At 51.9% G+C, this 135,312-nt stretch overlaps 15 protein-coding genes and 1 pseudogene across 32 annotated transcripts; 7 read left to right on the top strand and 9 right to left on the bottom strand.

Moving 5' to 3' along the window:
• The first annotated feature begins 13,261 nt into the window (after positions 1-13,261).
• IQCF2 (IQ motif containing F2) lies at positions 13,262-14,177 on the top strand. Its single transcript, XM_033132833.1, is given in 4 exon segments — positions 13,262-13,303; positions 13,799-13,853; positions 13,856-13,972; positions 13,975-14,177. Coding segments are annotated over 4 exon segments (417 nt in total).
• Positions 14,178-20,600: 6,423 nt separating this feature from the next.
• Positions 20,601-21,302, bottom strand: LOC117037169 (akirin-1-like). Its single transcript, XM_033132943.1, has one exon. It carries the CDS (start codon positions 21,219-21,221, stop codon positions 20,709-20,711), a length of 513 nt encoding a protein of 170 aa, XP_032988834.1. The 5' UTR covers positions 21,222-21,302; the 3' UTR covers positions 20,601-20,708.
• An 8,967-nt stretch (positions 21,303-30,269) lies between these two features.
• Positions 30,270-37,610, bottom strand: LOC117037105 (IQ domain-containing protein F5-like). Its single transcript, XM_033132828.1, has 2 exons — positions 37,598-37,610; positions 30,270-30,715 (listed from the first exon to the last, which is right to left on the bottom strand). The coding sequence occupies exons 1-2, from the start codon at positions 37,608-37,610 to the stop codon at positions 30,270-30,272; spliced, it is 459 nt and encodes a 152-aa protein (XP_032988719.1).
• Positions 37,611-40,990: 3,380 nt separating this feature from the next.
• Positions 40,991-48,631, bottom strand: LOC117036607 (U3 small nucleolar RNA-interacting protein 2-like). Its single transcript, XM_033131610.1, is given in 16 exon segments — positions 40,991-41,144; positions 41,269-41,342; positions 42,022-42,101; positions 42,178-42,323; positions 42,565-42,627; positions 42,710-42,844; positions 42,928-43,028; positions 43,428-43,474; positions 43,477-43,519; positions 43,602-43,726; positions 44,297-44,423; positions 44,754-44,795; positions 44,878-44,945; positions 45,283-45,392; positions 47,927-48,009; positions 48,307-48,631. Coding segments are annotated over 16 exon segments (1,425 nt in total). The 5' UTR covers positions 48,394-48,631; the 3' UTR covers positions 40,991-41,050.
• Positions 48,632-49,110: 479 nt separating this feature from the next.
• On the top strand, positions 49,111-55,316 carry LOC117036874 (protein mono-ADP-ribosyltransferase PARP3-like). 3 transcript variants are annotated; one of them, XM_033132282.1, is made up of 11 exons: positions 49,111-49,248; positions 49,830-50,066; positions 50,705-50,830; positions 50,998-51,186; positions 51,404-51,536; positions 51,619-51,845; positions 52,101-52,250; positions 52,458-52,544; positions 52,820-52,997; positions 54,199-54,354; positions 54,718-55,316. In XM_033132282.1, the coding sequence occupies exons 2-11, from the start codon at positions 49,887-49,889 to the stop codon at positions 54,885-54,887; spliced, it is 1,596 nt and encodes a 531-aa protein (XP_032988173.1). In that variant the 5' UTR covers positions 49,111-49,248; positions 49,830-49,886; the 3' UTR covers positions 54,888-55,316. The 3 variants fall into 3 exon arrangements, with proteins under 3 accessions (XP_032988173.1, XP_032988174.1, XP_032988171.1); XM_033132283.1 differs by having other exon boundaries at positions 49,114-49,248; positions 49,885-50,066; XM_033132280.1 differs by having other exon boundaries at positions 49,114-49,248; positions 49,880-50,066.
• On the top strand, positions 49,165-89,437 carry LOC117036875 (protein mono-ADP-ribosyltransferase PARP3). Of its 5 annotated transcripts, none has more exons than XM_033132287.1 (11): positions 49,165-49,248; positions 83,955-84,192; positions 84,829-84,954; positions 85,122-85,310; positions 85,528-85,660; positions 85,743-85,969; positions 86,225-86,371; positions 86,579-86,665; positions 86,941-87,118; positions 88,320-88,475; positions 88,839-89,437. In XM_033132287.1, exons 2-11 carry the CDS (start codon positions 84,013-84,015, stop codon positions 89,006-89,008), a joined length of 1,593 nt encoding a protein of 530 aa, XP_032988178.1. In that variant the 5' UTR covers positions 49,165-49,248; positions 83,955-84,012; the 3' UTR covers positions 89,009-89,437. The 5 variants fall into 5 exon arrangements, with proteins under 5 accessions (XP_032988178.1, XP_032988176.1, XP_032988175.1 ...); XM_033132285.1 differs by lacking the exon at positions 49,165-49,248 and adding an exon at positions 83,174-83,375 and having other exon boundaries at positions 83,959-84,192; XM_033132284.1 differs by lacking the exon at positions 49,165-49,248 and adding an exon at positions 83,175-83,375.
• LOC117036876 (G-protein coupled receptor 62-like) lies at positions 59,490-61,185 on the top strand. Its single transcript, XM_033132289.1, is given in 3 exon segments — positions 59,490-59,550; positions 59,628-60,178; positions 60,181-61,185. Coding segments are annotated over 2 exon segments (1,080 nt in total). The 5' UTR covers positions 59,490-59,550; positions 59,628-59,652; the 3' UTR covers positions 60,735-61,185.
• On the bottom strand, positions 66,772-74,593 carry LOC117037104 (IQ domain-containing protein F1-like). The gene is given in 5 exon segments (XM_033132827.1): positions 66,772-67,208; positions 67,906-67,978; positions 68,114-68,224; positions 68,927-68,984; positions 74,565-74,593. Coding segments are annotated over 5 exon segments (708 nt in total).
• Positions 75,082-82,796, bottom strand: RRP9 (ribosomal RNA processing 9, U3 small nucleolar RNA binding protein). Its single transcript, XM_033132290.1, has 16 exons — positions 82,781-82,796; positions 82,409-82,558; positions 82,029-82,111; positions 79,385-79,494; positions 78,980-79,047; positions 78,856-78,897; positions 78,399-78,525; positions 77,703-77,827; positions 77,528-77,620; positions 77,028-77,128; positions 76,810-76,944; positions 76,665-76,727; positions 76,278-76,423; positions 76,122-76,201; positions 75,369-75,442; positions 75,082-75,244 (listed from the first exon to the last, which is right to left on the bottom strand). Exons 2-16 carry the CDS (start codon positions 82,493-82,495, stop codon positions 75,151-75,153), a joined length of 1,428 nt encoding a protein of 475 aa, XP_032988181.1. The 5' UTR covers positions 82,496-82,558; positions 82,781-82,796; the 3' UTR covers positions 75,082-75,150.
• A 2,380-nt stretch (positions 89,438-91,817) lies between the features above and the next one.
• On the top strand, positions 91,818-93,709 carry GPR62 (G protein-coupled receptor 62). Its single transcript, XM_033131517.1, has 2 exons — positions 91,818-91,940; positions 92,018-93,709. The coding sequence occupies exon 2, from the start codon at positions 92,043-92,045 to the stop codon at positions 93,132-93,134; it is 1,092 nt and encodes a 363-aa protein (XP_032987408.1). The 5' UTR covers positions 91,818-91,940; positions 92,018-92,042; the 3' UTR covers positions 93,135-93,709.
• Positions 93,710-93,857: 148 nt separating this feature from the next.
• Positions 93,858-103,878, bottom strand: PCBP4 (poly(rC) binding protein 4). 6 transcript variants are annotated; one of them, XM_033131513.1, is made up of 15 exons: positions 103,699-103,878; positions 101,870-101,987; positions 99,825-99,913; positions 97,514-97,658; positions 97,326-97,349; positions 97,182-97,214; positions 96,841-96,957; positions 96,501-96,632; positions 96,213-96,341; positions 95,911-95,985; positions 95,696-95,740; positions 95,552-95,615; positions 95,378-95,430; positions 95,123-95,292; positions 93,858-94,731 (listed from the first exon to the last, which is right to left on the bottom strand). In XM_033131513.1, exons 4-15 carry the CDS (start codon positions 97,592-97,594, stop codon positions 94,443-94,445), a joined length of 1,212 nt encoding a protein of 403 aa, XP_032987404.1. In that variant the 5' UTR covers positions 97,595-97,658; positions 99,825-99,913; positions 101,870-101,987; positions 103,699-103,878; the 3' UTR covers positions 93,858-94,442. The 6 variants fall into 6 exon arrangements, with proteins under 6 accessions (XP_032987404.1, XP_032987406.1, XP_032987403.1 ...); XM_033131515.1 differs by lacking the exon at positions 99,825-99,913; XM_033131512.1 differs by lacking the exon at positions 101,870-101,987.
• Positions 97,665-101,088, bottom strand: LOC117037102 (uncharacterized; annotated as a pseudogene).
• Positions 103,879-104,871: 993 nt separating the features above from the next.
• ABHD14B (abhydrolase domain containing 14B) lies at positions 104,872-109,210 on the bottom strand. 2 transcript variants are annotated; one of them, XM_033131518.1, is made up of 4 exons: positions 108,898-109,210; positions 107,966-108,025; positions 106,308-106,549; positions 104,872-105,927 (listed from the first exon to the last, which is right to left on the bottom strand). In XM_033131518.1, exons 1-4 carry the CDS (start codon positions 109,193-109,195, stop codon positions 105,748-105,750), a joined length of 780 nt encoding a protein of 259 aa, XP_032987409.1. In that variant the 5' UTR covers positions 109,196-109,210; the 3' UTR covers positions 104,872-105,747. The 2 variants fall into 2 exon arrangements, with proteins under 2 accessions (XP_032987409.1, XP_032987410.1); XM_033131519.1 differs by having other exon boundaries at positions 107,791-108,025; positions 108,898-109,018.
• On the top strand, positions 108,047-114,876 carry ABHD14A (abhydrolase domain containing 14A). Of its 5 annotated transcripts, none has more exons than XM_033131524.1 (6): positions 109,993-110,120; positions 110,928-111,141; positions 112,441-112,652; positions 112,822-112,937; positions 114,073-114,308; positions 114,518-114,876. In XM_033131524.1, exons 3-6 carry the CDS (start codon positions 112,459-112,461, stop codon positions 114,698-114,700), a joined length of 729 nt encoding a protein of 242 aa, XP_032987415.1. In that variant the 5' UTR covers positions 109,993-110,120; positions 110,928-111,141; positions 112,441-112,458; the 3' UTR covers positions 114,701-114,876. The 5 variants fall into 5 exon arrangements, with proteins under 5 accessions (XP_032987414.1, XP_032987411.1, XP_032987415.1 ...); XM_033131522.1 differs by lacking the exon at positions 110,928-111,141 and adding an exon at positions 112,081-112,249 and having other exon boundaries at positions 110,036-110,120; XM_033131523.1 differs by lacking the exons at positions 109,993-110,120; positions 110,928-111,141 and adding an exon at positions 108,047-108,779.
• A 1,343-nt stretch (positions 114,877-116,219) lies between these two features.
• ACY1 (aminoacylase 1) lies at positions 116,220-121,220 on the top strand. Its single transcript, XM_033131509.1, has 15 exons — positions 116,220-116,483; positions 116,862-116,973; positions 117,675-117,739; positions 117,832-117,936; positions 118,276-118,370; positions 118,680-118,756; positions 118,848-118,937; positions 119,035-119,091; positions 119,385-119,458; positions 119,551-119,600; positions 119,712-119,856; positions 119,958-120,026; positions 120,610-120,689; positions 120,815-120,875; positions 120,959-121,220. The coding sequence occupies exons 2-15, from the start codon at positions 116,880-116,882 to the stop codon at positions 121,121-121,123; spliced, it is 1,227 nt and encodes a 408-aa protein (XP_032987400.1). The 5' UTR covers positions 116,220-116,483; positions 116,862-116,879; the 3' UTR covers positions 121,124-121,220.
• A 4,053-nt stretch (positions 121,221-125,273) lies between these two features.
• RPL29 (ribosomal protein L29) lies at positions 125,274-127,621 on the bottom strand. 2 transcript variants are annotated; one of them, XM_033131528.1, is made up of 4 exons: positions 127,511-127,621; positions 127,057-127,101; positions 126,649-126,713; positions 125,274-125,771 (listed from the first exon to the last, which is right to left on the bottom strand). In XM_033131528.1, the coding sequence occupies exons 2-4, from the start codon at positions 127,091-127,093 to the stop codon at positions 125,394-125,396; spliced, it is 480 nt and encodes a 159-aa protein (XP_032987419.1). In that variant the 5' UTR covers positions 127,094-127,101; positions 127,511-127,621; the 3' UTR covers positions 125,274-125,393. The 2 variants fall into 2 exon arrangements, with proteins under 2 accessions (XP_032987419.1, XP_032987420.1); XM_033131529.1 differs by having other exon boundaries at positions 127,057-127,168; positions 127,511-127,569.
• Between the last annotated feature and the right edge of the window lie 7,691 nt (positions 127,622-135,312).

Raw genomic sequence — 135,312 nt, 5'->3', positions numbered from 1 at the left:
GTACTATGGGATAAATCCTGGTTTGAGTATTATTTGAAATCATCATTGAATTCAGTTTGCTAATATTTATATAAGTCAAATTGGCCTATAGTTTTCGCTTCTTGTCCTGACCTAATCTGATTTTTGTGTCAAGTGGGTGTTAACTTTTGGGAATATTTCGGTAGGAAAAATTTGCAGAGTAGAATTGCTGTATAAGGAGTCTGTGCATTTTTAGTTTTGATGTATATTGTCAAATTGCTACTCAAAGAGGTTCTGCCAGTTTGCATTCTGACCAACAATATATTATACTGCCTATTTATCGTTACCCTTAAAATAGAGGACCTGTCATCACCAATCTTCCTTTGATTTTTTTACGGATGAATTAAGCATTTTTGCATATGTTCAGAATCCTCTTTTCCTTACTGTTTCCTTTTCTATGAAACTGTCTCTTCATGTCCTTGGCCTGGGTGGTTGGTTTTTCTTCTCATTTGAGGGAAATCCTGATTTAACCCTTTGTCCTACAGTGATCTTCTGGTCTGGATTTTGAGCTCAGCACTCTTTGGTATTGATTGTAATGGCTGCTGAAACTGGCAAAGACCTGTGATTTGGAGGCAAATTGGTGGTGTTGGGTCTGCCTCTGACCTCAGGGCACTCATTTTCTAATTGTATCCACAAATTATGTAAATGTTTTTTTATTGAAATCTGGATAAAATTTGTGATATTCCTAATGACAGTCAGCTATTCTACAAACAAATCAAAAGGTGTTACATTTTGATATTTTTAACAAATAGATTTAAAACCAATACAATTTTTGTGGGGTGGGGAGAGTGAGGTAAGTAACTAATAAGTAGGTGAGGAAATTATACTTATAACGTTTTAAGAGTTAAACGTTTTAAGAGAGTTTAAGCTATAAGAGTTTTTATGAGTGAACCACATTCCTTTTGGCAGCAAAATCACATAAAGGAGGAAATGTTTCAAAACATGTTTTCTGAAAGCTTCTTCCATGTTATCTATTTTGGCTGATAAAGAGTTCCCTCTAGAGGCAAGAAATTTATCAGCACCAGGGTTATCTTGGTTGCTTCTGCTTGCAAGTTAGTAACATTTCAGCCTAGGGTTTTTGCAGGAACATTTTTAACCCACTTACCCGTGGTGGTGAGGGCTGGTGTTAAAACTAGATAGTGCCATCCATAAACACCTTTGTCAGTCCACAGAAACACAAATGGCCACCTATCCCAATTCATGGAAAGCACATTTATCTGTTGGTTTGTCTCCCTTACTGGAATATGACCTCCATGCATATAGAGACTTTACCTGTCTTACTCTTTGCTTTAACAAATGCCTATAATGGTAACTGGCACGTAGTAGGGGTCCAACAATTGCTGAATGAATGAATGTATGAATGAATGAACCTCTGACCAAAAGTTCTTGTTGCTTAGTATTGCTTGGAATCCCCAACCAGGTCCTGTGGCCAAGGGAAGGCACTAATCTGTAACCTAGGACTAAGTGGCCTATGCTCAGTGAGATTTATTTAGAACAAATTTATTCACTCATCACTTGTTTACTGAGCACTCACTCAGTGCCACACGAAGTTGTGGGGGCTAAGGAAAAAAGCAGGCAAGATTCCCTCCCTTATGGAACTGTTATTTAGAAAGTGTTTAGACGGTAATGTTTGTTATGGAGAAAAATCAAGCAAGGAAGACAGAGCATGCTGCATGGAGAGGAGATCTTACTTTTATATGGGTGATCAGAGAGCGTGTCACTGAGTGTCAAGGCACTGACGCAGAAATGTGCCCAGCATGTTTAAGGAACATCAAGGGGGCTGGTGTGGCAGAAACAGAGAAGGGAAGGGGTGAGGGAGGGGGAAGAAGTCAGAAAGATCAATTTGGGAGATGTGCCACAGAGATGTGAAATTCCTAGAGAGAATGGTTGAGAATTTTCCAGCAATGCAGAAGGAACTTGTGAGTCAGGGGCAAAAGCAGGACTGGGTTTTTCCCCCCAAAGACTCCTCTGATTGCAAAGGTAGTTTCCAGGTTGCCTTCTCAGAGACCATTTCCTTAGAAGGAGTCTGAGCATGACTATGAGGTGACAACTCTAGGGTGGTTCCGATGTGGCCCACATGCCAGGAGATGCGAGATGGGCTAGGGTGACACAAGGTATATAAGGAAGAATTTGCTGGACCAGATTCTTTCTGAATTAAGTTAAGTGGAGGGAAGCAACATTCAAGGCATTGATGAGAGAATTTGCAACCATTAATGAGAGAGTTTTTAAAAAGATTCTTTAGAAGGAATCACAATTTAAGACAGTCGACCAACTGCACCAAGATGATTTAAAACAGATGCACCCGAAACATGTTGTGACACAATCACAATTGATGAAGATAAATATTTAAAGAGAAAATAAAACCTACCAAAAAGTTTTCCACCAGAGCGTAAATCAAATTGACATCAGCTAAGTTGGCAGCAACACTGGGTACAAGAAGAGAACAAAGAAACAGCCCCAACTTTCTGAGGAAATAACTTTGTCAGCACAGAATTATGAACTCACTCAAAATGTTATGAAAATGTAATGGCAAATGAAAGACCACTTCACATATGTAAAGATCCAGAAAGTTTACTATTCTGACCAGAAATGTTTACGAGCAATAGCTCCACCACAGTGAAAAACGGGAATGGCACAAGCCGTTTGGCACAAGCCAAACGGGAACTGGCACAAGCCGCAGCAGTGAGCAGAGAAGCCAGGAAAATTCATTCTTAAGTCTAAACAACCTAACTGTAAAATTTTCATGTCAGTTCAGAAATAATATTAAAGATGATAATGCCATGGTAGGTTGGGAGGGTGAGTGGAGGAACAGCAATTGAGCTAACGTTCTTGCTTGATTTAGGAGGCAATAGATAATGATTTGCTCCAGAGGTTAATAGCAAATTACAAAAGACAATAAATATTAATATTGAAGTGCATTTGGAAAAAAGAATAAGATATATCACTTTTATGTCAGTTACAAATTGTACTTGGTTGCTTCAATAGAAACCTAAACAATGGCGGCTCAAACAAATTAGAGGACTATTTTTATCTCACATAGAAAAAGGCTAGATTTTTATCTCACATATAAGAAGCCCAGATGTGGACGTTCCCTGGCTGGTATCCAGACTTAATTCTATCGCTCTACTTTCCCATGCTCATGAGTGGATCCTTGTCGTCATACTCTCAATGTGGCTACCAGCGTGCCAGCCTTCACGTGTACACTTCAGGAACAAAGAGTAAATACAAAGGGCAAGAACACCAACCTAGCATGGGGCAGCCTCTTTACAGGCTTTCCCAAAAGACTTACCCAGTGATTTCTGCTGACGTCTCATTGGCCAGTGAGTGCCACGTGACCATCCCTAGCTGCAAGGGAGGCTGATGAAGGTCATCTTTCCCCCTCCTCCCTAATCTGGACGTACTGCTACCCCAAATTGTTATGGTTCTGTTAGTTGGGAAAATGAGAAAAAAGGATACTGGCTAGGCAACTAGCAGTCTCGGTCTCAACTTCTAAAATAGTTAAAGGAATAAAATCCCAAAGAAAATTCAACCAATTCAACAAAAATATGGAAAATGAAAAAAGAAAAAAAAAAGATGCTAGATGGAAACCATGAAACAATATGGTAATAAGTCTAGGCATATTAGAAATCATAATAAATGTAAATTTGCCGTGTTCCTTTATTAAAAATACAGAGACTTTCTTGCTGGATCAAAACAAACACACCTCACCTATATTTTGCTAACAATAGGAGATGAGAAGTTGAAAATAAAGCAGTGAATAAAAGTATAGCAGGGAAGAGACTGCCACTTCTGATAATGGTATACTAAGTAACTAGGATTAATCCTTCTGCTGAGAATAACTGGAAAAGCTAATCAAGATATGTTTTAAATTTCTACTTGAAGGAAATGGAAAGTAACAATATCATTTTAAAAATTTCTAGGCCATGATATAAACTAAGAAAGAAATCCAGAGGTAGAAGCCTGGCATACAGAGGTGCTTCCCATGTCTTCCCTGTCTGGTGCCACCACCCACCACTTCCCCCATCTTCCAACTTACTGTCTTCCTCCCCACCCCCGTTAACTTCACACTGACACCCCCAGCCTTAAATGGCCTTTTCTCTTCTGTATATCCTCCCATAGCCCCACAACGGCCTCCCCATACTCACCCTCCACCCTCCAAATGTGACCCCTGGGGCTGTGACTCAGGGGGAACCAGGCCCTCTCGATAACCCCCAGTCCTTCCCAGGGGCCTTTCTGCTCAGCATTGACCTTGTGGCTTCAGGTGTGTCTTCAAAGCCCAGGAGCAGGCAGAGATGAGGACCTGCTCTTGCAGTGGCTGCACCTCACCCATATCCTGACTGTGACCTTGAGACCCTCAGGGGAAGAGGAAGACAGGAAAGTACTTGAGGCCACTTGAGCCTGAGGTGGGGGCCCTGGCTGGTCCTGGGGGGCTTCAAGTTCTCCCAGGAGGCTGATAACTGGGTACCTGGCAGATGGGCCAGACACGGGATAAAACAAGGAAATTTACTCTGTCCACCTAATTCCACTATCCTTATCAAAGATAATTATGGTTAAGTTTTTATAATGTATAGCTCTCTGATCCCCTCCTTTTAAAAATAATGCCTTTATAACACGTACATATAAATATGTATCTAGATAGGGACCATATTGTTCTTCAATTTGTTTTACTTACACTTTCAATGTCAATGCATAGAGAACAAACTCATTCTTTGTAGGTTTTTTAAGTGCTTCTTAATTGATGAGGTTTCACAATTCTATATTCCCAGTAATCACCACACAAAACAAGATATAACACATTTCTTTTTGTTTCTTTGTGCTGGTTGCAAACAATGCTTCTTATAGCCCTACCCTAAGTATAAATTCTATTCTGAATTATTTTACCTATAACTTAGTTTTACCTGTTTTAGAATTTAATATGAATGGAATCATCCTCTAAGTACTCTTTTGTGTCTGGCTTCGTTTATTTAGAATAAGATTTTTGAGATTCCTCTATGTTATTGTGTGTATCTGTAATTTGTTTATTTTTATCACTGCTTATTATTTCATTATATGAATATACCACAATTTCTTTGTCTAATCACCTATTGGTGAACATTTGAACTGTTTCTAATTTTGACCTATTTGAATAATTTTGCTATGAGCCATCATACACGAATCTTTTGTGGATGTGAGTTTCCACTTTTCTTGTGTAAATCCCGAGGAGTACAACTGCTGAGTTATAGGGTCGATATACACTTAACTTTATTAGAAACTGGCAAATCATTTCAGTGTTTCTACTGTTTCATATCCCCCCCCACGCCCAGCAGTGCATAAGAGACCCAGTGATGGTATATCCTTGCCGGCGTTTGGTGTCCTCAGCATTTTTTATTTTAGCCATTCTCTATTGTGTTTAGAAGTATCTCATTGTGGTTCTAATTTTCATTGTCCTCGTGACTAATGAGGTTGGACATATTTTCCTGTACTTTTTAGCCCATTTGTAAATCTCCTTTTAAGAATTTTACGCCAAACTCATTCTTTCTAATCATGTGGTTCCATTATTTGATTGAATTGAAATCCACGTAACTGAATTCCTTATTGATAGTGTTTAAATTGTCTCAAATTTATGTTTTCATCAATCAGGTTGAAGTGACTGTCTTTATACATATTTGTGCCAATGGGCTAGTATTTTGAGAGTCTTGCCTCTTTAGCCAAATTTGGGGCATTTATGGCAGGAAAGAATGGACAGGTGTTCCACATTTTTACCAAAAAAAAGGCTCCGCTGTTGGGAGGCAGCCCGGAGCCTGCATCACAGATGCCCTTATGACATCATGGCTCTCTCCCCTTTTCCTCTTTTCCTGCCAGAGCTATGGCTGGAGGAGATCAGACCTGAGGGAGATGGAACCATCAAGCTCCCAACTATGGACGATTTAGAGGATCAAAGACCTGAGGAGACCTGAGCCATCTATTTCCAAGCCATGGGCATTCGATTCTGTGTAAGAGAAAGCCAGTCCACCCAAGGTGCTAACAGGGGAAGGTGATTTCCACAGTTAACTCGGGATGCGAGTCCTGCATCCAGGGCTTTGGGCAAGGCAAGAAGTTGATTAGATGGTGGACGTGGCACAGTCTTGTACAGAGAACAACCTGCCCATACCTTCCCCTCTGGACTCTGGTTACAGAAGGATGGCCAGTTTTGTGAAATCGTCATACCAGAGTTTGAGAAAGCTGAAAAACGGGGAAAAGAAAAGAACATACAAAAAAAGCAAAAGCCTCCGACTACCCCCCCACCTCCACCAAAGGTAGGTCTGGGGAGGCCCTCCGAGTTGAAGGTGAGGGTGACCCCCACCTGCACTATCTCTGACCCAAATCACCCAGGAGGGATGGGTGATGTCTGTGGCCCGTAGCATGGGATCACCATGGAAATTGTCATCCAAACCAGGACATTTGTGTGTGAAAGACAATGCCATGAATTATGACTCCAGAACAACAATCATAAGCCGAGAATGTCCCAGGTCAGCCAGGATGAATGGTTGTCCTATCCAGACCTGGAATGTGTAGGGATTGACTCATCCTTGGTTCTCCTCCTCTCCTAGTTCCTTCTGTCTGAGAAAGGCGGGTGACTGAGACATGGAGAGTTGGTTATAGCGGGGAGAAACCCTGGCAAGTGGGAATCAGACCAAAGTTGGGGAGTGGGGTGATGAGGACTGTGCTTGGGAAAGACATTGCCAAATAAAGGGAAACCCAAGTCGAGAATCATATGTGTGGTGTGCACATGTGTGCTGACTGAAGATTAATGTGAGAACCAAAAAAAAAAAAAAACCAAGCAAGAGAAATAAATAAGAAAGACGAAACTGCATGGAGCAGGGAAACTTCTGTGACTTCACAGAGAGTCACAGGAGGTTGTGGATTGGAGCTGGAGTCCTGCGTGAAAGGAGAGCAAAGGACGCCACTTCTCCAGCCTGCGGGGGGTTACTGAAGGGAAGGGGTCCGCATCCCAGGTAGGTGGTCAAGCCCAGGTGGAACACGATAGCCTTTGACCCAGAGATCGTGGTGGTCTCTTTCTGGCCTGCCCACCCAGGTCCACCTAACCTGGATCGTAGGGCAGGTGTGCCCCTGTTACAGATGAGAACACTGAGATTCCGAGAACAAGTGATGTGTCTGCATCCATTACCCAAGAGTGGCAGAGACAGGATACCTGTCCTGTCTTCTGGCTCCGGACAGGGCTGTGCCCAGTGCTCCTGAACTTCTGAGGGAGGGGCCATTGCTGATAAAGAATCCACACCCTGGGGCGGAGGTGGGTGGGGAACATTTTCTGAGTATCTCTTCTTCCTCCTTGCATCACCTCCCCTCAAAGGTAAAGAAAAACACTGGTAAAGAGCAGAAAGCCATAAAGATCCAGGCCTGGTGGCGGGGCACGCTGGTGCGCCGGACGCTGCTGCATGCGGCGCTCAGGGCTTCCATCATTCAGCGCTGGTGGAAGCAGGTGCTGCTGAAGCTGCAGGCCGACAGGCGGCGGGCGGCCCTGGAGTTGTACGCTCGGCAAACCTGGGCGGCAGTCAGGCTGCAGTCCTGGGTCCGCATGTGGTGCATCCGCCAGCGTTACATCCGTTTGCTCCACGCCGTCCGTATCATCCAGGTATATTGGCGGTGGCATAACTGCCACACCTGTGGCTTTCTCCGAGGCAGGTACGAACTCACAGCAAACAAGCTGGGTCTTGAACTTGAAATCTTTCTGGGGTCACAGATTTGTCGGATTACAGACTGCATCCCCTTCCCAATAAAGAACTGATCAGGTCTGCTCCAACTGTTTGTCACCAGATCTCTGTCTGAAAAGCTCCAGGCAGTCCTTGTCCTCAGCAAAGGGACAGGGCAAATGATGGCAGACACTGGGCATCTCGTAGGTCAGCTCTGAGGAAGTGGCAGTGGTTGTCTGGGGTGCAGGGTGGAGGAGAAGTCTGAGAACCTGGTGCTGGATGAAGAGGGTCTGTGATTGATTAGCAATGTCTGCCCTGGTAGGAGAGTTAGGATTGCAGGGCCACTGAGTCAGCCAACTCCAGCAAGGCTCCTTCACAGTGTGGTCTCTGTGAATGGCGCCCCCTGCCTTTGTGCAGCATGGAGGCTTGTGTCATCTGATGCTCTTAACCCTTCCATGTCTTCCCCTTAAATTTAGAACAATTCCAGAAGCCCTCCCTGCAGTCTGCAGAAGCCTGCACAGTCCAAGCCTGGCCATCTCACCCTCTCAATCCTCCCTGAGTGCTGAGCGATTGATTATTCACTGTCTCCAGCACAGTCCCATCTCAGCACTTGCTGCTGCCACTGCTTGGGTGGTCTTCTTCCAGATGGAGCTCTTACTTCATCAGGTTGGTCTGTGCTCCATGGTTCCTCTCAGGGAGGCCTTCTCTGACCACCTTATGAAAACAGCTGTCCCTCCCTCTACTGTATGCTCTAGCTCCTCACTCTGCTTTCCTGTTTGGAAAATCCTCAGCAATACCTGAGGTTATTTTGCCACGTTTCCTATTTTCTCTCCCCAGCACTAAAGGGTGAACTCCAGGACAGCAGGGACTCTGGGTTCAGTGCCGTGTTCCCAGGACCTGGAACAGTGGGTTCTCGCTCTCAGTATATCACCATGTATATAGTCAGACAATTAAGTTCATGAACTCATCCTAGAAAAAGTGCTACATATCTCTTTCCTATAGAAGTTCAGAAATAGGACCCAGGAATTTCAGGTATGATTGGAGGCAGAAGTGAAGCATTATGCTAAAATGAAGGGATTAATTGAAAGTGTGTAGGCTGAACAGAGAGGCCTCTAGCACTCTCTGCCAACTCAGCTTCCTGAAAGCTTGCAGTCACAGATCGTTCTGTGAGCCTGGAGAAGGCAACCTGGTCCCTGGGGCATTGGTGCCCTTGCCATATCATTGCTGTTTCCTCCTCTATCACCCTTCCTGCCTCTGCCGGGGCCAATGGAGCAGCAACCAGAAGGGATGGAAACACCTGGACAACTTCCCCCAAGCCATGGGCAATAGATGCTGTGTGAGACTTAGTCAGACACCCCCTCCCCCGGGGCGGGAGATGCACCATGGCGGAGGAAAGCACCAGATGATCTCAAAGGACTCAGGGAAAGAATGGAGAGCTGTAGCAGTGGGGACTTTGCACAGAGGCTGGCCCTCACTTGTGCTTTCTCCATCATTCTGATTGCAGAAGTCTGACCTAGATAAGAATGAATGAGAGAGAGAAGTGAAAGGTAGGTGGGGCCCAGGTGCATGAGAGAACCACAAATCATTGACCCTCTGATCCCAGAGTCCCTGGAAGTGGAGGATCCATCTCTGGTCCCACAGGAGTCAGCTCAGTGCTGCTCTCCTGTCCCCATAAATTCCATCCCCATTCTGAGTGAGCTGTGCCAAGTATGGAGAGACAATAGACGATCAGGATGCCAACCTTCCACGTGGGAGGTGGGCACAGAACAGTGGGAACTGGAAAGCTGTAGAAGGGGCAGCATGGGTGCAGAAGGGTGTGGGGGTGACTGAGATGTAGTAGCGGAAATCAAAAGAAGGGAGGCGAGGGGAAGACCCCCCAGGGGCTGTGGCATGGTGTGAGGCATTGGGAGGCAGCTTTACAGGCTGGAACTTGGGCTGAGGTGCAGGCCGTAAATGCTGAGGTTCACACCCACGTCGGGTCTTCTGGGTCAGAAAGTCTTTCCACTGTTTCCATGAAGCTGTGAAGCCCACGGGGTAAGCATAGCCCCACTTTATAGACAAGGACACTGTGACTTAGGGGTGAGCAGATGTGTACCCCACCACAGACAAGACAGAAGTAGAGGGAAAGCCCCACCCAGGTCTCCTAGGCTGACGGCTAAGAGAAAAGATTGGAGGGCCTTAGTGGCAGACACCAGAGCTGTGGCTGATGGCGACAAATTCCCTGGGAGTCCCCTGCTTTGCTTGCTTAGTGTCTTGCACAACAACACCAGAGAGCAAGAGTGAAGGCGGCTTGCCAGCTCCAGGCGTGGTGGTGTGGCACGCTAGTACGAAGGACCCTGCTGGCGGCCACCCTCAGGGCCTGGATGATTCAGGTCTGGTGGAGAATGCTCCTGTAGAGGCGGGTGCAGAAGCAGCAGCAGGCCCTGCTGAAGAGGTAGGTGGCTGTCAGGAGCCGGCGGCCGTCAGGCTCCAGTCCGGGGTGCACATGTGTCAATGCTATCAGCGTTACTGCCAAATGTGCAACATCGCCTGCATCCTCCGGGCCCCAAAGAGCTGCTTCGCCTTCCAGAACCACGAGGTTTTGCAGGCACAGTATGAAGGTGCTGTCAAACACCTGGGGTTCCACGTCGAGATCCTATCAATCTAATGGTTCTGCAGAGTGGAAAAGTGGCTCCCCTGCCCAATAAATGTCTGACCAGGTCGTGTGTGTCTCAGTGACTCCCACACCACAGGGATCCCCCAAATTCAGGCCCTGCCCCTCCTCTTCTACTTGGAGAAAGACTTCAATGCAGATACCTCGCCCCTTCCACCCAACTCTCAGCATCTGTGGCCCCAGTTCAGGACAGTGACCATATGCCACTGATTCTATCCAAATCAGAAGCTGCCACCTAAGGCTGTCCTCCTATCGGTAGAGCCAGGTGTCCCAACCCAGCACCATCCTGTCTCCTGAATTTGCAGTTGTGAGGGGCTGGGCTTTGTATACCTGAAGGCTCTGGGCACCTCCTCCTATGAGAGTTGTCTCCATCAGCCTGCCATCGGGCAAGCGGGGGCTTGCACACATTAGTTTTCTATTTGGCAAGCCCCCAGACAGAAGTCAGGCACTTGGCTCGCTGTCTTGGGAGCAGTGCAGCCCAGAGAAAACACAGGAGGCTGGCCTCAGTGATGACTCGGCACAGGGCGTTGCAAGCTTCTTGCTAACTTGGGCACTATTTGGGAAATAGATTTCATGTACTTAAGGAAGGTCAGCTCTGCCTCCATCCACCATCCTCAGAACCAGCTTCTCCAGGGTGCTGAACACAAATAGGGCTCCCACTGATGTTACCTCCACTGTAGATGTGACACCATTCTTAGTGACTTCAGCATCGAATGGATGATGTCCTCAAGCCCCTTGCCTCTCACCTCCAGCAACCTTGACCTCCATCCTACTTTAGTCACCCGCTCCTACGATTGCAATTGTAGACCATGGCTTCTTAAGCTCTCTGTGAGGATGGACCTTTTTTAAAAAAATTGTCCAATCCATCATAGACCAATTCTTTTATAAAACAACAAAAATGAGTTGTAAGCAAAATAAATGGAAAAGGCATTCAAAATACAAGGCTTGTTTTTAAGTGCCATACATAAAATTATCATTTCAATTTGCTGTAACAGTTTCTAAATGCTTGCTCTCAATCTCTGTTCTTATCTCAGTGGTAACAAAATGCTCAGTGGTAACAAAACCACTTAGGGTGGCACTGTCCTAGTGCTTGTCATAACTGACCACAGTGACAATATTGATTTCAATCATCCCAGTCTCTGACTTTCTATCCTTTAAGGCCCACAATGGAATAGCCTTATCTGGCCACCATCAAAATGTTCTCTATATAAGTCAGTTTCTATTTTGTTTGTTTGTTTTGTTCTTTAGATTCCACATATAAGTAATGTGAAATCACATGGCATTTGTTTTTCTCTGTCTGACTTACTCCACACAGCAAAATATGCTCTAGGTCCATCCATGTTGTTGCAGATGGCAAGATTTCATTTTTTAATGGATGAGTAATATTCCATTGTGCATATGTACCACTTCTTAGCCATTTATCCATTGATGGACACCGAGGTTGCCTCCACATCTAGGCTATTGTAAATAATGCTGCAATGAACATATGGATGTATATGTCCCTTCGAAATAGTGTTTTGGATTTCTTTGGATAGATACCCAGAAGTGGGATTACTGGGTCCTTCTTTGCCTCTTTTTATAGCCTTTGTTTTAAAGTCTATTTTTCTGGTATAAAAGTGCTGGCAGAAGCCATAATTCCTTTGTTGAGCCTTCCCAGTGTGTAGATGCAGGAGGCCACCATATCTGAGTCTCCATCGACCTGGTTAACACTGTTCGCTCTACCCTGGTGATTCCCTGAGATCCCACCCATCCAATTTGCAGGCCCACCCAAGCTGCTTCCAGTGGCTTTTCCAGACAAATGTCCTGTCTGGGCTCATGCTATGGCCCTTCCTAAAATCTCCCAAAGGTTCACAAACCCAAAACAAGCAACATCTGGCCTCAGCATGCCACATACCTCTTGCTAAGTAGCCCCAAGCCTGACACTGGTGGGCTTTATTTTTTACTACCCATTTTTGTTTTCTACTTAATTTAAGTTTTTTATCTTTATTTTACTGCTTTCTACATTCATCTGGTCTCTCTCTCTCTCTCTAGTGTCCTATGGTGTACTGAGGTATTGAAACCTGAATGAAGGGCAGACAGGAAGTGCTAAGTCTGAGAACACACTGGAGAGCTGTAAGGAGATATACTGCCATGGTCCCTCTTGCTCTCCTCTGTGACTGGTAATGAGGAGGATGTGAATGGGCCTCATTGGAGGAGAGCCCTGGTATGGAACGGCATTCAAGGGCCCTGCCTTTCCACTGAACTGTTACATCTTTAATGGGGGGGAAGTAGACAGGTAGTACAAGTTCCCATGGGGCTTGTTTCTAAGGAATACTCAACTGTGTGGCAGATATTCTAATCCTTGTGCAATCCATAATGCAACTGTGAACTCATAGCTTTCCCCTCATATTACTCATGCCAGACCTTGGGAAATAGAGAAATCGAAGCTAATGAACCATCTAGGCGCAAGCCATGGGGATTCAATTGTGTGTGAGAGACATAGCCAGATCTACTAGGCAGGCTAGGGGTGGGTGGGAATGGCCCTGGACTTCATACGTCTTAGGAAAAGAGGGGATGCTGAGGCAGTGGGGATCTTTGTGGAGAGCCCTAGTGAGAAACAGCAGTCTTAATTCATCCATTCATTTCCCCATTTAATACTGATGACAGACACAAGGCAAGGTAATTTTAATTGCATCCAAGGACAAGGAAGAAATAATTAAATAGCAGAAGAGGAAAAAGAGGTGAATGAAGTCTCCATGTAGTGAAGAGATATCCAGAACACTTCTGTCTGTGTCATGAGGGTGTGGAATTGTGCTTCTTATGGATCCAGAGTCTAAAATAATCAGGAATTGACTCAATGTCCACTCATTTTTCCTCCGCTCCCTTCTCAGCATGGGCTGTCTGGGTCTAGGTCTGACTGTGACATGAGTGAATGGAGAGAATGAAAGCCACCAAGAAATGCATGGGGCTGGGAACAGAGAATGTGAGGACTCTGAATTAGAGAGTAGAATATTCAAAATGTGGGAAGGCTGGGATAGAGGATGGGATGAGGGTGCTGAAACCCCCCCACAGTATGTAAATATATAGTTGTGACAGAGAAAAATCAGCCAATGATGGTTAGCAGAGAATACCAGTGAAAACATTCTGAGGTCAAACTTCCCAAACCCATAAGCACTGCAGAGATAGAGTGTAATGAACAAAGGCCCTCACATCCCTAATGCACCCCTCTACTAGTTGATTCTCCTTTGATCCATGCGTCTGTGAGGTCCACAGAGTACTTATCTTTAAACAGGAGGATACCGTGACTCTGAGGGCAAGGTGATATGTCCCTAGCGGCAGATGAGAACTCACCTCCTGTTAATTCCCCTGAATTCTCCTAAGAAGGGCTGACTATTAAGGGAACCCAGGATCCTTCCAGGAAGACCCTGGAAGTTGGTGGCAAGATGTTCCCTGAGTGGTTTCTTTTATCTCTGCCTAGAAAAAATCTGAAAAAAGAATAAATGCAGCCACAGAGATCCAGGCCTGGTGACGGGGTCCCTGGTACGCTGGACGCTGCTGCATGCAGCGCTCAGGGCCAGGGTCATTCAGTGCTGATGGAGGCTGACCCTGGCAAGGCTGCTGCGTAAGAAGTGGAGGGCAGCCCCGATTACATACACAGAGAGAGGGCAGTGGTCAAGCTCCAGTCCTTGGTCCGTATGTGGCGCATCCACTGACGATACTGCCAAGCGCTCAGCGCCGTCTACCTCATCCAGTGCCACTGACAATGCCAAAACTGCCAGACCTGTGCTCTCCTCCGGGGCTACTGTGTCGTCACAGCCACTCACCTGCAGTTCCACATTGAAATCATCAACCCCTAAGGGCTAGCCAGAAGGGGGAGTCTGTCCCGTCCCCAGTAAACGTCTATCCTGGTGCGGTGTGTCTCACGGTCCTCCCGGCTATTGGAAATTGTAGGACTTCGGCCATGCTGCCTCCTCTTCTCCCTGGGAAAAAATTCCCACGTGGTTTGCCTCCTGTGCCCATGGACCCTGTTCTGGACTGACAATTACCATGTGCTACTTACTCAGTTTTCAAAACAGAAACTGAGGTCCTAGTCTACACTGATAGACAACAGAGCCAGAAACTCTGGTTCCTAGCCCCAGCCCTTTCTTCTAACCCAGGGATCTGAGAAACAGGTGGGCTACGTCTTCCTGAAGACTCTGGGATCCTCTGCACACAAGAGTGGACTCTGAGGCTCTTCTCTGTCAGCCTGAGGTCGGGGATTGGCTGGGGTCTGGGATACCTCAGACAAGGTACCTTTGACAAGCACTAGAGAAAAGGCCAACATTTGGCTGACCTGTCTGGGAGCAAAGCAACACAGCCTCAGGAAAGACAGGAGGCTGGCCGTAGTGATAGGGGGTCGGGGCACCCGGACGAGCTGGTGGTAACCCTGGGATTAGTGGAAAACAAGAGCTCATGGCACTTCATCTCTGTCTCCATAATTCCCTCACCCGAACTCCTCCAGGGCTATGCAATAGAGCACCCTCTGATCTCACCCCCATGCCTACTCGTGTCTCCGTTCTTGGTGATTTTATCATTGGCCAAGATAACCCTACCAATCTTGATTCTTACCTCTAACAAACCTTTTTTCCACCCTCCTCAGCCCCTCGCTCCTATGGTTATAGTAAAGCAGTGCTATTCAGCAGCATTTTCTGTGATATTCTGTATCTGTGCTGTCTAATATGACAGCAGCTAGCCACCCAGAGTTGTGGAGCCCTTGAAGTGTGCCTAAGCGAAGCTAAAGAATTGAACTTTTGCCTTCATTTCATTGAAATTAATTTAAGTTTAAATAGCCAAAGTGGCTACTAGCTACTCCATTGGACAGCATGGCTCTCGACCTCACCATTACCAACAATTGTACTATTGCCCCCATCACTTTTTCTAGTGTTCCCTTCTCTGATGGCTTTACTCTCTCCTTCCGGTTCAGCAATGTTTGTATGGACCCTACCAATTTTTTTTTTTTTACAGACTTCACTCTTAACATGCCTTTGCATCTTTACCCAGTTCAGATTCTACAGTTAATTATTGTCATCTTGACTTCCCTTGGCCTTTTCTCTGCAAACGTGTGGGATGGAGTCAACCACCTACCTGCTCTGTGCCTAGCAGAGCAAGCATTGCTCAAGCAAAACAAAGAACCATGAACCATGGTCTCAGTTACATTCATGACTACAGATCTCCGCTGGACAAATTTCCCAGTAAATTCCTCTGGTATGTGTGCATTTCTGTTTTCTGCATTTAATAATTCATACCACCTCCTCTCCAAATGTCCAATTCCTCTTCTCTCATTGAACTCGATGATGACGTATGTTACCACACATTTAACTGAAGAAATGGGAGCAGACTGGACCCATCTTCCTCCCACCTCATTCTACATCCCAGCTCCATCTGGACCACACGACTGCCTTCCCTCCAGTTGAAATAAATGGTCTTTGATCCCATCAAAAAAGCCAGCTCCTCCCCTCCCCTGCTACTATTTAAAGGTATTTGATAACCTGTACCCATAACCCCATTACCCAAATTATCAATGTCTACCTCCTACATCTTAAAAAAATTATGTCCTTGATTAATTTAAGGACTTGTCCTTGATTAACTTCGTTGCTTCTTATAGCAAAACATCTGTCACTGTTTCTGCTTCTGTTCCTACCATTTTCTCTTCAACCCATTCCAAACAGGCTGTTATCCCTCTCACTCCACTGAGACTGCACTAAGTAACATCACCAATATTCCAATGGTTATTTCTCTGTTCTTACCTGTATCCTCTCTACATTGGGCTACAGAGTTAACTACTCCCTCATTGAAATACATAGTATTTTTTTAAAGGCAAAAAACAAAAGCACATCATGTAATCCAGAAATGTAAACCAGAAATACTATAGATATATCTTTAATAGATGAGAATTTTGTAAAAATATAACTCAATATTATCTCTACATTCACAGTAATTCCTTACCACCTTGGACTACATGTATGAACCTAATAACTGAGCTTCAAAACACATAAAGCAGAAGTCCCTTGTGCCCCTTTGTAGTCAGCTACTATCCACCACCAGACTAGCAACCATTAATCTGTACCCTGGCCCTACTGCTTTGCCTTTTCCAAAATGTCATATAAAAGGAATAATAGTTTGGCTTCTTTCGTTTAGCATAATGAATTTGAGATTTCTTAGTGGTGTTGTAAGTACTCACTTGTTTTCATTACTGAGTAGTATTCCATTGTATGGATGTTACCAGAGGTTTTCACCACTTGAATGATCTAGGGGTTGTTTCCAGTTTTGGGTGATTACAAATGAATCTTCTATGTGTACAGTTTTTGTGTGTATGTGAACTTAAAGTTTTGCAGTTTGTTTGGTTAAAAAGTAAGAGTGGGAGCTTCCAATTCTGGCACAAATGGTGTCGGCTCACTTTTCCCTTCTTGTCCCCTCTAAATACAAGCTAAATACTCTGAAAATAATTCAACAGACAATCGTAAAAGGACTCTGAAATGTAGGCACTTCAAGACTTTAAAAGGTATACCGTGATGAATTTGCTGAGTTTTCTTTTTATCTATCGTATATCTCAGACTTAACACTAAAGATGTTTGCAACCCAGAACCACCAACAGGCATAGGGGAAATAAAACAGTAACAGCCTGTGACCTCTAGGCAAAGGAAGGGGAAGCCTTGCAGAGACTAAGCAAGGAGACCCGTAGCTAGTGGCAGTGGCCTACTGAGCCACCTGCAGCAGTTACACCAGTACCCAGATGAGCCAACCCATCTCACACCCCACACACTGGTAGTAGCAGGCATGACCTTTCCACAGCAGTACCAACAGTGGAGCCCAGGCTTGTCCACCCACTCCACTCCCCATGTATGCTGACAGCATGGCCCAAACTGTCCTCCGTGCAGTAACAACAGAACCCAGGGGCGTCAACCCACCTAATTCCTCATCTGCTGTCAGAAGCAGGCCTCATCTGCCCACAGCAGCAACAGCAGAAGCTGGGCAGGCCAACCTATCACCCACCCAAACTAGATGGGGAGAGAGAGGGGACCCTCCTGCACCTCAGCTCCAACAGGCCTAGTGTTTGCTGACTTTCCACCCAGCGGCAGAGAAAATCCAGACTCAGGGCTCTGACTGTCCCTCCAGCCACAGAAGAAGATCCAGAACAGGAATCTGCTGGCCCTCCACCCAACAGCAAAATGTAGTCCTGGAAGGCCCTTTCCTCCTCCAGCGTCACTGCCTGAGATAGATTGTGAAACCCACTGCCTTCAGGTGATCAGAGAACAGACCAGGATATTGCTCTCCATCCCAGAGGTACAACGTTCTTAACCCTCTTTCTAATGACAACAGGGGACCCAGGTAAATGCCTTCCACCTTGCAAGTGGCACCAGAAGGGAACCCCTTGTAAGTGGAACCAAAAAAAAGCAGATCTGGAAACAGAACCCACAAAAGTTGGCCAGAATCTATATGCTAAACCTAAACTGGATGCTGCCTTCTAAAATAGAAGATTTAAATAGCACCAAGAGCCTCCTTACATAATACCCAAAATGTCCAGCATACAATAGAAAATCACTCATCATACCAAGAACCAAGAAAATCCCAACTTGAATGGGAAAAGACAATCAACTGATGCTGAAATCAATCAGATATTGGAACTATCTGACAAGAATTTTAACACGGGCACTATAAAATTACTTCAGCGAGTAATTACAAGTTCCCTCAGAACAAATGCAAAAAGTGCCTCTATCACCACCATCCAATGCTTTGTTGACTAGAAGGGGTGAGAATGCTCACCCTTGTCTTGTTCCTGATCTTAAAGGAAAAGACTTCAACTTTTCATTATTGAGTATGATCTTAGCTGTGAGTTTGTTATCTATGGCCTTTATTATGTTGAGGTACATTCCTTCTATACCTCATTTGTTGAAAGTTTTGTCATGAAAGGAAGTTGGATATTATCAAATGCTTTTTCTGCATCTGTTGAGATGATCAGATGAGTTTTATCCTTCATTCTGATAATATGGTATATTAATTGATTGATAAGAGTATGTGAGCCATCCTTGCATCCCAGGGATAAATCCTTTTGGGTCATGGTAGGTAATCCTTTTAATATGTTGTGGAATTCAGTTTGCTACTATTTTGTTGAGGATTTTTGCATCTATGTTCATATGGGTTGTTGGCCTGTAATTTTTTTTCTCGTAGTGTTCTTGTCCAATTTTGACATCAGGGTAGTGCTGGCCTCATAAAATCAGTTTGTAAGTGTTCCCTCTCTTCAGCTATTTTGAAATGTTTGAGAAGAATTGGCCTTAAATGTTTAATTTAAGTATGTGGTCTTGGCTGTTCTTCACTGGGAGGTTGTTTTTATTATTATTACTATTTCAATCTCCTACTCATTATTGGTGTGTTCTGATTTTCTATTCCTCATGATTCAGTCTTGGTAGGTTGTATGTTTCTAGGAATTTATCCATTTCTTGTAGGTTATTCAATTTGTTGGTGTATAGTTGTTTATAGTCTCTTATGATGCTTTGTATTTTGTGGTATCAGTTATAATATTCACTTTTTCATGTATGATTTTATTTGAATCCTGTCTCATTTTTCTTATTTAGTCTAACTAAAGGCATGTCAAAATTGTTTTATCTTTTCAAAAAAACAACTCTTAGGTTTGTTGATATTTTTCTATTGCCATACTATTCTCATTTATTTCTCCTGTAATCTTTATTATTTCCTTCCTTTTGCTCACTTTGTTCTTAGTTTGTTTTTTCTTTTTGTAGTTCCTTAAGGTATAAAGTTAGGTTGTTTATTTGAGATCTTTTTTCTTTTTTTTCTTTTTTTAGCTTAAGTATTTTATTTGTTTGCAACTAAGCTTGTTAACACTATATAATGAAAATGTACCAAGAATAACATTGCAGTTTTTGGTTAGATTTAAGTCAAAGACATTCATTAATAAGGAATCTTCCAATGTGAATATTCCAGAAATTTCTCTAAGCCATCTGATCAGAACTGTCTCTGAATATTACCTTACTTTGGAAGGTATTGGCATACATTTGAATTAACCTCAGAATTTTTCAAAATAAGCCCTAATTTAAAAAAAGATTCTATATTTAAACTAAAACAATTTTATTAGATTTTCCTTTCCAGAAACAACAATAAATGAAACAAGGCATTTTGTAAAATGTGGTCCTGAACAAGTCACAGTAAAAAAAAAAATGTACACTTAACTTCCACCTCCTCAAAACAGAGGCTACTTTCTGTTCCTCAGCCTTGGCAACAAGGTGAAGAGCAGTCTGTAAGCAATTTCGGGCAGGGGTTGCCAAAACAAAGATCCAGCAGTTGAACATGGGCACCTCTCTAAAGAATTTGGGGGAAGCTGACCAAAGGAACCGATAGAAAGGTGAAGCGGCTCCTCCCACGTAGCAGCTCCGTGGGTCTGGCCCAGCCCCGTGCTCACCTGTGTGATGCTCCCCAAGCCAGCCCTGATGCTCCTGCTCCAGGGGAGACTTTTTCTTTTCAGACGTTCAGTGTCCAGGGAGCTCTTTCTGTGAATGAGGTGAGCATAGACTCCATGTGGGTATTTTAAAGCTTGGAGTCAAAGTATTTTTCTAACACCGCTAGGCAGAGTCCTTGTATCAAATGGCGCGGTCTCTGGTTTGTTCTAATTCCTCACCGTGCATTTGTAGACCTAGAACCACAGACCTTTGCTATATCATTATAATCACATGTAATGTCCATCCTAACTTATGATTCATATCCTGTGCCTGGATACAGTCCCTTTATTTAACAGTAATACCTACACATAAAACAACCCATGGTTACAACTTACATGGTCACAAAACATTAATGATCTTCTGTAGACCAAGCAAATGTGTTTAACCACAATTGTCGTGCATCACATTCAGAGCCAGGATCCCCAAGATCAAAAAAATTTGCACAATACAAATAATAACTTAAAACACACACACACACACACATATACACACACTCGCACACACACTTCTTACAGAACTGTGCTTGGGGAAACTCCAAGTATGTTGCATACCACTGAGGTCATATTTTGCTAAACTGCTGCTCCAGATATTATGTTTGGAAAAATCTATCACAGTAGGGCATAACCGTTTATTGGATGAGCAGAAAAGAAAGATATGCTTGTGGCAACCAGAAAGCTTTACGGTCTTTCAAGTTGTATAAAATGGACCTGCAGAAACGTTTAAGTGTTCTCAGGATGCAAAAAGTTGGAGCTGAAATGTGACATCAAACCAGTTGCAAAAAGCGTACAGCAGCCATCTCTTGAGGTCAAACCTGGTACCCAGATATGCAAGAAAGCTTCAGGACACAGCCTGTGGGCCTTGTCCCATATCGTCGCATAATCTGATCATGTGTGAATTTCACAAAAGATTCATATGTTCTGCTAGTTTGGTATTGAGGATTTGCTCATACTCCTCCCGAATTTTATCTTCATAGTCTTTTGAGAGACGCCCACATATTATTCCAACTTGTCGGAGAGTAAAGGTGGGCTGGTCCTTCTTCCTCCAGGAGGAACCTGGAGAACTAGGTGCTGTGAGCGCTGAGGAGTGAGACTGACTTTCCGAAGGACAGGCTTCATGCTGATTAAGAACAGCTTCTAAATGTCTCCACCTCTGATAACGACTATATTCTTGTTTCATGTTCTGAAAAATTTGCTCCGGAGTTGGAAGGCGTCGCTCGCTGCCGGGAGGGGCGGGCTGCGGCAGCGTCGGCGGTGGGGTCTGCATCTGGAGCCGCGGCGGCTCGGCGTCCGGGGGCCTGAGGCCCGGAGTGGGGCCGGGCCGAGGGGCGCAGCGCCGCGGCTTCGGGGAACCCGGGCTCAGCAGCGCCGCCTCGAACTCCATGGGCCGCTTCAACGTCGCCCCGCACGCCATGCCGCTGTCGGGCCAGGGACCAAGAGCGGTCGCGGTTGTAACACTGGCCCAAGCTCCGGCTCCTCAGCGGAGCTCGCAAGCCAAGCCCTCTTTTTTCTTAATGCGGGTATTTATTGCTATAAAATTTGCTTTTAGAACTGCTTTTGGTATATCTCATAAGTTTCAGTACGTTGTACTTCCATTTGTGTTTGTCTCAAGAACTTTGATTTTCATTTTTATTTCTTCTTTGACCTTTTGGCTATTCAGGAGTGTGTTGTATAATTTCTACATATTTGTAAATATTTCGATTTTTCTCTTGTTATTGATTTCTAGTTTCATACCATGGTGATCAGAGATGATACTTGGTATGATTCCAATCTTCTTAAACTTGCTAAGATTTGTTTTGAGATCCAATATATGATCTGGAGAATGTCTCACGCGTGCTTAAGGAAAATGTGTATTCTGGTGCTGTTGAATGGAATGTCCTGTATATGTCTGTAGGCCCATTTGGTCTATAGGGTTTTTCAAGCCCATTATTTCCTTACTGATTTTCTGCCTGGGTGTTCTATCCACTGTTGAAAGTGGGGTTTGCGGTTTCCTACTATTATTGTACTGCTGTCTATTTCTCCCTTTGGTTCTGTTAAGGTTTTCTCTAAATGTTTAGGTGCTCCAATGTTGGCTACATATACGAGGTCAGACAGTTAAGTTCACGAACTCATCCTAGAAAAGTGCTACATACCTCATTGCTGCATATCACTACGGTCACCTTCAAAGTACTCCCCTTGGGAAGCTATGCACCAATGCTTGCACCTAGTTCACCCTTCAAAGCAATTTTGGAATTCTTTTTCTGGAATGACCATCAGAGCTGTCATCGTATTACCCTTGATGTCCTGGATGTCATCAAAATATCTTCCTTTTGATATTTCCTTTATTTTGGGGTAAAGAAAGAAGTCATTGGGGGCCAGATCAGGTGAGTAGGAAGGGTGTTCCAATACAGTTATTTGTTTACTGCCTAGAAACTCCCTCACAGACAGTGCTGTGTGAGCTGGTGCATTGTTGTGATGCAAGAGCCATGAATTGTTGGCGAAAAATTCAGGTCATCTAATTTTTTTTTTTTAAAGTGTTTGTTCTTTAGCTTTCTTTCTTTCTTTCTTTTTTTTTTTTTTTTAAAAAAAAAGATTTTATTGGGGAAGGGAAACAGGACTTTATTGGGGGAACAGTGTGTACTTCCAGGCCTGTTTTTCCAAGTCAAGTTGTTGTCCTTTCAATCTTAGTTGTGGAGGGTGCCGTTCAGCTTCAAGTTGTTGTCCTTTCAGTCTTAGTTGTGTCTGGCGCAGCTCAGCTCCAGGTCCAGTTGCCGTTTTCTAGTTGCAGGGGAACCGGCAACCTTGTGGTTGAGAGGACGCACTCCAACCAACTGAGCCATCCGGGAGCTCAGCGGCAGCTCAGCTCTAGGTGCCGTGTTCAATCTTAGTTGCAGGGGGCGGAGCCCACCATCCCTTGCGGGACTTGAGGAATTGAACTGGCAACCTTGTGGTTGAGAGCCCACTGGCCCATGTGGGAATTGAACCGGCAGCCTTCGGAGTTAGGAGCATGGAGCTCCAACTGCCTGAGCCACCGGGCCGGCCCCAGGTCATCTAATTTTTTCATGCAGCCTTTTTGGCACTTCCAGATAGTAAAATTGTTTTGTCCAGTTGGTACAAATTCATAATGAATATCCCTCTAATATCAAAAAAGATTAGCAACATCAGTGCAACAAGTTCACAAACTTAATTGTCAGACCTTGTATATTTAAAATTGTTATATCCTCTTAATGAATTGATCCCATTATCACTATATAGTGACCTTATTTGTCTCTTGTGATTGATTTTGACTAAATGTATTTTGTCTGATAAATAGCCAACACTACTTTCTTTTGGTTACCATTTACATGGAATATATTTTTTTATCTCTTCACAGTCAGCCAATGTGTGTTCTTAATACTTAAGTGAATCTTTTTTTATGTATAAATTTTATTGGGGAATATTGGGGAACAGTGTGTTTCTCCAGGGCCCATCAGCTCCAAGTAGTTGTCCTTCAATCTAGTTGTGGAGGGCACAGCTCAGCTCCAAGTCCAGTTGCCATTTTCAATCTTTAGTTGCAGGGGGCGCAGCCCACTATCCCAAGTGGGAATTGAACCAGCAACTTTATTGTTGAGAGCTCGCACTCTAACCAACTGAGCCATTTGGTTGCCCCTCTGGGAACTCAGTGGCTGCTGGTTGTCTTCAATCTAGTTGTGGAGGGTGCAGCTCACTGGCCCATGTGGGAATCGAACCAGCAACGCTGTCGTTCAGAGCAAGTGAATTTTTTACAGGCAGCATAGTGTTGATCTTGCTGTAAAAAAAACACAACTCATTCTCTGTGCCTTTTGTTTGGAGAATTTAATCCATTTTACATTTAAAGTAATTATTAATAGAGAAGAACTTCTATTGACATTATGTTGATTATTTTCTGACAGTTTTGTAATTCCTTTGTTCTTTTTATTCTCTCTTACCATCTTCCTTTACAATTTATTTTTTTGTAGTGAAAGTAAAATACTTTACTTTCTTTCCTTTATCTTTTGTGTATTTACTAAAGGTTTTTTCCTTTGTGGTTACAACGAAGTTCACATAAAGCATCTTATAGTTATAGCAAACAAGTTTAAGCTATTAACTTACCTTCAACTGCATATAAAAACTCCACACGTTTACTTCCCTTCCTTCCACATTTTATGTTACACTTTACATCTTTTTAATATATGTATATTATAAATTACAACAAATTATTGTAGCTGTAGTTATTTTTACTACTATTGTCTTTTAACTTTTATACTAGAGTTAAAAGTGACTTATGCACCACCATTACAGTATTAAGGTAATCTAAATTTGACTATATATTTAATTTTATCAGTGAGTTTTATACTTTCATATGTTTTCATGTTGTTTCTTAGCACCCTTTCTTTTTAACTTGAAGACCTCCCTTTAGCATTTTTTGCAAGGCAGGTCTAGTGGTGATAAACTCCCTTTGCTTTTGTTTGTCTGATCTTTATCTCCCCTTCAATCTGAAGGACAGCATTGCTGGTATGATATTTTTTGTTGGCAGTTTTTTGTTTCAGCACTTTGAATATATCATCCCATTCCCTCCTGGTCTACAAAGTTTTTGTTAAGATATTTGCTGATAGCCTGCGGTGGGGTGGGTGAGTATTTTTATGTGACAAGTTGCTTTTCTTATGCTGCTTTTGAAATTTTCCATTTGCCTTTGACTTTTAACAATTTGATTATAATGTATCTCAGAGTAGTCTTCTTTGGCTTGATCTTGCTTGAGGTCCTTTGAGCTTTGTGTACCTGGATGTCCATATCTCTCCCAAAATATAGGGGTTTTTCAGCTGTTATTTCTTTAAATAAGCTTTCTTTCCATTTCTCTCTCTTTCTCTCTCCTTCTGTGACTTCTACGATGCACATGTTTGTTCACTTAGTAGTATCCCAATATGCATGTAGGCTTTCTTCATTCTTTCATTCCTTTTTTTTTCTTTTCATTCCTCTTACTGGCTAAGTTCAAATGACCTGTCTTCAAGTTCCTTGGTTCTTTCTTCTGCATAATCAAGTCTGCTGTTGAAGTTTTCTATGAATTTTTGGTCTGTCATTGTATTCTTCAACTCCAGGATTTCTGTTTGGGTCTTTTTTATGATTTCTATTTCTTAATTTTATTGTTTTGATTCATGAATCCTTTTTTTGATTTTGTTTAGTTGTCTGTGATCTCTTGCATTTCATTCAGCGTCTTTAAGGTGATTACTTTGAATTCTTTGTCAGGCAATTCATAGATCTCCCATTATTTTGGGCTCAATTACTGGAGCTTTATCAGTTTCCTTTGTTGGTGTCATGTTTGCCTGATTCATCATGATCTAAATAGCCTTTTTTGGTGTCTGTGAATTTAAGGGAGCAAACACCTCTTCCCATCTTTATAGACTTGTTTTGGCAGGTAAAGGCCTTCTACTGTTGATTCCCCAGGATGATGGGATTACCTTCAGAATCACAGTCAAACTGGGTTGAACTGGGTCATGTGGCCTTTGCTATGTCCACAGTGAGGTTTGTGGTTGGTAGGCTTGTTATCAGTGGCTTGGGCCTGTGTGGATGTTGTCTGGTCCCTGGGTGGACATGATTTCCTCCAGGATTTTGTTCATAAAGCTGGTGCTGGGACAATTGTCGACTTCAGGTCCACAGTTTGGTCTGCACAGCAGACCTGTTACCAAATGTACGGATGGGTGTAGCTCCCATCAGGTCCCTAGGAAAGCTCCTGCCAGGACACTGGGTGAGCCTTGGGCAGGTATAAAAGTTTCAATACAGAAGGATATATAATAATAATAATAATAATAATAATAATAATAATAATAATAAACATTTGCCCACCTAATAACAAACCATCAACTATGTGAAGCAAAATTGGCAGACTGAAGGGAGAATTAAATAGTGGTACAATAATAGTTGGAGAATTCAGTACCCCACTCTCAATAATGGATAGAACAAGACAGAAGTAAAGAAATGTAGGAATTGGACAACACAATAAACCAACTAGATCTAGCAACCTTATACAAAATTCTCTGCCCAACCACAACAGCATACACATTCTCTAATGCATATGGGACATTCTCCAGATTAGACTATATATTAGGCCACAAATTTAATCTCAATATATTTAAAAGGAAATCATGGAAAGTATCTTCTTTGACTACAATAGGATGAAGTTAGAAATCAGTAACACAGGAAAAATAAAAAAGTTTACAAATGTGTGGAAGTTAAACACATTCTTAAACCACCAATGGGTCAAAGAAAAATCACTGGGGAAACAAGAAAATACAACATACCAAAACTTGTGGGATGCAGTAAAAACATTGTTAAGAGGGAAATTTATAGCTATAAATATCTATATTAAAAAAGAATAAAAGGGGCAGCCAGTTAGCTCAGTTAGTTAGAGCACGGTGCTCTTAACAAAAAGGTTGCTGGTTTGATCCCCACGTGGGCCATGTGAGCTGTGCCCTGCACAACTAGATTGAAACAACTACTTGACTTGGAGCTGATGAGTCCTGGAAAAACCACTTAAAATAAATAAAAGTTAAAAAAAAGAATAACAATCTCAAATCAAAGACCTAAATTTACAATGAAAGGAACTAGAAAAAGAAGAAACTACACCAAAATCTAGTAGAAATAACAAGACTAGAATAGAGATCAACTAGAGAATAGAAAAACATTAGAGAAAAAAATATTAATGAAACCAAAGGTTGGTTCTTTGAAAAGATCAACTAAATTGACAAACCTCTGGCTAGCTGGACTAAGAAAGAAAGACAACACTCAAATTATTAAAATCAGAAATAAAAGGGGAGACATTGCTACCAATTCTACAGAAATTAAAAATTTATAAGAGTACTATAAACAGTTATATGTCAATGAGTTAGATAACCTAGATGAATTCCTGGAAGCACAAAACCTACCAAGACTGAGTTATGAAGAAATAGAAAATCTGAATAGACTCATAACTAGTAAGGAGGTTGAATCAGTAATCAAAAACTTCCTAGAGGGTGGAGGGAGGTTGAAGAGGGTAAAGGGAGTCAACTGTATGGTGAGGAAAGGAGACTAAACTTTGGATGGTGAGCACACAGTGCAATATACAAATGATATATTATAGAATTGTACACTTGAAATTTATATAATCTTATTAACTAATGTTACTCCCAATAAATTTAATTTAAAAAAACATTTTTTAAAAACTCCTGCCAAAGAAAAGCCCTGGACCTGATGGCTTCATTGCTGAATTATACCAAACACTTAAAGAACTAATACTAATCCTTCTCAAACACTTCCAAAATGTTGAAAAGGAGGGAATACTTCCTAACTGATTTTATAAGTCCAGCATTGCCCTGATACCAAAGCCAGACAAGGAAACTATAGGAAAATAAAACTCCAGACCTATATCCTTGATGAATATTGATGCAAAAATCCTCAACAAAATACTAGAAAACGGAATTTTACAGCACACTAAAATGATTATACACTATGTCCAAGTGAGAAATATTCCTCAAATGCAATGGTTGTCCAACATACAAAAATCAGTCAATGTAACATATCACATTAACTGTAGGGGGAAAAACACATGAGCATCTCAAGTGCTGCAGAAAAAGCATTTGACAGAATTTAACCCCCTTTCTTGATAAAACACTCAACAAATGATGAATAGAGAGAAATCACCTCAACAAAATGAAGGCCACATATGAAAAGTCCACAGGTAATATCATACTCAATGGGAAAGACTGAAACCTTTTCCTCTAAGATCAGGAACAAGATGAGGACGCCCATTTTCACCATTTCTATTCAGCATTGTGTTGGAAGTCCTACCCAGCTCAATTAGGCAAGAAAAAGAAATGAAGGTCAGACAAATTGGAAACAAGTAAAGTTATCTGTTTGCAGATAACATGGTTTTGTATGTAGAAAACACTAAAAGATTACACACACACACACACGCACACACGCACACACACACACACTGCTTAAACTAATAAATGAATTCAGCAAAGTAGCAAGATACAAAGTCAACACATAAAAATCAGTTGCACTCCTATACACTAATAATGAACAAACCAAAAAGGATATTAAGAAAACAATCCCATTTGCAATAATATCAAAAAGAACAAAATACTTAGGAATAAACTTAACTAAGGAGGTAAAAGACTTCTACTTGGAAAGCAAAACATTACTGAAAGAAGTAAAGACATAAATAAACAGAAAGACATCAAAATCCAAATGTCATTTTTTGCAGAAAGAGAAAAATCTAATTCACATGAAATCTCAAGGGACCCTGAATAGCAAAAATAATATTGAAAAAGAAGAACAAAAAGTTGAAGGTCTCACACTTGCTGCTTTCAAAACTTATTACAAAGCTACAGTATTCAAAACAGTGTGATACCTGCATAAAGACAAACAGACATATAGATCAATGGACTAGAATAGAGACCTGAGAATAAACCTTTACATATATACTCAAATGGTCTTCAATAAGAGTGCCAAGACACTCAATGGGGAAAGGACATTCTCTTCAACTAATGGTGCTAGGAAAACTGGATATCCACATATTGAAGGGTCCAGAAGATGGGGCTTTATCTTAAACCATACAAAAATTGACTCAAAATGGATCAAAGACCTAAACTTAATAGTTAAAACTATAAAACTCCTAGAAGAGAACATTAGGGGAAATCTTCATGACATTGGATTTGGCGATGATTTCTTGTATGTGACACCAAAAGCACAGGCAACAAAAGAAAAAATAAATAAATAAACTGGATTATATCATAATTTAAAACTTCTGTGCATCAAAGGACAAAAACAACAGAGTGAAAAGGTTATCCATAGAATAGAAGAAAATCTTTGAAAATCATATTTCTGATAAGGTGTTAAAATCCAGAATACGTAAAGAACACCTACAACTCAAAAATATATATACTCGTTGGGCTGGCCCGGTGGCTCAGGTGGTTAGAGCTCCATGCTCCTAACTCCGAAGGCTGCTGGTTCGATTCCCACATGGGCCAGTGGGCTCTCAACCACAAGGTTGCCGGTTTGACTCCCGCAAAGGGATGGTGGGCTGCGCCCCCTGCAACTAGTAACGGCAACTGGACCTGGAGCTGAGCTGCGCCCTCCACAACTAAGACTGAAAGGACAACCACTTGAAGCTGAACGGCACCCTCCACAACTAAGATTGAAAGGACAACAGCTTGACTTGGAAAAAAGGCCTGGAAGTACACACTGTTCCCCAATAAATTCCTGTTCCCCTTCCCCAATAAAATCTTTAAAAATAAAAATAAAAATAAATAAATATATATATATATACATATATATATATATATATATATGCTCGTATATAACGATTCAAAAGATGTAAATAGATATTTCTCCAAAGAAGATATACAAATGGTCACAAGCAGATGGAAAGATGTTCAATATCACTAATTTTTAGGGAAATGTAAATCAAAACTACAATAAGATGCCCCAGCACACCATAGGATGGCTATTATCAAAACAAACAAAAAAGAGATTAATAGTGTTGATGAAACTGTGGAGAAACAGGAACACTTATGCATTGTTGATGGGAATGTAAAATGGTATAGATGCCACAGAAAATAGCATAGCAGTTTCTCAAAAAATTAAAAAATGGAATTACCATGTCATCCAGCCATTCCACTTCTGGGTATACACCCAAAAGAATCTGAAAAACAGAGTCTCAAGGAGATCTTTGTCCACCCATGTTCACAGCAGCATTATTCACAATACTTGGCAACCCAAGTGCCATCCACAAATGAATAAATAAACAAAATGTGGTCCATCCATACAGTGAAATATTCAGCCACAGAAAGGAAATTCTGACACATGCTGCAATATGGATGAACCTTAAGCATTATGCAAAGTGCAATAAGTCATTCACAAAAGGACAAATTCTGAATGATTCCACTCATATCAGGTGTTTAGAGTAAATAAATTCATAGAGAAAGTTAGAATGGGGGACGGGAGAGTGAACAATTATTTTTAATGGATAGAGTTTCAATTTTGCAAGATGAATAAAGTTCCGGAGGTGGATGGTGGTGATAGTTGTATAACAATGTGAATATGCTTAATGCCACTGAGCTGTTTAATTAAAAATGGTTAAAATGGTAAATTTTATGTTAGGTGTACTTTACCACAAATTTTAAAATAGTGTATTTTAAAGGTTGGTTGGGGAACAAAAGATGACAGAGGACTCCATGCTGCAAAACAACAGGAGCGTGCCATTTACAGTGAAGGTGTTTCCCTGGATTTGGCTGACCCTGAAACCCCAACTGTCCCACCAGGGCAGACATTGCTAATCAATCACAGGCCCTGCTCATCCAGCACCAGGTTCCCAGGATCCTCTTCCGCTCGGGACCTGCAGCTTCCTCAGACCTGATTTATGAGATGCCACGTATTTGCCCTCATTAGCTCAATGATCTCTTTGAAATAGACCTGACAGCTGGGGACGCAGATAGTGCAGACCTGGTCATTCCTTTATTGGAAGGGATATGCACTGTTGCATCCTACAAGCCTGTGAGCCCAGAGAGAATTCGAGTTCAAGATTCATTTGGTTTTCTTTGACGTCGTAATGACCCTGAATAAAACCACGGGTATGGCAAATATGCCAGCGCCAATACAGCTGGATGATGCGGACCGCACGGAGCAAACGGCAGTAGCGCAGGCGGAAGCGCCACATGCGGACCCAGGACTGCAGCCGGACCACCGCCCACTCCTTCCGCACATATGAATCTAGGGTTGCCCGCTGCCTCTTCTCCAACAGCGTGGCCAGCTTTTGCTTCCACCAGCGCTGGATGATCCACGCTCTCAGCGCCGCGTGCAGCAGCGTCCGGCGCACCAGGGTGCCCCGCCACCAGGCCTGGATGGACACGGCCGCTTCCTGTTGCGTTATAATGATCTTAACTCTTCTGGAGCCTTGTAAGAGAAAATGGACACTTAGGAAACTCAGACATTTCTCCCAGGAAGGGGCTTTGATCCCCTATCATCAATCGCCCCTTTCTCTGCCACTCAGAAGAGCTGTTAACAACAGCTAGACCCAGGCGACCTCGTAAGTGTTCTGCTTATGCCACTCTGATGGATGGCTATATCATCTTGCCCTTTGAGTCTCAGGGTCTCCATCTGTAAAATGGAGGCACACCTGTGCCTGCAACCTCACCCGGTTTTACATGGACCTGGTTGTCCAGTCTGGAGCAAGATACACCACCATCTAGAGGTGAAACCTGGATCTGACCACTACCTGACATCCACGGCTCTTCCTTTCAGGCCCCTCCCATCCGCTGGATAAACAACATCCTTTGCTCCCCCTGCCCTCTCTCCTCTAACTTCAGGTTAAACCCAAGACTTGCTGTCTCCCCTCTCCCTCACCAAAGTATTAAGATTCCTCCACTTCACACACGTAAGAGCTTAAACACCAGTTAACACATGTGTCAGTACAAAGCACGCGTGCACACACACACACACTTCTAGACCCAGTCTTTCTGTGCACTGGACTTTGCATTCCGCAAACACAGCCCCTATCTTGTAACTCCCAGGCCTGTGTGGTCTGGGTGCACACTCTTTGCCCCCCACCTGCCCCGACACAATCCACACATGTTGGTAAACCCACTGTCTCAGCCTAAGGAGGAAATGGGGGAAGTCAATCTCTGTCATTCCAGCTCTGTGTATGGAGATCACTCATCCTAGTTTGCCTGGCACACCTGGCACACCTGGTTTACATCTCTTGCCCAGATATAACGTTAAGTGCCCTGTTCACACACTGCAGCATCTCCAGACAATAGACTACACGGTCACAGACCTTTGGGTCACTCCACTGGACTACGAGGGTCAGAGATGTCACAAGTCAAGCCCCTCCCCAACACAGCCATGGAGGGGAGGGGACGGAAGTGGCAGTGGTGTGGGTGAGTCACTGCTTGCTTTTGCTCTTTCAAGCTCTGTTCTATCACTGTAACGTCATCATTCTTTTTGATTAGAATTTGCTATCCTTCTGTAATCAGAGTCTAGAGAGAAACACCTGGGAGACAGTAAAAGTGCCCTCCCCACCACGAGGGGCCAAGTCAACCACACGCTCAGCTTCCTGACCTTTCCTAGGACTTCAGACACAGAGCAGGGATCCCATCTTGAGGTGACTCTGGGAAACGTACTGCCCTCCCAGAAACCTTGAATGGACCTGACTGTCTCTTAGAAAACATTAAATGCCCATGGCTTGGGGTAAATGGTCCAGTCCCCTCAGGTCTGCACTAAATTACCCATGGTTAGGGGCTAGATGTTCCCATCACCCTCAGGTCTGATCTCCTGCGGCCACAGCTCTGGAAGCAGGAGAGGAGGAGGGGAGACAGCCATGATGTCATAAGGGCATCTATGACGCCGGCGCCGGGCTGCCCCCAACAGGGAGCCCCTTCTAAGGAAAACCTAAGACACTTTCCTTTCCTTCCTACCAGAGGGCCAGGATTCTGGCTACAAAGAACGCCCCAAATACTGACCCTTGACACAAAAGTATATAATGATACTCATTAAAGCCTGGCTGGTATTCATTAAATGGATTTCAATTCATGACAGTGGAATACGGGGGAACAATGGGAAAGAAGGAATGTGCTCTCGGTGTGCTGATACAGAACGCTGCGCGAGATTTAGCACGATTAGCAAGTTCATCACATCACGGAGAACTCAATATAAGCATCGATTTATACACATGTGTTGTAAAGGCATTATTTATTTTATTTTTTTTAAGGAGGGCACAGCTCCCAGTGGCCCATGTGGGGATCAAACCGGCAACCTTGGTGCTACCAGCACTGCGCTCTAACCAATTGAGCTAACCAGCTGCCCTGTAAAGACATTATTTTAAAAGGGGGTGGAGATTAGGAAAATATACACATAAATTAGCAATGATTATCTGTGATGAGGCTAGTGGAATTGGGGGAGCAGAGTAAACTCCCTCGCGTGGCTGAACCTCCTACATCTGGCCTGTCTGTAGGTGACCTAGTTATCAGGCCCCTGGGAGAGCTGGATCCACACAGGCCAGAAAACTGACGAAACCCCCCAAGACCAGCCAGGGCCCCCAGTTCAGGCTCAAGTGGCCTCAAGTTCACTCCTGTCCTTCCCCTGCCCTCAAGGTCACAGTCAGGAGATGGGGAAGGGCCAGCCACTGCGCGTGCAGGGCCCCACCTCTGCCTGCTCCCGGCCTCTGCTGCACCTGGTCATCATGAGGCTCTGGTCCCCTCCCAGGGGCACAGCCTCAAGGGTCACTGAAGAACACATTTGCAATGTGTAGAGTGAATATGGGGAAGGTCAGTGTGGAGCTGTGGCGGGGGTGGAGGGATGTAGAGAAGAGGAGGAGGCCATTTAAGGCTGGGGTGTCCGTATGAAGTTAATGGGCTGAGGGGTGGGGAAGATAGGAGCGTATCGAAGTCCAGAATCAGTATCTTGGCCGGCCGAGCTCCCTCTGAGAGCTGTGAGGGAAGGTTCTTTCCTTGCTTCCTTCTAGCTTCTGGTGGTTTCATCGTTGGCAATCTTTGGAATTCCTTGGCTTATGCATGTGTCACTCCAATCCTCCGCCTTCACACAGCGTGCCCCTGTGTCTTCTTTCTGTACACATCTGTGTCTGTTCCCTTTATGGAAGGACAGCAGTCCTGTTGGGTTAGGACCCAACCGAATCGCCTCATCTTAACTCGACTACATCTGCAAACACTCCATTTCCAAAATGGGTCCCATTCTGAGGTACTGGAATTAAGACTTCAATATATATTTTGGGGCAGTGGGGGTGACACAATTCAACCCCTAACACGTAACACCAATCATAAGCCCGTCACTGGCTGCAGGCTTCCCCTTGGGAGAGGACATATCCTTGATCAAATCTCTTCCCTATGGCCAAAGGCAGTCCCCAGTAAGGGACACAGCAGTGACCCAGCAGCAGCTAATATTCCCATCAGCTGTGCCGAGAGGACCCCCTACATCCACTACGATGCACCCCTTTATGTCACTCAGATCTACTTGCTCCCCATAACAAGTTTGTACGTTTTAAAAATAGCATCTTCGGGATTCATGTCAGTCTTGTCTCCTGGGAAAACTTAGAGGAGAAGGGTGAGGAGGACAAACGTCAGTCCCCACTGCTACAGTTTATTTTCAGGCCATTACCCGTGCTCCTTTTCCCTTCCTCTGCCGCCCTTTCTAGATTCCCCTCACCTTTGACTGGCATTTCTGCTGGTCTAGGCCGTGTGCCTGTGAGGGGAACAGTGATCCAGACCCTCACCCTTGAGGGCACCGATTCTCTGGTTACCATGTACTTCCCAGGCCACAATCGTATCCAATACCATTACACCTGGGCAGCAAAGCACCAGATCTTTCAGTGGACCACCCAAGCAGCACTCGTGGTCTTCCCTGCCCCTCCAGTGTGGCAGCAGGCCCCTCACCTGCCCCGATGATCAGGGTTCAAGCAGCCACACACGTTGCTGTGCTGTGACTGATTTTTTATTATCAGTGCATATCCATCATGTCAAAACAAGGAAAGGGGACTTTAAATGTCGCACTTTTAAAACAATGGCAAAGCATTGTGTTCATTATGCAATGACACTGTCGCTGTGCTAAGAGAATATAACAGTATACCTCTGCATTACCAGACTAAGCAATCCACAATATTCCTAACTCACAAAAAAGCAATGAACATAACATTTAGGAATTTTTAAACTTTAAATTTCATCGCAGCAGGATTTCTTCACAAAAATAAAAAATGAAAATGAGTCTGCCAGCAAAGTAAGTTTCCAAATTGTTCATTTGTTAGCCAAGTGAGAAAAGATCTTTACTAGTGGTGAGTTAATTAAATCATGTTTAATTGCAGCGGCTGAACAAAAATAATGTGTCCAGAGAAAATAAACTTAATACTACTAGCCTTTCAATGAGAATAGCTGCTCCAAGAGTTGAAGACGTTTGGAACAAAATCAATAATCAATTAAAAACAAGCCAAATGATTTCAAGTGGATTTCCTTGACTCTTGGTGAGTTGACAGAGGTTACCAATACAGTTCAACTGTTGTTCATTGAAGGGGTGATGACCAAGTTTGAAGTGACTGAGGAATTTAGTCTCTATGAATAGTCTGCATGACACAAATACAAATATGTGTTGAAGAGGTTGAGAAAATACTAATTCAGTACACCCTGAAGTGGAATCTGCTAAGATGTGATAAAACTGATTGTGGTTGTGGACTGGAAGAAAAAGGCTTGGTTGGACAAATTTACAAAGTTTATGAAAATATAAAGGACTTAAAGCCTATGGTTCATCATCATATTATTCATCAGTGTTTCCAGGAAACTGACCAGTAAGTCTTTCACCAATGCTGAAAGGTATAAAGTATATACCTCCTATCTCAGGCTACTTCTCTTTCTACACAAAGTGGGTGCACAGCCTGAAACTCTGCCCGTTGAGAGGATTTTCCCTCACCACCACCTTTCAAGTCTGCCCTCGCATGAGGCTGTAGCTCAGCTGCTGTCTATTTGGGGATGGCATAAACATACTAAGCTTCACCATCCATAAACCAGGCTCAGACGTCTTCCTCTATGTCAGCTGTCCCAAGAGGTTCCCCATAAGCCCGTCTGAGCTGAGAGGGGATGGTAGCACGACAGGAGTGGGGTGCCTGACAGTCTCTGTTACCTGCCTATGTCCTTGGCTTCTTCGCTTTCCCAATGTCTGTTCCCATTGCCATCAGTGAGCTCAGGGAGGAGTGTCACACTTCTTCAGACGCAAATGGTTCAGGGTGATTTGGGAATTCAAGTTTGGGGGAGCCATCAACTCAAATGATTCCATCCCATACATCAGAGTTTCATTCATTCTCCTGCCCTGATCTTGGCAAAGCGCCTCATCTTGGTGGAGAGCTTAACCGTAAGAGGTTGGGTACGCTGAAGCTTAAGTCCTGGGCCTGTCCCTCAGCTTTCTTTATCCATCCAGTGCCCAAAGGAGCTCCTTTATATGCTATCAGTCAGGCCCTCTGACTTTCACATTTGATTTTAATTGACTATTACTTGCTCTCAGCATTTTGTCTTTTTCTAGAGCTCAAATGGAGCTTAGAAATAGAAACCAGATCCTTTGTAATTAATTGCCCATACCTTTCAAATACCTGCTATGTCACACCAGCTAGAGCTTTCCCTGCCTCCTATATATGACGCCAGTTCACTACCTGTGAAAGAGTTAACATTTAAACCACCACCTTACGTTAGCCTATCTGTGCTCCACTTACCACCAAGGTTGGAGCCTCACTGCGACCAGGCAAAGATGAAGTCAGTGACCCTACTTCAAAGCCCCATCTCATAACCTGCTTTCTCAGACAACCTCTGCATCAGTCATTTCAATTTGGCTTCTCCAGGAAAGGAGACCCTGAGATGGAGTGTGGGGACAGAGTCCCAGAGAGCAGTTTCCAGGCTCTTGGCCTCATGTGGAAAGGTGCTGGCTCGGGTAGTAGATGGCCATCAGCTGTGACTAGTTGGCCATCAGCTGTTACCGGTTAGCCACTGGCCACTGATATAACTACCATGGCTGAGCTAGTAAGCGCAGATTGCAGCTAGCAAGTTGGTTGGTGGGCAGAGAAAAGCGGACTACGGATTGTGGATTGTGTCGCGCCTGCTTCCTGTGTCTCGCCCTGCCACCAGTGAGACTACAGTGGTATGACTCCCCTACCTGTGGCTCCGCGGGTGTTCCTTTTTGACCTCACCATATCCTGCGTTCTTATGTGGGGAGCGGGACCAGAGACACTGCCTGCCATGGAGTTTAGTGTTCAGGATGTTTATTACAGAATGTCCTTGGGATCAACACCTCCGGGAGGAAAAGGGAGGACACTAGAATGGGTAGAGGAAGAAGATCCTGTAACATGGTGGACAGCCTCAGCAGGCAACACAAAAAGTTCTGATGCTGAAACGGACCATCAGAGTTGCCCCACACTGAGTACAAATGGCCGGATCTTTATACAGTCATGTGCCATGTAACTTTTTGATCACTGACACTGCACATATGACGATGGTCCCATAGGATTATAATGGAGCTGGAAAATTCCTATCACCTAGTGACATGGTAGTGATTGTAACATTGTGGGGACAACACATTACGTGTTTGTGTGATGCTGGTGTAGCTAAACCTACTGCACTACTAGCTGCTAGTCATACAAAAGTATAGCACATGCAATTATATACAGTACGCAATACCTGACAATGAGAGTAAATGGCCATGTTCCTGGTTTATGTATTTACTATACTACACTTTTTATCATTGCTTTAAGCGTGTACTCTTTCTACTTATTGAAAATCAGTTTGCTGTAAAACAGTGTGCCAGGTTATGCCAGCAGCATCCTCATACATCTCCTGTTCGCTGCATCTCTTGAGTGCATAATTTTGCTTGTGTTTGATTTAATCTCATGTTGTTTTTGTACAGTTTTTATAAAGCCTACAAGTAGTGGACAGTATGTCCTGGGCCTCATAGTCACTCACTGACTCACCCAGAACAACTTCCAGTCCTGCAGGCTCCATTCATGATAAGTGCCCTATACAAGTGTACCGTTTTTTTCTTTTATACCATATTTTTACTGTACCTTTTCTGTGTTTACATACATTTAGATACACAGGTGCATACCATTGTGTTATCACACCTACAGTATTCAGTACAGTAGCAGGCCTTGGAGAGGCTGGCTATTCCCCCACATCTTAGGTGTGTAGTGGGCTGTTCTATCCAGGTTTGTGTAAGTGCACTCTGTGATGTTCACACAACGATGAAATCGCCGAACAACACATTTCTCAGAGTGTATCCCTGTTGTTAAGCACCCACCTGAATCGGTCATCGTGGGTGATGACTGAAGGGCTAGACTCAGGTTGAGGCAGACTCTGCAACCGAAGCAACCCCTGAAGGGGCTGACAGCTGCAGCCAGCATTCCTGGGAGCTGAGGCAGCAAGTCCGTCCCTGACGGGGAGTCTGGGTGGAGCATCTCCACATCCATCACAAGCAAGAGCTATTTAAGCCAATATGAGAGTGTTGTTTATCGTGTGTGTGTGTGTGTGTGTGTGTGTGTGTTTCAGAATTTCTTTTTTTTAAAATTTTATTGGGGAATATTGGGGAACAGTGTGCCTCTCCAGGGCCCATCAGCTCCAAGTCGTTGTCCTTCAATCTAGTTGCGGAGCGCACAGCTCACTGGCCCATGGGGGATCGAACCGGCAACCCTGTTGTTCAGAGCTCGTGCTCTAACCAACTGAGCCACCTGGCCGCCCCGAGAGTGTTGTTTTTTAATAGGTGGATATTACCAATTCACATTCATTGATTCCTAATATGTAGGGACTCATTGCCATCTTATTTTCTGCTTTAAATCTATCGTATTTTCTTATGGTCTGTTTTTCTTTGTCTCTTGTTAGATTGATTTTCAGTGCATTTTGTGGTTGGTGAGTTTTTTCCTTCTACTGTTTTAGAAATTTTAAGCTGCTTACCCATATCCACATGTCACTTCTTCTTCACCAAAAAAATTTATTTCGGGGGGGGGGGGTTTGACATTTCTCAGCTTCCCTTGCAGCTGGAGTGGTCATGTGATATTCACTGACCAATCAGATGTCAATGGATGGGTCTTTTGGGAAGCTCTTTCAGGACTCAAAGAGGTCCTTTTTTTTTTTTAATTAATTAATTTATTATTATTTTTTAATTTATTGGGGTGACAATTGTTAGTAAAATTACATAGATTTCAGGTGTGCAATTCTGTATCACATCATCCATTCAAAGGGGTCCTTTTTGTCATTTTACCTTAATTCTCTTCTTCCCTGAAATGTAGATGTGATGGCTAGCACTCTCCAGTAACCATTTTGAGAACAATGGTTACCTCCTTAAGATGGTGGGGAGGAGAGGGTGAGAAAATCGTAGCTTAGTTCCAGGATGCATCCAGGCTGCCACACCAGACCTGGACTTCTTTTATGTGATGCAAAAAAACAAATCTCTAAATGTTTGGACTCCCTATATTTTAGATTCTATTTCAGCTGAATATAATTTCTAATTTATATAGGAGTTATGCATCTTATTCCTTTTCTTCTACTTACACTTAGATTTTAACACGTTGTATTTTACATTGTGGAGTACTTGGAGCAAATTGGTTTCTATCGCTTCAAATAAGAACTTTAGGTCAATTTTCTTTTCTCTGCCTCCAGCAACCTCTCACATTGGTGTCCTCTGAGATAGTATACATATGGTTATACAAACATACATGTTTAATAGAAAAACGTTGCAACTAGCAAGGGCAACTGGACCTGGAGCTGAACGGCGCCCTCCACAACTAAGACTGAAAGGACAACTTGAAGCTGAACGGCACCCTCCACAACTAAGACTGAAAGGACAACAACTTGACTTGGAAAATAGGCCTGGAAGTACACACTGTTACCCAATAAAGTCCTGTTCCCCTTCCCCAATAAAATCTTTAAAAAAAAACAAAAAACCATATATATGTATGTTGGTCAAAATATATATATGGTCAAGAATGTAGAGCCATTGGAATTCTTGTGCACGGTTGGTGTAATTACAGAATGGTGTAACTACTATGGAAAACAGTATGGCAGTTCTTCAAAAAATTAAAGTAAAACCTCCATTTGATCCAGCAATACCAATTGACTACATATCTGAGAAAACTGAAAGCAGATTCTCAGATATTTGCACACACATGTTCATAGCAACATTATGCACAAATAACCAAGAGATGGAAGCAACCCAAATGTCCATTGACCAAAGAATGGATGAACACAATGTGGCATATCCATACTCTGGAATAGTATTCAGCCTTAAAAAAGTAGATAAACCTTGAGGACCTATGCTCAGTGAAATAAGCCAGGCAAGTGAAAAAAGATACTGTATAATTCCACTTATATGAGCTGTCTGAAGTCTTCAAATTCATAGAAACACAAAGTAGAATGGTTACCACGGACGGGGGAGGGGGAAATGTGGAGTTAGGATTTAATGCCTATAGTTTCAGAAGCACAATGCAAGTTCTGGAGATCCATTGCGCAATGTGAATACACTTAACACTACTGAAATGTACACAAAAAGGTGGTTAGATGGGATATTTTGTTTTTCACTCTAACTAAAATAAGAGTCCAGCTAGCACAAGGAAGTCTCAGCTGACCTAGAGGCTGAGACTAGAAGCCATAGGAGAAAATATTTTATTTCAATCCCAAGGGCATTTGTTTTCGGAGTTGAGCTTCTCCTGTTGACTGTGCTCACAGGAAAAGGGTTCACATATTAAGGGGCCTTTCAGTGTTGCTTGCGTGTTATTCAGCTGGTAAGCTTCTGCCATCATGAGCTCAATTTGAGGCAGGACATGGAGAGTGAATGGCATCAGCATCTTCTGATCCATAAGAGGATTTTCAGGGGTTCAGTCTGAACCAGACCCTTGTGGCGCCAGGAGAATGGAAGGCACGGGGAGGCCTCATGAGCGAGGGGCTTCCACCCCAAGAGGACCACGCTGCCCCCTGAGAACCACAGGCTCAGCAGGTGGAGAAAAACGTTAGAGCAGAATCCTTACCACCCCAGCTCTCTGCCACTGAGGAGACCTCAGGGCACTTCTGTACCTGCACTCAGCCTCTCTGCCTCCCCGCTCACTTCACCCCAGGGCAGGAGTCGATTATCCACTGCGTGAAATCAGGAGACAGAACATTCCTTTGACACATTTACCTGCCAGGGTCACTGCTGCGATGGCTCATGCAGTAGGGCTATCACTTGGATCAAGGACAGAGCCATTCCCAACTCTGCCCTTGCCCCCAGCAGTAAGCCGTATAGTGTCCCAAGGCCACCCCAGGACAGGCTGTCCCCTCAGCTTCCTGATCTGGCCTGAGTGCGGCAGGGCAGCCTGACCTGGAGGCCTGGCTGTCTTCATGTCACTTCTCAGACCCCACAGCCTGCCCTAACACACTTAAGACAGTGGGGCTTCTTAGCTTCTGACCCCACCAGCCCAGAGCAGAGCAGAGGGTGAGGAGCTGGCCTAATGAGGCACAGAGGACACGCAGGGACCAGGAGTCAGCTGAGGGCTCCATCCCTCAAGTTCCCTGGAAAAGGACAAAAAGCCCACAGGCCAGCCGACGGGCGGCACAGACTGCTGGAGGCTTGGTCCGCCCCAGGCCTTTTCCAACCCAGTCCCTGCTGGCCCCCCGCCCTCCCTACCCAAGAAACTGCAGGAGACAAGGCCCAAAAGAGCATGCTTTTAATACAAAGAGGGCGGGGCATGGCCTGGGAAGGACTTAAATAAAGGGGATGAGACCATCAGGAGCCCACCACCGTGGGCCTGGGGGCCCTCCGGAGTGGGATGATGCAGACGGAGTTCCGAGCCTCTTTGATCCGCCACCATCGGCCCAGCCTGCAGGGGCGAGGGAAGAAGCTGAGGTCTGGTGCAGCCCCACGCAGTCTCCACTGCCATTCCCACCCAGCCACCAGCCAGGGCCCCCTTGCCCCACCCTCACCCCTCCAGGGGAGCCTCATACCTGTGTTCCTGCCCCACTCCAGCCACCAGGAAGTCCCCAGAGCTGGAGAACTTGAGGCTATTGATAAAGCCCACCTAAGAACAGGGAGGGACAACGTCATAGGATGTGAGAACAGATTCCCCCACCATAGGCCGAGCATGCCGGTCAAGGGCTTAGCCTACCAGGCCTGGGTTCAGTCCCCGCTCAGCCTCCTGCCACCTGGGCCAGCCCAGTCGCCATAGGGCTGAGAAGGGGAAGCAGAGCGCCAGCCTCGCAGTAATTTCGAGGATTAAGGAGACAATGTACACCCACCAAGTGTGTCGCTATGGACCAGGGCCTGGCTCCTGGCTGTGAGGCCTGGAGACCCCACGACCATCCCCACTGACGTAAGTTCTGCATGGTCACCACATGTCGTTGACAGAACCTGCCACTCTCCCCTAGGTCACCAAAATCCACACATCCTAGCGTAGCATCAATCTGGCACCAGCCATGCGGAGCTGACCACAGGGCCAGGCCCTCCACGCTTTTGCCCACACTGTTCACTGCCTTGTACCCAGCACCGAGGACAGGGCCAGGACGTGGAGAGGAGTGGAGGGGAAAGGGGAGAGGGAGGGAGAAAGAAGGAGGGTTCCTGCCGGGCCCCAGTGCTAGGAGCTGGGACTAAAGAGAAGTCATAGAATGTCCTGCTCTGAGGAGGCACCCTTCTGGAAGGAAAAACAGTAAAGGGCCGTGGGAGTGTGGCAAAGGCAGGCCGAGCATTCAAGCCCCACTCACCAGGGGGATATCGCAGAGAAGGTCAAGCCTCCGGAAGCCCTCTCCACACTGCCAGAGGCGCACACAGGAGCTGTGGAAGCCTGGGGGACAGGGAGCCAGTGAGCACCGCTGCCCAGCCCACCCTGGGAGTCCCTCTTAGCCACACAGGACACTCACCTGTGGCCACGAGGTCTGTGTTGAGCAGGGCTGCCACTGACGACACCCAGAAGGGCTGCTCCAGGCCCGGCTCCCCCCGCAGCCCCTGGGCGTCACGCTGCAAGGCAAGTGGCCGTTTCTTGGAAAGGCCCCACAAGGCCACAGAGCTAGGAACAGGGAGCAGGGAGCAGAGTCAGTGAGGGGGCCGGGGTCAGGGCAGAAAGGCCACACAGTGGGAAGGGATCACGTGGACACCAGCTGTGGGATGCAGACAAGGTCACCAGAGGTCTCTGCCTGTGTGCCCATCTGTGCAAAGAGGTTACGACAGCTCCCCAGCAGGAGCGACCCTAGGAGGGGAGTCCCAGAGCAGGGCAGTGGTGGGAGACATCCGAAAGGCAGCTAGCTTACCCATCGTCTGCGCCCGACACCATGTGCTCCTCATTGATGAGCTGGATGCTGTCGATGGAGCCCCTGGAGAAAGGAGCAGTGAGGGGCACGACCCAGCCCCAGCCCGCCCATGGAGCCCCGCCCTGCGTGGCTGCCACTGCCTTACTGGTGGCCGTAGAAGACAAGCTGGGACTCCTCAGGGATATTCCACACACGCACAGTCCCGTCCCGGCCCCCAGCTGTCACGCAGCACTCCCTGCCCAGAGCATCCAGCGCTGCCTCAGCGTCCTGGTGCCCGAAGCTGGAGGGGGCACAGAGGGGGGCTGGCGTCAGCAGTGACATCGCACATGCACACCCGCACACCCTCTCCTCACACACACTCACAGCGTCTCCACGTAGGAGTTCTCTGCCACATTCCACACCTTCACAGAGCGGTCGTGGGACGTGCTGTAGAGCTGGTGGGTGCCTCTACGGAACGCCAGCCCCTAAGGGATAGGGCAAAGGGGGCCTGGACTACAGCAGGCAAGGCAGAGGTCAGGCCCAGGGAGGACTTCCCCAAAGACAAGTCACACGGCACCGGGAGCCAGCTCCCCGGGAGCGCTCTGTGGGGTACTTCTGTGCGGCCCTACCTGGAGCCAGGGGAACGCTCACCTGCCCTCACCTGCCCCTGGAGCAGGGGTAGTCCTCTCAGACTCGGTTCCCCCAGCTCTTGCTGTCCATTTACCCATTCAGGTCCTTTACAGTGCCGCTCACTACAGCAAAGCACAGGGCCCCTGAAGACAGGGACGCTCTGCCTCATTCATCCCATTCCCCAGGACCCAGCACCAAGCCTGGCCCACTCAGGTGCTTGCTTAATGTCCGCCCAAGGAGGCCCAGCTCCTCACCGACACAGCGTCCCGGTGTCCCGTGAAGGTATACAGGTGCCGGCAGCTTGGGCCTCCCAAATCAGAATGAGCTTGCTGCGGTCGCCGGAGGCCTGTGGGGACGAGGACAATGGCCACGGGCACCCACTGTGTGCCCAGACCTCTCCCCCACCCCCAGTACCTGCCCTGCCTTACAAGGTACTTGCCGTCAGAGGAGATGGCCATGCAGAGGACGTGGCTGCTGTGGCCGGGGGGCTTCCCCTCGGCACCCTTCTTGGCTCGTGGGATCACATGAAGCTTCCGTCCACTCTCCACGCTCCCTGACACCGGGGGAAGAGAGGCTGCTGGGATGGGGACAGGACTGGCCGGCAACCCCTCAAAGGCAGCATGGGACCATAGGCAGGTGACATGGCTCAGGCACTGTGAGCCCCTGGACCAGTCACCTCAATTTCCTCATCTGTTAAATGGGGACAATAACCCTAAAGGGCAGCCATGAAGCCCAGAAGAGAAGGAGTAGGAAAGCGCTTTGGGACTGACGTGAGTTCTTCCTGTTAGTACTGTGGCTGGAGGCGGCTGGGAACCCACGAGCACCAGCTCAATCCCAGGGGGTGCACAGCCTCGAGGGTGCTCTAGTCCAGCTGCCCACGTGTAGCGTCAGTTCCCAATAAATCGCCTCTGCTCAATCATCTCCAATGAGTGACAGGGAGCTCATGAGCCCCACTCCTGGACAGAAGCTTCCATGCCACCCAGAAAACACTTCATTAGGAGCAAACCAGCCTCCAGAAGAAGCTTCCCCATCGGCCTCTGTTTGCCCTGATTACTCCCTCCTTCCAGACCAGCCCTCCCCGATGAGCCCTGGGGGCTGCACCCCCACCGAGGCACCCACTCACACTTAATAATGGTGCAGTCCTTGGCAGCGGAAAAGATGGCCGAGTCGTCGGGGGTGATAACCAAACATGTGATGGAGAGCTGGTGACCCCGTAAGACTCGAATGTCAGCCGGGGCTGGGGTCTGGATCTGGGCAGGCAGAGCTGGGTCACTGCAACTGGGGGCGGCAAGGCACCCTGCACACACACGCACACTCAGGCACACACACACAGACGCACATGTACACGTATACACACACATGCACACGCACACGCCATCCCTTCCACCTCCCTGTCCAGATAGAAACTGGACCCAGGGCTGCAAGGACCAGACCCTGACCTGGCCCTGTCTGTCCAAGTGCCACCGTATTCTCGAGGAAAGACCCCACAACCTGAATCCCCAGTTGGGTCATCTGCCCACCTACCCGGGTGGGAACACCTATTCCCTCCAATCTCACACCAAAGTGCTCTGCCCACTCACCTCCTTCGCCACGGACTTCTGCAGCCTGCCCCTCTGTTCAAGCTGCAGGGAGAGGAGAGGGATGAGGTCCCAGGGGCCGGGCCAGCCACACTGCCTCCTCCCAGCATCCTCCAGCCACACATACCACGTCCTCCTTCAGGCGCCCTGCCACCTGGTCCTCCTCAAACTCACGGGCTTCTGCCTTCTCCTCCTCTGTAGGACAGACCAGACCAAGTCAACCCAGGCCGAGACCCTGCTTTTCCCTTCTCATCCTCCCCTGTCACCTCAGACTTGGCCCGGAACACGGGCTGTGTCCTTCGGGAAGTTCAGGCTGCCTCGGGCAAAGAGGAGGGATGGCATTTACTTATCAGATCAGTCGAAAGCCCCCTGAAGCTCTGGCCTGTCCCCAGAAGCCCACTAGAGCTCCTGGCCGCCCGCCCACAGGGCGCCCACTGCGTACCTGCGTCAGTCAGCCATCAGGTGGCCGGGGCCACAGCACGCAGGCTTAGGGTCAGGCCCCACCCCTCACCTGCCCAGCCCACATGCTCACCTTGCTGCCTGAGCTGCTCAAGGTAGAGCTTGGCCAAGCGCAGCTTCTTCTCCTGTGCGGTTTCTTCCAGCTCCTCACCCTCCTCTTCCTCCGTCTTCCTGGGAGTTAGGCTGTGAGCAGAAGGGTATGGGTTTCAGGGGACTCACCCCACTCCTCTGGCCACTAGGACCATGCCTCCTGGCTGCTCCCCTGGCCAGTTCCCCGCTCCCATCCTTACCAGGCCTCATGGCCGATGCTGCCACATGCAGAAAGCTGACGACATGACTCACCAACTGAAAGGGCCCACCCCGTGCCCGACTTAAGAGTGGAAACAGACCCAAAACTCAAAGACATCACTGAGAAATCTCTCAACTCAGAAGGGAAAGAGAAGGTTCTATAGGCTCCTGAGAAAAATCAGGTCGTGTACAAAGGGTCAGGTCAGGAATCAAAATGGCTTCAGACGTCTCCACAACAACACTGACCGCAGGAAGACACGCATGCCGCACATGAAAATTCTGATGGAAAATGCTAACCCCCCGAATTCAATGCCAGTGAAACCATCAATTATGAGAGAAGATATGGTCAGAGGTCTGAGGTGCCACAGAATTGGCCCTTTCTCCTTCTTTAAGGAAGGAGGATGGGCTCCCAAACAAGAGGGTAGACTAAGAATGAGGACAGCATGAGAGACAGGAAACAGGACACCCAACCCGGACAGCAGGGAAGGCAGCTCCCGGAACAACAACCTCCCCCAGACATGGGGGAGCAGCCAGCCCAGATCCGATGCAAGGGCCCCAGAGGCAGACATGTTGGGTCTGTCATCACCCCAATCTCATTACCAAGGCACTATCCTTTATCCTGAAGTTTCACTGGTCTTGGCTTGAACTTGTGCTGGTTTCCCCTCTATGCCCCAGACCCCAGACCAGCTGAGACACTCACTTCACTCGAGTCCTCCTCTGACTTGCTCCTGGGAGTTGGAGGTAGGTCACAGGAACTCAGAAGCAGAAAACCCTGGGCAGTCCATTCCCTCTGATCACACGCCTAAAGATATCCAGTCCCTGTCAGGTGCCCACCTGGTTCCCAGGACTCATTTATGACCTTGACCTAAACTTTCCCAGAAATGACCTTGGAAACTCTCAACGCCAGACGATGCTCCTGAGACCAGTTAGTACCTGGTGCCCAGTAAGCCTTCAACAGGGTTGGTGCTGCCCTTCCCTGCACAGCCAAGGTCAGGACTTCTCCTCAGTTTACCCAAAGTAATCAATCTATTGTTTGGGGGTTCACACCAGGAGACAGAACACTAAAGAAAATCGAAAGAAGTATACACTGTATGATTCTAATCACATGACATTCTGGAAAAGGCGAAACTCTAGGGACATGGTTACAAGGGGGGAGGGAGAAGAACTGACTACAAAGGAGTGGGGGAATTTTGGAGGGTGATGACACCCTTTATATCTTGATAGTGGTGGAAGTTACACGATATGCATCTGTGAACACTCACAAAAGGTGAATGTTACTGTATATAAATTATACCTGAATGAGAAAATGAAAAAAAAAATAAAGAAGGAGAAAAAGGAAGGAGGCAAGGAAGGAAACCAAAGAAATGATTAACTCATATCAGGAATGGCAGTTGGGGCTTCTAAATGTCTAAATGGTCTAGTTCTTAACCAAGGTGGTAGGTGCAGAGGTTCATCATTTCTTCACTACTCTCTGTTGTACAAATACATTTCATTAACTCTTCTGTATCCAATATATTTCACAACACATTTTAAAATATTTTAAAGTGTTTCGCAGAGGCCTTGGCACACACACACCCACAATAACCTTGGGACTATGAAAAGTATATTAAGTCTTTCTGTGAGCAGGTTACGGCCAACAAGTAATCAGTTTGAGAAGCAGAATTTCTAAAGCCAACTCTTAAGGCAGGCCCAGGATTCTCTAGTCTGAGAGCTTCCATTCCACAGGGTCAGGCCTGACATTTGCTAGGCCCCTGTGAAACCTCCCAGCATGCCTCAACCCCATCACCTACACAATGAGGGGGAGGTATTCAAAGCCCTCCATAATCTGGATGCACTCACCACCTGCCCTTCTGTCCTCTTCATCTCCCATTCTGGCACACACACCCCAGACTGTCTCTGATCCCTGAATGCCTTCCCTACCTCTCCAGGAGGGACTCGTCCTCACCTCTCCAGGCCCCATCCCCAGAATACACAGCTGTAAGACATACATCCCATTACAACACAGTCAGTCTTCACGTGCCCATCTCTGTACTCCCAACAGTGAAGCCAGTGCCTGGCTGATGTTGTGTCAGGAGGGAAATCAGTAATTGTAAAATTGTGGGAAAAGAGAATGAAGAACTAGCGAGCATTTCTTCCATCCCTCCCTCCTTGCAAGTCAGTCCAGCCCGTGCTCAGCTACCTGCCATGAGCCAGGGAGGTAGGTCCTCACTGGTCTCCCACTGGGGCTGAGGGGGTCTTCCCCACACAGACACTGTGCAGGGGAGGAGATGAGACTTCTCAGGGTCAGAAACTGGAGGAAAGAGCCAAGACCTGAGATCAAGGGCCAGAGTCCTGGGTCCTAGGCCCAGCTCTGCCCCGATTCACTGAGTCTCTTCCATACACCATGGGCCTCAGTGCTCCCTTCCACTAGGTGGAAAGGAAGAGCTCACCTCTCATTCTCGGAGTCGCTGGAGATCTCCTCATTCATCTTGCCGCCACCCTTGGTCTTGCCCCTGTCCCCAGCAGAGTCGGCCTGGGAATTACATGATCCTTTCTTTGGTCAGGGGTCCCAACCACTCCGGCACTGACGGACCCCTTCCGGTCTCTCAAGAGCCCCGGACTGGGAAAAGCGGTGGCCCCGGCTCAAATGCAAGGCCTTCCAGGATTTGGCCAGCGGAGAGAGCCACAAGCTGACTCCAGGTGGAGTCCGGGGAGAAGGCTCGGGAGGGGGCAGAGAAAGGGTTGGGAGGGGACGAAGGTGGGATAACGGTGGAATGACGGAGGTCCCAGTAGCGGGTCTGATCCCGGCCCGCAGAAGCGCCATGCTCACCTTTCGCCGCCGCTTGCCGGCCCCTGAACCGACCCGGGCCCCCGTGGCCGGCTTTCCGCGCTTTCGAGCTACCGCTGTGGCCGACATGCTGCCCACCGTGTGTATTGCAGACGCCGGGACAGCACTCACGTGGCGTCCGAGCCCCGCTGCCTGGCAAGACTCTGTGCAGGGATAGGCTCCCACCGCCCGGCGGTCCCCGCCTCCCACGGCTCCATTGGATCTTTCGGTAGGTTGTGTCACGCCCCCAAGCGCCCATTGGATTAACGCCTGTGACCCCGCCTCCTAGGGCTCCCATAGGCTCCCGTGCCAAGCTCTAATAGGAAGCAAGCCTCTTCCCCGCCCTTCTGTTCCAAAACTGTAGCGTCTAAAGAGGGACCCACCAGGGGGCCTTCTCTGTGTTTTTGTCCCTTGGACGCTGGGAGGAGCCAGGGATGTGGGTTTCAATTCCCGGAATGTTACTCCACCCGCCTGGGGCGTTGTCAAGGGTGTACCAGCCTGTACTAGATAATTGCAGGGGGGCGATGACTTCTCAGGCAGCCCCAGAGAAAGGAAGGCAGTGCCTGAATCTGGGTCCACGGTCACTGGGCAACAGGTGGACACGTGTTGCCTGCCTCAGGCCAGACAAGCAGCGCCAAGGACGCGCCAGTCCTCTGGGCGTTAGCAGGGTCCCAATCAAGTGTCCACCCATTCGTGGGACAGGCCTCCCGCATCGGCCTGATCCTGCCCACTGACTCACCCGAGTAGTAGCCAAATAGCTGGAATCCTTCACCACCACCACTCCTACTCTTCCCAGCATCTGGCAGTTGTCAGGAAGTCCCTCCCTAGGTCACACCTAAGGCTGACAGAGGATTGCTAGACGGCCTCCTAGAACTGGGACTGCTGTGAGAGGTCCTGATACAGGGCCCGGTGCCACCACCTCTCCCAAGTCCCTGCTTCTCTTAGGTGAGTGCCTTATGGCCCTGCCCACGGCTCTTCACAGGGCAGGGTGGGGTGGGACTGTCCTTGCCTGCTGTCAGTTCAAGTCCACTGGTCTGGGGGTTTGGGTGGCACCCCAGAACTTTTGAGCCTATTGGAAAGGGGTTTTGTACCACGGGGTCCCAAGCAATGGAGAGCAAGATGTGGCCCCAGGGGTGCTGACCCCCAGCAGACACGGCCCACTCTCCTCCATAGCTGGGATGACTCAGCCCAGCAGCCATGCCAGGTCTGAGGTAGCTGAGATTGGGCAGAAGTATGCAGTGCCCCAAGAGTGATCTGGACATGGGAGGAGCCCAGAGGAGAGAGGGGAAGAGTCTCCTTTCACTTTCTCCACCACCTACCTACACACTGGAGAGCTAGAGAGGAGAAGGAACCACTCTGCCTTGCCTGGAGTGGGCAGACAGGAGAAGGTTCTGGCCTGGCCCCCGTGACTGGGGACAGAGGTGGATCTGGGGTACAGAGAGCTGGTTTTGGTCTGGGGCTGAGAATGGGAATGAAGGCAGGGTAGACAGTGGGAGGTCACCTGGGGTAAGTTGGTGCTGTACCAGACAGGTGGGTACAGAGACCATCGTGGTCTGAGGTGCCGCTGGTGTCGCAGAACAGACATGGCCTCCAAGGACAAGCTCCCTGTGCAGCCTGAGGGCCCTGAGAAGAAAAAGGAGAAGCAGGAGGCAGAGGAGGACAGCTTCCACTCCACTGCTGAGGCCCTCAGGGCCGCACCCACAGAGAAGCGCATAATCCGAGTGAACCCTGCATGTCCACTCAGCCACATCCCCGGGACCCAGGTAAGCTGTAGTCCTGAGCCAGGCCTGGTGCCTGCTCATGCCGAGGGACAAATACACTCAGACCACGCCCCTGGGGCTTGGCTCTGGCCACGTAGCTCAAGGTTCCCAAGTAAGCTGTATTCTTTCAAGACCCCACAGGACAGGCACAGCTGTATCCCCTCAGATCCGGGCAGGTCACGTCTGCTCTTTAGACCCCAGGGTAGTCCTCTGAGCTGCTCAGGCCTTCCCCTACCACACATAAGGCAGGGCTCGGACTTCCTCAGCCTCCCCAGGGCTCACCGCTGTCCCCTCAAAGCAGTCCCACAGGGTAAGGCCATGTCCCCCTGAGAGGCCTCACAGGGCAGGGTTGTATCCCTGCCACACCCCCAGGGCAGAACCATGTCTCCCTCCAATGTCCCCACCCAGGGCACAGAGTGTCCTCCCAGAACTTCCCCCCACTAGTTTAGCCATGTCCCCTCAGCCTTCATCCCTTAGGCAGAACCATGACCCCCTCAAGCCTTCTCAAGCAGGGCCCGGCCCCCTGCCGTACAGTCTGCCTCTTGTCACCATCAGACCCCTGTCAGTGTGCAGCCGTGTACCCTGTCCCACCCAGGGGCAGCGCACGCCAGTCTGACCTCCTCACACCCCTCCGGCCCCAGGTGCATGAAGACTACGACTGTACCCTGAACCAGACCAACATCGGGAAGAACAACAACAAGTTCTACATCATGCAGCTGCTGGAAGAGGGTGGGCGCTTCGTCGTCTGGAACCGCTGGGGCCGTGTGGTGAGAGCCACCTGCCTACCCCGCACCTGCCTCCTCTCCACCTCTCCTGGCTCAGCACCTCTGCCCCCTGCTGCCCAGGGTCCCCACAGCTCACTCGGCACAGTGCCAGGCATGAGTGTTTATGGTGGGCAGTGTGATGGACACCCCCTGAAGGCTGTTGGTTGCAGGGAGAGGTGGGCCAGTCAAAGCTCAGGTCCTACACGTCACTGGAGGATGCAAAGAAGGACTTTGAGAAGAAATTTCGGGACAAGACCAAGAACAGCTGGGCAGAGCGAGACCAGTTCGTGGCCCATCCGGGCAAGTACACCCTTATCGAAGTGCACGGAGAGGGCGATGCCCAGGAAGCTGTGGTGCAGGTGAAGCGGCGAGGGAGGGTGGATGAGCCCTGGGCTGAGAGAGGGGACAGAGAGGCCCAGCCTGTTGGGCTCTGCCACTCCCAGCTGTGCCACCTCAGGCACAGACCAGCCCCCTCTGACCTCAGTCTGGTCCATCTGCGTCTACTGCCTGGCTCTGCTCCAGGAGCAGGTGCCCTGCCTGGCTGCCCCTGCCCTCTACATGTGCCCTCTGCCCTAGGTGGACGGAGGCCCAGTGAAGACCACGGTTCAGCGGGTGCAGCCCTGCTCCCTGGACGCAGCCACACAGAAGCTCATTGCCAACATCTTCAGCAAGGATATGTTCAATGACGCCATGGCCCTCATGAACCTGGGTGAGGGGAGAGGGGCCAGGCAGGGTGGCCAGGGCCGAGGGGTGGCACGGGCTGAGTCTCCCCACTCTCCCCATCTCCCCAGATGTGAAGAAGATGCCCCTGGGAAAGTTGAGCAAGCAGCAGATTGCCCGGGGCTTTGAGGCCTTGGAGGCACTGGAGGTGGCCCTGAAAGCCCCCACCGAAGGTGGCCGCAGCCTGGAGGAGCTGTCCTCCCACTTCTACACCGTCATTCCCCACAACTTTGGCCGCAACCGGCCTCCACCCATCAACTCCTCCGAGCTTCTGCAGGACAAGAAGGACATGCTGCTGGTGAGGGCCGGCAGGTGGGCAGGCGGTGGGGGTACCCCACAGACAGACTGCGCAAGGGAGGTGGGGGACCGAAGGCCCCGTGAGATGGGCTGCGATGGCAGGCCAAAGGATGGGAGGGGAAGGCCTGATGGACAGATGGGGCAAGAGTGAGCAGGTGGACAGACAAGTGGGGGGCCATGGTCCCAGGTATGTGGGAAGGAGAGGGGAGCCCGGAAGTCAAGTGCACAGACAAGCTGCCAGTGCCTGCCGCCTTAGGTGCTGGCCGATATCGAGCTGGCCCAGACCCTGCAGGCAGCCCCCAAGGAGGAGAAGAAGGTGGAGGAGGTGCCATACCCAGTGGACCAAAATTTCCAGTTCCTCAAGTGCCAGCTCCAGCTGCTGGACCCAGAGGCGCCCGAATACGAGGTAGGCTGGGACCCCAGAGGAGCCAAGCTAGCAGTGAGCACCGCCCCTCTGCCCATCTGCCCTCCAGATGCCCAGAGGAGTCCCTCTCCCTTGGCCTTCTCTCCCCACGTCTCTCTGGATTGAGGAGCGCTCTGGAATGGGGGGAACAAACGCGGGCTCATCCACAGGTCTCTGGCCCTCGGCACTCAGCTTCTGCTCCCCCTGCAGGTGATTCATACCTATTTAAAACAGACTGGCAACAACTACAGGTGCCCTACTCTTCAACATGTTTGGAAAGTGAACCGACAAGGAGAGGTGAGACAGAGTCCCCCACCTGTCACCTCCCTCCCCTGTCACCACCCTCACTCTTAGTGAGATGACCGTGGTTTATCTGCTTTTTAGTGAATTGTCCTAGCATGGACCAGCTTCCGCCAGCCCCAGGTCGTGTGAGTGTGTGTGTGTGTGTGTGAGTGTGTGTGTGGCAGTGTGAGTGACCCGAGGGACCCCGGGCCAGGTCGTCTGAACAGCAGGGAGAAGCACCTGAGCTGGGATGGCGTTGCCCTCCTATTTGCCACCTCCTCCCTGCTCAGGGAGATAGGTTCCAGGCCCACTCCAAGCTGGATAATCAGAGGCTACTGTGGCATGGCACCAACGTGGCTGTGGTGGCCGCCATCCTTACCAGTGGACTCCGCATCATGCCACATTCCGGTGGTCGTGTTGGCAAAGGCATCTACTTCGCCTCGGAGAACAGCAAGTCCGCTGGCTATGGTGAGGCGCCCTTGGGCCGAGCCCTGGGACGGTGTGGGGACTGAGGAAGATGGGGCACAGTGTTTACCCAGCTCGTGGGGGCTCCTGGAGAAGAACCCTGAAAGGCTACTGACCAGAGTGCTCTGTGCAGCCTCCTGGGGTTTGGGGGACCCAGAGCTACAGCTTCCTAGAGAAGGCCATGCCATGCAGATAGGGTGATCGTGCCAACCAGACCTGGGAAGGAGGTGAAAGAGGAACCTTCTAGGTGAAGCGGCCTGGGGTTGGCACAGAGGCGGGGAGGCTGTGCTGTCACGGCCTCTGAGCATGTCCTGATAGTAAAGCTTAGAGCAAATGCCTGGTGTGGCAGGGGCTTGGGGGCTTGGGATTGTAAAGGGGGCCTTGTCCAGAGAGCGATGGGCAGCCCATCTGGACGTGTACATGGCAGGATCTCAGTGGCTGCAGCCATGGGGAGAGTGGCAGAGGCCACAGGCTCCAGGGGGCGGTGCTGTCATCAGGCCAGGTCAGTGGGGGTGGGGAGAAGAGAATCCAAGACAGCAATGTGTACAATTTGTATGGCAGCACATGGGAAAGGTCAAAGGTGTCTGATGACCCCCAAGACTGGAGTGTCTGGGACGCAGCAGGAAGATCTGGGAGCAAGAAGGGGTGATATGGGGGCACCAGAGATGGGCAGTCTGATGACTCTGTCCAGAGTCCCCCTCACTGAGATGACCCCCAGACTGGCTCCTCAGCCCAGCGTGACGCCATCAGTTGAGACCACCACCACCCACCCATCCAAGAGACCAAGGTCCAAGAGCAGATGAGACTGAAGTTCTAGGATGTCTGAGGTTGCCCAAGGCCAAGGGGTCCAGCAGGAGGGCACAGAGCCTAAGAAGGAGGGGAGGATGGCCTCAGGAGAGCCAGTGCAAAGGTGTCCTAGCGTAGGAGGTAAAAGACGCTTGTGGCAAAATCAGCAAAGCAGGTCACGGAGAAAAGCCCCCGCTCCGCATTTGATCACTGGGAGGCCACTGCAGACCTTGGTGAGGGCGGCGGGGGCTGCAGAGGCCTGGCCTCAGGGAGCCGAGGAGTGGGGGAGCAAGGCCAGGACAAGGGGGTGTTTCAAGGATGGGGGAAGAGTGGGCACCTTTCTGAGCTGGGGCAGCAGAATCAAAGGAGATAACAGTGGAGGTTTGAGTTTCCCAGCCTGAGCCTCTGTGTCCCCCAGTTACTGGCATGTCCTGCGGGGGCCACCACATTGGCTACATGTTCCTGGGTGAGGTGGCACTGGGCAAAGAGCACCACATCACCACTGACGAGCCCAGCTTGAAGCAGCCACCCCCCGGCTTCGACAGTGTCATCGCCCGAGGCCACACAGAGCCCGGTGAGTCCCAAGATGCTGGGCAGGCCTGAGGATAGAGGTGGCACTGAGATAGGTGACCAGGATGCTTTCAGTGAGGAGGTGAGCAGAGAAGGGGCTGTGGAGAGGCACAAAAAGAAACAGGCTTCCTCACTGCAGTCATTCACCAAATCATTTCTGGGCATCCGGGAGGGCTTCAAAGAAGAGCCCTCCCTGTCATTGACTAAGCATTGGGAGGATAGTCCAGGCAGAAGGCCCAGTCTATGCCGTGGTTTGGAGGTTGGCAAGTTGGCAATGAGCAGGCATTCCCTGTGGCAGAAGTGGGGAACATAGGGGTAGGACTTGCTGGTAAGGCCAAGGGCCAGTGACCCTTGGTGTGCACTGCAGATCCGACCCAGGACACTGAGCTGGAGCTGGACGGCCGGCAAGTGGCGGTGCCCCAGGGCTGGCCTGTGCCCTGCCCAGAGTTCGGCAGCTCCACATTCTCCCAGAGCGAGTACCTCATTTACCAGGAGAGCCAGTGCCGCCTGCGGTACCTGCTGGAGGTGCACCTCTGAGCTGCCTGTGTCCCTGTCCACCCCCCACCCGGGGCCCTTCCGGAGGGGGGGTGTCAGACTGTTATCCCAAATCCTGCCCATCTCTGGTGCCCCTATATCACCCCTTCTTGCTCCCAGATCTCCCTGCTGGGTCCCAGACAGTGATCCCCCCCACTCCAATGCTTGCCCAACCTGGCACTGCTCTGCCCCACAGTCTTGCCCCTAAGGTGACTGCGTGATGGAAAGGCATTATTACTGGGACACAGATGCAGCGGCCTCGTCAAGGCTGGGTAGTGAAAGGGGCACAGGCTGAGAGTGGGCGCGATCCCACGTCCCCTCCCCCAGCCCACCCTGCCCATCCACCCTGGCCCAGACCAAGGGGTGTGGTCACCAAGGTAGGCTGAACTTGAGGCATGCACAGGCAAGTTTATTAAACATTTCGTCCATTCACCCCCAGTCTCTGCTTGTCTGTGCTGCGGCTACACCATGCCTGGGTCTCGTTTCTCACCACATCACACGGCAGCTCCAGCCCCACTCCAGGTTTGATGTGGGTCCCACACTCACCCCCTGGTCCATCGACATCCGTCACTGCAACAAACCGCCTCCTCGGATCGTTGAGCCTTCAAAAGTGACCTTCACTGTCAGCTCAGAACTGTTGGTCGTTTGGCGACCCTCCTGGTGATTGGGTCCTTTAGCCCAGACATGGCCAGGCATATCAAGCATTTCTCATGTCTTGCCATCAAACATCCATGGGTGTCTTACATCTGAACATGATAAACAAGTTGAGCATATACCCAAGGGGCTCAGCTCTGCCATCATGGAAGGAGTGCCCGTTATCACCCCAGGTGACTCTATCCAAACACAAGGTACCAGACTAGAGAGGTCGGGACCCAGACCAGGGTCATACACTGCATCTGGTAGTCATGTCTCTCAGTCTCCTTTAGTCTGAAACCATTTCTCAGCCTTTTTCTTTCTTTCATGATGTTCACATTCTTGACACTCCCGAAGAGTACAGGCCAGTTATTTTATAGAATCTCTTTCAGTTTGGGTTTGTCTGATGTTTTGTCATGATTACATTCAGGTACTGCAGTTTGGGTGGAAACATAACATACCTGATGTGTTCTCAGGGCATTCTATCAGAAGGGACATGTTCCATTGTTAGTGATGTGAACTAGTTTTCATGGCTTAATTAAGGTGGTGCCACCAGTTTTCTCCACTGGAAAGTTACCATTTCTATGATTTTTTTTTTTTTTTAGATTTTATTGGGGAAGGGGAACAGGACTTTATTGGGGAACAGTGTGTATTTCCAGGACTTTTTTCCCAAGTCAAGTTGTTATACTTTCAATCTTAGTTGTGGAGGGTGCCGTTCAGCTTCAAGTTGTCCTTTCAGTCTTAATTGTGGAGGGCGCAGCTCAGCTCCAGGTCCAGTTGCCATTGCTAGTTGCAGGGGGCGCAGCCCACCATCCCTTGCGGGAGTCGAGGAGTTGAACTGTCAACCTTGTGGTTCAGAGCCCACTCTCCAATCAACTGAGCCATCTGGGAGCTCAGCGGCAGCTCAGCTCAAGGTGCCGTGTTCAATCTTAGTTGCAGGGGGCGCTGCCCACCATCCCTTGCGGGACTTGAGGAATTGAACTGGCAGCCTTGTGGTTGAGAGCCCACTGGCCCATGTGGGAATCGAACCGGCAGCCTTCGGAGTTAGGAGCACAGAGCTCCAACTGCCTGAGCCACCGGGCCGGCCCCTGATTTTAATTAATCAGTAATCTGTGGGCAAATATTTTGAAGTGTAAATGTTTCATTCTTTATCATCTGTCACCCACTAGCTTGAACATCCATTGATGATTTTTACTTAAATCAATAACCTGAATAGATTTTTGCTAATATGATTGTAAATGGTAGTTATCTAATTCCATTATTTCTTTTCTACTTATTAATTAATATTCCCCTTTCTTTATCATGATTTGATTTGCAGATTCTTATTTAGGCAATGGGTTATAATCCATTGCTATCATTATTTATTTTGAGCCTCAAATTGTCCCAGATTTGGCTGGAAGAAGGACCCCTGTGTCTCCATCATTTTTTGAGCACTTCCTGACTTCCTGGCATCACAAGATGTTCCAGGCTCATCTTACACAATCCTGGAATCAGCCATTTCTCCAAGGAGCCCTAGTTCCCTAGAACAGGAAATGGTATTTAGAATCCAAGATTTGGGCAGTAGGTATATCGTTGGTACTGGGGTTCATTGCTTTTAAGTCCTTGTAGCAAAGAAAGCTAGGAAGTATGTGTATGTAAATAAACAAACATATTTGCATCTATTTCCCCAGCTCCAATCGAACGCCACAGGGATCTTCCATTCTCCCCCAATTCCATATTTATACTTCCCTTCTCTAACAATAAGAACCTTGGTTTCCATCAACATCAATCTATTTATTTGTTTGCTCAATCCCACACAAAAAGGAGTTTCAGAATTGCTACACCCATGCCATTATAAAAAACAAACTTTCTAAGCAGGGATCAAGATTTATGGAATCTTATTCATGATTCTCTTTTATTGTCTTTATACTGAGGTCAATGAATTTGAACACAATTCAAATGTTACTTGAACTAGTTACTTAATTTCCTTCAGTGTGGTCATGTTATTCATTTGAAATACAGGTGGGGTCATTTGTTTCTTCTTATATTCACTTTTAGGGGGTTTCCCTCATCTTCACTGATTTATTTTTCAATACATAGGACATTAACATAGTCCCCAAAAGTCCCATCTATACAAAACTGCGTACTCAGGAGTGTTCATGCCCTCGCCCTTTCACTCCATTCCCACTCACCTGCTGTAGGAAGTCAAGGTTATTAGTTTCTGGTTTATCCTTCCTGCATTTCTTTTGGCAAATTAAAAATATATATATAAACTACAAAGATTTTAATTTAGTTGAATGATTTTGGAGGAGTGTGCACTCTCCAACCAACCATAGTCCCCAGACCGCCTTACCACCGTCCCCTGTCCATTTCTCATTTGCTATTCCCATCTGGCCTTCCCAATTCGCTGGTGACTCCAAGTCTATCCTAGGCCTGCAGGCCTAACGGGGCAGGGAGAAGGCCAATGCCTTCTTTTTCCTCTGAACAAAAACCTCAAAAATCCAGCATCACCTCCTAGAGGTAAATGCCTACATTCAAGTTGTGGACAGAGCCTAGGAGGCAAGCGACCTGGGTTCCAGGTACAACTCAGCTACGTGACCTGGGACACATTCCTTCCCTGTCTGGGCAGCAGTTTTCTCATCTGAATAATGGACTCCAGTAGGAAATGAGTCAAACCTAGAGGTCCATGCCCTGATCTCTACCACCCGGATCTGTCTGATGCTGACCATGTGCCTCCCGTGGGTTCTAGGGGCACAAGCATGAGCAGGACACAGATAAGGTCCCTGCTCTCATGGGGCTTGCATTCTAGGCTCTAAATAAGCACATGCCTAGATACAAAATACAGCATCAGTTAGGAAAAGTATCAGGAAGAAAAAGCAGGGTAAAAGGATTAGTGATGGGAAGGGGGAATGACTTAGAAGAGATGGTCAACAAAGGCCTCTCTCAGGTAGAGACTTCAGTTAGGTGAGGTAGCAAGCCATGGACAGATCCGAGGGAAGGGTTTTCTGACAAAGGAAACAGCAAGTGCAAAGATTTGACACGTGGGAGAACCAGCAAAGTGACTGCGATGGCTGGAAGTAGGGCAGGCAAGGAGGAGGGTGAGGTCAGAGAGTTGAGGAGAAGGCCAACTCAGCACACAGGAGCTGAGATTCTATTCTGATGATGGGAAGCTCTCAGAGAGATGAGAGCAGGGTCATGACCCGGTCTGATTTGTTTTTAGAGGGATCCTCCCCAGCCACTGTGTGGACCGTGGACTGTAGGTTTGATGTCAAGATCCAGTCAACAAAGCAGAAATTACTTGTCTGGTATTCCAGGCAAGAGGAATTTGAGACAGGAAAGGAAATGAACTACAAAGGGGATGATGAGGCAAGACAAAGGTTAGCAATAACGGGGTGCTGCTACCGTGTTTCCTCAAAAATAAGACCAGGTCTTATATTAATTTTTGCTCCAAAAGACGCATTTGGCTTATGTTCAGGGGATGTTATCTTGAAACATCATGTTAGGTTAGGGCTTATTTTCCTGTTAGGTCTTATTTTTGGGGAAACATGGTACCACCTTAGGTTGGAGCCATAATGCAAGGAAGTGTATCCCGATACACAGGGGACAGCATCACCTGCAGGTGCCAGAGCCACATTGGGGATTGCCTGAGAGAGGCTCTCTTCCACAGAGGTAGACGGAGAGCCCCAGGTTGAGCATGAGAGGGAAAATACCCTGGCTTCTTCTTCCTTCCACCCCCTAACATCTTCAGTCTAGACTGCTCTAGGGCTCCCTCCAGAGGCACCCGGAACACTTTCACAGCACAGCCTCCAGCCTCCAGCTGGCAGCTGCTAGGACCCAGGGGGCTGGTGCCAGGTCCTGCCCCTCCCTTGCCAGCTCTGTGTGTCTGTGAAGAGCAACATCAGAGTGACAGCCAGTACCATCTCCAGCAGGGGCTGAGTTACTGGGACAGAGGAGAGAGCTGCAGTCCCAGCCTTGCACCCTTCCATGGAGCCAGCCAAGCCCCCAAGAGCATGGCCGCCTGGACAGCGGAGCCAGGGCCTGGGCAGCCTATGAGGTGAGGGGCCAAAGGAGCAAGGAACAGGTGATGGGAACGGGGAAGGGGGGCATTCCATTTCGCTCTCTGCATCCCAGCACAGGGTGAAGCCTGACCTCTCGGATGGCCAACACCACAGGGCTGAACGCCACCGAAGTCTCAGGCTCCATGGGGTTGATCCTGGCAGTTATTGTGGAGGCGACAGCGCTGCTGGGCAACGGCGTGCTGCTGGTCGTGGTGCTACGCACGCCAGGACTGCGCGACGCGCTCTACCTGATGCACCTGTGCATCGTGGACCTGTTGGCGGCCGCCTCCATCATGCCCTTGGGCCTGCTGGCCGCGCCGCCGCCGGGGCTGGGCCGCGTGCGCCTGGGCCCCGCTCCCTGCCGCGCCGCGCGCTTCCTGTCGGCTGCGCTGCTGCCGGCCTGCACGCTCGGCGTAGCCGCGCTGGGCCTCGCGCGCTACCGCCTCATAGTGCACCCGCTGCGGCCCGGCTCACGGCCTCCGCCCTGCCTCGTGCTCACGGCCCTTTGGGCCGCGGCGGCGCTGCTGGGCGCGCTCTCCATGCTCGGGCCGCCGCCCGCACCGCCCCCAGCCCCAGCCCGCTGCTCTGTCCTGGCCGGGGGCCTCGGGCCCTTCCGACCGCTCTGGCCTTCGCGCTACCCGCCCTCCTGCTGCTCGGCGCCTATGGCAGCATCTTCCTGGTGGCGCGCCGCGCTGCCCTGGGGCCCCTGCCGCCCGCGCGCGGAGCCCGGCCGCGCTCCGACTCTTTGGATAGTCGCCTCTTCATCCTGCCGCCCCTCCGGCCTCGCCTGCCGGGGGGCAAAGCAGCCCTGGCCCCCGCACTGGCCGTGGGCCAATTCGCAGCCTGCTGGCTGCCATACCGCTGTGCGTGTCTGGCGCCCGCTGCGCAGGCCGCAGCGGCCGAGGCGGCCGTCACCTGGGTAGCCTACTCGGCCTTTGCGGCTCACCCCTTCCTGTATGGGCTGCTGCAGCGCCCGGTGCGCCGGGGACTGGGCCGCCTCGCCCGCCAAGCACTGCGTCTGCCCCCGCGAGCCTGCACTCTGCGGGCCTGGCACCTGCGGACACTCCTGCAGCACCTCCAGGGACCTCCAGAGGGCCCTGCCTTAGGCCCTGCTGAGGCACCAGAACAAGATCCGAATTGGGCAGGAGGGGAGAGCCTCAGCATGCCAAAGGCCACCTGAGAGGAGATTTGTCTCATATGCTGAACTGAGACTGGAGAAAGGAGGGTGGTATCAGAAGGAACCTGTCCAGCCTCCTGCACAGGTTGTGGTAGGTTTCCTGCTTAGATTTCTGGCTCTGGAACAGGAAGAAAGGGGGCCTGCAGCCTGGTGAAAGAGTTAACATTTAAACCACCACCTTAGGTTAGCCTGTCTGTGCTCCACTTACCACCAGGGTTGGAGCCTCACTGCGACCAGGCAAAGATGAAGTCAGTGACCCTACTTCAAAGCCCCATCTCATAACCTGCTTTCTCAGACAACCTCTGCATCAGTCATTTCAATTTGGATTCTCCAGGAAAGGAGAACCTGAGATGGAGTGTGGAGGCAGAGTCCCAGAGTGCAGTTTCCAGGCTCTTGGCCTCACGTGGAAAGGTGCTGGCTCGGGTAGTAGATGGCCATCAGCTGTGACTAGTTGGCCATCAGCTGTTACCGGTTAGCCACTGGCCACTGATATAACTACTATGGCTGAGCTAGTAAGCGCAGATTGCAGCTAGCAAGTTGGTTGGTGGGCAGAGAAAAGCGGACTACGGATTGTGGATTGTGTCGCGCCTGCTTCCTGTGTCTCGCCCTGCCACCAGTGAGACTACAGTGGTATGACTCCCCTATCTATGACTCCGCAGGTATTCCTTTTTGACCTCACCATATCCTGCATTCTTATGCGGGAAGCAGGACCAGAGACACTGCCTGCCATGGAGTTTAGTGTTCAGGATGTTTATTACAGAACGTCCTTGGGATCAACACCTATGGGAGGAAAAGGGAGGACACTAAAATGGGTAGAGGAAGAAGATCCTGTAACGTGGTGGACAGCCTCAGCAGGCAACACAGAAAGTTCTGATGCTGAAACGGACCATCAGTATTGCCCCACACTGAGTACAAATGGCCGGATCTTTATACAGTCATGTGCCACGTAACTTTTTGATCACTGACACTGCACATATGACGATGGTCCCATAGGATTATAATGGAGCTGGAAAATTCCTATCACCTAGTGACATGGTAGTGATTGTAACATCGTGGGACAGCACATTACGTGTTTGTGTGATGCTGGCGTAGCTAAACCTACTGCACACTGCTAGCTGCTAGTCATACAAAAGTATAGCACATGCAATTATATACAGTACGCAATACCTGACAATGAGAGTAAATGGCCATGTTCCTGGTTTATGTATTTACTATACTACACTTTTTATCATTGCTTTAAGCGTGTACTCTTTCTACTTATTGAAAATCAGTTTGCTGTAAAACAGTGTGCCAGGTTATGCCAGCAGCATCCTCATACATCTCCTGTTCGCTGCATCTCTTGAGTGCATAATTTTGCTTGTGTTTGATTTAATCTCATGTTGTTTTTGTACAGTTTTTATAAAGCCTACAAGTAGTGGACAGTATGTCCTGGGCCTCATAGTCACTCACTGACTCACCCAGAACAACTTCCAGTCCTGCAGGCTCCATTCATGATAAGTGCCCTATACAAGTGTACCGTTTTTTTCTTTTATACCATATTTTTACTGTACCTTTTCTGTGTTTACATACATTTAGATACACAGGTGCATACCATTGTGTTATCACACCTACAGTATTCAGTACAGTAGCAGGCCTTGGAGAGGCTGGCTATTCCCCCACATCTTAGGTGTGTAGTGGGCTGTTCTATCCAGGTTTGTGTAAGTGCACTCTGTGATGTTCACACAACGATGAAATCGCCGAACAACACATTTCTCAGAGTGTATCCCTGTTGTTAAGCGGCACACAGCTGTACCCCCACCTGAATCGGTCATCGTGGGTGATGACTGAAGGGCTAGACCCAGGGTGAGGCAGACTCTGCAACCGAAGCAACCCCTGAAGGGGCTGACAGCTGCAGCCAGCATTCCTGGGAGCTGAGGCAGCAAGTCCATCCCTGACGGGGAATCTGGGTGGAGCATCTCCACATCCATCACAAGCAAGAGCTATTTAAGCCAATATGAGAGTGTTGTTTATCGTGTGTGTGTGTGTGTGTGTTTCAGAATTTCTTTTTTTTTTTAAATTTTATTGGGGAATATTGGGGAACAGTGTGCCTCTCCAGGGCCCATCAGCTCCAAGTCGTCCTTCAATCTAGTTGCGGAGTGCGCAGCTCACTGGCCCATGGGGGATCGAACCGGCAACCCTGTTGTTCAGAGCTTGCGCTCCAACCAACTGAGCCACCTGGCCACCCCGAGAGTGTTGTTTTTTAATAGGTGGATATTACCAATTCACATTCATTGATTCCTAATATGTAGGGACTCATTGCCATCTTATTTTCTGCTTTAAATCTGTCGTATTTTCTTATGGTCTGTTTTTCTTTGTCTCTTGTTAGATTGATTTTCAATGCATTTTGTAGTTGGTGAGTTTTTTCCTTCTACTGTTTTAGAAATTGTAAGCTGCTTACCCATATCCACATGTCACTTGTTCTTCACCAAAAAAATTTATTTCCGGGGAGTTGACATTCCTCAGCTTCCCTTGTAGCTGGAGTGGTCATGTGATACTCACTGACCAATCAGATGTCAATGGGTGGGTCTTTTGGGAAGCTCTTTCAGGACTCAAAGGGGTCCTTTTTGTCATTTTACCTTAACTCTCTTCTTCCCTGAAATGTAGATGTGATGGCTAGCACTCTCCAGTAACCATTTTGAGAACAAGGGTTACCTCCTTAAGATGGTGGGGAAGAGAGGGTGAGAAAATCGTAGCTTAGTTCCAGGATGCATCCAGGCTGCCACACCAGACCTGGACTTCTTTTACGTGATGCAAAAAAAACAAATCTCTAAATGTTTGGACTCCCTATATTTTAGATTCTGTTTCAGCTGAATATAATTTCTAATTTATATAGGAGTTATGCATCTTATTCCTTTTCTTCTAATTACACTTAGATTTTAACACGTTGTATTTTACATTGTGGAGTACTTGGAGCAAATTGGTTTCTATCGCTTCAAATAAGAACTTTAGGTCAATTTTCTTTTTTCTGCCTCCAGCAACCTCTCACATTGGTGTCCTCTGAGATAGTATACATATGGTTATACAAACATACATATGCTTAATATAAAAACCTTGTTTGTAGAAATAAATTTCACTAGCATCTGTACCCATCACTACTTATTGTGTCATTCTCCTGGATTCATGTTTCTTTGTCATAGAGTTCATGTCCCAGAAATATTTTCAGAGATGTTTGATGTAAACTTTGAATTAATAAAAATGTCTTTGAATTGATAAAAATGTCATTTTGCCCTTACACTTGAGTGACATTTTAGGTGGTATATCATCCAGTGCGTAAATTTCTTTTCTTTCAGAGCATTGAGGATGTCTCTCCACTTTCTCCTTGCTTTTGAGAAAACTGATGTCAATCTGAGACTTATTCCTTAGTGGATAGTTTGTTGAATATTTTTTCCTCTTTAAATATTTAAGTATTTTATCTTTATCAGTGCTGAGATTGTGCTGTGACCTGTTTGGAGCTCCATCTGTTTTCCTTCACCTTTTGGGGTCAACTGAGTCTCTTTAAGCTCTGGGAAACTCATTAATGCTTTGAATGTCCCTGCTCTCCATCTCTGGACTTCCTTTCTTGGGAACACCAATTCAACCATGACCGGAACCTCTGGATCGATGGTTCTTTCATTTACTTTTTTTTAACCTTTTTATTTTACTGCCCTTTGTGCTGCGTTCCAGAAGAGCTCCTCGTGTCAAACTTTCCACTCATTAATCTGAACTTTAGTTACATCCTTTCAGCCATTCATCCCATCTATCAAGTTTTAACATTGCTTCTTTCTAAGATCCATCAATGGCTCTTTTTAATAATGGTGTGTTCTTTCATACCTAAGATGTCTCCTCCCACCCACTGAGAATATTAATTTCACGTCTTTAAATTGCCTTCTTAGTCTTTCCCTTGGCCATCCTGTTTCTGCTTGTTGAGTTTAGGGGTGCTTTTTCACGCCATGGTTTCCTTCAAAGCTTGGTGATTCATGGTTGGGTGCTCATCTGTTTTGATAGTTCCCCTGTGCCTGTTGATTTGTGTCATGTCCCTGACTCCAGGGATTGCAGGGTAGATGTGGGCTGTCAGTGGTAGGATGTGAGTAGGTAGACTCCCGGACGGGGGTCTTCCTGTTCAAGAGTGTCACGTGGTACCCAGGCCAGTCACAGCTCCCTGGAAACAGGCCCTTTCTTGCCAACTGCATAGCTCATCTGGAGAGGCGGCGACTCTTCCTATCAGTGTGTTCCAACCAGCCCCCAAGGTAGCCCATGGCCCCTACCACTCCCTGGACCGGCTACCTCCGAGCTGGGAGGGACTGCATGGCCACTTTCCACTTTTGTCTCTTTTAGAATGTTGACTAATTTTGTTTTGTTCTTTTCACATCTGTCTTCTGTCCTTTAATGAGTCCACATGACTTCTGTCTACTGAAGTCCCTAATTTTTTAGGTACTCTTAAAGATTTTTTTTAAAAAATATGTACTCTTTCTGTTTTGCATATGAATTGATATTAAGAGAGAAAGACCTGAGCCTGTGCTCAGACATTTTGACCCATTTTCTCAGTATGTTTTCTGAGTTTCCTTTGTGGTCATGTTGCCTTGAGATTTGGGATGAAAACTTGGCAGCAGATTTAGCCAGTGATTGGCGGTTTTCTTCTGCAGGTGGCTTGTCTCTCTGTTTTTTAATTGAAAACTTAGTTACCTCTTCTTTCCTTCATTTTTAGCCTTTCCTTCCTGTATAATTCATTGTGAAAGTCGTTAGACTGGACAGTGTGTGCATCGTAGGTGTACCTGGTGGCGAAGAGCCACCGTGGCACAGAGCGGCGTGTGGATCCCAAGAGGGTGAGGAGCGGTCGCATTGGAGGTCTGCCCAGCACAGAACCCTCACCGGGGAGGAGGAGTCCACCCAGGGGCCTGCTGGCAGAGTGTCAGAGCCCAGGCAGCATGAACAGGGAGTCCAAACACAAGGGCCCAAGGTCATGGTGTTAACGGGTTTTGTCCTGGGGCGGGACGAGGAGGGCATCCCACACCCACCAGGTCTGGAGAAGTCTGAGTTCCAGCCTCTATTTGGGGCTGGAGGGTGAGGGACAGAGTTTGGACTTGGAATGAGGACTGGGGCTATGCACTCTGACGGCTTCCCGTCTGGGTCTCAGATTCTGACTTGAGGGTCAGGTAGGAGGATACGGCCCCAGTTGAGTAGGGAGCTATTGGAGGAGGTCACTGAGAGGATGTGGTTGCTGGTGGACCTACGAGCTGGGCGCAGGCGATCGGAGGCGCCTCACCCCCTCCCGTCCATAGCACGAGCACTACCCACCGTTCCCACAGTGAGAGCACGTTGCAGGGTACAGCCTTGAGATAGTAATGCGGTGTTGAGACCATTGGGACAGGACGTGTGACCGGACCCAGTTACGGCCCCTCTATAAACTTTGAGATTCTGGTGGGCGGGTGCAGAGATCTACTCATCCTGTGGGCCCAAGACAAGCCTCATATGTACGAGTAAGTTCCCCTGCTGCTGAAACCTGCCACCTACCCGTCTGGAGTGGCCTCCCTCTTTCTTCGGTCTGTCCTTAGCCTGCATGTATGGGGGCCAGTTTACAATCCAACGGGAGCCAGGGTCATGGAGCTTGGAGTGGGTGGGCTCCTTTCAATCGTGGGGGTGGGAGACCAGCCCTGAGCAAGGAGACCTAGGTGGGTGAATTCCTGGCAATTGAGCCGCCATTGCCGTTGGCCACCACGCGCCCCAAGCCTTCCATCATCCGCAGCCTTGGGGAGAGGCACCATTTACACAGACAGACACGATCAATGCTCCCTGCACTGGCCCACATGGCAGATCTGTACCCCCAACTGTCCTACCTATGGCCAGTCAATCACCTCCCTGCGCAGTCTGGACAAGGGCCAGAATCCTTCTCCTCAGAGCACCTCGGGCCTCAGACAGCCCCTGCCCGCTGCTCAGAGCAGGCACATGGATGCTACGGATCTGCCATCACTCACCCTGACCTCCTGGAGCTGGTCCAACAGGGAGAGGTGGGGAAAAGACCGATTCACTGCTTTATTGGGAGGGGAATACACTCCGTTACAATGCAAGGCCCCGAGGCCAGCAGGATCTCTATCTCGAGATACAGCTGGCTGGCCGTGACTCGGTAATGGCCCTTAATGAAACCCCGGGAAGCACAGGAGTGGCACCGCCAGAAGGCCTGGATGATGCGGACGGCGTGGAGCAAACGGCAGTAGCGCAGGCGGATGCGCCACATGCGGACCCAGGACTGCAGCCGGACCGCCGCCCACTCCTCCCGTGTGAAGGTCTCCAGCGCCGCCCGCCGCCTCTTCTCCTGCAACTTCATCAGGATCTGCTTCCACCAGCGCTGAATGACTAAAGCTCCGAGGGTGGCGTGCAGCAGCGTCCGGCGCACCAGGGCGCCCCGCCACCAGGCCTGGATCTTTACGACTGCCAGATTACTAGTGGGGAGCTTATTTTGGTTTCCTGGGTTCTTGCAAGGAAAAAGAGAGGACATTCAGAGAATGGTCCCCCCCCACTTCAGCCCCAGGTTTTGCCAGGAAGGGACCCTGGCTCCCTATCGACAGTCACCCCTTCTTCTAAACCTCAGCGCACTGGGCAGGGCACTGGCTGGAACCAGAAGACCCGGTAGGTGTCCTGTCTCTGTCCTTCCCTGGTTAGTGGACATGGCACATCACATAGCAGGTTGACGTCTGAATCTTAGAGTCCCCATCTGTAAAATTGGGGACATCTGCCCTGGCTCCCAGTTTAACGTGGATGGAGTTGGCCAGCCTAGGGCAAGAACACCAGCATCTATGGGTCAAAGGATTACCATGTTTACCTAACCACCATCTATGACCCTTCCCTTCAGACCCCACACACCTGCTGAAGAAGTGGAGGCTTTTGCTAATCCGGCACTTTCATTTGTCCACAACATGCTGTTTTCCTCGGCATGTCATAGTATTAAAACTTTCTTCCGCCCCATAAAATTCTGTCCCATCTCTTCCCCATCTTCACTTCTCTTGACTTACACACTTTAAATCTTACTTAACAAGCAAACATGCATGCACAAGCTCAAACACACACAGACACTGCTGATTAAGCCCAGCTTCCCATATGTTGGCCATTCCATTCTATAAACACGGCCCCCACATTCTCAGCCCCAGCCCTGTGTGTCAAGAGGGTCATATTTCTCTGGGTCTCTTATTAGCATCATCTACTCTCTTCATTTCAACCTTATTCACATTGTTAGCCTGAAAAAGACATGGAGAAAGAGGACAGACAAGAATGAGTCGATTCCTGTTCTTAGCTCCAAACCATGCAAAAGACACTCGCCACAAGCAGTGGGACACAAGGACCAGAGGCATCCAAGCCGGTGCTCCTCCTACCTCTTCCTTCTTCTCTGAGGTCCGTGGTGCTGAGGATGAACCAGTGGGTTTCCCTACCTGCTGAGGCTCATCTTTAGTGTGTTCATTAACATTTTTAGGCTGGCCTGTCTCCTGCAATCAGCAGTTAGGGGAAAGGCAAGAGTTAGACTGCTATCCCTCCGTCTCCATTCAGTATCCCATACATCCCCAGCTTCCAGGGCCTCCAAGAGTGTTCAGATGTCAGGGAGTCCCCATTCTGAGAGATCTACCAGGACATCCCTAAAAGCCTGGTGTGTCTATCTCTTACTCACCATTGGTCCCACATGGATTGGGTGTATAGATGGTTCAAATCCCCTCAGGTCTGTGTTCCTCTAGCCATGGCATGGGTAGAAAGAGTGAAGGGGGAGACCTATGATGTCATAAGGGCAGCTATGACTCAGTCACCAGGATGGCTCCCAACAGCTGAGCCCCCTCCAAGGAAAAGACAAAAATCTGTCCATTCTTTTCTGCTGGAAATGGCCAAAGCCCTGACTACAAAAGCAAGATACCAGAAATACTCGCCCATTCACACAAAGGATGTATAGTCAGTCATTGGTACTATCTCCAGCTGGTAAAATTGTGGATTGATTTAATGGGTTACAGTCCCTTCATACTATAGAATACTACCAAACTGTTAAAGATAATGAATAAAGATAATGGAGGGGTGGGTCTGCCACATACACAGAAATGCTGCTGGGTGGGGGACAAACCAGCTGAACTCTCAATTGCTGCATGTGAGCTGTTAGGTTCGTTGAGATCTGGGAAGGCCCCACACAGAGTGAGTTCTCTGCAAACATCCTTCTCCCCGTGGGACTTCTGCTGGATGGGCAGCAGCACAGAGTCTGCGGCTGAGCTGGATGGCAGAAAGGGATCTCAGGTCTCACAGTGCTGATTTCACAGTTCTTAGGAAGAGAGAGGTCTTATCCCACCCTCAAGACACTTGAAACGAGCTGGGTGAGAAGCAACTAAAGGGGCATCCCAAGGCCCAACCCAATTGAACTCCTGATTAGTTGAAAAATGACCTCCCTCTGTCTCTTCCGCTTTTATCCACCATGACCGGCATACAATTTAAAAAGTGAGACACCTGAAGAAGTAGGAAAATGTGACCTGTAATCAAAAGGAAAGATCAACAGAAGCAGAGCATAAATGACTCATGTTGGAATTAGCAGACAGGGCCTTTAAAATAACTGATATGATATAAATATGAATACAATGGACAAAGAATTTAGAGGAAAAGGCAGGGAAAATGGAGGATTTCAGCAGACAAATGGAATATCTAAAAAACAGAACAAAAACTAAATAGAAATTCTAAAAATGAAAAATACAATATCCAAAATAAATAATTCACTGGATAGGGTAACAAAAGAAAGGATTATCAAGCTCAAAGTCAAGTCAAAAATTATATAAACATGAAAAATGCAAATAAAACCACATATAGGCACAACAGTGAAATTACTGAAAAAGCGTTTTAAAAATCTTTAAATCCAGAGTAAAAGGTTGTATTACATTTGGGGGAAGAAAAATTAAAATGACAGATAGCTTGTCGTCAGAAACAAATGGAATCCAGAAGAAAATGGAATGACATCGTAAAGTGCTAAAGAAATGGAGGTGGGGTGGGCAGGGTTGCCGGAGAAGCCTACCTAGAATTCTATACTCAAAGTATTAAAAAATAAAGATATGGAAGTAAAACAAAAAGGTCTGCTCTTACCACTTCTGCTTAACAATGGACTGAGGTCCTAGCTAGTACAATAAGGCAAGAAAGTGAAATAAAATGCCTAAAATTTTTTTAAGTGATTCACAGACAATATGATATGTACATTAAAATTTCCAGAGAAATCTACCCAAAAAACTATTAGAGTAAGGAAATCGAGCAAGCATGCAAGGAACCCATGGTGTTGTTTGCACATATCTGTGAATATTCTAAAATCCATTAAATTATACACTTTAGATGGGTAAACCGTATGGAATATGAATGATATCCCAATAATGCTGCTTAAAATTAAAAATAAAAAGCATCCCAAAAATTGAAAGATACAAGGGCAATATGTAAAGATCAACTGTATTTCTATACATCAATGAACAGTTGGAAAGTTCTTGATGTAGAAGTGCTAAGTTGAAGGACTTACATTATCTAATTTCAAGACAATGGTTTACTGTCCTAGAAAACTGTGAAGTTACAGTAATCAAGACAACATGGTTTTAATGTAACAAGAGACAAACATCAATGAAACAGAACAGAGAAGCCAGAAACGGACTCACATTTATAGTCTATTGATTTTTTAATGTACCAGGATAATTCAATGCAAAAAGGAAATGAGTTTTTCAATGGAAAAAGAATCTTGACCCCTAACATCATAGACAAAAAATTTAATTCAAGATCTATCATAGAAAAAAAAAAAAAAAAAACACTAAAGCTAAAACTATAAAGTTTCTAGAAAAGAATCCATGAGAATTATTTTGTGACCTTGGAGTTGACAAAGATTTCTTAGGACAGATAAAGCACTAAGTATAAAACATTGGTAGATTGGATGCCATCCAAATTAAGATCTTCTGTTCATCAAAAGACAGCATTTTTTAAAAGTCACAGGCTTGGGAAAAGGACATTTACAACACATATACATGACAAAGGACTCTTCCAAAATATTACTGTAGAATATAACTCTACAACTCAATAATAAAGATAAGCCACCCAATAAAAATGGTCAAAAGGCTTAAACCGATACTTCATATAAGAAAATAAACAAATGGCCACTGAATGCATGAAAAGTTGCTCAACATTACTTATTAGGGAAAGGCAAAATTTAAACCGCAACATACTCGTATCGATTGACTAAAATGAAAGGAAAAAATGAGAACCAAAGGTTGCCAAGATGGAACAACCAATTTGGAAATCAGTGTGGCTATTTCTAATAAAATGAAGCACACACCTACACCTACACCTACTCTATGACTCAGCAATTCCACTCTTAGGTATTTACTCAAGAGAAATGAAAATGTATGTCCATAAAAAGGTTTGTACAGGAATGTTCACAGCATTACAATCGTAAGAGCCAAATACTGGAAACAAGTCAAATGTCTATAATAAACAGGAGAATGGATAAATAAAATTTGAGTATACTCTAAAATGGCATATTATCAAACAATAAAAAACAAAGAACTAATGATATATGCAACGACAAGGATAAATCCTACAGACATCATGTTGAGCCAAACAAGCCAAACACACACACACAAAAATAGTACAATTCAACTTACACGAAGCTTTAAAACATGCAAAACTAATATACAGTGAGACCCCAAGTGGAAACCCAGATCAGCAGGTAAGAATACCGTTTCCCCAAAAATAAGACCTAGCAGGATTTTTCAGGATAATATCCCTTGAACATAAGCCCTAACGCGTCTTTTGGAGCAAACTTTAATATAAGACCCGGTCTTATTTTTGAGGAAAAACGGTATAAGCCCAGAAGTAGTAATGTGTGGGTAAAGAGAAAAGTTCATATTTTAAATTTTCTTTAAATACTATTGAATCCAGTACTAGGAAGATGGAGCTAAGTGTACTACAGCTGATTCTTCTCAATGATTACAATCAAAAACTTTGAATAGAATACAAAAAGCAAGCAGACTCTGAAAAGTAGACAACAACAGATGGATTGGGGAGAAAGTCAAAACTTGAAGAACGATCAGATCCAGTTTCCAGGTAATTGGAGGGCAGCCCAAAATACAGAACTATACAAGTGTGGACAGCACATAATCCAACAGAAAGCCCCTCTTTTTTAACAGAGAATCAAAAAAAAAAAAAGAAAGAAAGAAAGAAAAAAGAGACGTCAATGCAGAGACAGCTATGGACAGCGTCCATTCTTTTTCTTCTTTTTTTTATTTTTTCTTTTTCTTTTTTGTCTGTTTTTCTTTTTTCTCCCGTGACTCTGTCCCCAGGTTAAGTAACATAGCTGCACTGCCACTGTGGTGGTGCTAGGAGCTCCTGAAACACCATCTCCATGGCTAGAGGAAATGTCCAGGATACGATCCAAAATTACTCAACATATGAAGAGGCAGGAAAATCTGACTCTCAAGAAAAAGACAATGTTAGAAGTATCACACGAAGACTTAAGCAGTTATTATAACCATCATCCAGGAGGTAAAGGCAAACTCTTTCTAAAGGAATGAAAAGAGGCATTCTCAAAAGAAACATAAAAAATAAAACAAAAAAGAAACAAAATGAAAATTTTGTAACTGTAAACTACAGTATCTGAAATAAAGAATTCACTGACAGGCTCACTAACAGAATGGATATGACAGAGAAATTAGTCAGTGAGTTTGAACATAGAGCATAGAAATTAATCTGAACGGACAAAAGATATTGAAAAAATAAATAGAGCCTCAGCAATCAGTGGAACAGTATCAAAAGGTCTAACATTTATGTTATTGGAGTCCCAGAAAGGAAGGAGAAATTGTGTAGAAAACTTTTTGAAGAAATAAAGGCTAAAAACTTCCCAAATTTGGTATAAGGCATAAATTTATAGATTCAAGAATCTCAGCAAACACAGAAAAGGATATACTCAATCAACAACAAAAAAACTGATTCAAAAAATGGGCAAAGGACTTGAACAGACATTTCACCAAAGAGATACTAATGGCTAGAAAGCACATGAAAAGACAGTCAGCATCACGAATCATTAGAGAAATGCAAATCAAACCTACAATGAGATACCACCTTACACCCATTGGGATGCCAATCAAAACATATATATGGGGGCCGGCCCGGTGGCTCAGGCAGTTGGAGCTCCATGCTCCTAACTCCGAAGGCTGCCAGTTCGATTCCCACATGGGCCAGTGGGCTCTCAACCACAAGGTTGCCAGTTCAATTCCTCAAGTCCCGCAAGGGATGGTGGGCTCCGCCCCCTGCAACTAAGATTGAACACAGCATCTTGAGCTGAGCTGCCGCTAAGCTCCCGGATGGCTCAGTTGGTTGGAGTGTGTCCTCTCAACCACAAGGTTGCCGGTTCGACTCCCGCAAGGGATGGTGGGCTGCGCCCCCTGGAACTAGCAAGGGCAACTGGACCTGGAGCTGAACGGCGCCCTCCACAACTAAGATTGAAAGGACAACAACTTGACTTGGAAAATAGGCCTGGAAGTACACACTGTTCCCCAATAAAGTCCTGTTCCCCTTCCCCAATAAAATCTTTAAAAATAAAACAAAAAACCATATATATGTATGTTGGTCAAAATATATATATGGTCAAGAATGTAGAGCCATTGGAATTCTTGTGCACGGTTGGTGTAATTACAGAATGGTGTAACTACTATGGAAAACAGTATGGCAGTTCTTCAAAAAATTAAAGTAAAACCTCCATTTGATCCAGCAATACCGATTGACTACATATCCGAGAAAACTGAAAGCAGATTCTCAGATATTTGCACACACATGTTCATAGCAACATTATGCACAAATAACCAAGAGGTGGAAGCAACCCAAATGTCCATTGACCAAAGAATGGATGAACACAATGTGGCATATCCATACTCTGGAATAGTATTCAGCCTTAAAAACGTAGATAAACCTTGAGGACCTATGCTCAGTGAAATAAGCCAGGCAAGTGAAAAAAGATACTGTATAATTCCACTTATATGAGCTGTCTGAAGTCTTCAAATTCATAGAAACACAAAGTAGAATGGTTACCACGGACGGGGGAGGGGGAAATGTGGAGTTAGGATTTAATGCCTATAGTTTCAGAAGCACAATGCAAGTTCTGGAGATCCATTGCGCAATGTGAATACACTTAACACTACTGAAATGTACACAAAAAGGTGGTTAGATGGGATATTTTGTTTTTCACTCTAACTAAAATAAGAGTCCAGCTAGCACAAGGAAGTCTCAGCTGACCTAGAGGCTGAGACTAGAAGCCATAGGAGAAAATATTTTATTTCAATCCCAAGGGCATTTGTTTTCGGAGTTGAGCTTCTCCTGTTGACTGTGCTCACAGGAAAAGGGTTCACATATTAAGGGGCCTTTCAGTGTTGCTTGCGTGTTATTCAGCTGGTAAGCTTCTGCCATCATGAGCTCAATTTGAGGCAGGACATGGAGAGTGAATGGCATCAGCATCTTCTGATCCATAAGAGGATTTTCAGGGGTTCAGTCTGAACCAGACCCTTGTGGCGCCAGGAGAATGGAAGGCACGGGGAGGCCTCATGAGCGAGGGTCAATGGTCCACCCCAAGAGGACCACGCTGCCCCCTGAGAACCACAGGCTCAGCAGGTGGAGAAAAACGTTAGAGCAGAATCCTTACCACCCCAGCTCTCTGCCACTGAGGAGACCTCAGGGCACTTCTGTACCTGCACTCAGCCTCTCTGCCTCCCCGCTCACTTCACCCCAGGGCAGGAGTCGATTATCCACTGCGTGAAATCAGGAGACAGAACATTCCTTTGACACATTTACCTGCCAGGGTCACTGCTGCGATGGCTCATGCAGTAGGGCTGTCACTTGGATCAAGGACAGAGCCATTCCCAACTCTGCCCTTGCCCCCAGCAGTAAGCCATATAGTGTCCCACGGCCACCCCAGGGCAGGCTGTCCCCTCAGCTTCCTGATCTGGCCTGAGTGCAGCAGGGCACCCTGACCTGGAGGCCTGGCTGTCTTCATGTCACTTCTCAGACCCCACAGCCTGCCCTAACACACTTAAGACAGTGGGGCTTCTTAGCTTCTGACCCCACCAGCCCAGAGCAGAGCAGAGGGTGAGGAGCTGGCCTAATGAGGCACAGAGGACATGCAGGGACCAGGAGTCAGCTGAGGGGTCCATCCCTCAAGTTCCCTGGAAAAGGACAAAAAGCCCACAGGCCAGCCGACGGGCGGCACAGACTGCTGGAGGCTTGGTCCGCCCCAGGCCTTTTCCAACCCAGTCCCTGCTGGGCCCCCCGCCCTTCCTACCCAAGAAACTGCAGGAGACAAAGCCCAAAAGAGTATGCTTTTAATACAAAGAGGGCGGGGCATGGCCTGGGAAGGACTTAAATAAAGGGGATGAGACCATCAGGAGCCCACCGCCGTGGGCCTGGGGGCCCACCGGAGTGGGATGATGCAGACGGAGTTCCGAGCCTCTTTGATCCGCCACCATCGGCCCAGCCTGCAGGGGCGAGGGAAGAAGCTGAGGTCTGGTGCAGCCCCACGCAGTCTCCACTGCCATTCCCACCCAGCCACCAGCCAGGGCCCCCTTGCCCCACCCTCACCCCTCCAGGGGAGCCTCATACCTGTGTTCCTGCCCCACTCCAGCCACCAGGAAGTCCCCAGAGCTGGAGAACTTGAGGCTATTGATAAAGCCCACCTAAGAACAGGGAGGGACAACGTCATAGGATGTGAGAACAGATTCCCCCACCACAGGCCGAGCATGCCGGTCAAGGGCTTGGCCTACCAGGCCTGGGTTCAGTCCCCGCTCAGTCTCCTGCCACCTGGGCCAGCCCAGTCGCCACAGGGCTGAGAAGGGGAAGCAGAGCGCCAGCCTCGCAGTAATTTCGAGGATTAAGGAGACATTGTACACCCACCAAGTGTGTCGCTATGGACCAGGGCCTGGCTCCTGGCTGTGAGGCCTGGAGACCCCACGACCATCCCCACTGACGTACGTTCTGCATGGTCACCACATGTCGTTGACAGAACCTGCCACTCTCCCCTAGGTCACCAAAATCCACACACCCTAGCGTAGCATCAATCTGGCACCAGCCATGCGGAGCTGACCACAGGGCCAGGCCCTCCACGCTTTTGCCTACACTGTTCACTGCCGTGTACCCAGCACCAAGGACAGGGCCAGGACGTGGAGAGGAGTGGAGGGGAAAGGGGAGAGGGAGGGAGAAAGAAGGAGGGTTCCTGCCGGGCCCCAGTGCTAGGAGCTGGGACTAAAGAGAAGTCATAGAATGTCCTGCTCTGAGGAGGCATCCTTCTGGCAGGAAAAACAGTAAAGGGCCGTGGGAGTGTGGCAAAGGCAGGCCGAGCATTCAAGCCCCACTCACCAGGGGGATATCGCAGAGAAGGTCAAGCCGCCGGAAGCCCTCTCCACACTGCCAGAGGCGCACGCAGGAGCTGTGGGAGCCTGGGGGACAGGGAGCCAGTGAGCACCGCTGCCCAGCGCACCCTGGGAGTCCCTCTTAGCCACACAGGACACTCACCTGTGGCCACGAGGTCTGTGTTGAGCAGGGCTGCCACTGACGACACCCAGAAGGGCTGCTCCAGGCCCGGCTCCCCCCGCAGCCCATGGGCGTCACGCTGCAAGGCAAGTGGCCGTTTCTTGGAAAGGCCCCACAAGGCCACAGAGCTAGGAACAGGGAACACGGAGCAGAGTCAGTGAGGGGGCCAGGGTCAGGGCAGAAAGGCCACACAGTGGGAAGGGATCACGTGGACACCAGCTGTGGGATGCAGACAAGGTCACCAGAGGTCTCTGCCTGTGTGCCCATCTGTGCAAAGAGGTTATGACAGCTCCCCAGCAGGAGCGACCCTAGGAGGGGAGTCCCGGAGCAGGGCAGTGGTGAGAGACATCCGAAAGGCAGGTAGCTTACCCATCGTCTGCGCCCGACACCATGTGCTCCTCATTGATGAGCTGGATGCTGTCGATGGAGCCCCTGGAGAAAGGAGCAGTGAGGGGCACGACCCAGCCCCAGCCCGCCCATGGAGCCCCGCCCTGCGTGGCTGCCACTGCCTTACTGGTGGCCGTAGAAGACAAGCTGGGACTCCTCAGGGATCTTCCACACACGCACAGTCCCGTCCCGGCCCCCAGCTGTCACGCAGCACTCCCTGCCCAGAGCATCCAGCGCTGCCACAGCGTCCTGGTGCCCGAAGCTGGAGGGGGCACAGAGGGGGGCTGGCGTCAGCAGTGACATCGCACATGCACACCCGCACACCCTCTCCTCACACACACTCACAGCGTCTCCACGTAGGAGTTCTCTGCCACATTCCACACCTTCACAGAGCGGTCGTGGGACGTGCTGTAGAGCTGGTGGGTGCCTCTACGGAACGCCAGCCCCTAAGGGACAGGGCAAAGGGGGCCTGGACTACAGCAGGCAAGGCAGAGGTCAGGCCCAGGGAGGACTTCCCCAAAGACAAGTCACACGGCACCGGGAGCCAGCTCCCCGGGAGCGCTCTGTGGGGTACTTCTGTACGGCCCTACCTGGAGCCAGGGGAACGCTCACCTGCCCTCACCTGCCCCTGGAACAGGGGTAGTCCTCTCAGACTCGGTCCCCCCAGCTCTTCCTGTCCCTTTACCCATTCAGGTCCTTTACAGTGTCACTCACTACAGCAAAGCACAGGGCCCCTGAAGACAGGGACGCTCTGCCTCATTCATCCCATTCCCCAGGACCCAGCACCAAGCCTGGCCCACTCAGGTGCTTGCTTAATGTCCGCCCAAGGAGGCCCAGCTCCTCACCGACACAGCGTCCCGGTGTCCCGTGAAGGTATACAGGTGCCGGCAGCTCTGGGCCTCCCAAATCAGAATGAGCTTGCTGCGGTCGCCGGAGGCCTGTGGGGACGAGGACAATGGCCACGGGCACCCACTGTGTGCCCAGACCTCTCCCCCACCCCCAGTACCTGCCCTGCCTTACAAGGTACTTGCCGTCAGAGGAGATGGCCATGCAGAGGACGTGGCTGCTGTGGCCGGGGGGCTTCCCCTCGGCACCCTTCTTGGCTCGTGGGATCACATGAAGCTTCCGTCCACTCTCCACGCTCCCTGACACCGGGGGAAGAGAGGCTGCTGGGATGGGGGACAGGACTGGCCGGCAACCCCTCAAAGGCAGCATGGGACCATAGGCAGGTGACATGGCTCAGGCACTGTGAGCCCCTGGACCAGTCACCTCAATTTCCTCATCTGTTAAATGGGGACAAGAACCCTAAAGGGCAGCCATGAAGCCCAGAAGAGAAGGAGTAGGAAAGCGCTTTGGGACTGACGTGAGTTCTTCCTGTTAGTACTGTGGCTGGAGGCGGCTGGGAACCCACGAGCACCAGCTCAATCCCAGGGGGTGCACAGCCTCGAGGGTGCTCTAGTCCAGCTGCCCACGTGTAGCGTCAGTTCCCAATAAATCGCCTCTGCTCAATCATCTCCAATGAGTGACAGGGAGCTCATGAGCCCCACTCCTGGACAGAAGCTTCCATGCCACCCAGAAAACACTTCATTAGGAGCAAACCAGCCTCCAGAAGAAGCTTCCCCATTGGCCTCTGTTTGCCCTGATTACTCCCTCCTTCCAGACCAGCCCTCCCCGATGAGCCCTGGGGGCTGCACCCCCACCGAGGCACCCACTCACACTTAATAATGGTGCAGTCCTTGGCAGCGGAAAAGATGGCCGAGTCGTCGGGGGTGATAACCAAACATGTGATGGAGAGCTGGTGACCCCGTAAGACTCGAATGTCAGCCGGGGCTGGGGTCTGGATCTGGGCAGGCAGAGCTGGGTCACTGCAACTGGGGGCGGCAAGGCACCCTGCACACACACGCACACTCACGCACACACACACAGACGCACATGTACACGTATACACACACATGCACACGCACACGCCATCCCTTCCACCTCCCTGTCCAGATGGAAACTGGACCCAGGGCTGCAAGGACCAGACCCTGACCTGGCCCTGTCTGTCCAAGTGCCACCATATTCTCGAGGAAAGACCCCACAACCTGAATCCCCAGTTGGGTCATCTGCCCACCTACCCGGGTGGGAACACCTATTCCCTCCAATCTCACACCAAAGTGCTCTGCCCACTCACCTCCTTTGCCACGGACTTCTGCAGCCTGCCCCTCTGTTCAAGCTGCAGGGAGAGGAGAGGGATGAGGTCCCAGGGGCCGGGCCAGCCACACCCCCTCCTCCCAGCATCCTCCAGCCACACATACCACGTCCTCCTTCAGGCGCCCTGCCACCTGGTCCTCCTCAAACTCATGGGCTTCTGCCTTCTCCTCCTCTGTAGGACAGACCAGACCAAATCAACCCAGGCCGAGACCCTGCTTTTCCCTTCTCATCCTCCCCTGTCACCTCAGACTTGGCCCGGAACACGGGCTGTGTCCTTCGGGAAGTTCAGGCTGCCTCGGGCAAAGAGGAGGGATGGCATTTACTTATCAGATCAGTCGAAAGCCCCCTGAAGCTCTGGCCTGTCCCCAGAAGCCCACTAGAGCTCCTGGCCGCCCACCCACAGGGCGCCCACTGCGTACCTGCGTCAGTCAGCTATCAGGTGGCCGGGGCCACAGCACGCAGGCTTAGGGTCAGGCCCCACCCCTCACCTGCCCAGCCCACATGCTCACCTTGCTGCCTGAGCTGCTCAAGGTAGAGCTTGGCCAAGCGCAGCTTCTTCTCCTGTGCGGTTTCTTCCAGCTCCTCACCCTCCTCTTCCTCCGTCCTCCTGGGAGTTAGGCTGTGAGCAGAAGGATATGGGTTTCAGGGGACTCACCCCACTCCTCTGGCCACTAGGACCATGCCTCCTGGCTGCTCCCCCGGCCAGTTCCCCGCTCCCATCCTTACCAGGCCTCATGGCCGATGCTGCCACATGCAGAAAGCTGACGACATGACTCACCAACTGAAAGGGCCCACCCCGTGCCCGACTTAAGAGTGGAAACAGACCCAAAACTCAAAGACATCACTGAGAAATCTCTCAACTCGGAAGGGAAAGAGAAGGTTCTATAGGCTCCTGAGAAAAATCAGGTCGTGTACAAAGGGTCAGGTCAGGAATCAAAATGGCTTCAGACGTCTCCACAACAACACTGACCGCAGGAAGACACGCATGCCGCACATGAAAATTCTGATGGAAAATGCTAACCCCCCGAATTCAATGCCAGTGAAACCATCAATTATGAGAGAAGATATGGTCAGAGGTCTGAGGTGCCACAGAATTGGCCCTTTCTCCTTCTTTAAGGAAGGAGGATGGGCTCCCAAACAAGAGGGTAGACTAAGAATGAGGACAGCATGAGAGACAGGAAACAGGACACCCAACCCGGACAGCAGGGAAGGCAGCTCCCGGAACAACAACCTCCCCCAGACATGGGGGAGCAGCCAGCCCAGATCCGATGCAAGGGCCCCAGAGGCAGACATGTTGGGTCTGTCATCACCCCAATCTCATTACCAAGGCACTATCCTTTATCCTGAAGTTTCACTGGTCTTGGCTTGAACTTGTGCTGGTTTCCCCTCTATGCCCCAGACCCCAGACCAGCTGAGACACTCACTTCACTCGAGTCCTCCTCTGACTTGCTCCTGGGAGTTGGAGGTAGGTCACAGGAACTCAGAAGCAGAAAACCCTGGGCAGTCCATTCCCTCTGATCACACGCCTAAAGATATCCAGTCCCTGTCAGGTGCCCACCTGGTTCCCAGGACTCATTTATGACCTTGACCTAAACTTTCCCAGAAATGACCTTGGAAACTCTCAACGCCAGACGATGCTCCTGAGACCAGTTAGTACCTGGTGCCCAGTAAGCCTTCAACAGGGTTGGTGCTGCCCTTCCCTGCACAGCCAAGGTCAGGACTTCTCCTCAGTTTACCCAAAGTAATCAATCTATTGTTTGGGGGTTCACACCAGGAGACAGAACACTAAAGAAAATCGAAACAAGTATACACTGTATGATTCTAATCACATGACATTCTGGAAAAGGCGAAACTCTAGGGACATGGTTACAAGGGGGGAGGGAGAAGAACTGACTACAAAGGAGTGGGGGAATTTTGGAGGGTGATGACACCCTTTATATCTTGATAGTGGTGGAAGTTACACGATATGCATCTGTGAACACTCACAAAAGGTGAATGTTACTGTATATAAATTATACCTGAATGAGAAAATGAAAAAAAAAATAAAGAAGGAGAAAAAGGAAGGAGGCAAGGAAGGAAACCAAAGAAATGATTAACTCATATCAGGAATGGCAGTTGGGGCTTCTAAATGTCTAAATGGTCTAGTTCTTAACCAAGGTGGTAGGTGCAGAGGTTCATCATTTCTTCATTACTCTCTGTAGTACAAATACATCTCATTAACTCTTCTGTATCCAATATATTTCACAACACATTTTAAAATATTTTAAAGTGTTTCGCAGAGGCCTTGGCACACACACACCCACAATAACCTTGGGACTATGAAAAATATATTAACTCTTTCTGTGAGCAGGTTACGGCCAACAAGTAATCAGTTTGAGAAGCAGAATTTCTAAAGCCAACTCTTATGGCAGGCCCAGGATTCTCTAGTCTGAGAGCTTCCATTCCACAGGGTCAGGCCTGACATTTGTTAGGCCCCTGTGAAACCTCCCAGCATGCCTCAACCCCATCACCTACACAATGAGGGGGAGGTATTCAAAGCCCTCCATAATCTGGATGCACTCACCACCTGCCCTTCTGTCCTCTTCATCTCCCATTCTGGCACACACACCCCAGACTGTCTCTGATCCCTGAATGCCCTCCCTACCTCTCCAGGAGGGACTCGTCCTCACCTCTCCAGGCCCCATCCCCAGAATACACAGCTGTAAGACATACATCCCATTACAACACAGTCAGTCTTCACGTGCCCACCTCTGTACTCCCAACAGTGAAGCCAGTGCCTGGCTGATGTTGTGTCAGGAGGGAAATCAGTAATTGTAAAATTGTGGGAAAAGAGAATGAAGAACTAGCGAGCATTTCTTCCATCCCTCCCTCCTTGCAAGTCAGTCCAGCCCGTGCTCAGCTACCTGCCATGAGCCAGGGAGGTAGGTCCTCACTGGTCTCCCACTGGGGCTGAGGGGGTCTTCCCCACACAGACACTGTGCAGGGGAGGAGATGAGACTTCTCAGGGTCAGAAACTGGAGGAAAGAGCCAAGACCTGAGATCAAGGGCCAGAGTCCTGGGTCCTAGGCCCAGCTCTGCCCCGATTCACTGAGTCTCTTCCATACACCATGGGCCTCAGTGCTCCCTTCCACTAGGTGGAAAGGAAGAGCTCACCTCTCATTCTCGGAGTCGCTGGAGATCTCCTCATTCATCTTGCCGCCACCCTTGGTCTTGCCCCTGTCCCCAGCAGAGTCGGCCTGGGAATTACATGATCCTTTCTTTGGTCAGGGGTCCCAACCACTCCGGCACTGACGGACCCCTTCCGGTCTCTCAAGAGCCCCGGACTGGGAAAAGCGGTGGCCCCGGCTCAAATGCAAGGCCTTCCAGGATTTGGCCAGCGGAGAGAGCCACAAGCTGACTCCAGGTGGAGTCCGGGGAGAAGGCTCGGGAGGGGGCAGAGAAAGGGTTGGGAGGGGACGAAGGTGGGATAACGGTGGAATGACGGAGGTCCCAGTAGCGGGTCTGATCCCGGCCCGCAGAAGCGCCATGCTCACCTTTCGCCGCCGCTTGCCGGCCCCTGAACCGACCCGGGCCCCCGTGGCCGGCTTTCCGCGCTTTCGAGCTACCGCTGTGGCCGACATGCTGCCCACCGTGTGTATTGCAGACGCCGGGACAGCACTCACGTGGCGTCCGAGCCCCGCTGCCTGGCAAGACTCTGTGCAGGGATAGGCTCCCACCGCCCGGCGGTCCCCGCCTCCCACGGCTCCATTGGATCTTTCGGTAGGTTGTGTCACGCCCCCAAGCGCCCATTGGATTAACGCCTGTGACCCCGCCTCCTAGGGCTCCCATAGGCTCCCATGCCAAGCTCTAATAGGAAGCAAGCCTCTTCCCCGCCCTTCCGGTCCAAAGCTGTGGCTCGTGCGTACCTCTACTTAGATGACGTCTAAAGAGGGACGGACCAGGGGGCCTTCTCTGCGTTTTCGCCCCTTGGACGCTGGGGGGAGCCAGAGATGAGGGGTTCCAAGTCCCGGAACGTGACTCCACCCCGCCAGGGGCGGTGACAAGGGTGTACCAGTCTGGCACTAGATAATTGCAGGGGGGCGATGACTGAGGCAGCCCCAGAGAAAGGAAGGCAGTGCCTGAATCTGGGCCCAGGGTCACTGGGCAACAGGTGGACACGTGTTGCCTGCCTCAGGCCAGACAAGCAGCGCCAAGGACGCGCCAGTCCTCTGGGCGTTAGCAGGGTCCCGATCAAGTGTCCACCCATTCGTGGGACAGGCCTCCCGCATCGGCCTGACTCTGCCCTCTGACTCACCCAACTAGTAGCCAAATAGCTGGAATCCTTCACCACCACCACTCACAATCTTCCCAGCCTCTGTCGTTTGTCAGGAAGTCCCTCCCTAGGTCACACCTAAGGCTGACAGAGGATTGCTAGACGGCCTCCTAGAACTGGGACTGCTGTGGGAGGTTCTGATACTGGGCCCGGTGCCACCACCTCTCCCAAGTCCCTGCTTCTCTTAGGTGAGTGCCTTATGGCCCACGCACGGCTCTTCACAGGGCAGGGCAGGGTGGGACTGCCCTTGACTGCTGGCAGTTCAAGTCCACTGGTCTGGGTGTTTGGCTGGCACCCCAGAACTTTTGAGCCTATTGGAAAGGGTTTTTGTACCACAGGGTCCCAAGCAATGGAGAGCAAGATGTGGCCCCAGGGGTGCTGACCCCCAGCAGACACGGCCCACTCTCCTCCATAGCTGGGATGACTCAGCCCAGCAGCCATGCCAGGTCTGAGGTAGCTGAGATTGGGCAGAAGTATGCAGTGCCCCAAGAGTGCTCTGGACATGGGAGGAGCCCAGAGGAGAGAGGGGAAGAGTCTCCTTTCACTTTCTCCACCACCTACCTACACACTGGAGAGCTAGAGAGGAGAAGGAACCACTCTGCCTTGCCTGGAGTGGGCAGACAGGAGAAGGTTCTGGCCTGGCCCCCGTGACTGGGGACAGAGGTGGATCTGGGGTGCAGAGAACTGGTTTTGGTCTGGGGCTGAGAATGGGAATGAAGGCGGGGTAGACAGTGGGAGGTCACCTGGGGTAAGTTGTGCTGTACCAGACAGGTGGGTACAGAGACCATGGTGGCCTGAGGTCCCCCTCGGTGACTGAGAACAGCCATGGCTCCCAAGCGCAAGCTCCCTGTGCAGCCTGAGGGCCCTGAGAAGAAAAAGGAGAAGCAGGAGGCAGAGGAGGACAGCTTCCACTCTACTGCTGAGGCCCTCAGGGCCGCACCCACAGAGAAGCGCATAATCCGAGTGGACCCCGCATGTCCACTCAGCCGCAGCCCCGGGACCCAGGTAAGCTGTAGTCCTGAGCCAGGCCTGGTGCCTGCTCACTCCGAGGGACAAATACACTCAGACCACGCCCCAGGGCTTGGCTCTGGCCACGTAGCTCAAGGTTCCCAAGTAAGCTGTATTCTTTCAAGACCCCACAGGACAGGCACAGCTGTATCCCCTCAGATCCGGGCAGGTCACGTCTGCTCTTTAGACCCCAGGATAGTCCTCTCAGCTGCTCAGGCCTTCCCCTACCACACATAACGCAGGGCTCAGACTTCCTCAGCCTCCCCAGGGCTCACCGCTGTCCCCTCAAAGCAGCCCCACAGGGTAAGGCCATGTCCCCCTGAGAGGCCTCACAGGGCAGGGTTGTATCCCTGCCACACCCCCAGGGCAGAACCATGTCTCCCTCCGATGCCCCCACCCAGGACACAGAGTGTCCTCCCAGAACACCCCCCACTAGTTTAGCCATGTCCCCTCAGCCTTCATCCCTTAGGCAGAACCATGACCCCCTCAAGCCTTCTCAGGCAGGGCCCGGCCCCCTGCCGTACAGTCTGCCTCTTGTCGCCATCAGACCCCTGTCAGTGTGCAGCCGTGTACCCTGTCCCACCCAAGGGCAGCGCACGCCAGTCTGACCTCCTCACACACCTCCGGCCCCAGGTGCATGAAGACTACGACTGTACCCTGAACCAGACCAACATCGGGAAGAACAACAACAAGTTCTACATCATCCAGCTGCTGGAAGAGGGTGGGCGCTTCGTCGTCTGGAACCGCTGGGGCCGTGTGGTGAGTGCCACCTGCCTACCCCGCACCTGCCTCCTCTCCACCTCTCCTGGCTCAGCACCTCTGCCCCCTGCTGCCCAGGGTCCCCACAGCTCACTCGGCACAGGGCCGGGCATGAGTGTTTATGGTGGGCAGTGTGATGGACATCCCCTGAAGGCTGTTGGTTGCAGGGAGAGGTGGGCCAGTCAAAGCTCAGCTCCTACACGTCACTGGAGGATGCAAAGAAGGACTTTGAGAAGAAATTTCGGGACAAGACCAAGAACAGCTGGGCAGAGCGAGACCAGTTTGTGGCCCATCCGGGCAAGTACACACTTATCGAAGTGCACGGAGAGGGCGATGCCCAGGAAGCTGTGGTGCAGGTGAGGCTGCGAGGGAGGGTGGATGAGCCCTGGGCTGAGAGAGGGGACAGAGAGGCCCAGCCTGTTGGGCTCTGCCACTCCCAGCTGTGCCACCTCAGGCACAGACCAGCCCCCTCTGACCTCAGTCTGGTCCATCTGCGTCTACTGCCTGGCTCTGCTCCAGGAGCAGGTGCCCTGCCTGGCTGCCCCTGCCCTCTACATGTGCCCTCTGCCCTAGGTGGACGGAGGCCCAGTGAAGACCACGGTTCAGCAGGTGCGGCCCTGCTCCCTGGACGCAGCCACACAGAAGCTCATTGCCAACATCTTCAGCAAGGATATGTTCAATGACGCCATGGCCCTCATGAACCTGGGTGAGGGGAGAGGGGCCAGGCAGGGTGGCCAGGGCCGAGGGGTGGCACGGGCTGAGTCTCCCCACTCTCCCCATCTCCCCAGATGTGAAGAAGATGCCCCTGGGAAAGTTGAGCAAGCAGCAGATTGCCCGGGGCTTTGAGGCCTTGGAGGCACTGGAGGTGGCCCTGAAAGCCCCCACCGACGGTGGCCGCAGCCTGGAGGAGCTGTCCTCCCACTTCTACACCGTCATTCCCCACAACTTTGGCCGCAACCGGCCTCCACCCATCAACTCCTCCGAGCTTCTGCAGGCCAAGAAGGACATGCTGCTGGTGAGGGCCGGCAGGTGGGCAGGCGGTGGGGGTACCCCACAGACAGACTGTGCAAGGGAGATGGGGGACCAAAGGCCCCGTGAGATGGACTGCGATGGCAGGCCAAAGGATGGGAGGAGAAGGCCTGACGGACAGATGGGGCAAGAGTGAGCAGGTGGACAGAAAAGTGGGGGGCCATGGTCCCAGGCATGTGGGAAGGAGAGGGGAGCCCGGAAGTCAAGTGCACAGACAAGCTGCCAGTGCCTGCCTCCTTAGGTGCTGGCCGATATCGAGCTGGCCCAGACCCTGCAGGCAGCCCCCGAGGAGAAGAAGGTGGAGGAGGTGCCACACCCACTGGACCGAAATTACCAGCTCCTCAAGTGCCAGCTCCAGCTGCTGGACCCAGAGGCGCCCGAATACGAGGTAGGCTGGGACCCCAGAGGAGCCAAGCTAGCAGTGAGCACCGCCCCTCTGCCCATCTGCCCTCCAGATGCCCAGAGGAGTCCCTCTCCCTTGGCCTTCTCTCCCCACGTCTCTCTGGATTGAGGAGCGCTCTGGAATGGGCGGAACAAACGCGGGCTCATCCACAGGTCTCTGGCCCTCGGCACTCAGCTTCTGCTCCCCCTGCAGGTGATTCATACCTATTTAAAACAGACTGGCAACAACTACAGGTGCCCTACTCTTCAACATGTTTGGAAAGTGAACCGACAAGGAGAGGTGAGACAGAGTCCCCCACCTGTCACCTCCCTCCCCTGTCACCACCCTCACTCTTAGTGAGATGACCGTGGTTTATCTGCTTTTTAGTGAATTGTCCTAGCATGGACCAGCTTCCGCCAGCCCCAGGTCGTGTGAGTGTGTGTGTGTGTGTGTGAGTGTGTGTGTGGCAGTGTGAGTGACCCGAGGGACCCCGGGCCAGGTCGTCTGAACAGCAGGGAGAAGCACCTGAGCTGGGATGGCGTTGCCCTCCTATTTGCCACCTCCTCCCTGCTCAGGGAGATAGGTTCCAGGCCCACTCCAAGCTGGGTAATCGGAGGCTACTGTGGCATGGCACCAACGTGGCTGTGGTGGCCGCCATCCTTACCAGTGGACTCCGCATCATGCCACATTCCGGTGGTCGTGTTGGCAAAGGCATCTACTTCGCCTCGGAGAACAGCAAGTCCGCTGGCTATGGTGAGGCGCCCTCGGGCCGAGCCCTGGGACGGTGTGGGGACTGAGGAAGATGGGGCACAGTGTTTACCCAGCTCGTGGGGGCTCCTGGAGAAGAACCCTGAAAGGCTACTGACCAGAGTGCTCTGTGCAGCCTCCTGGGGTTTGGGGGACCCAGAGCTACAGCTTCCTAGAGAAGGCCATGCCATGCAGATAGGGTGATCGTGCCAACCAGACCTGGGAAGGAGGTGAAAGAGGAACCTTCTAGGTGAAGCGGCCCGGGGTTGGCACAGAGGCGGGGAGGCTGTGCTGTCAGGGCCTCTGAGCATGTCCTGATAGTAAAGCTTAGAGCAAATGCCTGGTGTGGCAGGGGCTTGGGGGCTTGGGATTGTAAAGGGGGCCTTGTCCAGAGAGCGATGGGCAGCCCATTTGGACGTGTACATGGCAGGATCTCAGTGGCTGCAGCCATGGGGAGAGTGGCAGAGGCCACAGGCTCCAGGGGGCGGTGCTGTCATCAGGCCAGGGCAGTGGGGGTGGGGAGAAGAGAATCCAAGACAGCAATGTGTACAATATGTATGGCAGCACATGGGAAAGGTCAAAGGTGTCTGATGACCCCCAAGACTGGAGTGTCTGGGACGCAGCAGGAAGATCTGGGAGCAAGAAGGGGTGATATGGGGGCACCAGAGATGGGCAGTCTGATGACTCTGTCCAGAGTCCCCCTCACTGAGATGACCCCCAGACTGGCTCCTCAGCCCAGCGTGACGCCATCAGTTGAGACCACCACCACCCACCCATCCAAGAGACCAAGGTCCAAGAGCAGATGAGACTGAAGTTCTAGGATGTCTGAGGTTGCCCAAGGCCAAGGGGTCCAGCAGGAGGGCACAGAGCCTAAGAAGGAGGGGAGGATGGCCTCAGGAGAGCCAGTGCAAAGGTGTCCTAGCGTAGGAGGTAAAAGACGCTTGTGGCAAAATCAGCAAAGCAGGTCACAGAGAAAAGCCCCCGCTCCGCATTTGATCACTGGGAGGCCACTGCAGACCTTGGTGAGGGCGGCGGGGGCTGCAGAGGCCTGGCCTCAGGGAGCCGAGGAGTGGGGGAGCAAGGCCAGGACAAGGGGGTGTTTCAAGGATGGGGGAAGAGTGGGCACCTTTCTGAGCTGGGGCAGCAGAATCAAAGGAGATAACAGTGGAGGTTTGAGTTTCCCAGCCTGAGCCTCTGTGTCCCCCAGTTACTGGCATGTCCTGCGGGGGCCACCACATTGGCTACATGTTCCTGGGTGAGGTGGCACTGGGCAAAGAGCACCACATCACCACTGACGAGCCCAGCTTGAAGCAGCCACCCCCCGGCTTCGACAGTGTCATCGCCCGAGGCCACACAGAGCCCGGTGAGTCCCAAGATGCTGGACAGGCCTGAGGATAGAGGTGGCACTGAGATAGGTGATCAGGACGCTTTCAGTGAGGAGGTGAGCAGAGAAGGGGCTGTGGAGAGGCACAAAAAGAAACAGGCTTCCTCACTGCAGTCATTCACCAAATCATTTCTGGGCATCCGGGAGGGCTTCAAAGAAGAGCCCTCCCTGTCATTGACTAAGCATTGGGAGGATAGTCCAGGCAGAAGGCCCAGTCTATGCCGTGGTTTGGAGGTTGGCAAGTTGGCAATGAGCAGGCATTCCCTGTGGCAGAAGTGGGGAACATAGGGGTAGGACTTGCTGGTAAGGCCAAGGGCCAGTGACCCTTGGTGTGCACTGCAGATCCGACCCAGGACACTGAGCTGGAGCTGGACGGCCGGCAAGTGGCGGTGCCCCAGGGCCGGCCTGTGCCCTGCCCAGAGTTCGGCAACTCCACATTCTCCCAGAGCGAGTACCTCATTTACCAGGAGAGCCAGTGCCGCCTGCGGTACCTGCTGGAGGTGCACCTCTGAGCTGCCTGTGTCCCTGTCCACCCCCCACCCGGGGCCCTTCCGGAGGGGGGGTGTCAGACTGTTATCCCAAATCCTGCCCATCTCTGGTGCCCCTATATCACCCCTTCTTGCTCCCAGATCTCCCTGCTGGGTCCCAGACAGTGATCCCCCCCACTCCAATGCTTGCCCAACCTGGCACTGCTCTGCCCCACAGTCTTGCCCCTAAGGTGACTGCGTGATGGAAAGGCATTATTACTGGGACACAGATGCAGCGGCCTCGTCAAGGCTGGGTAGTGAAAGGGGCACAGGCTGAGAGTGGGCGCGATCCCACGTCCCCTCCCCCAGCCCACCCTGCCCATCCACCCTGGCCCAGACCAAGGGGTGTGGTCACCAAGGTAGGCTGAACTTGAGGCATGCACAGGCAAGTTTATTAAACATTTCGTCCATTCACCCCCAGTCTCTGCTTGTCTGTGCTGCGGCTACACCATGCCTGGGTCTCGTTTCTCACCACATCACACGGCAGCTCCAGCCCCACTCCAGGTTTGATGTGGGTCCCACACTCACCCCCGGGTCCATCGACGTCCGTCACTGCAACAAACCGCCTCCTCGGATCGTTGAGCCTTCAAAAGTGACCCTCACTGTCAGCTCAGAACTGTTGGTCGTTTGGCGACCCTCCTGGTGATTGGGTCCTTTAGCCCAGACATGGCCAGGCATATCAAGCATTTCTCATGTCTTGCCATCAAACATCCATGGGTGTCTTACATCTGAACATGATAAACAAGTTGAGCATATACCCAAGGGGCTCAGCTCTGCCATCATGGAAGGAGTGCCCGTTATCACCCCAGGTGACTCTATCCAAACACAAGGTACCAGACTAGAGAGGTCGGGACCCAGGCCAGGGTCATACACTGCATCTGGTTGTCATGTCTCTCAGTCTCCTTTAGTCTGAAACCATTTCTCAGCCTTTTTCTTTCTTTTATGATGTTGACATTCTTTTTTTGGGGGGGAGGGGAACAGGACTTTATTGGGGAACGGTGTGTACTTCCGGGACTTTTCCAAGTCAAGTTGTTGTCCTTTCAATCTTAGTTGTGGAGGGCACAGCTCAGCTCCAGGTCCAGTTGCCGTTGTTAGTTGCAGGGGGCGCAGCCCACCATCCCTCGCGGGAGTCGAGGAGTTGAACTGGCAACCTTGTGGTTCAGAGCCCATGCTCCAATCAACTGAGCCATCTGACACTGGCCCATGTGGGAATTGAACTGGCAGCCTTCGGCGTTAGGAGCACGGAGCTCCAACCGCCTGAGCCACTGGGCCTGCCCTGATGTTGACATTCTTGAAACTCCCGAAGAGTACAGGCCAGTTATTTTATAGAATCTCTTTCAGTTTGGGTTTGTCTGATGTTTTGTCATGATTACATTCAGGTACTGCAGTTTGGGTGGAAACATAACATACCTGATGTGTCCTCAGGGCATTCTATCAGGAGGGACATGTTCCATTGTTGGTGATGTGAACTAATTTTCATGGCTTAATTAAGGTGGTGCCACCAGTTTTCTCCACTGGAAAGTTACCATTTCTCTGATTTTTAATTAATCAGTAATCTGTGGGCAAATATTTTGAAGTGTAAATGTTTCTTTATCATCTGTCAACCACTAGCTTGAACATCCATTGATGATTTTTACTTAAATCAATAACCTGAATAGATTTTTGCTAATATGGTTGCAAATGGTAGTTATCTAATTCTATTATTTCTTTTCTACTTATTAATTAATATTCCCCTTTATCATCAGAATTGATTTGTGGATTCTTATTTAGGCAATGGGTTATAATCCATTGCTATCATTATTTATTTTGAGCCTCAAATTGTCCCAGATTCGGCTGGAAGAAGGTCCTTCAAGCTGACCCCTGTGTCTCCATCATTTTTTGAGCACTTCCTGACTTCCTGGCATCACAAGATGTTCCAGGCTCATCTTACACAATCCTGGAATCAGCCATTTCTCCAAGGAGCCCTAGTTCCCTAGAACAGGAAATGGTATTTAGAATCCAAGATTTGGGCAGTAGGTATACTCTTGTATACCTACTTGTTGCAAGAAAGCTAGGAAGTATGTGTATGTACATAAACAAACACATCTGCATCTATTTCTCCAGCTCCAATCCAACGCCACAGGGATCTTCCATTCTCCCCCAATTCCATATTTATACTTCCCTTCTCTAACAATAAGAACCTTGGTTTCCATCAACATCAATCTATTTATTTGTTTGCTCAATCCCACACAAAAAGGAGTTTCAGAATTGCTACACCCATGCCATTATAAAAAACAAACTTTCTAAGCAGGGATCAAGATTTATGGAATTTTATTCAAGATTCTCTCTTTTTTTTTTTTTTTTTTTTTTTTTTTTGTCTTTAGACTGAGGTCAATGAATTTGAACACAATTCAAATGTTACATGGACTAGTTACTTAATTCCCTTCAGTGTGGTCATGTTATTCATTTGAAATACAGGTGGGGTCATTTGTTTCTGCTTATATTCACTTTTAGGGGGTTTTCCTCATCTTCACTGATTTATTTTTCAATATAGGACATTAACATAGTCCCCAAAAGTCCAATCTATACAAAACTGCGTACTCAGGAGTGTTGATGGCCTCGCCCTTTCAGTCCATTCCTTTCAGTCTAGGCCCCCTCCAGAGGCACCCCCAACACTTCACAGCACAGCCTCCAGCCTCCAGCTGGCAGCTGCTAGGACCAGGGGGCTGGTGCCAGGTCCTGCCCCTCCCTTGCCAGCTCTGTGTGTCTGTGAAGAGCAACATCAGAGTGACAGCCAGTACCATCTCCAGCAGGGGCTGAGTTACTGGGACAGAGGAGAGAGCTGCAGTCCCAGCCTTGCATCCTTCCATGGGGCCAGCCAAGCCCCCAAGAGCATGGCCGCCTGGGCAGCGGAGCCAGGGCCTGGGCAGCCTATGAGGTGAGGGGCCAAAGGAGCAAGGAACGGGTGATGGGAACGGGGAAGGGGGGCATTCCATTTCGCTCTCTGCATCTCAGCACAGGGTGAAGCCTGAGCTCTCAGATGGCCAACACCACAGGGCTGAACGCCACCGAAGTCTCAGGCTCCATGGGGTTGATCCTGGCAGTTATTGTGGAGGCGACAGCGCTGCTGGGCAACGGCGTGCTGCTGGTCGTGGTGCTACGCACGCCAGGACTGCGCGACGCGCTCTACCTGATGCACCTGTGCATCGTGGACCTGTTGGCCGCCGCCTCCATCATGCCGTTGGGCCTGCTGGCCGCGCCGCCGCCGGGGCTGGGCCGCTTGCGCCTGGGCCCCGCTCCCTGCCGCGCCGCGCGCTTCCTGTCGGCTGCGCTGCTGCCGGCCTGCACGCTCGGCGTAGCCGCGCTGGGCCTCGCGCGCTACCGCCTCATAGTGCACCCGCTGCGGCCCGGCTCACGGCCTCCGCCCTGCCTCGTGCTCACGGCCCTTTGGGCCGCGGCGGCGCTGCTGGGCGCGCTCTCCATGCTCGGGCCGCCGCCCGCACCGCCCCCAGCCCCAGCCCGCTGCTCTGTCCTGGCCGGGGGCCTCGGGCCCTTCCGACCGCTCTGGGCGATGCTGGCCTTCGCGCTACCCGCCCTCCTGCTGCTCGGCGCCTATGGCAGCATCTTCCTGGTGGCGCGCCGCGCTGCCCTGGGGCCCCTGCCGCCCGCGCGCGGAGCCCGGCCGCGCTCCGACTCTTTGGATAGTCGCCTCTCCATCCTGCCGCCCCTCCGGCCTCGCCTGCCGGGGGGCAAAGCAGCCCTGGCCCCCGCACTGGCCGTGGGCCAATTCGCAGCCTGCTGGCTGCCATACGGCTGTGCGTGTCTGGCGCCCGCTGCGCAGGCCGCAGCGGCCGAGGCGGCCGTCACCTGGGTAGCCTACTCGGCCTTTGCGGCTCACCCCTTCCTGTATGGGCTGCTGCAGCGCCCGGTGCGCCGGGGACTGGGCCGCCTCGCCCGCCAAGCACTGCGTCGGCCCCCGCGAGCCTGCACTCTGCGGGTCTGGCACCCGCGGGCACTCCTGCAGCACCTCCAGGGACCTCCAGAGGGCCCTGCCCTAGGCCCCGCTGAAGCACCAGAACAAGATCCGGATTTGGCAGGAGGGGAGAACCTCAGCATGCCAAAGGCCACCTGAGAGGAGATTTGTCTCATATGCTGAACTGAGACTGGAGAAAAGAGGCTGGTATCAGAAGGGATCTGTCCAGCCTCCTGCACAGGTTGTGGCAGGTGTCCTGCTTAGACTTCTGACTCTGGAATGGGAAGAAAGGGGGCCTGCAGCCTGGTGAGGCCCAGAGGCTTCTGGGATCTAGGAATCCTGGGTTCTGGGCCTAACTGTACATGGCCTTGTGCACACACCTACCCTTCCCTAGGCCTCAGTTTTCCCTTTGGACCCTGGACCATCTCTGAGGGCTTCTCCAGTGCCCAGTGGTTTGGACACCCATGGATGATGCCCAAGCCAAGGACAGAGCAGAGATGGGCAGGATCACAAAGAGGGCGCTAAGGGCTCACAGCCAAAGGAATGGACGAAGCAGGGCGGGCGCTAGGTTATAGCCACAGCAGGAGGAACCAGTGGAGAGACATTCAAAGACTTCCCTGACATCTGAACCAAGGAGAGGTTGGACAAAGCTACTGGAACTCCTCCATCAGCTTCTAAAATGCCCAGAAAACAACCGGATCAATATGGTGCTAGAGGCAGGAGACTGGACACGTCCCCCCAAAAGGTCCTGAAGCTCCAGAACTGGCATGTGCAAGGGGCTGAGGCCCAACTGGGCCTGGTGGATTCACAGATGGGTGTCCCTGGGGCCTCGGCTGCACCCATTATCTGGAAGTTTCGCCAATACCCACAGTGTTTCACAGCTTCCTGGTCGCAGAATATTTATTCAAAAACAGGGATTGAAAAAACTGTACAGAGTGTCTGCTGCTGAGAACTCAGCCCTGCCCCCATGCCACTCCCCCAGCTGCTGGGCAGTGCCACCTCTTTGGGTTGTCTCTGCCAAGCCCAGCCAGTCCATTCCAGTCAAAAGGGTATCAGTGGAAGCAGTAGGAATCTGCAGGGAGGTGGGAAGAGAAGCATGGCCCCCAGCCATCCTCAGCCCTGCTCCTTGATCCCCACAAGGGGGCAGTAGGCTGGCAAGCCCTAAGGGATAGGGAGTGACCCCCAAAATAGGGGCACTAAGGATACTCCCTGCATCCAAGCACAGAGCTAGAGGGGGTGGAGCCCCCTACCCTGGGGCAACTGCAGCTCCCAGAACCCTGGGCCAGAAACTGCCCCCACTCTGACCACAGGAACTTCCACAGACCAGGGCGAGGCAGGGGTGCATCCATGCTTCTGGGCATTACTGGCGTTTGGGACCCCAGGCGGGAGTCTCCTTGAGCAGGTAGGGTGCAGAGGTAGCCCCTGCCGGCGGTCCTGCCTGCTCCCACGCCTGTGCCTCAGCCGGCCTCAGTAGGGGGAGAATTTCTGCCGCTCAGCTTTCTTGCTCCCATTGGCCGCTGCCATCTTGGCAGTGTAGGCTGCCAAGCCCGGCGGTGGCCCTGGGGAAGCAGGTGGTAGAGCCAAGAAGGGCACAGGCTTGAGGCCGATGAAGTTGGAGAGGGAGATGGCGTAGGGCGTGCCCAGCAGGCCTGGGGGTGCCGCAGGCAGGGCCGTGAGGGGTGGCGAGAATGGGGCAGGCAGGTCTGCAGGGGCCGAGCCGGGTGTCCCCCCAGAGGTAGACTTGGCCGTTTCTAGACTGGAGAGAGGAGATGAAGGAGAAGGTGGCAAGGAGAGAGGAGGGCAACGAGGGCGAATACAGGGGGTGAGAGTAGATGAAAGTTAGGAGAGGGGAATTGAAAACAATGATACACGGTGGATGTGTTTGGGGAGAAGGGAAAGGTGGGAGAGTGGGGATGCAAGAAAGGACAAGCAGATCTAGTATGGGGTGAGGGGAGACAAGGGGAGGCCAAAGACCCAGGGAGAAGAACCAAGGATGGGGAGATGGGACATGACGGGGTGCTGTCGAGGGGAAGATGAAGCAGCATGGAGGGAATGGGGCAGGGTAGAGGTGGCAGAGGAGGTCAGCTCTCCCCACCCTCCCTGTGCGCATGAGCCCCGTGACCTGTGACCCCCAACTCTACACTCACCAGGCAGTGATGAGGTACTGAGCAAGGGCGATGGAGACCGGCGAACCTGTGATGGTCACGTGCCGCTCTCCAGCGCCCTCCGCTTGGTTCCCAATCTTGATATGTGCCCCTGACATCTGCCGGATCTCACTGATCTTGCTGCCCTGGCGCCCGATGACGCAGCCAATCAGCTGGAGGGAAGGCGGAATTCAACCCTAGGAAGGCCCAGACCTGGGGCCCCCCACCCACTCTCAAACCACCCCTTCCCCTGCTCACGTCATTGGGAACCAAGAACTCCTGCGAGCTGGTCTGCGCGCCAGGATCCAGTCCTGGGGGTGAGAAGAGGATTGAGGGTGGCTCTGGGCCTTACCTGCCTCCCCACTTCCATTCCAGGAGGGCTGCACGGCCCCTTGGGGTCTGCCCCTGCCTCCTTCTGCAGGGGCTGCTCACCTGGCACCATGGTGGGTGAGGCAAAGGGGACTGTGTGGCCCGAGAGCTGCTGGAGCTTAGTGACCTGTGCAAAGAAGAGGGGTTAGAAGTCAGAGGAGGTTTGGTTCGGGAAGGGGTGCGGTGCGTTGGGCTGGGGTCACTCACCTCAGCTGGGGTCACAGCCCCATACTGGCCCTGGACAGAAAAGCCCTGTGGGGACAAAGTGAGTGAAAAGGAGCTACAAAGACAGGTCAGGGCAGTTGAGCCAGAGTCACTCCTTGCTGCCTCTCCCCGAACCCCCGATTCCTCCTTCCATCCCCTCCACCATCTCAGTCCCCCTTCTCCAGTAATGCTTCCATCCCTCCTGCTAGTCCCCTCACCTGGTTGGTGGACAGAAGGACAGTACCTAAGGAGAGGCTTGGGTGATACGGAATAGTGGCTCCTTTGGGTGGGGACTGGAAGGGACAAATGGGCAGCTCTATCAGGACCCTCTCAGGCCACCCTGACCTCCCAAGGGCCCTCCCCGTGACCCCCAGGTAAATGCATCCCGCATCCTGCAGCTTCTGTTTCATCCCTGCAGCCCCGCCCTGTCCCAGCCTGGCGTCACTGTGCACAGGATTCAGGGCCTGACAAGGCAGGCCCAGGCCCCGCCCCTGCCCCCTCCCCCTGCCCCGGGCAGCACCTCCAGGATAACAGCGCAGATCTGGCGCACGCACAGGATGATGGCATCAGGCACCCCAGACACCGTGACAGCACGCTCTGTGGAATTGGGGAGCAGGTCCCCTGCGACCTGCACCTGGGCACCTGTCGTCTGCAAGCAGAGAACAGGGGCCATGTCTGGCTGCTCTCATAGCCCAGAGAAGGGCTGCCCAAGTTCAGAGCTCCCCAAGGGATAGGAAGCCAGAAGCCCAGGACCTTTCTCACAACTGGACGGTGGGGCTCCCTGGGGGTGCTGTCCCCTTTCCCTCACCTCTCGGATCTCCTTGATCTTGGTGCCAGCCTTCCCAATCAGAGAGCCACACTGGCTGGCGGGGATGACGAGGCGCAGGGTAACTGGAGGCCTTGAGATGTTCCCACCATTGGCAGGAGCTGAGCAGAGGTCCTGAGCAGGAAGACTGTGGGTTGGCTCTTGCACACCCCTGCTGCTTGCCTACCATGGAGAGAGGCCGTCCCCCGGCTCCCGTCCTATGTGACAGCTCTGCCTGTGCTTGGCCTCCCCATTACCACAGCCACTATATGGAGTCGGACCCCAGTTCTCCCGGGAAACCAGCCTTGGCCTCCCCCCCCCCCCCCCCGAGCCAGCCACAGACCTCGTCCAGCTTGAAGGCAATCATGGAGACTGCGTGGAAGACAGCCGCCGTAGACCCGGTGATGGTGGTGATGCGCTCGGGGCAAGAGCCCTCAGAGATGGTGATGCGGGCACTGCTCTGAGGGTACAGGACAAGGGCCGGGCAGCGGGGCTTCTCCGCTTTCTCGCCAGCAGCATGTCTGCCTGCCCCACTCACAGGCCCCAGCAAAGCTGTAAACCACCACACTCTAGGGGCACTCACTGGTCGTCCCAAACAGTGGGGTCCAGGGAGAAGGTGGGGCAGGAATCACCCCTCCCCTCCAAACCAGGTGCCCTGCGCTCCTCCCCACACCCCAGCCTCACCTGCTCCCGGATCCGCTTTACAGTCTCTCCTTTCTGCAGGAGACAAAAACAGAGAAAAGCTCTTAGCCTGAGTGGCTGGCGCCACGTTTCCCGGACGGAGGCCTCAGGTTGAAGGGGACACACAGAACAGCACTGGGCACCTACCTTCCCGATGATGCTGCCCACCTCCTGCAAATAAGACAAGAGTGGGGTCAGGGAGGTACCACTGCCCAGGCCCTGTCCCCACCCCTCCCCAGGAGACAAGACACCTGAGATCACTCTGGTAGCCAGGCCTTGCCTGGCCTTGCCCTCTGCCACTCCCCACCCGAAGCAGAGCCTCGTCTTCCACTCACCTTGCCGTGCATTAGCATCCGCAGGGTGAGCGTGATGCTGAGCTCCGGCTCCTCCTCCAGCCCCGCATCTGAGCTGCTCATCCTGTCAGGCGGGGCTGGGGCCGCAGCAGCCTGAGAGTACGTCCACGCTGCGGCCTGGCTGGCTCTGGCAGGGGCAGCAGAAAACGGGTCACACAGGAGCCCAGCTCTCTTTCAGTTCCCCTGCCCTTCCATGGGGACCCCAGGGCTGGGTTAGCCAAACTCCCAGAGAAAGGAGACGGCAAGGACACCATGTTTCAAATGTCCCACTGACCAGTATGATGTGTGCATCTCACTAGCCGTGCAACCCTGGACCTCTCGCTGAACCCATGTGAGCCTCAGCTTCCCCATCTGGAAGAAGGGGAAACCAAGTCCTACCCCCAAAGGGCTATGAGAATTAAAATGAGCTAAGGACATGAGAAGAATGAACTAGGCCTCTGGGAGTTCAGAGAAAGGAAGCCTCCTCCGTGACCTCTTGGAAGAGGGGAGCCATGTGGGCGGGGCCTTGAAGGGGAGTTGAGGTTGAAAGGTTACTTCACAGTAGAACGGGTGTGCAGGGGCCAGAGCCCCTGCTAGCTAGAGCATGGAGGAGCAGCTGGACAGGGAGTTGGACCAGCCATGGGGAGCCATGGCAGGTCTTGAAAGGAGGGTGGAAGTGAAGACAGTAAGGCTCTAGGAGGGCCCCCTTGCCTGCCTTCCCTCTGCCTGGCAAAGGCTTGGGGGCACAGGCTGGGAGCCCCAGCTCCAGAGGCTGCTCCTGTCCACTAGAGCTCACTGAAACAGAGGCTGCCTGCAGACAGCGCTGAGCCGGGTTCACTCAGCACTGGGGGACACGGAGGAGTGTTTTGGGGACCAGCAGTCTGTACCGCGGTTTTTCAGGCCTTCTCCTATATGCTGAGGAGGTAAGTCCAGGCTGACCACATTCCCGGCTGGGAGCACTTTCTGCTATACCAGGAACAAATCACTTGGGCTCTGCCTCTCAATTTCCTCACTCATAAAATGGAGGGAATGCTTCTCCTCGGGACTGAGTGGTGGGTGAGAAAGGGGTTTGGGGGGCTGGGGAATGTCAAGGCCCGTAACTGATGGAGGAAGGAGGAGCCAGAGATTAGCTGCTGGGATTAGCCCAGCAGCCAGCCCGCCCCATCAGACCCCTTTTCAGGCCCTGACTTAATCCTGAACCTTAATCCTGCCTGGAAATCCCTCTCCTCCAGCGCTGACTCCCGCCAAAGCTCAGCCTTGGTGGGGAGCTCACTGGGGGACCAGAACCAGGGGAGGAACACAGGTTGTGGGACCAACTGGTGCCAAGTCTGAGCCAAGACCAAGCCCTAACACTGTAAATCCCTCCTGCCTGGGGGGTGCGGGCGCAAAGGAGGAATGCTGGGCCTGGGGTACCCCGGACACCTCTGGGCACTTTCCTGCTCAGCCCCCCGCCCTGACAGGGAGCTCTGCCCAATACCTTCTTCAGAACTCTCCCGCTAGCCAGGGCGTGGGCATGGAATAGGAAAGGGGGTTCCTAGCTTGGCTCTTTCTCAGGAAGCCTGAGCAAGCCCCTGCCTGGCACGAGGCGTTTCTTCCTCTGTACAATGGTGGTGACGACCCTGTCCCCCCAAGCCCAGTAACTGTTGCCTCCCCAGCATCTGCTCCTTCCTCCATTCCAATTTTGCCCACAGGCTCTCCAGAGGACAGAGGTCAGCGGTGGGCGCAGGGACTGCGCTCTGTTGGCACCCTGGCCAGCCTTGCTAACATCCCCCAGCTGCCTGCACTTTCCCTGCAAAGCGCTTGTGATGACGCCCTCGGTTTCTGCCTCCCTGGACAGCCGAGTGCAGGAGCCCCTTAGAGCTGGAGCCAAGAGAGCCACCTTTTCCTGTGTCCCCAGCACTCAGGCCAGAGTCAGACTAGAGAAGGTGCTCAGCACATCCTGGGTAGCACCAAACAGAAAGAGAACCTGATGCCTACAGAGGGTCTGTAACCTGCCCAAGGTCACAGCAGCTGAGGCACGTTGAGATTAGCAGGGTCCAGCCTGCTAGTGAGGGGCTGTCACAGGCCCTGCCTGCCTCCACTTTCTGGCTGTCCCATCTGAATCTGTCAGTCCTCTTCCTAGAGGGGGGCTCTTCAGTGGTAGGGAGCAGGCTTTGGTAGTTTCTGAGACCCCTGCCTGGCTAGCCGACGTGGGTTGTGTTTAGAAAGGACTGACGACTTGTCTAGAGCCATAGTCTTAAGCTCCAGAATTTTCTGGGTCTCAGGGACCCCTTTGGGGCGGTAAGCAGTGGGAGACCTGACATTGTCCTCATACCATTTGCACATCACCTCTTGTGGGTCTAAGTCTCCAGGAAAAACAGGAGGACAAAAGGACTGGAATGTGGCCAAACTGGGGCTCCTCCCCTGAAAAAGATAAGGTCTTCAGCAGAGCCCCACTGCCCCACATTCAGTGGGTGACCTTGGCCAGGCCTTCACCTGACCTGGACCTCAGTTTACCCACCTGTGCTGTGTGTGTGTGTGTGTGTGTGTATGTGTGCATGCATGAGCACAGGAGGTAGAATATGGGGAGTTGCTGGTCTATCTGTCCTTCCTGTTCTGAGGGACCCACAAGCTCTTTCCTGTCTTTAGGAGAGAACAAGGTCTGTCAGATTATTCTCATAAGTGCCCTAAACCCAAGCAGCCCTTTTAGGCATACTGACTCCCCTTCTGCCCTCACTGGGGCTTTAGGGAGTTATTTGCTGCTCCAGCCCGATGGGCCCTGGGTCCCTACTAGGCCACCCACATGGCAGCTACAAGTCATGCCACACTGACCTCCAGCTCACCTCTGGGGGTGCCCAGCCCCCTCTGGTCAGCAGGGCTCCCTGGCAGATCATACCCAGCTCAGACCAGGACTCTGACCTCGGGCGTTCCCTCCTGTTCCCCAGACCTCTCCCCAGACCCAGTGCCCACTCCTTCTGTCCCTGGCTTCCTGCCACCCAGGCTGGAGGGGGCGGAGGGGGGGTGACAGCTGTGTAAGCGATGGTGGCTGCCCCTTCCTGCCCCTCCCCCCCAGCTGCCTCTCTCTCCCTCTCTCTCTCTTTCTCTCTCTCTCTCTCATGACAGCTGCCCAATCAAAGGGCTGGGGGCTTAGCCAGCTCCCCCCACATGCTGGGATCAAGTGTCCACCCTGGCTTTGTTCTGGAGTAAGAACAATCCGGGGGAGGGGAGGGCTCCTGGGGCCAGGCGACTCAAGTGGACTGGCCCGCCCCTTGGGGGATTCCCTCAGCTCTGCTGGCCAGAGGATCTGGACCAACCAGGGCCTGGAGACCCACCTGGGCTGGGGAAAGAGAGGGGTCCAGTCTCCAAGTTCACCCCCACCTCACATCCCCCAACACCCCCTTCAACTCCTCCAGCCCCCAACCTCCAGCCCCCTTCTACTCCTATTCCAAAAGCAGCCATGCTGGCCACACCCAGTGATGCCGGGGGAAGGCTCGGGCATCAGCGAGGCAGGGCGTGGCAGGGGTGGGCATGGGGCCGGGGGGGCACTGAGGGATTCCCGACTGCCCTGCTCGTCCCCTTCTCTGGGCATACTCACCCATCCTGACTAGCCAGGCCTCCACAAGAACTGCCCCAACATCCCCGGACCTGGACCCATTCGCCCAGTCTCTCAAGCTTACAGCGCCCAGGGAAAGCCATTCACATCTACTTATTAGGAGAGTCAAGGGAGGAGGGGCCTACAGGGGAGCAGACTGGGGTCCGCCAGCTCTAGCCTCTTGACCCAGGGCTGTCTTGTAGACTCAGTGCTAGGCAGGGAAGGGAAGCTGTAACAAGCTGGCTGGTGCCAGAAATGCGACAGTCTCCTTAGGTCACCATTAGGCATCCCCCCAAGGGTCCTCAGAGTCAAGGGAAAACAAGGCAGGCCCAGGCCCAGACTGGGTTCCAGGAGAAAGGGCAGTTTTGTGGTCCAGCCCCACCCACTGGTACCCATCCCCTCACCTCACCCAAATTCAGAAAGCTCTCTAGCTTCCATTCTGGAGACTGAGTCACTGCTGCTTAACAGCCATCCTTGGCTCCCCAGTGCCCGAGGAATAAAGCTTGCTCTCCATAGACAGGCACTCAAGGCCTTTCATGACCTGGCTTCTGCCAACTTCTCTGGTCTCATCCCCACCCCATCGCCCCCTCACACACACACCAGGCTGCAAAACACGCCTAGCACCTCCAGGCCTCTGGGCCTTTGCCCAGGCTGATCCCAGTTTGAAATGCCCATCCTCCCCACTCTCTGTCAAAATCCTTCTCAAATCCCCCCTCCCCTGTGAAATCCCTCCCAACCTTCCAAGTCAGGTATGATCACTCAGGCCTCTGTGCCCCCCACAGATATACCTGCAACTCAAAGGAGTCCCGATTGGGCATTTACGAGCCTATCTTCCCACAATACGGAGAGGAAGGCAGGAACCAGAACCAGCTTCAGTGTGCAGGGAGAAGATAGGGCTCCGGGGGCCTGGAGGCATTAGGGACCAGAGATGGGGCTGAGGGTCCCAGAGCAACAGTGAAGGTCAGGTAAGAAGACCCAGGGACCGGGGGGCCAGCCACATGGGAGAGCCAGGATCTGCCTGGACAGGACTCCCAGTTCCCATGCCTCAGCACTCAGCACTGCTGCTCCTGTTGTTTCTCTGGGTCTTGGGGCTCCCCGGGCATGTCACTGGGGTGAAGGATGTGTGCTGTGCTTTGAGACTTCTGGGGACCCAGTATGCGTTTCCCCATGGGAAACGGGGGCTGGAAGAAGAGCTGGGGTGTGGCATAAGTTTCACAAAGCCGACAGCCTGTCACAGCTGGAAGGTCTCATGAGAGAGGAGCCTGAGGACCAGAGAGGAAGGGGTTGTTTGGAAGGCTACATGAGAGGCAACTGACAGAGCGGAGAGCCCAGGGGTTCCACCTGTGCGGCTCACAGCTCTTTCCTCAAGAGGTCTGCGCCACTGGGCAATGGTGATGGAGGCTGGCGGGGGGCCGGTGATAGGAACAAGGAGGGTGGACAGAGCCTGTCTGGGGACACAGGGCGGGGCAAAGCCAGCCTCCCTGTGGCCTGGCCTGCCAGGGTGTGTGGGCCGCCTGCTCCCAGCCCCCCACCCTGAGCATGCAAGAAGAACAATCCCCTTGTGTTTGGGCAGCCTGAGCCTGCATGCTGATGAAGGCTGGGGGTGGTGGGGTGGGGGCTGGGATGGGGGCGCCTTGGAGGTTGAGAGGGTTCCAGGGCCCGCCCGGAGGGGCTAGGGGACTTACAGATGGGAAAAGCAGAGGACCCTAGGTGCTGGCCCGAGGCAGTGAGGATAACTCCAAGAAACAGTGAAGGCCAGAGTTGAGGTTTAAGCTCCCAGGGATCCAAGAGCTCTTCGTGTGGGTGTGGGAAAGAGGGCCCCTGGGGACACATGCCCTGATAGTCCAACATGAAGGTAATCATCCTGGGCTTGGTGGGGACCAAGAGCCCACATTCTGGGAGGAGGGAATGCAACTTACTCTGGGTGCATCCCTTGAAGACCACTCCCCAGGGTGCTGGGACCAGGTGGGGCACTGGGTGCCACAGGTCTCAAGATGGCGGGCCTGGGATAGGGCAGTGAGGAGACGGGCGCCTCCCTCTCCTGACCAGGCGGGCACCAGGGCCAGGCTGAAGTGAGTAGCCAAAGCCCCCCTCCCCACCCCACTCCAGCTAAGGAGCCAGATCAGAGCCGAGGGGCTGAGAGCCACAGGGCACCAGGGACCACTTGAGCCTCCAACTGTCATCTCCACACACCCCTGGCTTGGAAGTCTGTGTCTGACCCCACCAAAAACAGTAGAAAATGGGAAGGGGTGTGTGCCCAATCAGGACCTGAAGGGGAATGGCAGATGAGAACAGAGATGGAGCAGAACCAGAACCCAGGCCAGGAGGTCGAAAGAAGAGCAGGTCCAAAGGACAGAAATAGCAGGTGGGATGAAGGCCTCCAATCTGGGGTCTCGGGTCCAGGAAGCTCCTCCCTGGTGCTGGGGGCTCCTCTGGCCGACCAGCGCCCCCCACCTGTGCTGGCCTGGGCCCGTGTGGGACAGGGAGCGTCGTCCTCGCAGTCTCCCAGTCCCCCAAACCCGGGACCCTGGCCTGTGGACTCGGGCGCCGGCTTTCCGCCCCCGGCCGAACCCCCAAACTTCGCGGCCCGCGGTGCCCCGCCTGGCCCGCGCCCTACCTCGCTGGGGCTGTCCTGCGGCGGCGGCGCGGCGGCTGGGCCGCTCAGTCCCACATTGTCCCCGGGAGAGGCGGCCGCTCACAACTGCGAGTGACATCAGCTGCGAACAATGAGGGGTTTGACAGGCGCGGAGCCCGGCCGGCCCGGAGCCCGGCTCCGCGCCCCCCCCACCCCCCGGCCCGCCCGGCCCGGCCCCTCCCCGCGCCCTCCCCGGATCCGATTACAGCGCGCCGGGCCCGCCCCAGTCGCCCCAGTGCCGCAGCCGCCCGCCCCGCCCCGCGCGCCGCGGTGCGCCCCGCGCAGCGGCCGCTTCCGGGAGGGCTGGGCGACCCTCCCCTTGCAGCTCCTCCAGCCTCTGGGGGTGGGGGGCGCAGGGTGGATCGGGCCCGAAGCGCAGGGCCCAGCAGCGGTCCTCCCAACGCCGCCGGAGCTGCACCCGGCCGCGAGTCCTTCCTTCCGGCGGGATCACTGCCCTGCGCTTCCACCGAGCCCCCTGCACCCCCATTCCGGCCTCGGCCCTGTCGCCAGCCCCCGCGCTGCCTGGCTCTGGTTCTGGCCCTTCCGAGCTCGGGCTTTCACCCTCTGCCAGGCTGAGTTCCCGGCTGTGCTGCTCTGTGCCATCCATCCCTGCGAGGGGCTCTCGCCCACCAAGACTCGCACCCCTTAACCACCCTAGGGCTGCCGCGAGGCCCGGCCCTCATCCGTCCAGGCCAGGTTACCCAAGCAGCGGGAGGAGGAGCCTGAGAGCGGTGCGACCCGTGCACCCCGCCCGTGATTCCCCCAAAGCTACCCCCAGAATTCCTTTTGGGGCTAGGGTCGCAAGGGAAACGGCGCAGTTGAGTAGTAGGGACTGGGTAGGGAGAGGCTGGGCTGTTCCAGGCCCTCTCTTCCCCGACTGCACCCCCTGCCGCCGCCCCCTGGGGAGCACATCTACCTCCCCGTCTCCTTCATAATCGGCTCAGCCTGGTCCCACTGACCTACTCCCCCCACAGCTGAGTCTCGGCACCTGGGGGTGTGGGGGTGGGGAGGGGAATCCAATCTCCCTTCCCCTCCATCTGGCCTGCTGGACAAAGGGCAGGGGGACCATCTGGTCCCGCCAGGGTGGGGGTGGGGCCCACAGTGGCCGTCCCAAGCGTGGGGGAGGGGCGGCGCTCTGGAGACAGCAAGAGCCTGTGGGGTCTAATTGCATCACTTTATTTCACCGACCTCCACTCTCCTCCCCACCCCCCAAACCTCAGAGCAGGAAACAAGCTTAGCTGAGAAAACCCAGGCCTAATAACTTGGGGAAGTGCGGAGCATTCAGAACGAGGAGGAAAAGCAGGGAAATCTGAGGGTCAAAGGGGTAATACTCTCTTTTTGGGGGGCAACTCTGATCTGGGGTCAGCTGCAACCTGTGGTTGAATGGAGTTCAGCATAGGCCATATCCTAAGCTTGGCAGAGGATCTCCTGCAAGGGCTGGCCCATGGGGTCCCCACCTTTCCAGACAGTGGGGTGCTGCATGGTTGGGAAGTCACGCGTGCCTGTGCAAGTGCTTGTGTGGCAGCACAAGTATGCATGTGTATCTGTATATGCAATGCAAAACTGCACCTGAGCATGCATGGCAGTCAGAGGTACATGTACCTATGTTATTGGGTCATATTTGGGAACATATGTAAAGATGCATGTGAGCATGTAGGTATCTGTGACCTAAGAGGAGGGGTAAGGGCTGTAGAGCAGCCAAAGGAGGAGGTGGGAGGTAGGAGGGGGAGGCTGGGCAGAACAGAGGAAGGAGTACAGCCTAGCAGGAAAGCCTTATAGCAGAAGCTCATCTAACGGGTTACCCTCCATCAGATCACGTCCCTTGATTCCTGAGTTGTTTTCTCTTGATTTCACCTCCTCAGTCTATCACTGCAAGAGAAAAAGCAAAAGAAAAAGACAGATAGACCCCCAAAGACAAGTACCCAGATAGACAAACAGACACACCTGTTGAATGTGCATGATAAGCAGGAACCCATGGAGAGAGAGAGCCTCAGGCAGGCAAGCAGCCCACCCCATCAGCAGGGCTGCGCCTTATGCCAGCCCCTGCAGGAAATCCAGCAGCCGGGTATGCCACTCCTCAGGTTTGTCAAGGTAACAAGGGTGCCCCGCCCCCTCCATGACCAACACCCGGTGGTTGGGCAGCTGCTTCAGGTGCTCAAAGCTGGTCTGACCCATGGGGTCCTGGTCTCCATATACAATAAGAGCTGAGGTCTAGAAAAAGGAAAGGGAGACAGAGTCAATAGGACCAGCCACACCAGCCCCAGCCTCCTAGAGATCAGCTCCAGCCCTCCCCATCACTTCCGTCTTTCCCTGGGAATACTCCAAATGAGGGGGAGAGATAAGCTGGCCCAGTGGGGTGGAGGGAGCCAGCCTCCGAGGGCCGGGGGCATGGATTTCTGTCTGTCCTAGCACACCGTTTAGCACTGGGTTTGGCACATAATATGCTAAGAACACCAAAAAGGCAGTGTTGAGTGGTTCAGCTCCTCCCAGAAGCCACCCTTTGGCTACCTTGCCCCCACATGAGGAAAGGCCTTGGGAGGGCCCTGTCCTTGCTCCTGGCAGGGGCTTCTCAGCCTCGCACACAGGAATACCTTCACACTAGCATAGTCGGCAGCATTGATCTTGTCAGTGCAGATGGGGGCCACTGGCACATAGCCCCGGAGCTGGGAGCCAGGGGCCGTGAGGAAGGGCAGGGAGTACATGCCACTCAGCGACGGGCTGATCACAACTGGGGCGCCCAGCTCCAAGGCATCCACCACAGCTGCTAAGAAGCTGCTGGGGACCAGCTCCCCGACAGGGGCAGGGGCTGCTGCTTCCTTGGAGCGCCCCAGACCTGCAGGGATTCAGGTGTGGGAGAGACAAGACAAGGGTGATGAGTGGGAAAATGGGGGAGAAAGGGTCCTTTCCTCTAGGAAGCCCTCCTAGGTCAGTCTCTGTGCCAGGGTCCTGCAACAAGCAGTACGTCCGAGTTTATTCCTACAACAGCCTAGATTCTGTCATATCTGTGGCAAGCATGAGGCACTTCCCTCACGTCTATGCCCGTCTCCCCCAGCAGTGCAGTGCCCTGCAGAGAATCAGGCTCTGAAGTCAAACACAGCTGAGTCCAAGTCCCAATTCTCCATCTACTACCTATGTGACCTTGGAAAATCTCCGCAGCCCTCTAGGCTGCTCAGTTTCCCCATCTCTTAAAGGGAGATAACAAAAGCATCTGCCATTTAAGACTGTTGTGAAAATTAAGTGAGTTAACTAGTTAACAGGCCCCTGTGGCAGGGCTAGCAGGGTGAGTGCCTGGGGACAGTAGCTGAGGGGGCTGGCTCTGCACAGGACCTCCCCTCCAATTAGTAGGTCCCTACCTTCCCCTAGAAAGATTAGCTTAAGACATTATCCTTGAAGCTCAGGCCGACTCACTGTCAAAACCAATCCCATCAGGGCCTGGAGGCCCGCCCTTGGGCACTGAGACCATTACAGCTGTGGCCAGTGAGGCAGCAGGTCAGCCATGCCACGCCTTCCACACTTGACAGCAGGGGCTGGGACCTGCCAGTTCCGTTCATGGCGGGCAGCCTGGGGCTGCCCCTGCCTCCCTCCAGCTTAGGACTTTCTATCTGGGATCATGACTAGGGGCTTAGCCACCCACCAGACCCTGCCCTGCCCCCAAAGGTGCCAAGAAACTCAGTCACACTCCTCAGGGCTTCTAATAGAGCCTATGGTATGGCTCTGTCAAAATATGTTCCAATTGGCAGAGCACCAATTATTTATTGTGTGTCAGGCACTGATCACATACCCATATGGATAATCTCATTGCGTTCTCATTAGAGCTAACCCTCAAAAGGAGTGTGGTTGTCTCCATCACAGATGAGACAGAAGCTCAGAGACCTGAGTCACTGCTCCTGGCAACACAGCTAGAAACAACATCCGGGTTGAGACCAGAGAAGCTCAGAGGTCCTTGCAGTGTGCACTGCTCCCTGTTGAGCTCAGGGCCCAGGCTGGCTAGGTCCTTCCAGTTCCACAGCCCCCAGCCATGGGTCCCCAATGAATCCCCAACCACCTTTGTCCAGAAGCCTGCCCCAGAAGTACCTGGCAGGTCAATGGCCACAGCCCGGTAGCCAGCCTGGGCCAGCCTGTGCAGCGTGCCCAGATTCTGCCAGGTCTCAGAGGAGAAGCGGATGCCATGCAACAGCAGAACAGAGAAGCGGGCGGCCAGCCCACTGCCAGGCCGAACCTCCCGGAAGAAGAGGCTCTGGCCCTGTACCTGGATGGTGCCCTCCTGCTGCTCCACGCCTGCCATACTGCCGCTGTGCTGGTGCAGTGCCTGCGGTTTGAGATCAGGCTGGTGACCCACAGAACAGCCTGCCCAGGTGGAGCAGATAGGCTGCCAGAGAGAGCACAGGGGTCCCTGGGGAGCAGCAAGGAGGCCTCCAGGAGGCTCCCAGAACTGTAGGAACATGCTTTGGGGGTGAGGAAAACATAGGTGTTATTTCTGCCTCTGACGCTCACTTAATTGTATGGCCTTGGGCTTCAGTTTTCTCATCTGAAATATGGGATAATAAAGACCACGCCAAGAATTAATGAGCTAAAATTAAAAAAAGAATTGTCCCTGGAAAGAACTCAATACATGGGCCTCCCATTACCATTATTGTTCTTACTGTTATCTTTTTCTACAAATGTGGGTAACACTTAGCTCATAGGTGGTTGGTAGGATTAAATGAAGCCTCGTGTGTAAAACACTCCGAGCAGGCCTAGCACTTAGTACTAAGCAAGTAAGTGCTCAGTCAATAGTAAGTAGCTTTCTTGCTTATCAACCTCTTCCTCTTCAAAGGCACTGTTACAGGGCGGGAGGCTGGCACCGCAGGTGGGGGTCATGGTTGGAGTAAAATACCCTGGAAGAGGAAACTGGAGGGCTGAGCTGGAAAAGGCTTTGGAGTTCCCGCCCGCAAAGGACGCGGAGTGCTCAGCGCTGACGCCGCGGTCAGAGGCACCGTCACCGGCTCCGCCACGGCTCCCTAAGTCCTCTCTGAGGACTTTGGTTCCACCTCGCTGTGCCCGGTAGGGCGCACGCGGAAATGATAGGGGCACACCCAAGGAAAGGGACCCAAGGAAACGAGATCGCAAGTGGAGAAACTTGGGGTTGTAGGGGTTCTCACTGGAGAGAGGAAGAGAGGGTCGGGGGCGCAGGGCAAGTACCTGGGGAGTTGCGTGGGCCCGAGCAGATAGAAGGCTGGCGAGTGCTGGCGGCGAATGGGGACTGGGGCGGGGAAACTGGGAAGGGGCTGGGGCGGGAAAGCAGGGATGTGGCCCGGCCTTGTGCGGGGGGCCGGGCCGTGCTCTGGGGCGCCCTCTTGTGGCCACAAACTGCCGCAGGGCCGGTCAGTGCTGTTCTTCTCACAGCGGCCTCAGTTTTCCCAAGCCCCTTGGCATCACGTGCCCCAAGCACCAGACTGGGTGCAGCCCCGAGGCCCTCGGCGACCTGCTCTACATGCATATGGCGTGCCTTGAGGAGTTGCTTTGGGGTCGCATCACTGCTGCTCTCTCCTCCCATCTTTCCTCATCCCCAGCCTGGACTGCCAGGGCCCAGAGTTGTGTACCAGGCATGCAGTTGAGGCCAGACAGGTTTGAATGCGAGGTTCTGCCAATGTCCAGCCAGGTAGCCTTGATCATGTTCCCAACGCCTCAGAGCCTCTTTCCTTGCCTGTAAAATGGTTGTGACGTTGCCTACTTCCCAGGGTGCCAGTAAAGGAGTGAATTCTGCGTGCTCCCCGCAGCTTCTCCGTGCTGGGCCTGGTGGCACGCAGTGCCTGAGTCTGAGGGGCAAAGCAGACGTCGGTCGCACCTCACCAACCAGGAAAGGTGTCATAGAGACGTGAAGGAGCCCAGGGGCCACCACAACTCTGACCGAGTGAACGTGTGTATTTGTAAGGTCAGGGAAGTCGTTGGGCCGAGACCTGGAGCTGTTGCATAACAATAATATCTGGCACACAAAGAGACCTCGCTGCCAGACACTGTGCTAAGGCTTGACGGATCCTTAAGTGCTTAAGACAACCCTTAGCCTTCACCCCACTTTACAGACGAGAAAGGCGGGGCGAAGGTGGAGATGCTCCTGTGGGAAGAAGCGGGGTGGCTCTCCCCTGGCTCTCAGGCCGAAAACTATGCTAAAAACCTGAACGGGGAGACCAAGCCTGCGGACTTTGGGGCATCGCCCCCAGCCCCCTACCCCTACCCCCATCAAGGCTACTAGGCGTGCCTACTGCGCAAGCGCGCCCCGGTGGCCGCGCTCCCGGCCTCCTAGTGCCCGCCGGCGCCTGCAGAGCCGCGGAGGCTGCGCCATGGTCGCTGCGCTGTTTGGCTGTTGGTTCCGCGTGGGCGGGGCCCGCTCCGCGGTGGCAGGCCCGGTCATCTCGGTCCGCCCGGTGAGTGTCCCCGGGGAATGAGGCCTGCAGGGTGACCGGGGGCTGGCCATCCTTGCTCCGCCCCTTGCCCCGGCGTCCTGGGGCAGAGTCCTGCGGGAGGGGCAGGCGCTGGGCAGCGAGTGTGCATGAGTTCGTGTGCTGTGTGTGCACGCGCGCGTTGGCCTGCGTGTGTTCTTGGGCGTCTGGGCGAACGTGTGTGTCGGTGTTCCTTGTGCCTATGTTGGATGGTGTGTTGGTCTGTACGCCCGCTTTTTGTCTGTATATACTATCTACTGTGTGTATTTCTGTGTGCTTGTGATTTTGAGGGTACTACCTGTGTGTATTTCTGAGGGTCTGTGTGTGTCCGTCTGTCGGCCTGTGCATGTGTGTTTCTTGTGTGCGTGTGTAGTTTTAGGGTTGTGTGTATGACAATGCGCTTGAAATTTGAGTCTGCATATGATTTTGAAACTGTGTGTGTGTCTATCCGTCTGTCTTCCTGATTTTGAGGGTATGTATTTCAAGGCATCGATTGCACACAGGCCAGTGCATGTTCAAAGAAGCTGCGTGTACGTGTAGGGAATACACGTTTTTTTTAGCTGCAAAACAAAAGTGGGTGGGGGCAAGACTCTATGTTTGTGTACACGCGTGTACACCTGTGTCATTGTCTATGCGTATGCCAAGGACCTAACGCGGGTACGTCTCCTGCCCCCGGCCCCAGTATCTGTAGCTGGACCAGGTTGCTCACTACCGCGGGTTAAGGTTGTTTAGTGCGCCAGCTGCCTGGGTTGCCAAGGCAACGGCCGATGTCCTGCCCCTCCCTTCCGGGAGACGCGTCCCAGCGCTCCAGGCCCACCACAAGGAGAGGTCCAGCGCGGATGCTCCTCCTGATGGGAACCTAGGCTAACGCCGCGTTGGAGGCGTGCATCCTAAGCTGTTCCGGGTCAGAAGAAAGAATGGAGCGCACCCTTCCTCCGCTCAGCTCCTGGGTCTCCACCGGACCCGGGAGCCTGGGGGTGGGAGCTCGGGAAACATCCCCAAAGAGGTGGGTGGAGCGGGAGCCTGGGGGTGGGAGCTCGGGAAACATCCCCAAAGAGGTGGGTGGAGCTGGAGACAGATCCCCAGTTCCAAGCTCAGGCCAATGCCCAGCTGGCACTCGATAAAGATGTCTTTACTAGAATGTGGGAACAAGCAGGCATGTTCCTCCTAGATTCCCAAAATGATGACAGCACAGCCACAGATTGGAATCCACTGTATTGTTGAAATCTCACAGGAGGCTTGGGAGGGCAGCCTCAAGGTTATCCTTCTGCCCATTTTACTGACAAACTGAAGACTCACAGCCAGGAAGTGGCAGAGCAGAATCTCAAAGCCAGGGCTAACTGCTCTGTCTGGGTCCGGGTCCTGAGGTCTGTCCTCTGGCCTGGCAAAGGACCCAGACTGGAGGAGTCCATGAACAGGTCACTTGGCATGAAGCTGGCGGGTGGCATTCATCTCTCCAGCCTCCATGCTGCCCTTTCCATTTCTAAGGGTACCATTCTCCCTGGTCCCACACCCCCTCATGCCTCAGCTTTTCCTCCTTCACAGATTCCCCGTGAGCCCTCCTCCCACTTACTATCAGCTGGGGTGGAGCATTAAATATTCCCATGCGTTGTAAAACACATTCTGATTTTAGAATCATTATAGGCAATGTGATAAAAAGAACCATTTCCAAACATGCCCTCTACAGGATGTCTCTTTACACACAGTCTCACCCTTGACAGCACTCACCACTCTGTCCACCAGCAAGGCTCCAGTTCCTCTGTCACTTCCCAGCGCCATGCTTTCTTCCTTGGCAAACCGAGTGTGGCCCACTGGTTAGGAACCCAGCCCTGGGTTGAAATCCCAGTTCCCCTCCTTGCTTATTGCACTTTGGGCAAGAGAATTTACCTCTCTGAGCCTCAGTTCCCTCATCTGTGAGAGACCTATAATCATATCTGCTCCCCAGTGTTGCTGTGTGAATTCATGAGCCCTTGTATGTGAAAGACCAAGCCCAGGGCCTGGCTGTCAAAGCACCCGATGAACGGAAGTAGTATTAGCTGCCACAATGATGATACTGGTCACTGAGCATGCTGTGTGCCAGGGGACATCTCAGATGCTCCTTCTCACGCTGCGGGGTAACTGAGCCCTTGCCCTGGCATGTGGAGTAGTTGGGTGTGAACCCTCAGACCCTTGCCCAGAGCAGGGGAAAGGGCAAGGGCTGAGCTTTTCCTCTGCTGGGGGCTTCTGGGTGGGCTTTGGGGATAGGGTCCAGGGGGCCTCGTGGAGGCTCAGCCCAGCCTCTTCTTCCTCTCCTCTCCTCCTCCAGACTGTGGTACAGACCTCCATGAGCCGGTCCCAGGTAGCCCTGCTGGGCCTGGGCCTGCTGCTCATGCTGCTACTCTATGTGGGGCTGCCAGGCCTCCCTGAGCAGACCTCCTGGCTCTGGGGAGACCCCAATGTCACAATCCTGGCTGGTCTGACCCCTGGCAACTCCCCCATCTTTTACCGCGAGGTGCTCCCCCTACACCGGGCACGCAGGTGGGTGCTGACCCGAGGGTGTGGTGGGAGGACTAGGCCCAGGGGGAGTCCCTATGTGGGACCCCAGCTCAACTAAGGGTGCTCAGGGCCTGGGAGGGTAGGGGATAAGCCTAGGAAGAAAGTGGGCCACTGCCAGACCCTGAGGACCCACACTCCCATGTGCCCACAGGGTGGAGGTGGTGCTGCTCCATGGAAGGGCCTTTACCTCCCACACATGGGAGCAGCTGGGCACACTGCAGCTGCTGGCACAGAGGGGCTACCGGGCCGTGGCCCTTGACCTCCCAGGTGAGAACCCCCACCCCTGGGTCTGGGGAGGAAGCCTGCAGCAGGTACAAGGGGGCAGTTTCCCAGAAGCGGGAAGTGGAGGGGTAGGAAAACCCTAAGATGTGACTGGGGGGCATCTGGACCCCAGTGTCTGAACAAACAGTGGCAGGTCGCAACACAAGACGGCAACACAGAAAGGTCTGTCTTTATTTTCTACCTTGTAAACAACAGTGTGGATGGTTGCACGTCACAGAACAAATGGAAACGTGACTCACTTCACTGTGACTGCTTGGGGAGATTCACTGTATATTTTATGACAAACTCGGGAGCTTTTTTTTAGCTGTACAAATGATTTATGCTATCACTCTTGTCATTAAACATTCAAGTAAGAGTGACGCTCTCAGAGACCCATGACACATTTCTCTCCCTCTCACCATTCTAAGCAGTTTGGGGGTGCCAGACCCTTTTGGGGCATTTCCATACATAGAGATGCATACAGACAATACGCATGACTGTGTGGTAGGGCTGGTAAACATCACTGGTGTCCTGCCTGCTTAGCAAATCTGTCTACAACTTGGTTTTCTCCCCATACACCATGTCTTGTGGGTCACACCAGTCACTATGAGCCTCACTATGTGACATCGGAGGGATGGACAGGTTCTAGCTGGCAAGTCCTCCACTGGTGAATATGTAGGTTGATGTAGTTTGCAGTGGTAGTTGAAATGCTCAAGTATTGAAGCCAAAGCATCTTTGGACATGCTTCTTTGAGCATGTGGGCAATAATTCCTGTAGGGTAGCTACCAAGGACAATTGATAGGTCAAGGACAGACATCTTTTAAATTTTGACAAATATTACCTTACCCTTCACCCCCCCAAAAACCCTGCTATGTGGCTTTATCCTCCTGTCAGTCACATATGAAAGTACCCATTTCCCCTCATTCTATCCAACACTACATATTACCAGTCTTTTTTACTGGTGCTGATATGACGAATGAAAGATGTTTTCCTAGCAGGCCTATCACATTACAAAAAACAGCTTCTGGAATGTTTGTGGCAGCATGTGCCATGTGCCACCACTCCCCATCTCTTTCCCCCACTGTGGTGGGCAGAAGTCCCTTCCCAGCCTCCCTCAGCTGGTGCCTCCTGCTGCTTCCAGGTTTTGGGAACTCAGCACCTTCGAAAGAGGCAAGCACAGAGGCAGGGCGGGCGGAGCTGCTGGAGCGTGTGCTGCGGGACCTGGAGGTGCAGAATGCCGTGTTGGTGAGCCCCTCGCTGAGCGGCCACTATGCCCTGCCCTTCCTGATGCGAGGCCACCACCAGCTGCACGGATTTGTGCCCATCGCACCTGCCTCCACCCAGAACTACACCCAGGAACAATTCTGGGCTGTGAAGGTACTGGGAGAAGGGTCTCCAAAGGTCCTGGCTTCTATCATGGCTCAAGTCACGGGGGGAAGGACTCAGGTCTCACTTGGAGGACACGTGGACCCATCCTTGATCTGGATGGAAGAGATGGGTTGTTTGGGGAAGAATTCCTAAGGAGGTGGCTTGAGGGCCAGTCCCCATCAGGCCCCAGGATCACAGCCCCTTGCCTTGCTCTGCAGACCCCAACTCTCATCCTGTATGGGGAACTGGACCGCGTCCTGGCTCGGGAGTCACTGAGGCAGCTCCGCCACCTGCCCAACCACTCCGTGGTGAAGCTGCAGGACGCAGGCCATGCCTGCTACCTTCACAAGCCGAAAGACTTCCACCTTGTCCTCCTTGCCTTCCTTGACCACCTGCCTTGAGCTTACCCACTGCCCAGGCCCCAGGCCTGTTCTGAGCTTGGAGGGTCTGGACCAGTCCCCCACCACGGAGGCAGCCCCTGGGATGGGAGGCCAGAGGCCACAGGGCCAGGCCCAGTCAGGACCTCTCATTTCATCTCACAGGTACAATAAATAAAAGTATTTTTGTCGTGCCCGGGGAGTGACAGGTCCTGTTTCCTGGTGTTGCTACAGGTGGAGCGGGAGTGGGAGAGAGTGCTCCAGCAGCCTGGGAAGGCTAAGAACATGGGCTACTTTAGGAAGTGGGCTGACTGCCCTCACCACTCTGACTCAGTTTCCTCACCTGTAAAATGGGCATGATGGTAACACCTAGCTCAGGAGGTGGCTTTAGGATTGGATGAGTCTGGGTAAGTGAAGCTCTTGGCCACACAGTGCTCCTGTAGGGTGGGGGGTAGTATTACTACTGCTGCATGACCACTGCGATTGGTGGGAAATCCAGGGCCTGGCAGCGGAGCTGAGAGAGTCAGGAATACAGGCCAAAGGGAGCAGGGTGTATAGAGGTGGGGGTGGGGCATGTGGTTTAACAATTAACATGGTACTGCTGGTGAACCACAATCCTGCTTGCTCCTGGGTATGTGTGGATCAGCAGCCCAGATTTAAACCCCAGGAGGGTTGGGGTGGATCCCTCCCTTCCCCTCCCAGCCCACCTCCTCTGGGCCCTGAGGTTAAAGTCTTCAACCCTGCATTCCCAAGCTAACTCAGTTCCTGGAGCAGAGGGCAAAACTGGCTGAGAGTGCAAAGGGCAGCCCAGCACACAAGTGAGCAGCTATAACTGTGTGCAGTGTGTGGGTGGCCAGGGGGATACCTGTGTCTTTACCTACCCTCTCCGGTGGCTGCAGAAGACCCAGGGAGCCTGGCACAGGGTCTGTCAAGAGTGTGCTACCTGTACGCTTTTGTGTAGTTTCCCCACCTCTTACACTGTCAATACAGCATCATGATTACATCCTCTCACTGTGACATCCTGTCACACTGATGCTGTCACACCCAACCACCACACACACTGTTAGATTTGCCCACACAGCAGCTCGTTCACACGATCACGCCGCAGTCACACATGCATCTGTCCGTCCATTTATCCTTCATTCTTGGCACGGTGTCCGGGAATCTGCTCTGTGCTCTGGCAGGGGCGGAATCCTGCGGGTACATGAACCTGCCTCCTGGATCTTACAGAGTGCGAGGCAGATATTAACCAATAACCTCTCCACACAGGGGACCGAGGAAGTCAGGGAAGCCCTCCCTAGGAGCTAAGACACGAAAAGGGGAGAAGTAGGCCCCTCGCGGGAGGGGTAGGGGGAGCAGCAGGGGCAAGCTCCCGCAGGACTTTGCGCGCTGTAATCTGAGAGCGAGGGCCCAATCCGGAGGCTGCAGGAGGTGGAGACCTCTGGGGGCGGGGCCATCCGGAACTCACCGCCCGGGGCCTTGGGGGGCGTGTCCTGTTGGGCGGGACGGGGCCTGTGGGGGCGGGGCCAGCCAGGAGCTCGCTTTCCGACGCTGGGAGGAGCTGGCGGCTGAAGCAGCGGCCCCCGGGATCTGGAATCCGTGCCTCGGATTACCAGGCGGAGGCTGGAACCACGGCTGGCGGAGACGCCCACACTCGCAGTCTTCGGTCCCGCCCCCGATCCCGGTCCAGCCACGTGCTGGGCGGGGACTGGTTGTGAGTTTCGACCTCGCAGGACCCTGAGTCCCGGCCACGGTCCCAGCTGGCCGCTGACAGGGGATCGCCAGCCCAAGACCTGCAGAGAGCGAGGTGTGGGGCCCTGGAGAGGGGTCTGGGGGGTCTGGAGCTCCATGGCAAGAAATTTGAACAACTGGGGAGAAATTTTTTTGAGGAGGGCGGGGGAGTCAATGTCTGCTTTCAAACCTAGTTCAGCTACTCTCTAGCTGTCCCCAAAACTCTGAGCCTCAGCTTTCTCCTCTGTGTAGTGGGCATTCAGAGGCACGAACTTCGTGGGGGCCTTTGGGGTTGAATAAGGAAATGTGTCGAAAGTGGCCAGCACAGCGCCTGAAAACAGAATGGGGGCTCGAACGAAACAAGGTGTCCTTCTGGGGAGGGGCTGTGTACAAATGGAGTCCCCTGGGCTCCAGCGGCTGGGAGGGGTAGGTAGCCACTCTCTCTGCCCCCCAGCTAACCACGCGCAGCGCCATGGCCAGCCAGGGTCACGAGGGTGAGCACCCATCCGTGACACTATTCCGTCAGTACCTGCGCATCCGGACCGTCCATCCCAAGCCCGATTACGGTGAGAACGCGGCGATTCCAGGGCCTGTGGGGTGGGGACAATGCTTTAAACCAGGCTCCAACACCTGTCACCCATCTGAGCCCCACTCTAATGCCCCAAATGGCGCCTCAACTCCTCTAAACATCCCCTAAGTCAACACACTGCTCTGCAGTCCCTCCAGACTGTGTAGGAATCTGTTCTGTAGAGGCTGCGCTCTAAAAGTTATTCCTGGTGGCTAGTAGAGGTACAGCTTCACCATACTGCCCAGGGCTTGAGTGGGGAAGACTGGGGCAGCCACGTGGAAGAAGAGGCCTCCAGAAGCCTAGGGGGCTGAACAAAGGCCCTAGCCCTTAAAGAGTAAAACTTGGTGGCTGGGAATTGTATACATGGGTCCAAATTCCTGCTGTGATTTTCCAGCTGGGAGATGTTGGGTGACTCTCATGTCTCTGTACCATAGTTTCCCCACCTTTAAGGAAGATAACAATAACACCAGCTTCTAACCCTGAACTTCCCACTTGGCCTTCCACAAAGGGTCACTGGCCAAAAATATCTTCTTCCTTGGGGACAGAAATGCAGGTGTCTCTGAGGAATGTGGAATTGTGTTGAGGAGGCAGCAGCCCATTTCTGGGTCTGCTCTCCTCTCTGGATGTGCCCCCAAGCTCTTCCTGGGCCAGGGGGAGGCCTGGGTAGGCAGAAGCAGCCTCAAGACTCTGTGTCCCCAGGGGCTGCCGTGGCCTTCCTAGAGGAGAGAGCCCGCCAGCTGGGCCTGGGCTGTCAGAAAGTGGAGGTGAGCCTGGGGCCCTGCGTGGGGAGGGGCGGGGAGGGGGGCCTGGGGCACATCCTCACACTGCACTGACCCCGCCTCCTGGCCCTCTCTAGGTGGCACCTGGCCTTGTGGTGACTGTGCTGACCTGGCCAGGCACCAACCCCAAACTCTCCTCCCTTGTGCTCAACTCCCACACGGATGTGGTACCTGTCTTCAAGGTGTGTGTGTGTGTGTGTATGTGTGTGTGGAGGGGGGTGATGCAAGGGACAAAGATGAGGCAGAACCTGACCGACCCCAGGGAGCCTTCCAAGGCCGGTCCTGGCACTGACTCTCGACCTCATGCAGCATCACTCCACTCAAGCAGCCTTTGTTCAGCAACATTTTCAGGCCCAGGGTGGGGGGGAGGCAGAGATGAGGGATGGCAATCTGCTGTCCTCCTCAGCCCTCTTCTGACCCCTCACCACCCCCTCTGTCACCCCCACCCTACGGTGGGCTCCTGGGGAAGGGCCACTGTTGAGCACAGTGGATTAATGACTGAGGGTTCCTCTTGCCCCCAGGAACACTGGAGTCATGACCCCTTTGAGGCCTTCAAGGATGCTGAGGGCTACATCTATGCCAGGGGCGCCCAGGACATGAAGTGTGTCAGCATCCAGTGAGTGTCCTCCATTCCCAGTCCCCCACAGTTCTGGCCCATTGGAACCACCCAATGGGCCAGGACCACTATGAACCACTGTGATTGGAGAACCTCAAGGCCGAGGGCCCTCAAGATGTCCCCCTTACATCGTGCAGGCATTACCGCTGTGACCATTGCATGGATGGGGAGGTTGAGGGACAGGGACTTTCCTGAGTCCCCTGCCAGGCTGTCACAGAGCAGGGCCCAGGGCCTACGGCTCCAGCCTGCCCACCTGAGCATCCAGTGGCTCCCTCAGCACCTGGCTTACACCCTCTCACTGCCCTTCAGGTACCTGGAGGCTGTGAGGAGGCTAAAGGCTGAAGGCCGCCATTTCCCCAGAACCATCCACATGACCTTTGTGCCAGGTAGGAGTGGCTCAGGGAGGGGCCCCTTCAGGGAGGGGGCGGGTGTGTTGGGGAATGGCTCCCTCATCTCACATCCCTGATGCTTCTACAGATGAGGAGATTGGGGGTCACCAAGGCATGGAGCTGTTTGTACAGAGGCCTGAGTTCCAGGCCCTGAGGGCTGGCTTCGCCCTGGATGAGGGTGAGCAGGGGGGCAGGCCACTGAATGGCCAGCAGGGCAGGTTGCTAGTAGTGGCAGGGCCACTCCACCCTCTGAACCCCCTTTCCTCCCTTCTTAGGCCTGGCCAACCCCACTGACGCCTTCACTGTCTTTTACAGTGAGCGGAGCCCCTGGTGTGAGTATGGGCTTGGAGGGAGGGGGGCACTGTGCAAGTGGGGGCCAGAAAAGGCAGGGGCCCAAGTAGGCCTGGAACCCTGGGCCTCTGCCTCCCAGCCCCTTCCTTCCTGGGCTTCTCCTTCCTGAGCTTCTGAGGGCAGGCCCTCATTTGGGGCAGATGTCAGCCCTACACTGTACCTTCTCCCTGCCAGGAGAGCTTGAAATGAGGGGCAAACACGGGCCCACCCCAGGGCTGAGTGATTTCCCAGCCCTTCCCATGCTGACGGCACCCCTTCCCCTTGCATCTCCCAGGGGTTCGGGTCACAAGCACTGGGCAGCCTGGCCACGGCTCACGATTCATCGAGGACACAGCCGCAGAGAAGCTGGTGGGTGGCACACTGGACTGGTGGGTGGCAGTTGGGAATTCCCAAGGCTCTATCCTGGGGCCATTCTCACACCTAACCTTACACTCTCCTAGCACAAGGTTGTGAGCTCGATCCTGGCTTTCCGGGAGAAGGAGAGGCAGAGGTGAGGCAGCCTGGGAAAGGGGTGGGTGCAGGAGGGTATCAGAGGAGGGAAGCCGAGCCTCTTTTATCTGTGGTTCCCTCTTGCTGCCCCTGCCCACGGCCCCCACTGCAGGCTGCAGTCAAACCCCCACTTGAAACAGGGGGCTGTGACCTCCGTGAACCTGACTAAGCTAGAGGGCGGCGTGGCCTATAACGTGGTACCTGCCAGTATGAGCGCCAGCTTTGACTTCCGCGTGGCACCGGATGTGGACCTGAAGGTGCCATCTCCACCTGGGTTTGGAGGAGGGAGCCCGGGTCTCAATCCTGTCCTAGAGGCTCAGGGAGAGCCTGACAGATCAGCTCATGTCCCCTCTCATAGGCTTTTGAGGAACAGCTGTGGAGCTGGTGCCAGGCAGCTGGCGAGGGGGTCACCTTCGAGTTTGCTCAGGTACCGACTGGGACCTGTGATGAGGGAGCTGTGGGAGCTGGGGAGACTGGGCTGGCAGAGTGTGTGTCACTGGAGGAGTGTGTGCCTGGTGTGCCTGCACGCATCTGGGCATTGCTTTAGCTCTGAGATACGTTATTGTGGAGGGCACTGTTGGCTGCTGGGAAATAGTGCAGGCAGGAAACTTAGACACGGTTCCTGCCCTCTTAATCCTTCCAGTATGAAGGAGGGAATAGACAGGAATCAAATATTTATGTCATATTACTTCTATGTAAGTATGCACACATATGGTCCAGAAGGGGTGGGACCTCATACTCGGAGACCTGTAATTGGACCAGCGTGAGGTCTGGAAGAGCCATCTTGGGGAAGGGGCAGTTGGCTAGGATCTGAAGGATGGACAGGAAGTAAGTAAATGGAGGGCAAGGGAAAGTCCCAGACCTGTGGCCTTTGAGGAACTGGCAGAGGGCCTGGGGCTGGACTGGCCAGCTGGCTATCTGGGTAGGTGGGTGGGGGTGGGGGTGTGCCCTGTGCCAGGGCAAGATGCTTAGGTCCTATCCTGATCCTGCCATCCTTCCCCTCCCCGCAGAAGTGGACAAAGCCCCGACTGACATCTATTGATGACTCAGACCCCTGGTGGGCAGCATTTAGCGGGGTCTGCAAGGACATGTGAGCACCGTATCCTGCCCTCCTCTCCCCCTTCCGGCTCTCTTTACCTTCTTTCCGCCTTCCTTTGCACCTTCCCTTGCCCTCTCCTCTCTGTCCCCCCATTTACCAGGTTCTTCCCTCTGCAGGAACCTCACTCTGGAGCCTGAGATCTTCCCCGCTGCCACTGACAGCCGCTATCTCCGCGCGGTGAGCTGCGTGCAGTAGGGTGGGCAGTGGGGTGGTCCTGGCCGCTGGCTGCTCCCCTAACAGCTCCTCCTTGTCCCCTGCAGGTGGGGGTCCCGGCTCTGGGCTTCTCCCCCATGAACCGAACACCAGTGCTGCTGCACGACCATGATGAGCGGCTGCATGAGGCTGTGTTCCTTCGTGGGGTCGACATATACACACAGCTGCTGCCTGCCCTGGCCAGCGTGCCCGCCCTACCCAGTGACAGCTGAGCCACATGCTCCCAGCCTCTACCCCAGAACTTCCACCATGACCAGTGCCAAGGACCCCTCCTCCCCCCGCCTAACAATAAAAGTCTGTGTGGACAGGGGACTTCATGGCACATGGATTCCCATTTCTCTGGGGACATGCTGTTACCATCCCATTTCACAGATGAGGACACTGAGCCTGGCTCTGGGCACTTCGCCACCACTCCATGCTGCTGTGTCCTTCCCCACAGCACACCCGTCCTGTACCAACCACCTAGCCACGTGTGTGTCCAGCAACGAGGGGCCATAGTTCCTGTTCTCAGTGGCCACCATATCTATATGTGACTTTGATGTCAGGTACACCATTCGCATTGAAGGGGACACCGAGACAAAGATCCCAGGCTTTCTGGGAGCACACTCAGGATCCAGAGACAGGACCAGACCTGGAGGCCAGCAGGCCCCCTGCCAGATGTGGGGCAGGCAGAGGGACAGCTGGCAAGGTATGATTGCTAGCATTTGTCAAACCCTGCGGCAGACAGGAAGGGGGTGTGGCCTCTGCTCTGGTCACAGAGGGGAGGGAGCCCTGGTCGACTTGGGCAGTTCATCTTAGGGTCCCCAGCACCCTGGGCAAGGATCATGGGTCAGTGTGTACAGAGGGGCCCACAAGTTGGGCTTCAGTCTGTCAGTCTTGCTAGGGCCCCTGGCAGTGCTGAGTCAGCTGTGACCCAGAGAGCTGAGCCTGCTCCTCTGGGTGATCTGTTCTAGTCCTGTTCTTCCCTTCCTGAGCACAGAGCACAGGTGATGAGGAGGACTGGCTTTTGAAGCTCCTCGTGGCCAGAAGGGAAGCCCAGAGCCTGGTTCTGTGGCCTGCAGGCTTAGTCCGAATAGGAATAATGGCCCCTGCTCATGGAGTTTGACAAGGAGCCAGGACTTCGCCAGCTTCATTCACCTTGCTTGAGCCCACACGGCAGCCCTTTGATGTAGGTGTCACTGTGCCCCACTTTAGAAGTTCTGCTAGAATTGCTCACCCAAGACCACACAGCTTAGAGGTAATGGAGTCAAGATTTAAGACTCAAGAACTGGGGAAGTGCTTCCTACACACGAGGGAGGCTCCATGTGGAAGCTGGAGGCTGAGGGCAGCAGCAAGCTGTGACCTAAGGCAGCCTAGTTGAAACCCCTGACCTGGGGTCTCCTGAGATTGGGGTCTGGCTTCCCCTTTCAGACTGGAACAAGGTGACTTGGGAAAGGAGCATCTTCCCACCCCATCCTAGGGACTAGAGGACAGGGCACACTTTAGAAGCCATCTGACCTGGTGATCTCAGGCTGGGCCAAGCCATCTTGAGGACAAAAAACCTGCTCCTGGTCCCTTTCAAGACGGCACCTTCTATCTGACACCAGCTGGTGGGGGCAGTGGGCCACCCACAGAGCATGCCAGGATGACAGTCAAGAGCTCACTGCCTAGCCCTGGTTGGGCAAACTTCCTGGGGCCCTGCACGGACTGCCTGGGTTCCATGCTACCTCCGTCCCTTCCGAGCTCCGTGATCTTGAACAAACTACCCTACTTGTGAAACAAAGATAACAGTAATACCGACTCAGAGATAGGGAGACCATATGCCATGGGTTGCACTGGTTGCCCCAGCACAATTAATAGCAACCATTTTTAAGCCTCCCAAGTACCCAAGGTTGGAGGAGAGTACATGACCACCATACTCAAAGGCTGGTTTGAGGATGAAGTGTGACCAGAAGCAGTGTGCTTTCTATAGGAGCCAGTCACCTCTGTACTATTATTCCCTTCACTGGCTGTTCAGAGGACTGACTGCAGGTGAAGCAGTTGACTCGGGGGACACAGCCGAGTGTGGCTCAGTCGTAAGGCAGTGCCACCACTGCCCTGCCTCCCAGTGTGATGACACACAGACCCAGGAAAAAGCCCCAAGACAGAAAAGCTACCTCTGTAAGTAGAGAGCGGGGAAAGACTGAAGACAGGCCAGCCACTCCAGTCTGCCAATTAATAGAGCTGATTGAGGGAACTTACGTATGAGGTGCACCTTGAGTGGCAGCAAAATGACACGGATATCCTCCATGCAGCATGGCAGGTGTTCAAGAATTATACAGAACAGCGCAGGATGGATCGGGGTTCTGGGGCGTGGCCTGTTCCAGATAAGAGGCAGGACACTGGGGCGGAGGGGAGACGTTGCAGCAACCTCTGTTAGGGCCCGGGTCTAGTTTACAAGTCTGGCAGCGGTCATGTCATGGGACTGTCTCCCCACACCCCACCCCTATGACCAGCTCTTAGTCTCACGCGCCTGCCTCTCCCTCAAGGTGCCTGAGCGGTCAGCCAGAGGCTTCAGTAGCAGGAAGGCAGCTCATCTGGTCACCAATGGGCCACATTGGAGAGACAGCCCACAGCAATATAGACACATGCAAGAAAAAAGGCAGTTTAAGCAACCCATGCATGTAACAATTTTTTCCACCATGCCCCCCAGGACCCAAACCAGTGTGCTAATGGGTCACATAGGCTTGGATCCCGCAGGGCTTTTACTTGAGATTTCATGAGTTAACAAAGAGCTATTAGCAGATTCACCTGATGTAAGAGACACATTTCAGTTTGGAGGATGGCACAGGTGCCTCCCTGTAACTGATGCCACAGGTACAGCAGAAATCCGAGGTCAGAAAGGTAAAAACACAGTTGGGACTTAAATTGGGAGGTCTTCTCCCAATTTAATGATACTCGTCACCTGATTTTTGGATGTGAACGTAGCTGTGCCTTTGAGAATGTGGCCAGGCCATGGAAAGCATACGAGTTGGCCAGGAGAGGGGATGCTTTCTGTCGTGAGGTGACTAGGTGGCAGAATATGCCAGACCATGACCCCTCTTTTCAATGGTGCAGGGACCGGTCCACATATAGCACATCCATGGGTCCTGACTGCACTAGGGTGAGGTCCCACTGGAGACTGAGCCTTATCCAGGGGCATGAAGTTAACTGCTGCAACCAGGCAGAATGTCCCATTGCAGATTCCACTAAGTAGTTCTAGTTCCAGGGACAGTAGGGTTTGGCACCCTCTTTATCATGGCCTGTTGGGCCATGGCAAGTGTCGGAATTATTGCTGTACCATTTTCCACACCTTTACTGTACTGGGTGCCTCAGTCCGAGTTCCTCATCTGGCATGTGGAGCAATAGGCCCCACAGGTCGGCCATTTAAATGTATTGACACCGGAAAGCACCTCTGTCCACCGGGCCAAACTAGGTTTTCCAGTTAGTCATTTTATCTGTGGCTCAGACACCCTTCTTCTGTCCCACCAGCCCAGATGCTTGTGGGTTATGGGGGAGATGGACCCTCCATTCAGTATTGGGTTCTTTTGCCCATTCATGTATTATCGTGTTCTTGAAATGTGATCTCTGGTCACTCTCTTCAACGGGGGTACAGAAACCTAATTACCTTTTCCAGAAGCTTTATGGTAACGGGCTAATCAGGCACGCCGACATGGAAATGCTTGAGTTAAACCAGAGGTGATGTCGACAGACTAGCTTATTAGGAGCCCTTGCTCAAGGGGAGAGGGTCTGTGTAGTCTATTTGCCAGTCCCTTACTGGTTGCGGGTTTCGGTAAACAGATCACCTGGTGCATGCCCAGTTCTACAACAATTTGCTATACATCTAGGTAGACTTCCAGGGGCCCACTTGCCCAGGAAGACCTTCATCTGGCCAGGCCTCCCTGCAGGATAGAATGGTGTCATCTCTGTGACCCAGCAGCCGTCACGTCATCAACAGTCCCTCCTCCACACCCAGGACTCCTAGCACTTGGGGGACCAGCACAAGCTGAGCAGTGGATGCTGGCCAGGTACACTGGAAAGAGCCTGGAACACCTCAGGCCAGAGTGCAGAATTCTTCGGCAGCGTCCCTTCCCTTTCCTATGCTGTTTCAAAGCCTAACAAGGATGTTTGGGATTTGTTCCTTTTCTCGCCAGCCTGCTCAGTCCAGCAAGCTGTGCCCCAGCTTCACTAAGGTCCCCAACCATTTCTCATTTATTAGGTCCCCTTCTTGTACTCCAGGGATCTACTTCCCAATGCCCAAACACACCCTTCCATCCAGAGAAGGCCGGACTCTTCTCCCACACAAAATGGAGATACAAACCCCACTTGAACCCCAGCTGCAGCCCTGGGATCACAGACACAAGCTGATTGCCAGATCCTGCCTCAGCTTTATTGGTCCTGGTAACACAGGAGGACACTAGCCCCACGCAGACAGCAGCCCAGGGTCCCCCAGTCTCTCCGTCCTCCATCGGCAGACAGAGGCCTCTACTCTGGAGCCTTCGTGGCAGCCTGGGCACCTTTGGGAGCCGGGGCCTGAGCTGGAGGCGGAGCTGCAGCTGCAGGACCAGCTGGGGCCTTGGTTTGAGCCTTGCCCTTGGCTTTTGGCCGGCAGAGCCGGAGACCCTTGGCGATGCGGGCTCGAGCATGTTTCCCAAGCTTGGGGTGGGCAATGTAGGCAAGTCGACTGAGCTTGCGGCTGCCGCCCTTTGGGATCTTGGGCTTGACCTCCTTGGGCTTTCCGAGGGCCTTGATGGCCTCAGCCCGTGCACTCAAGGCCTTGGCGTTGTTGGCCTGCATCTTCTTCAGGCCCTTCTTGTTATGCTTCTTGGCAAAGCGCATGTTCCTCAGGAACTTGGGGTCCACCTGGAACGCAGGTACAAGCAGCTGTGAGTGTGGCATGTGGGACCCCTAAGTCACCCCTAGTGGGGTACGTAGGACACCGGGAGGCTCCAGCCAAGGCCTACTGGGGGTTTACACAGCATCAAGTCAACCTTAAATGCTGAAACAAAGTATCTGCAGAGAAACACTACCACCCCAGAAGCCAAGACTGCACCTGCTAGTGCTACACAGAGCACATTCTCAGGGCTACATGCCCAGAGCCCAGGAGAACTGAAATGTGAGTGCAGAAGGCTGTGCCCTCTGCCAGGGTTGTAGGGCTATGGCTGAATCCTGAAACCTCCTCAGGGCCACCACACCCCCCTTAAAGGAAGGTGTCAGTTTAATAACCAGCCTGGTACAACAGACTCACAGCAAACGAGGAGGAAGACACGGGAGGAGCAGACTGAAGACAGGGCTCAGTTCTACTCAGACCCTACAGCCTCAGCCTGTTCGGCTAATCCTTAGAACTCCCTGGCACTGGAGGGGAAGCTGTTCCCAAGCCCAGCACTGGGTCAGATTAAGGTCCTCTGTCTGGTCAATGTGGCACGGAAGACGCATAGGGTACTTGGTACACACAGACAAGGCCATTCCTTCCCAGGAAGTGCTCTGGCTGGGCAATGGATGTAGACAAACTGCCCTAAGAAGGCAGGTTATACCTGACCAGGGGTTCCATCCTGGGCTGGAAATGGCCAAGTAAAGCTTACTATGGGTCTGGCAGAGCATGAAGTCCACGCAAGACTACAGGCAGTTAATACTGACGCACAGGCAGATGGTGAAGCTGGAAAAGGCTACACCACAGGCCCCAGTGGAGCAGCTGGAGCCAGACAGACACACCTGTATGTGATTCCGCGCACACACTCACCCCCTTGAGAGATTCGTATCTTTGTGATCGGGGTTTCTTGATGCCGTTTCTGTGCCATTTTCGGGCTGTGGGGAAGAAAAGGAATTAAGACCAAAAAAGACGTTTCACCTGATAAGACCAAGACCACCCAACACCACAGCTTGGCAAGCCTAAGGGAACCACTACATCCAGAGCAGGTCTTCTTGAGGTTTGAGAAACTCCTTATCACTGAGCGCAAAGCACTGTGGGTATCTCAGAGGACCCCAACTTCTAAATCCATAACCCCAAAGGTAATACAGGCTGAAAAACAAGTATCAGAAAACAAGCACTAGGGCCACACTGGAAATGTGCCTCCTCGCCCTGCCCCAGTATGCCTAATCCTTGCCCGAGTTTTGGGCGTGCGATGGAGGATGGGCCGGAGGAACTTACACTGGTTGTGCGTGGTGTGGTTCTTGGACTTGGCCATGTCTGCACCTGGAGGAACAGAGTGGAGATCAGGGCGGGGGGCTCGCCGGGCTGGGCCTCCGTCTGCCGCCCTGAGCTGCAGAACGTGAGACCAGAAGCCAGAATGAGGCTGCAGCACAGACGCCTTGAATCTGCGGCCTCCACCCGCCTCGTCTCACTGCGCGCGACCGGACGCCAGTCCTCGAAAACTCAGGTAATGGGCCCCGAAACCAAACACCCCCGCCGCAAGACTGCGTTCGCACCCCAAATCCGAGTTCTCCCCCTCATCCACTCCTCGAGAACCCACGAGCACCACCCCCGCCCCACGGCCTCCGCTCCCTACAGCCAGGTAGCCAGTCTCCCTGTCCTCCCCGGGGCTCGCGCCCACCGCCGTCCCCGCGCGGTGGATGGATTCGGATGCCGCGCGGCCAGCACTCACCCAAGCCCGCAACTCCCAAACTCCTGGGACCGGAAGAGAAGGAGGAAGACCGAGGTGCAACACGGGAAGAGGGTCGTCGAGGCCGGAAGGTACTACTGGAAAAGCTTCCGCTGGCGCCAGGAAGAAAGGTTCCTAAGGCCGGGAGGGCACAAAGCAAACGGGAAGGCGGTGCTACGAGCCTGGCTCCGCCCCTTCCGATCTTACCTCCACTCACACCCCTTCTCCACCTGTTCCTTTTGGTCCAGGTTCTTGGGCCCAGGTCTCATGAAAGGGAAGGCGAAGGGAGTCCTTGACGGATGTGTTAGACAGGGAGTGACAGATTTGTGTTTTTAAAAAGTACCCCTGGCTACTGAGTGGAGAGTGGACCATCGGGGGCAGAAGAGAGGAGGAAGGGCTGTGAAAAGGCTGGTGCAGAACACCGTGGGAAAGAGATGGCACCTGGACCCGGTTGGGGGCAGTAGGGAAGGAGAGGAGTGGATAAGGAAAGAGAGTAGACTGGACTTGAGATGCAGATGAGAGAGAGGAAGGAGGCCAGGATGGCCCCTAAGTTTTTGGCTTGAATATCTGGGTGAAAGGTGGTGCTGTTTACGGAAATGGGGAAGATTGGGGGAGGGACGGGGGAGGGGTTTTGTTGCTTTGTTTTCAGATCCAGATGTTTCTTTTTAGATGCATTATATGTGATATGCCTGTTGGACATCCAAAACGAGTAAGCATTGCCTCCTAACGACTTTATTGCCCTCTCCACTTCTTACCCCTACAGTTCATTCTCCACACAGCAGTGGGACCTGAGGGCACTTTTTAAGATTCAAATCAGATCTTGTCATTTAAAGTCTGCAAGGACTTTCCCTTCGGTTGGAGATAAATTCTTTTTTTTTTTTTTAAGATTTTTTTTTTATTATTGGGGAAGGCGAACAGGACTTTATTGGGGAACACTGTGCGCTTCCAGGATTTTTTCCAAGTCAAGTTGTTGTCCTTTCAATCTTAGTTGTGGAGGGCACAGCTCAGCTCCAAGTCTGGTTGCCATTGTTAGTTGCAGGGGGCGCTGCCCACCATCCCTTGCGGGAGTCGAGGAGACAAACCGGCAACCTTGTGGTTGAGAGCCCACTGGTCCAAGTGGGAATTGAACCGGTAGCCTTTGCCGTTAGGAGCATGGAGCTCCAACCACCTGAGCCACCTGGCCAGCCCCCAGGATCAATTCTTTACCTCCCTTAATCCTGGCAACACTCTCATTATCACTTCTGTCCACACCCATGGACTTCTTTCTTGCCTGCCAAGCACAAATGCTTATTCCTGCTTCAGGGCCTTTGAACTTGCCTTTCCCGCCACCTGGACTACCTCCTCCCTGCTCCTTGGATGGTGTGCTTTCTTGGAGAGGCCTCCCTAGGCTTCGCTATCTAAACTACAGACCCTCAGTCCCACCTCCCCAGTTACTCTGTGTCCTTTCCATCTGTTTGCTTCCTTCATAGAACTTGCCCAGACTCTAGTGATGGTCTTTATTTACTTGTGTATTTGCCCATTGGCACAAGCACGGTGAGTTTGGGACTGCCTTGGTCACTTTCATTTCCCATTGCCTGGCACAGCACTTGATACAGAACAGGAGCTTCATAAACATCTGTTGATAGACATTCCTTGGCCAGGCAGGTACACAGAGTGACAGAAACACATTGCAGAGTTTGGGAGCGAGGGGAAAGGAGGGTGTGGAGGCAGAACGTGCAGGCACTCCTTACTGGAGTGTTCCTGAGAAGGGGGACAGAAATCTGGCACGTACGAGTTAGGAGAATGAGGAGCAGGCTCAGAGGCTGAAGGAGTGACCTTGTGCCAACAGAGAAACAGGTGAGGCCAGAGAGGAAGGTGTCTCTGCAGGAGGAAAGTACTTGAGGGCTGTTGAGAACAGGTGGAGGAGCTGGGGGGCAGAGATGGGGATGCAGGCGGTGGGGGTAGCAGGATGCCTGCCAGCCCAGGGAGTAGGAGGAGTGGGCCCAGAGGCTGAGACAGGGAGGAGAAGGTTTGACTGCTGCACCCTGGAGAAAAAGAAACAAGCAGAGTAGGGGCCAACAGAGGAGGCTGTGAGGACTTTAAGTGTGGCATTATCTCTCATGGCTGCTAAACAGTGAGCAGTGACACCAGCTCAGGACTCGGTTTTGCCAAGCTGTTATGACAGTGGCAGAGCAAAGCACAGAGCCATAGTCTGACAGGGAGGCAGATTCAGAGACAGCCGTATGTATGCAATAGCTTGCCTCCCTTTCCTTCCTTCCTCCTTCTTCCCTTTCCTTCCCTTCCCTTCCCTTCCACCCTTTCTCTCTTCATAAATGGAACTTTATTATACAAGCTCTTCGTAACCTGATTTTATTCACTCAATCATAATTTGTGCACATCTTTTCCTGTTCAAGAAAATCCTTTGTAATTTTATTTTACACATTTGGAAACATTATTCTGAGGTCAATAAACACCACCAGATGTCAAAGGAGTCCCAGGTAAATGTCTGAGGAATTAAATGTACACATTTCACAAGTCCAGGCAGAAGGCAGAATCAGGAGGCAAGAGGCAAGTCAGTCTGGAAGAATTTCGTAGAGTCAGCTCCTCTACTGAGCCAGATCTCTGCTCCCCAGGCTTCTGGGGGGCGGGAGGGGACAGGGCTTAGGAAAAGAATGTGTTAGTGGCAAGTGAACGCTAATTATGAGGACAGGATCCAAGGGAGGGCCAGGATGGAAGGCAGTGACAGTCCTCAGGGGTACTCGGTCTCCTCGGTCGAGCTCTAGAGAGACAGGGACCACCGGTGTACCCAGATAAGAGGGACCACAAGTGGGTTACCGGAACCAGGATGTGTTGTCTGTGAGAGAGAAGACTGGGGGTGGGGGCAGAAAAGAGGAGGCCCTAAGCACTGGATCTTTGGATCTGCTTAGAAATTCGCAAGTGAGAGGTCACCTGGTTCTGTGTGGCCCCAGAGGGCAGAGCTGTGACCGAGGGAGGCAAATACCAGCACCATGGACGAGGGTCATTTCTGCAATCAGAATTCCCTCCAAACCATGGGCTGCTCCCAGAGATAGTGAGCTCCCTGAGACTAGGGGGGTGCAGTTGAATTAATGGGGATGGAGGTTAAAATATGGAGTGGAGAGTTGGAAAATAAACCCTTAAGTTCACTTCCCTCCAAGAGTGTGGGATTCCGAACTCCTGGGAGGAGGAAAGACAGTGGGCAGCGTTTGATGCCAGGTTGGGGTTCAGAATCTGTCGGGAAGAGAGGCCAGTTCCGGCAGAGGTTCAGAGGTGCAGCCTTTGGGATGCATCACAGCCCAGGTCTCTGATTTTTCCCTCTGGGCGGTGGGGGGGAAGAGGAGGGCTGGCCCAGGAGTGGTGCAGTGTCCCCAGGTCCGCAAATGGGAATGTGAGCCTGTGGCCCGCACGGGGGCAGCATGGGACCGTGGATGGAGCCGGGCTGCTGCAGGTGGGAGTTCCCCTCCTGCGGGAAGCCTCTGATCCTCCCAGACCTCTGACTTCCCAATTCCCGTGTCCATCCCCGCACTGCCCCACCTAAGGATCAAGCCCCGATTCTCAGCAATTTCTCCGGGGTAGGTTGGGTCTCCCCTGGCTCCAAGCTCCTGGTAGTGGTGGCGGCGGGGAGTGTCTTCCCCCAGAGAGGGTTCAGGACAGAGACAGTGGAGCCTGTGGGTACCCCTGGGTAGAGCCCTGCTGGTCCACCTCAAGTTCCTGGAGGTCATGTCGGTTGGGGGTTAAAGAACAGGTTTTGACATCAGAGACTTGGGGTCAAATTCTGATTGCCACTCACCAGTAGAGTGACTTACCTCTCTGAGCCTCAGTCTCCTCATTTGTAACAGTGGGGAAACAGCGCCCAGTGCTGAGCAGGCAGGAAATCCCTGGACCTGGCTGTGAACTTGAGAGACAGCACAGCAACCTCTGGAGGTGAGGGGGTCCTATCACCCTGATTCCCTGATGTGGACATGGAGGCCTTGGTGCTAGAGGTCCCATAGCCAAATGAAGAGCTACAGTAGCCCCGATGCCCACTAGGAGCCAGAGGGGCACGGGCTGGTGTGTGCCTGGTGAGGCGGACGGAGGGAGCCCTGTGACACTCACCTCCAGGTGACAGGGAGAAACCCCTGGCTTCTCTGGCCAACAGATGCCCAGAGTGGGGGCATCCTCTGTGATGGCCTCTGCCTCTGAAAGGAGGGATGGAGTAGGTGGGTGTGTGAGGGGGCCTGACAGGGCAGGACTGCACCCCTGAGTGGCTCCCCCACTCCTACCGCTGCTCTGAGGTGAAAAACACAAAATGGAGCTAAGGAGACTCCTTTCTCACAAAGAGCATCTGAAAGGAAGAATGAGGGGCTGGGAAGGGAGGAAGCCATGGGCACAGCATCCCAAGATTCAGAACAGAGAGGGGTCTGTCCAGGCCAGGAGCCTCTGGGAGTGGAAGAGGGACCTGGAGGCCTTCCTGGGAGAGGAGGCATGCATCAGGCTGTGTAAGATCAGGCAGAACTGGGGAGGGGATGGGAGCATATAGGGGGCTGGACAGGCAGAGGCTGGTGTTTTTCCCTATGGCTCTCTGGCACTGGACCACAGCTGACTGGGGCCTCCCTGAGCTGTCACTGCACTCCCAAAGCCCCAGAGGCCTGGCCCACAGTGGGTGCCCTTCCCATCACACAGCCCTAAGTCCAGGGGTCCCGAGCAGGAAGAGGTATCCTGCTAGGCCCAGGAGGCTAGAGCCTGGAGCTCTGCATTAGTTATCGCTGGTCCGCACCACACCCTCAGAGTGGCTTCTCTTGTTAATCCCGTGTTGCACATGGGGACACTGAGGCTCAGAAAGGTGGAGTGACTTCCTGGGGTCACCCAGCTTCTTATCCTCTACCAAAGCCACTCCTGGAAGCTCTTCCGGGCTTGAGCTCTGCCTGAGACTCACACTAATGACAGGAAGAGGAGGGCAACGCATCACCTGTGGCGTGACCCTCTAGTGGGGTGTGCCTGGCATCCATGGCAGAGAGGGGGGGGCCTACCTCACCCCCAATACAACATTGGTCAGTCTGCCTTTCCATGTCTGCGCCCTTCATTCGTTAGTTGGTAGTCACATTCTCTGGCACTGATGGTCCATCCACTGGTAAAGGCTGGAAAACAAGACCCAGATCCTGCCGTGACACTTAGCAGCTGGGTCATGAGCCAATACTCAACCGTCCTGTGGCTCAGCGTCCTCACCCGTGAGGGGGGAGGAGGGCACTACCTACTTGGCAGCTCACGGGGAGGCTCCAAGCACTTACTGGGGCCTGGCACAGTCTCTATCACCACTCGGCAGTCCTCCTGGGACAAGGCTTCAAACAGCCAGAAGGCCAGGCAGGCAATATGGGGTCCTTCCCCACCCCAAAATCTCCTCTGGAAACACGAGGCTGCCCACCCCCAAGGCACCTTGCCCAGAAGGGAGAATGGGGTGGCCCGGGATGCACTCCTCACTGGGGGCAATCGTGGGGGGACAGGACCAGGAGAGGGTGACCCCGGAGCAGCTGCTGAGTGGCAGTGAGGGCAAGTGGGGACCCGCCACTCCTAACAACCCGCTCTGCCCCTGCGCAAGGAGCCAGCGGGTGAGAGGCCTGGGTCCTGGCTCGGCTGCCTCAGCACTGGCTGCTGCCTGGCACTGGGCCCTGGCAGTGCTGGTTTTAATCGATCGTTTTCCGCAAGCAGCTCCTGGTGGCGTGGGGGCGGCTTCCCCTTGACTTGCATCTCCTGGAGGATGCGGCTTGGCTAAAAATAACTGGAATTACTTACTGTGCTCCCGCTCTGACTGGGCCAGGGGCTGCGGGGGCTGCGGGGGCTGCGGGGGCGGGACCTGGAGGGAACTTTGCAGCAGCTAAGCGGTGTTCCCTGACAGGAGCCGAAAAAAGCCAGCATTGGTGGGTGTGGGGAGAAGGGCTTCAGGACATGGAAGGGGACGTGGCCTTTTCTCACCCACTTCTCTCCAGGCCTGCTCCCCAAGGACAGTGCTTCCAGAGCAGAGCTGGGCTGAAGGCTGGCCCAGATCCCGGACTTGCATCATGGAGGGCTGCGGGGGCAGCAGTGGGCTCCTTCCAGCACAGAGTGTTTACAGGAGACCCCCACATACACGAAGGGCAGGACTGTTGAATGCAAGCGGTATGGCAGGGGATCAGATCTGGACTCCTTCTTCCCTTCTCCTTCCCTGCTGTGGGACACTGAGCCTCCGACTCCTTATCTGAAAACTGGGTGTGTCTGCAGAATCAAGCACTTAACTCCTGGGCATGTCGGGGCCTCCTCCAACCCCAACTCCTCCATCTGCCTGGGGAGGCATCAGCTCCCTATCAGCCCCTTGGTGCAGGGCTGAGAGGGTTTATCCTGTGACCTGCTCTCAGAACAGGGTCCAGGAGGCCCTAAGACAGGTAGGACCTGGGGTCCTCGGCACAAAGTGGGGCTCGTCAGGGAGAGTAGGGGATCTGAGTGGTCATGGGACGGTGGAAGGTAACCGCTGGGCCCAGGCGGGAGGCTGTGGACACGTTGCACAGTAGGCTGTTGGCCCTGGTCCCAGGATGGTGATGTCGCTGTTGCTGCCCTCACTGCCATCCGTACCTTTATACCTCAGGGTGGACAGAGCCAGAGAGAGAGAGAGAGAGAGAGAGAGAGAGAGAGAGAGAGAGAGAGAGCAGGAGGGAGGGGAGAGAGCGCACAAGAGGCTCAAGGGCAGGTCGAGTCACATGGTGGAGAGGGGACAACATGGCCTTCCCTCGCACACACAGACCCTGCAGAGGCAGTGGGAGACGTACTGCTGGGGGACCAGTCAACCCTTCATGCTTGTGCCTCAGTCTCCTCATCTGTAAAAGGGGTGGGTTGGATGCCTTTGCAAACCCCTGACAGCATTTGGGGCTGGATGGAGAGTAGGAGCTGGAGCCGAGGAGAAACCAGCAATAGGGACAAGGCAGCTCCCCATGCCTTCACCCAGTGCTCTGTGATGTTCGGTGAGGGTCGTCAGGTTACCTCCACTCTACATACAAGGAATCCGAGGCTCAGAAAGGAGAGGTGACTCACCCAAGGTCATACAGCTTGTATGTGATGGACTGGACCTTTGAACCCAGAGCTGCTGACTCCAGAGTCTGTTCTCCATTTCGTCTTCTGAACAGAGGGCCTGGGGGACCAGTACTCATGGGGGTGACTCAAGGTGAGGGGCATGGGTGTGGGTCCAGATATGAGCAGTATGGAGTTGCTGCAGCTGGGCCCCTACCTAGACCCCCACCCCATGGTTGGCTGTGGTCATGGGGAGCCTCATTCTGGGCTCCCCTTAGAGGTGCCTTAGAGGTGCCTGTGGGTGCAGGCGGTGGGGGAGAGAGGGAGTGTGAACTTACCCCGATGGGAACAAGACAAATGGTAACAATAATGATAACCCCACCCCCAGGGATGTTTTTAGCAGCACAGTTCCTAAGGAGGAACTGACATCAGCACGAACACCCAGTGACAGGATTGAGAAATCCACTGTAGCCCCCACAGCAGCAGGGGTGGACCCTAAACCATAACGTGCAGCCAAGAAAAGAACTGCAGTTGGCCCTTGAGCAACACGGGTTTGAACCGCATGGGTCCACTTACAGATTTCTTTAAGTATATGTACAATCGGCCCTCCTATCTGTGGGTTTCGCATCCGTGGAGCCAATTAATTGAAGGTCAAAAACAGGATATTTGATCCGTAGTTGGGAATCTGTGGACGCGAAAGGCTGGCTGCACGCACTGTTCTACACCGTTTTATACAAGGGACTTGAGCATCCGTGGAATTTGGTGTTCACAGGGGTGGGAAGGGGGAGTCTGGG

This window comes from Rhinolophus ferrumequinum, chromosome 17 (assembly GCF_004115265.2).
Source record: "Rhinolophus ferrumequinum isolate MPI-CBG mRhiFer1 chromosome 17, mRhiFer1_v1.p, whole genome shotgun sequence".
NCBI classification, from domain to species: domain Eukaryota; kingdom Metazoa; phylum Chordata; class Mammalia; order Chiroptera; family Rhinolophidae; genus Rhinolophus; species Rhinolophus ferrumequinum.
The sequence above is the reverse complement of the archived record's forward strand: the minus strand, read 5'-3'. Positions and strand labels throughout refer to the sequence as shown.

Bases quoted from the DNA above. Each gene is read 5' to 3' on its own strand.
- LOC117037169 (XM_033132943.1), bottom strand. From the start codon at position 21,221: ATGGCGTGCGGGGCGACGTTGAAGCGGCCCATGGAGTTCGAGGCGGCG.
- LOC117036874 (XM_033132282.1), top strand. From the start codon at position 49,887: ATGGCCTCCAAGGACAAGCTCCCTGTGCAGCCTGAGGGCCCTGAGAAG. The intron at 51,846-52,100 runs GTGAGGGCCGGC...CTGCCGCCTTAG, and splicing joins ACAAGAAGGACATGCTGCTG to GTGCTGGCCGATATCGAGCT. The intron at 54,355-54,717 runs GTGAGTCCCAAG...TGTGCACTGCAG, and splicing joins CCGAGGCCACACAGAGCCCG to ATCCGACCCAGGACACTGAG.
- RRP9 (XM_033132290.1), bottom strand. From the start codon at position 82,495: ATGTCGGCCACAGCGGTAGCTCGAAAGCGCGGAAAGCCGGCCACGGGG. The intron at 77,828-78,398 runs GTGAGTGGGTGC...CCCCGGTGTCAG, and splicing joins GGACTGCACCATTATTAAGT to GGAGCGTGGAGAGTGGACGG. The intron at 76,202-76,277 runs GTGAGTGTCCTG...CCTGTCCCCCAG, and splicing joins CACAGACCTCGTGGCCACAG to GCTCCCACAGCTCCTGCGTG.
- LOC117036875 (XM_033132287.1), top strand. From the start codon at position 84,013: ATGGCTCCCAAGCGCAAGCTCCCTGTGCAGCCTGAGGGCCCTGAGAAG. The intron at 85,970-86,224 runs GTGAGGGCCGGC...CTGCCTCCTTAG, and splicing joins CCAAGAAGGACATGCTGCTG to GTGCTGGCCGATATCGAGCT. The intron at 86,372-86,578 runs GTAGGCTGGGAC...CTCCCCCTGCAG, and splicing joins CAGAGGCGCCCGAATACGAG to GTGATTCATACCTATTTAAA.
- GPR62 (XM_033131517.1), top strand. From the start codon at position 92,043: ATGGCCAACACCACAGGGCTGAACGCCACCGAAGTCTCAGGCTCCATG.
- PCBP4 (XM_033131513.1), bottom strand. From the start codon at position 97,594: ATGAGCAGCTCAGATGCGGGGCTGGAGGAGGAGCCGGAGCTCAGCATC. The intron at 96,342-96,500 runs GTGAGGGAAAGG...CTCTGCTTGCAG, and splicing joins AGATCAAGGAGATCCGAGAG to ACGACAGGTGCCCAGGTGCA. The intron at 94,732-95,122 runs GTGAGTGTAGAG...TCCTCTCTCCAG, and splicing joins CAGTACCTCATCACTGCCTG to TCTAGAAACGGCCAAGTCTA.
- ABHD14B (XM_033131518.1), bottom strand. From the start codon at position 109,195: ATGCATGTAGAGCAGGTCGCCGAGGGCCTCGGGGCTGCACCCAGTCTG. The intron at 108,026-108,897 runs GTACTTGCCCTG...CTCAAACCGCAG, and splicing joins GGGCCCACGCAACTCCCCAG to GCACTGCACCAGCACAGCGG. The intron at 106,550-107,965 runs GTACAGGGCCAG...GAATCCCTGCAG, and splicing joins AGCAGGAGGGCACCATCCAG to GTCTGGGGCGCTCCAAGGAA.
- ABHD14A (XM_033131520.1), top strand. From the start codon at position 110,037: ATGGTCGCTGCGCTGTTTGGCTGTTGGTTCCGCGTGGGCGGGGCCCGC. The intron at 110,121-112,440 runs GTGAGTGTCCCC...CTCCTCCTCCAG, and splicing joins CGGTCATCTCGGTCCGCCCG to ACTGTGGTACAGACCTCCAT. The intron at 114,309-114,517 runs GTACTGGGAGAA...CTTGCTCTGCAG, and splicing joins AACAATTCTGGGCTGTGAAG to ACCCCAACTCTCATCCTGTA.
- ACY1 (XM_033131509.1), top strand. From the start codon at position 116,880: ATGGCCAGCCAGGGTCACGAGGGTGAGCACCCATCCGTGACACTATTC. The intron at 118,371-118,679 runs GTGAGTGTCCTC...ACTGCCCTTCAG, and splicing joins ATGAAGTGTGTCAGCATCCA to GTACCTGGAGGCTGTGAGGA. The intron at 119,092-119,384 runs GTGAGTATGGGC...TGCATCTCCCAG, and splicing joins CAGTGAGCGGAGCCCCTGGT to GGGTTCGGGTCACAAGCACT.
- RPL29 (XM_033131528.1), bottom strand. From the start codon at position 127,093: ATGGCCAAGTCCAAGAACCACACCACGCACAACCAGT. The intron at 126,714-127,056 runs GTAAGTTCCTCC...TCTTCCCCACAG, and splicing joins CCACACCACGCACAACCAGT to CCCGAAAATGGCACAGAAAC. The intron at 125,772-126,648 runs GTGAGTGTGTGC...CCTGCGTTCCAG, and splicing joins GATACGAATCTCTCAAGGGG to GTGGACCCCAAGTTCCTGAG.